General features: G+C 43.6%; 2 protein-coding genes across 11 annotated transcripts; both read right to left on the bottom strand.

The window, feature by feature from the left end:
* Window positions 1-39,053: 39,053 nt before the first annotated feature.
* PWWP2B (PWWP domain containing 2B) lies at window positions 39,054-72,833 on the bottom strand. Of its 5 annotated transcripts, XM_077350176.1 has the most exons (5): window positions 72,681-72,833; window positions 70,252-70,673; window positions 67,869-68,013; window positions 54,946-56,605; window positions 39,054-39,598 (listed from the first exon to the last, which is right to left on the bottom strand). In XM_077350176.1, exons 3-4 carry the CDS (start codon window positions 67,970-67,972, stop codon window positions 54,964-54,966), a joined length of 1,746 nt encoding a protein of 581 aa, XP_077206291.1. In that variant the 5' UTR covers window positions 67,973-68,013; window positions 70,252-70,673; window positions 72,681-72,833; the 3' UTR covers window positions 39,054-39,598; window positions 54,946-54,963. The 5 variants fall into 5 exon arrangements, with proteins under 5 accessions (XP_077206291.1, XP_077206287.1, XP_077206290.1 ...); XM_077350172.1 differs by lacking the exon at window positions 67,869-68,013 and having other exon boundaries at window positions 72,681-72,832; XM_077350175.1 differs by lacking the exons at window positions 67,869-68,013; window positions 72,681-72,833 and adding an exon at window positions 72,378-72,396.
* Window positions 72,834-83,713: 10,880 nt separating this feature from the next.
* On the bottom strand, window positions 83,714-130,608 carry LRRC27 (leucine rich repeat containing 27). 6 transcript variants are annotated; one of them, XM_077350182.1, is made up of 13 exons: window positions 130,263-130,608; window positions 127,090-127,128; window positions 125,753-125,982; window positions 125,329-125,459; window positions 123,940-123,998; window positions 119,004-119,156; window positions 115,946-116,050; window positions 108,801-109,047; window positions 103,414-103,545; window positions 101,625-101,721; window positions 92,295-92,428; window positions 89,219-89,345; window positions 83,714-87,474 (listed from the first exon to the last, which is right to left on the bottom strand). In XM_077350182.1, the coding sequence occupies exons 3-13, from the start codon at window positions 125,966-125,968 to the stop codon at window positions 87,322-87,324; spliced, it is 1,554 nt and encodes a 517-aa protein (XP_077206297.1). In that variant the 5' UTR covers window positions 125,969-125,982; window positions 127,090-127,128; window positions 130,263-130,608; the 3' UTR covers window positions 83,714-87,321. The 6 variants fall into 6 exon arrangements, with proteins under 6 accessions (XP_077206297.1, XP_077206295.1, XP_077206292.1 ...); XM_077350180.1 differs by having other exon boundaries at window positions 115,946-116,068; window positions 127,090-127,245; window positions 130,263-130,607; XM_077350177.1 differs by having other exon boundaries at window positions 115,946-116,068; window positions 130,263-130,607.
* Window positions 130,609-144,179: the final 13,571 nt, after the last annotated feature.

The raw sequence follows: 144,179 nt of genomic DNA, 5'->3' as shown, positions 1-144,179 counted from the left end.
TCCTACTGTAGAAACAGGTGACCTGTCTTCAGGAGGGGCATACATCTTGCGTTTTACAAGAAACTGTGCTTTTATTCATTTATTTTGAAATTTATTTTCTATATTCACCTCTGGTATTTTCCTATGTATGTGTGTATGTATGTATGTATGTATGTATGTATGTATGTATGTATGTATGTATGTATGTATGTATGTATGTATGTATGTATTTACATACTTACTTACTTACTTACTGCCCTGCCCATAGGCTCAGGGCAGTTTACATAAAAACGTATAAACAATACATGAAACAATCCATAACGTATAAACCGTAATAATACTAATAACTGATAATTGTAGCAGTACAATCAATGCAAATGGTTCAAACAGTTCCAGAGCGCACTGATGGAGTTCTGGGAGGGAGGGAGCAGGGGCCCTTCAGACACTGTTGGTTATGCCTGGTCTCAACCAAATGCCTGGTGGAGGAGCTCCCTTTTGCAGGTTCTGTGGAACTGCTTTAGCTCCGTCAGGGCCCTGATCTCCTCCGGGAGCTCATTCCACCAGGTGGGGGCCAGGACAGAGAATGCTCTGGCCCTGGTCAAGGCCAAGCGGCCATCTTTAGGGCCAGGGACCATTAGCCGATTGGTGGTGGAGGAGTGTAGAGCTCTTTGGGGGGCATAGGCAGGGAGGCGGTCCCTCAGGTACACTGGGCCCTGACCGCATATAGCCTTGAAGGTAATTACCAGAACCTTTAGTCTGAGTCGGAATTCAACTGGCAACCACTGCAGTTGGTGGAGAATGTGCATCAAGTAAAACCTTCCCTCTTTGATTCTGAGGGACTGCATCATGATCCCTCATAAGAAGACTGCTCCCTCACATTGATAACTGGGGTGGGGGAGGGGAATCCATTTCCCTGTCTCACACACTCTGGACCAGCTGCACCCAAGAGGAGAATTATTGATTGGCTCAGAGCAGCTTGTTAATATACCTGAAATCTCTAGGTCGTGGCAGAAATTAATAACTGGACTGGACTTCTAATATGTGAATGCCCAACAGAATAAGAAAATGAGAAGCCATGACAATATCAGCGTAGCAGGTTTATAGAAGCAATTTTTTCATCCATTTATTCTCAGCATGGTGCAGATTTCACAGATAAGGTTGAGAGGCTGTGACTCTGCTTACTGTGGGGCAAGCCCAAAGGAAATGACGACACCCCCGGTAGTCACATACAGCTCAGAACTTGAGCCAGTTCAGTGTATTATTAGTGCCCGACAATCGTGAGGCTTCCTTTGCACAGGCACTGGGGGATCGTCATTGTCTTGCTCACTGGCAGCTGGCTAACCCAAGACAACAACTTACCCTTGATGACAAACTACTTAACGGTAACATGGACTCTGGAACCAAGACCTGCAACAAACCAAAATGCCAACTCTCCTTTTATATTGATCCTTCCACTTAGGGATGGGCACAAACCTAATTTTTTTGTGGTTTGTGTTCTGTATGTGGGCATTCTATGACACTGGACAATATGTAAAACTGGTCTTGAAGGCTTCACAATTGCAGACAATCAATGGCTGGTTTGAGACCCTAAAAATGTACCAATGAACTGTTCCCATTAAGGACTAATCATGTTCTTTGGCAGGCAATCCAAAGTGTACCTTGTCATTGTTTGGAGTTGGGGTTGAATTGAATAAAAGACCTGTTGATTTGAAGAATTTTGGGGATGGTGTCTACCAAACTCACAGACACTTTGACTTGGTTCATGGGTTGCGGATGAACCATGGACCCATATGAACCTGGAGCTTGGTTTGTAACTTGACCTGGTTTGTATTGGTTTGTAAGCCATTTAAAGCTCCATGTTGCTTTGTTTGGGAAGCTGAATGCAGGGGGTTCCAAACAGCTGAGCACTGGCACTGCAGCTCGGTAATCTGGTTTAAATGGCTGCCTGCCCTTGCACCCCCAGCCTTTGTGCTCACCTGGATTATGGGATGGCAGGAGGTGGCCCTGTTTGGTTCTGGAACCATGTCTGCCCAGACTGAAGTGACTCAGGAAGGAATGGGTCACCTGGTTTGCCTTCCACCACCCAGACTCTTCACCTGGCCAGCCTTTCCCCTACCTTGCCCCTATGAAGGAGGGAGGGAAGAAAAGTGGGCAATCTCTAGCCCCTCTGCTGCCACTGGGACTGACACCCACCTAGCTCATGGCCCTACATGTGTTGGGGCTGGTATATTTGGAGACAGGATTCATTGAACATCCAGGGCATGCAGGAAAATACAACATGCAAATCAGCTCTAAGGTGCAGTTTGCAGAGCATAGGGTGGTTTTCTCCTCATTCTCCATGCACCCAGCAAGTGCATGATATACGCATTCCACCAGTCTAAAAATAAAGTCAATAAATCAGAGCACTGGCAACCTGAAGGCCTGCTAGAAGACTTTATCCAGTCGCTTATTGTTTTCTTTTCAAAGGAAAGAATTTTGATTCAGTAAAGCCAGAGTCAGCATAGCTTCAGTGGGCCGCTCAGACACCTCAAATGACATCCATTGTTCTCTGGACAGGGCTGTCAGCAATCTGAAGCCTTCATTTCCCAGGATCCTTGTCTCCCTGTGGTCTCAGACCTCATCAAATGATACAGTTTACTTCTAACCCAGATCACTAGCTTATCATTAAAATAATACAGTTTTTTAAAAAAAAGATCGGCTATGCTAGAAGGCGTGTCTCAAAGCACTACTGTTTGTTCTGCTGCCCGATTCATTGTCATATATAAAAGAGGATGAAAGGATTAAAGAATCTGCTGACAAGCAGGAGAACAAAGTCTCTTACCTGAGTGGCAGAAATGACTGCTCTGGCTTTTCGAATAAACCAATGGTTTGTGGTCACCTGCAACTGCAAGTAGGGAACATTGGGACAGCATTTTGCTTCGCGCCTAACACTGTAAAAAGAAATCTCTATGGAAAGAAAATTTTCCTTTCTTGTTTTTACCTTGATCGATATCTTTCTCATCCACTAAAGGCACTGCACTTGGGCTGCTGACTATAACCCTCTGAATATACCCCCCCTATAAGAGCTTCATCCACTGAGGCCAAGTGCAGAGTGTTCTGCAGGCACAAAAGAAGTAGGGCGAGAAGCATTTAAAAGAGCAGACCAAGCCCATGCAAACACTCTTTTAAATGTGCCACCAAAGAGAAGTGGGTATATTTGCACCAGCCAGCAGCAAACAGAGCTGGTGGCAGTCCTAGACGCCATTGCCCTAGAGAAAACCCACCACACAGATACCGAGGGAGAGAAAATGAAACGGCATGGGTGAGAAACGTCAATTTGATAAAAGTAAAAACAGGCTAATTGAAAGAGTGACATATCTTACAACACTCTAGATTTAGATTTCTAAATTTATTATTTATTTGTTTGTTTGTTTGTTTGTTTGTTTGTTTATTTATTTATTTATTTATTTATTTATTTATTTATTTATTTATTTATTTATTTATTTATTTATTTATTTATTTATTTATTTATTTATTATTTCAATTTCTATCCTGCCTGGCGGAAGAGTTCTGTTCTGCAAGCCCTGCTGAACTTAGATAGCTCAGTCGGGGCCCTCAGCTCTTCTGGGAGCTTATTCCACCAGGTCAGGGCCAGGACCAGAAAGGCCAGGCGTGTTTCCCTAGGGCCAGGGACCATGAACAGATTAGCACCCACAGAGTGAAGGATCCTGGGGGGGCATAAGGAGACAAGTGGTCCCACAGATAGGCAGGGCCCAACCCGTGGATGGCCTTAAGATTAATACCAAAGCCTAGAATCTGATCTGAGCCATGACTAGCAACCAATGCAGCTACCTCAGCACAGGCTGGATGTGGGCCTTCTGGGTCAAAGACAAGGGCAAGCCCATGTAGAGCAAGTTACAGAAGTCTCATCTGGAGGTGACCATTGCATGGATCACTGTAGTCAGACTTTGAGGACAGATAGGCCTGGTGAAGGTGGTAAAATGCTGTGTGGGCTACACCTGTGACTTGAGCCTCCATTGAAAGGGAGGCATCCAGGATTTCTGGTCGGGGGATCAATGTTAAGCTGCACCCCAGCCATGGTGAGTATACATGCTTCCTGTGCATTCACCTTTCTGCCCAACCTCTATCTTGGAGGGGTTGAGTTTCAGCCAACTCTGCTCTAACCACCCAGCAACTGCTTCCATCCATCTGGCGAATGTATCCAGGGGGGAGTCAGGGTGGCCATCCATGAGGAGACATAGTTGGGTGTCATATGCATATTAGTGACAACCCAGCCCATAGCTCCAAACCAGTTGGGCCAAAGGGCAAATAAAGATGTTAAATAATGTGGGGGAGAGTACTGCTCCCTGTGGGACCGCACAAGGGAGTCAATAGTGACACAACAACTCCTCCCTCACAGCCACCCTCTGTGTCTGGTTCCAGAGAAAGGGAGCACAGCCATTGGAGAGCTATCCCCGAAATCCTGACCCCGGTGAGATGGTGAACCAATAATGCATGATCGACCATGTCAAATGTGGCCGACAGATCGAGTACTATGAGTATGGCCAATCCGCCTTGATCCAACTGGTGTCAGAGGTCCTCCATCAAGGTGACCAACATCATCTTCACCCCGTAGACAGGATGGAAGTATGACTGGTATGGGTCGAGCCCTGGAGTTTCATCCAAGTATGCCAGGAGCTGGTCCGCCACAGGCTTTTCAACCACCGTGCCCAGGAACACAAGATGCGATAGCTGGCTGGGTCTTGTGGATGCAGTGATGTTTTTTTCAATAAGGGACAAACCACCACTTCCTTTAGCACTTCTGGGAACTTCCCGATAGGCAGGGAGAGGGCCAAAAGCTGCATAGAGAGTGCCAAAAGCTATATAGTGAGGCGTTTATGGGATAAGGAAAAGGCCTGTCCTTTAGTTTACTAGTAAAAATCATGAAGAAACATCAGATTCTTTGTAATGCATGATTAGAGTTCTGTTCTGTTTTCAATCACAAGTGGAAATGTTGAGATTTTTAAGACTAGATTTCTGTTACAAAATGAAAACCTGAGTCCAGAGGAACCTTTTAAATTGTGCAGAATTTACAACAGCTTGCCATTATGAAACTACCTTTAAGGTTATGAGGAACAGAAACAATTTGGCAGGATGTAAACTAAACACCAAAGTATTGTTTGTTTGGCATGGTGGAATGCTAAATTAATGAATTAAATAATCTGTCAGGATGCTTCTCAAGCAGCAAATATTTACTGTTCCGGCCTGGCCCATTTTTGTTGGGAGCATTTGAATTATAATCCACTTCTTCAAAGCTTTTGCAAATCCTTTCCACTTGCCAATTTTACATGAAATGAAGTACCAAAAGACTCTGCCTTTAACACATTTAATGTGTTAACAATTTGGCCAAGAGGGGAAGCTTCATTTCTTTTCCTCATAGACCATTCCTGTGCAATTCCTCCAGTCTGGGGGCCAAACTAGATGTGACAGTGTCCAAGGACATTGTAAATTCTCCTGCGGTGTTTTGAAAATGCCATGAGAGCCTGATCCTGATTGGTCCCACAGCATTGTGGGATGAGGCCCTTTTGTCTACACCCGTACCAGCTACTCTGCAGGCATTTTTTTAAAAATCTTGTTTTTAGGTTTAAAAATTATCATCACATTTAGTTTGGCCCAGAGTTCACTGAATTTTCCCCCCACTGGTGACCCTTCCTAACCTCTCCCCTTTTCCTGCTTCCTTCTTTTATTTGCCCCCCCCCAAGCAACAAATTTACCTTTTGTCTGCCCCTCCATCTTCAGCTTTTTCTGCTTTCCCCATGCCTTGCAGCCTCTGCCAGGGAAAACTATTGCCCAGTTATGCAGTAGCAGCCACCTGGTACAGTTGCACAGGGTAGAACCCACAAAAACTTATGTGGGGCACATCACTTATCTGTGTATTTCCCCTCTGCCATTTAGAAGAAGAAGAGTGGGTTTTTATATGCCACTCTTCTCTACTCGAAGGAGGCTCAAAGCGGCTTACAGGCACCTTCCCTTTCCTCTCCCCACAACAGACACCCTGTGAGGTGGGTGAGGCTGAGAGAGCCCTGCTATCACTGCTCAGTCAGAACAGTCTTACCAGTGCCATGGGGAGCCCAAGGTCACCCAGCTGGTTGCTTGTGGGGGAGTGCAGAATCGAACCCGGCTCACCAGATTAGAAGTCCGCACTCCTAACCACTACACCAAACTTTTCCCTTCCTCCTGGCAACTCCTATAAGCTCACCTTTCCCTGCTTCTTTCTCTCCTTCCCAGCAACCAACCTACCTTATATCTGCTCCCATCTCTGGCTATTTTGGTGCTTATGAACTTCATTGATATCCTGTCTTTCTCAACGTTTTTACTGTTGAGAAACCCCTGAAACATCCTCCAGGCTTCGAGAAACGCCAGAAGTGGCAGGGACATGCAGAATATGGTTGGGAAGCAAAGCTGTGTACATGCCCACCCAGGGCCCCTCCCCTTCCTACCCATATATAAAAATTAACTCCCACCCATTGGGAAACCCTTCCAGCACTCTCAGGAAACCCTGGCTGAAAAAGCCTGATGTACAACGTTACCCTAAAAGATTTTTTTCCTACATGTTCCTTTTATGTTAGGCAGGTAAAAAATCACAAAAGTGACTAAGGGCCGTTCCGCATTCGTCCAAAATAGCACAATGGTTACTAATTGAAATCGCTACAGTTTTGCCGTTATGCACAATGTCGTTGACAATCTGCAACACTCCTGAAACCGATCCGCAAAAAACGCTTCGTTGTAGCGCTTTCAGGGAAATCCCAAAAAGTGGATTCACCCTCCAGAAAGTGCTACACTCCTGCAACCAATCTGCAACACTAGCGAGAAAGTTCTGTGCATTACCATTGTTGCGGTTTCTGCAAAGTCCCTCCCCCTGGCTCTCTCCTCTGATTTTCCGTTGAAGCGATCGCCATTTTTTTTTCTCCGAGCGAGCGGAGATCAACGCACCGGCAAGCCTTCATTTACCCAGTGAGGCTTCCCCGGCTGCAGTCCCTCTGTTTAAAGTCACCAAGCACAAGCATCGCAGAGGCCCGTTTGCTGGTTTATTTTCCCTTTATTTTTCACACTGTTTTCGGCCGAAAATCGCGCCCGTGAGGGGGGGGGATTTTTTTTTTCACTCGGGGGGAGCGTGGCAACAATGAAACGGCAGCTCAAACATCACCTGCTAGCTGGATGGGTCTCTCCATTGCAACGAATCAACGCATATTCGTTGCAACGGGGGTGTGTGTGTGTGTTTTTTTTTTTAAACCTTCCTTAAAGGGAAAGGGGCTGTTTGGGAGCATGATAACGGCTGCCCATTGGCTGCTTGATGGCCAGGGGTGGGACACAGCTCAGCAATAGCGCTTCATTTCTAGCAATTTTTGCCGAGACCGGAACCCTGTGGGAAACGATAGAAACGCAACTGGATTCCACTACAAAGGCAGGTATGCATAACGACGAATTCCACTATTTAAAATGGCGATTTTTCGTTCAGCAAACAATTTGCTACATGGATCCCGATGCAGAATGGCCCTACGTTTTACTGAACAAACTTTGAGTCCAGTGGCACTTTTAAGACTAACAAAGTTTTACTGGTCTTAAAGGTGCCCCTGGACTCAGACCAACATGGCTACCCACCTGAATTTGAGGCCCATTCTATACAAGGACCAATGTTGCCAATTGGTTCCTGAAAGCGGAAACACTATTTTTAAAAGTGCTATTCGGCGTTATGCATACCTGCCTTTGTAGTGGAATCCAGTAGCGTTTCAATCATTTCCCACAGGTTTCCGGTCTCGCCAAAAATCGCTAGTAAGGAAGCGACTTTTTCAGTGCTTCGTCCCGCCCCTGGACGTCAATCAAACGAACAGCCAATGGGCGGCCGTTATCATGCTCCCGAAAAGTCCCTTTTCCTTTAAGCACAGTTTTTTAAAAAAAAAGAAAAACACACGTTGCAACGAATATGCCTTGATTCCATGATTCCTTGATTCCTCCTAACATAGAGACTCATCTAGCTGGCAGCTGGCATGTGAGCTGCCGATTCATCATTACCACGCTCCCCCGAGTGAAAAAAAATCCCCCCCCCATGCACGGGCATGATTTTCGGCCGAAAATAAAGGGAACTTGCAAACGGGGCTGTGTTGTGCTTGGTGACTTGAGGGGAGCTTTAAAGCAGCTCTGTTGAGGGACTGTAGCCCGAGAAGACTCGCTGGGTAAATGAAGGCTCGCCGGCTCGTTGCTTTCTGCTCGGTCCGAGAAAAAAAAAAAGCCGATCGCTTCACCAGAAGTTTGGAGGAGAGAGCCAGGGGGAGGGACTTGGCTGGAACCGCAACAATGGGAATGCACTGGTCTTTTTCGCTACTGTTGCAGATTGTTTGCAAGAGTGTAGCGCTTCTCGGAGGGTGAATCCACTTTTCTGGATTCCCCTTTAAGCGCTACAACGAATCGCTTTTTGCTGATCGGTTTCAGGAGTGTGGCAGATTGTGTGCGACGTTGTACATAACTGCAAATTAGTAGCATTTACAATTTGGAAGCCTTTTGCAACATTGAAGTCGTGTGGAATGGACCTGAGTTTTACTGGTCTGTTTCCTGAAATGCAGTACAGGCTATCTGTGGACTGTCTAAATGCTAGTTAAGATTTCTGTGTGCTAGCTGCACATTGTTTCATTTATGATGATCATTCCCTTAGTTTACATGGAGGAAAGGCAGAAACTAAAACAGGTTTGGAGAATTAGTCAAAGAGCCATTACTGGAAAGATCTGTTTGCAGATGTTTCAGTCACAAATATATGGGCTCAAGCTTTGCAGGTAAGCAGCTGGCCAGTCAGTATTTTAGCACTCTGGTTCTCTGCAAAGTGGATTTGAAAAGTACTAAAGCAGAGACTCTGCTAGGCTCTATCCACAAGCTGCCAAATTCTGATGGTGTATACCCCTGGGTCTAAACTCTTATTCTGGCAACTGGGTGTTTCTACAGGCTTAATTTGGTGGGTCAGGAGGAGCCTACCAGAAAATGTTTTATTCATCTGCATCACACAACTTTTGCATGTAAGGAAACTGTAAGTATGCCATAGGGTTGCCACCTCTTGATCTGGAGATACCTGGAGACTTCAGGGGTAGGGGAAGGTATACGTCTAATGTTATGAAGTCTACCCTCCAAAGCAGCCATTTTCTCCAGGGGAACTGATCTCTGCCATCTGGATATGAGCTATAAAACCAGGGGGAGGAGGGGGGATCTCTTTGATACTTGGCAGTGATAGCATAAATATAGCATAGATATATCTGTGGAGCCAGAGGTGCCCCTACTGTACGTATATTCACTGAGTATACACAAAGAGCCAAAACAAATACCAAAACACACTTTTTGGGGCAGGGGCAGGGGTCCTTGTTTCATTTATTTAAGCATTAATGTTCCACTTTTCTTCCCAAAGGCACTGAACTGTTGACAACAACAAAAAAGAAAATACAATAATGCATTTGTGGCTGATCAGACCTTGATAGCTGGTTCCTCCAAGGGTACTGGCAGCAAGCCACAGGCTAAGAGCTCAGACCTCGAGTCGTGGCCAAGCTTTAGAATACCTACAGGGAAAGGAAGACAAATTTAGCTCAGATGGAACGCAGCAGCTGCTAGCTTGCTGTCAAGAAGGCAGCGACATCTTCCTTATTCCTCCCTCCACCCAGCCTGGAGAAAGCTGCGTGCATATTCATATGTGTACACACAGTCTCACCCTCTCACGTTCTCTCTCTCTCTCTGTCTATATATACACGAATCGGAGTAAATGGTGGTAGCATTTGCTTCTCAGTTTTGCTTCTCCCGTCTCTGGTGCCTTCATTCTAACATTCTAGCATCACAAATCCAAAATAAGTAATAGTTTTTTTCTGTGTGACATGAGTGTAATGTCTTACTTAGGTGGCCATCATTGTTCATATTTGGAAATCTTCCAGTTAACAATGAAATAAATCTATGCAGCGGGGATAAGGAAAAGTAAGGAAACTAGCAGAGTTCTGGTTAAGAAAATCATATCTTATTATTTCTGTTGCATAGGAAAGTACATTTTGAATTTCAGAAAAAGACTTTTACTACAGATGTTCAAAGGGATTCCACCATATGTTCAGAAGGGCTCAGGTGACCATTTTTTAGGTGCCTGTACACTGAACTCTGTGAGACTGCCGTACAAGCAAACATAGGGAGGATTGGGCTGTTAGTCTGCACTGTTATCACCTTTACCTTCTGCTACAAGTTGAACAGCCAAAATGGAAACATATGCCCCAGGTGGTTATAATCTTGTCCATGCAACAAAAGCCTTCTGTCTATAACTCCATTACAGGGAACGTCAATCATCCTGTCCATATAAATATTCAACCCAGAAAACAATTGGAAAAACATGCATGTTAGTCTGTTAAACAAGAAATTAATTATGTTTGCCCTGTTTTCTATTTGATTACTATCTGCAAAGCAGCAAACTTGGGTTTCCTTTCCGCCATTTGTTATGCTGAGCAATAGCAGACAGGCATTTCATGCCAAGTCATTGTCTGTGACACTGAAGCAGCAAATTATTGCCATAACTAAATATATCTTGTGCTCTGGTAGCCTAGGATTTAAACACAGCTGCAATTCTAAGCATACTACAGTATAGAAATCTCATTGTCCACAAGGGTTTAAGCGGTCCATCTGTGCCCTGATTATAGCCTGCATATCTTAGTTCTTCATTATAAATATGGAGTGCATTAGATTCCTTTATTTAAAGATCCGTTCCAATAAACTGGAAGAATGACAGTTGACCAAAGAACTACAAGCTTCAAAGAAAAGTGCTGCCCTGGCTGTGTGTGCATGTTTTCAGGAAGTGCTTGAAAAGGGGGAAGGACAGACATTCTTGGAGGCAGTTTCCAGTATTACTGGAAAGGCTGGCTATCTTTGGAATATACAGGATACACGCAAGGGTGGAGACTTCTGTGCCAATTGTCACCAAGTTTCCGAGAAGTCTAGAAAACCTAAAAAATGTGGCGAGGATGGAAATGCCAAGACAGCTCTGACAATTTAAGCCCCACACCCTGCCTTTTTTCAGCCAATTGGAACTGCAGGCCCAGTTCCAGAAAATATGATCCATATATCTAGGTTATCATGATATGTACAAAGATAGCCAAAGAGAAGAAAGAACCCAAATAGTTGCATTGGTCCATAGCACCCCCACCCCCGAAGTACTTTTTAAAAACCAGGCAAAACGAAACTGCACAATAACACAGTGGTGGACAACTCAGAAGCTTGTCCTCAGGACAAAGAGGTATGTCTTAAAGAAGCAGTGCATGCATAATACTCCCAATCTGCTAACCAATGCTAGTACACCTGGAGCAGCCTACAGGAAGAGAGAGGAGCCTGCTCTTTTGTTCTCCAGTACAAATTTCCTTTGCTCTTTCCAAGAGCATTAATGCTAACTAGGCTTCCCATTATTCACCCTGGTTTGTAGCAGGTTTCACAAATGCTATCAAGAGGAAGCATTAGCCATGGTCAGAGGTGATCCGTATGCGACTCATAATCATAGCTAACAGAAGGTAATGTTATGTCTGCATTGGTTCTCCCTGGGAGAGAGGTACACTCACCTGTGCCCAGCCGTGAACATGGAAAGATACCACTTGCAAAAAGTCGCTTGGAAAAGCTTGTGATCGACACCCCAGAATTGTCACCCCTGTCTTAAAAAGTACTGAGTCAATTCACTGCCCCTAAATTCACAACATCAACAGTATAAAATGCATTGTATCAATTTGACTGTGCTCTGTCAATCAACAAATATGATTGCCAAAGACTTGAGCAGTTTTACGGATATAAAAAAGTGAGCGCAGGCATTAGCCCACTGCCGAGCATCAAGCATGACCAGCAATCAGAGAGGTAGGATTAGCTGCCCTTTTCAGTGTTTTGCAATAAGAAAACAACCTCCCCACCCCTCAGTGCTGCGCCTGAAATGAAGCCAAGGGTGCATTTGGTGATTCGAAGCAGCTATAAATGGCTGGTCTGGCCCACAGACCTTCCTCCTGGCCACCTCATTACGTCGTCCTACATGCATTGCTGACATCAAGAGATTTACCTATCTCATTAATTATAATCCCAACAGCACAAAATACCCTTCTGCGAACAGAGAGGAGAGATTTGATTAAAACCATATTAAAACCAATGCTTTACATTTTAATGAACAGATTAATTATTCATCCAAGCAAACATTAAAAAATTTCAATCTTAAATCTTGCCGATTCATTTAAAATGGAATGTTCTCTGTAATGCTCCCAGTTAGTATACCTGGCTCCTAGCACCGTGTAGCAGACATAGGTATGGCATCCGTGGATAATATCTGAGATCTTTCTCTGAAGAATTAAATTGATTAAGAGTGTCAGCCTTTATTTTTCTTTTGCTCAGGTTAATTAGGATGCTGCTGTGTGCGGCTGCTTTCCCCTAGTGGCTACGGCTTGCTCATATATGATTTTCGAAGGGACCTAATGCATATTCATAACCATGCCTAAGTGCAGAGCCATCTGACATGGGAGATGAGGAGAGCGTAGGACCCTTCTGAATGACATTTTCTCCTTATGGCCATTTTCAAGAGTGAGCCATTTTTGCATTTCTTATATCTGTAAGTCACATGGGAAGAGCTGCATTAGTAACAACAGTAATATTTGCTGATATAATATTGTAGACTAGAAATTAAGCCCGCTGTATAAAAATACAGCAGGCGATAGTGGGCAGTGGGTGGGTGCATAAGACCCCCCCGGCCTCCCTTCTCCCAGCCCCCAGCTCCAGAGTGGGGCTCGGAGACCCGCACTGAAGCCTCCCCTGCCCGCCCCCCTCCCTCACAAACTCCCAGCTTCAGAGCGGGGCTTGGAGCCCCGCACGGAAGCCTGCCCTGCCCGCCCCCCTTCCCCAAACTCCCGGCTTCAGCGTGGGGCTTGGAGCCCCACGCTGAAGCCTGCCCCGCTCCCACGGGAGCGGTTTACAGATATGCCCTGATTTGGATTCTGGTTGCAATATAGGTCAGGCAGAGGAAATGTGCAGTATATATCATGTGGGCTATTTCTGGACCATTTTGACCCAGTTGCTCTGATGCAGAATGACAGGATCCTGGGATCTGCAAAGGCCACTAGTTGTGACCTTGACCCTTGCCCATCCTGGCTGCTAAAATCATGTAAGGGCATATTAATCCATGAGATTATAATGAGAAAGTAGAACCTGCATAACATGCTCTACCTATTCTTGAGCATGATAAGAGAGTTGGTTCACACTGTTGGAAGATTTTAAATATGCAAGAGTGCTCAGCACCAGACTGTTTAAAAGACTAAAATAGTTTTATTGTGAAGAGAAACAGCTTTGCAAAGAGAGAGAGGAGAAAAATAGTCCTAAACAGTCTGCCTCTGTTATTCATCCATTTAGTCTGTTCTGAAGAAAAGCAGGGAGGAAGAGTGCTCAAAGGAGCAGGAAGTCTTCTACTGAGCCAATCAGGACACTAGAGGAGATTATTTGAAAAATATCAGGAAATCCCTGTTTTAACTATGCTAAATGAGCATCTCCTCTGATGCCCCCTATAGGATATTCTTCATATGCCATTGAACCATACTCACTAGAGATCTCGCTGATCCCAACACACACACACACCTCTTGGGGAGTTCAGATTTCTGAATGTGCCATCACAGACCAAACAATGCAAATTTAAAAATATATTGATTTTTAAAAACAACAGCAACAACACACTTTTATCCCACCTTTCCCAGGACCAACAACTGCTCAGATTATATTACATCAGACATTATTATTTTCAAATATTCAATGGCATATCTACAAGTGTGAAGAAATCAGGCGAGGAGCATCAGTATTTATTTATTTATTTGTTTGTTTGTTTATTTACCACCCTTCCCAAAAGCTCAGGGCGGTTTACATGGAACATATGAATAATACATGGAACAGATGCACAATAACATGAATAACCATACAATAATATTAATGATAGTTGTAACAATATGAAACATATTCGAAATAACAGTATAAACTAGCTTGCAGCCTGCACATATGGACTTCACTTCTGTGCAGGGCCCTGTTCCTTGCATACTTATCCCTCTATGCACGCGGGACTTGTCTGGGAAGGGAGTCTCTGTATCCTCAAAGGACACCTTGCATCTGTAAGGAATTCTCAATCAGGTCGATCATTTGTTACCTTTATAGTGACGCATGAATGTCTTATAACAGGTATGTCAATTATTTATTTTCTAAACAAGACTCGTTTGTTTTTAAGTATAGGCTGGAAAACACTCCCAATACCGATTGAATGTTGTGCCTAAATACCTATTCTGTATCTGATAAATTCCACAAGAAGATGTAGAGCTTGCCATGTACTAACTGAAGGGCTTCTGCAGCTCTGCAATAAGGACTAATCAATCACAATCAATGAAGGGTGCTGGGTCATTGCATTCAGATTTGCTCAGGGTGGGGTGGGGTAATTCAACTAGGACAGATGTTTGTTCCTGAATGGTGGCTTTGTTGCTGACACTCAGCAATGTAAGATATACAAGGAGTCGAGCTATTGATTCATCTGGTCATCCCCTCTGGCTTCCCTGTGAGCTGCTGGGCATGTAAGAGAACAGAACAACCAGTGTTTTAAAAGAAGTCACGTATTCTGTGGCAACAATTTGCTTCAGCATTTGTTTGCTTTTAATGCCATCAGGGAGCACTTTTGAAGACAAAGTGGGCGCGTGCTGAAAATGAAGATGAGTTTATGGATCATCACGTTCCTTCCCAATTTCCGTTGTCTTTTCAGGGTAACTCTCTGTGGGACTAGTTTGAAAGTCAATACTTGAAATGAGCATCAGTCCGAGTGACAACACCAGAGAGGATTATAGGCTGTGTTCCGGGAAGTGGGAGTGAGGCCAGAGGCTTGAGTCTGAGGTAAAGTACAGGTTTGTTGTCCCTTGATCCACACACAGATACTAGCTCCAGTAATTGTGCTGAGCCGTTTGTTTTCCTTGTTGCCCCTTACAATCTCCACCTGACGTGAACTTATACTAGTCATCTACTACACGGGTAGTCAACCTGTGGTCCTCCAGATGTTCACGGACTACAATTCCCATGAGCCCCTCCCATCAAACGCTGGCAGGGGCTCATGGGAATTGTAGTCTGTGACCATCTGGATGACCACAGGTTGACTACCCCTGATCTACTACACTATTCCAATCCAAACATAGCAGTGATGCAGAGAGGGCCACAGGGCATTAGTGAAGTAAGGGGCGATAGAGCAAGAAGCTGGCAGCAGGGTCAGGTTCTTCCAGTTGGGACTAGGGATGGGGGTGAACCAACTCACAAACTAAAGTTCATGATGAATTTGGGCTGGTTCATGCTTCATGACAGGTTCCAGGCAAGTAGGATGACACAAACTACCCGTGAATTTTCAAACGTTTTGTGGCAGTTCATGGTGGGTCGTGAATGCATATATTTCCAGACAGTCTCCATTCAATCTCAATGTTTACCAAACTTCAAAGCAACAGGGTGTGGAACTTGGAGGCCATGTAGAGGAGCATCCAGTGGAGGTCCCCTGTGACCTTGATGTTTCTAGCTTGCACAGGATCCGTTCTATATACTTCTGAACCTGCACCTGTCATTTAACCAGAAAACACTTTCCTGGAGGCACCTTTGGGGGGGGCGTAAGTTGGACTTCCCCCATGTCACAAACTTCACAAACCAAATCAGCTTGTTATGTGCCTAAAAGTTGGTGACTGATCATGGTTTGCAAACCATACACACCACAAACCATGAACCAAATCTTATTGTCCTGCTTTGTGCTGATCCCTAGTTAGGTACAAGCTGGAAGGAATATTGCCACATTGCTGGTGATGTAACTTGGGCTTACCACCTGCCTGGAGTAAGTCCCTCCACTGGCCAGCTGATTGTCGGGGGGGGGGGGGGTAGGGCCCAGGGATGGGAATTTGCCACCTCGAATGGGAGGCTGGGGACCCTAGCCATAAGTTAGCTGTGACTTGATAGCACACATACACATCTCTAAATCACATAAAAAGATCTCTTGGCATAATATTTGGAGTGTTGCAGACTACTGTAGTCATTTTCTCTGTGAGATATTCAGTTAACCAGAAGCAAATAGCCTGATTATGGTCCTGGAGTAGGATCTGAAAGACCCAGGTTTGAATTCCCTTTCTGTCACAGAAGCTTGCTCAATAGCTTTGAGCCACTCTCTCTCTCGATAAAACAGTGGAAGATAAGTAAGCTGTTTTGTGGGCTCCCATAAATAACTGAGCAACATGATCTGTAAGAAAGCTGGTATAAATGAGGTTAGAGCAGATTAGCTAATGCCAGTTAGACCCTGATGCTGTGAGTTCTGAATATACTTCTGATTAAGCAATTTCTATAGAAGGGCATGGACCTCTGAAGGACTCAGGCCCTGCACATTTTTAATCTTCTCTAGTAGGTTAAGATATTTTATCAGCCCTGTACGAAATAGGGAAGACAAGGCTTTCCTCATACTATTCCACTATTATTTCAAAATTTCTTTCTATGCTGTGTTATATTCATCAATGTTGATTTAACAGCAGAATTTCCAAATTGCTTGTGTCACTTTAGGTTTCAGTTCCTGGGTGATGCATGTACTTCTGACTGATTTAGGTCTGGCTTGAGGACTGTGATGGCTCTCTGGTTTATGATCTCTGCCTACAAATGAAGGAGAGTAAGCCATTCCTTTTGGAACTTCCCTGACCTGGACAGCCCAGGCTAGCCCGGTCTAATCAGATCAAGGAATCCAGGTAGGATTGGCCTCGATCAAAGTTTAGATGGAAGACTACCAAGGAATACAAGAGTCACTATGCATAGACAGTCACTATGCATAGACAGTCACTATGCATAGACAGTCAATGGCAAAGAGACCTCTGAATGTCTCTTGCCTTGAAAACCCAAGTTGTGACTTGATGGAGAGGAGAAAAAATATGTTTTTTTTTGTTGTTGTTAATTGCAAAGTCATGTCCAACCCATCTCGACCCCATGGACAATGATCCTCCAGGCCTTCCTGTCCTCTACCATTTTCCGGAGTCCATTTAAGCTCACACTGACCACTTCAGTGACTCCATCCAGCCACCTCATTCTCTGTCGTCCCCTTCTTCTTTTGCCTTCAATCACTCTCAGCATTAGGCTCTTCTCCAGGAAGTCCTTCCTTCTCACCTCCAGTTCGATCCACAACTGAGCATCCTTTCGGCTTTGTCCCAGTCGCTTCATTCATTCTGGCGCTACTCGTACTAGCCGTCTGCTCATCCCCAGTAGCATATTGGACACCTTCCAACCTGAGGGGCTCATCATCCGGCATCATATCATTTTGCCTTTTGGAACTGTCCATAGAGTTTTCATGGCAAAGATACTGGAGTGGCTTGCCAGTTCCTTCTTCAATGGATCACCTTTTGTCAGAGCTCTCTGCTATGACCTGTCCATCTTGGGTGGCCCTGCACGGCATAGCTCATAGCTTCACTGAGCTACGCAAGCCCCTTCGCCACAACAAGGCAGCGATCCTTGAAAGGGGAAAGAAAGATACCAGCTTCCTATACTTCAGTCAATCATCATGGTTTATTGAGGTTCTTGGAAACTAGAGTGGATTAAAGAGAATGGCATTCTATTGGTTTCAGTCAGACTCAAAAGATGGGCACAGGGAAGCCCAATCAGCAGCTCGGAAGTTGTCTTGTTAACTGCCATAAGAGTGTATTCTTTTCATGGTTTTACCTGAGATTGTCAGAAAGCCAGCCAGTGATTGGAGGACACTGCAGGTTAAGTGGCCAAGGAAAAATAAGGTAAAGCTGATTCTAGACAACAAAACTCTTCCAGCATAAGTTTTTGTTGGCTGGAGAAGTATCCAAAAAGTGGGCCCAAGCCCACAAACCCGTTTATTGGAATAAAATTGTGTTAGTCTTTAAAGTTGCCTCACAACTCCTATTTATTCTTTCCAAGTTTAAGTTTGACATTCAAATTCATCTTGCTTTGCAAATTCATCATCAGTTGGGTGTGATTCCCACCCACTTAGAGCAGATTCTTTACTCTTCTGACAGGATTGTACCTGCAATTTAATTCACCTAAGTACTGGGAAACTAAGCCTTCTAGTGTCTATTTGGAAAGCTCCTCCCATCCACTGCTTGTAATCCTCATTATAGATTTTTTTTCCTGTGCCAACTGGATCTAACTCTACATTTGAAGGACTCTGGCTCATGGAAGCTTCTGCCATAATTTTTGTTCATCTTTAAGATGCTACAATCCTCCTTAGTTCTCGATCACTTACAGAAAAGTCACACAGCACTTTAGAGTAAGAGAAGCAGTAGGACACAAAAAACATTGCTGATCATTCTTTAAAAATCAGCAACAGGATGCTAAGTTTTCTTTGTGTCCTTTAGAGTTATGCAATTTGGTTTGGGACAACAAATATCTATCTTTCTTTGATTTTGAGGGCATTTATCGGAAATGGAGACATAAACTTGCGAGCTAATTAATTCTACTGTGATTTTGATCTCAGGGCCAAGAAGAGAAAAAGAAAGCTAATTGAAGTTAATTTTAAAATCATATTTATTGATCACCCAGAAGTTGGTGGAATTCACTCATTTGACATAGGTGGCTATGTTTGAATGCTGTTGGCTGCCTGCTTTTGTATTTGTGAAGGGCCTGTAGCAGAGGACTCAGTACATGACATCTGGCTTTGCCCTTTGTACTCAGATCCAAGGTCCAGATTTGTGGATAAGTACTTAATGGGCCATAATTTATTATCTGGTTTGGACAGATTAGGGGGTTTGCTTTCTGATATTAACCCCTTGGTCACTTACAATACGTCACTCTTTGCCTTGGCTGCTATGAAAATTTGGACCAAATTTATTTCTTCAGAGAGCTTACCCTTTGGCTCTCTGGTCTTATCATGTTTTATTAGAGTCATTATTTTTAGTTATTGTTAAATTCAAACCAAGATAGATTTTTTTTGGAAGGAGCAGTTTAATGTAACGTATTTTAACTGTATTTCAATTTAGAGTGTAAGTATGATATATGAAGAGAAATTACTCTATTGTTACTTGTATCTGTGGTTGTTTTTATTTGCAGTTGTCTTTGGCACAATGCAATAAATTTACTGAATGACTGACTGACTGACACTAATTCTACACAGAGTAGGTAAAAAGATAAAATCAATCCTATCTAGCACAGATAAGTCATGGCTGAGATTTAGAATGGCACTTTATGCTGATATCTTTCAACAAAGCCTACTGGTGCAGCAGCTCAGATCGATGCAGCTTAGCTGGGCAGGGCACGAGGGATTAATTGGGCAGAGAGTGAATCCTGCATGTGCCAGCATTGAGTACAACTCTGGTCACATCAACAGAACCAGCTGGGGCTGGCACAACAGATGGAGGTTAATCCACATTAATGTGTGCCTCAAGGTCTCTAAGGACTGGTGCAGTTGCACAAGTAATAGGTGCCGTGTGTTAATCATGCACCCCATTGGCCATTGCTCCCAACCTACACTCGCAGAACAAGAGCCCGAGTGAAAGAGACAAGTGGTGTAAAGGAGATGTTCTTCCCCAGCCAAACTTCCCACAATATCCAAGGCTGCAGCATGGCTTCCACAACGTGGGCACCTAAGGATGTATGATGAAGTCAGAGACACAGAAAGGCCAGAACAGTGAGGAAGCGTGAGACAACAGGAAGCAATGAGTGGCTGGAGCAAGGCCAAGCAATTGGGGTGAGAAGGACCAGGGCCGCTGATGGGAGGCTCACACTTGCCCCTTTCCTGAAAGACATGGAACGGTGCCATTTGAGGGGGGAAGCTAACATAGCCTCCACAGATTGGTTTCCATTATTGCACACCATTACTTTTTGTTAATACAATATAATGGAATAGTATCTAATCAACTAGGGTTGCCAGTCTACTGGTCTGGGCAGGGGATGTACCTCCCCCTGAACTCCCCCCCAATTCACTCATACCAGAAGAATGTTGTGATGTCCTGATGTCACCCAGAAGTGACATCAGTACCTTGGGGGCATTGGGGGATGACACTCTGGTTTGTGGGGCAAAACTGTATGGTTTGAAACAAATCCTATCGTAGAGTTTTGCCCAAAAGCCAGAGCATTGTCCCCAATGGTCTTGGAAATCCTGTTGTCATTTCTGGTGAAGTCAGCATGTCACAGGACTCTACACAGACACACACACACACACACACACACTGAATGCTCTTGCTAACCCCCCTCCGGCAGTGTTGAAGGACCTGACAACCCTATAATCAACAAATTTTAATGGAGAAAGAAGAGAAGCTTCCAGTCAAGAGACTAATGATTGATGGTGGGGGCACATCTCTGGGCATCATGACAATAGCACAGGCTGATAGCTAAACTGAACAAAAACAACCATCACAGAACAGAAATATTTAATCAGTAAAAGTTGGGATGCTTTTTTGTTGGCTGTTTGACAGAAGAAAGCTGTGCCCAAAAGTGAATACCAAGTTGGCTGTGCTAGGTTCATTAAAGAGCTTGCGTGAAACCGAGTTGCATTTCTGCTTGCCTGAAATTCCAGCCCTGTCTGATACATTTCAATCGAATCCCTTCCAGTTTATGCTTCAGGGAGAATAAGAGTTACACAGAATTGATCTGAGCCAAGTCCCTCTTCCAAAGAGATCACATTAGTTCGGAGCTAGCTAACTTTGTGGCTACCCTCTGTCCCTAATTACATCCAGTACGGCTTGGTAGCAATACCTCCCACTGGTGGGAAATTGCAAAACCCCGTCCTGTTGTGCAGTCGGCTGGAAACAAGGCTGCAGACTTTTGGCAGGAAGGGACATATTGTCTGCACTGCTACGACACCCCAGCTTTCAAATAATCAAAGGCCTTCAGAACTAGAGGGCGGATGATATGCCACCGTCCTGGCCATGTGCTCAGAATGGCTCATGCAGGGAACTTCAGACACCTCCAGTGAGCAAATATACAACAGCTGCCGCCTCTGACTAAGGCACTTCACAGAAGACTGACAGCGTTGGAGAAAAAGTGGAGTCCTTGCTTAAAATTCCTATGTTGCTGTGAAGCATGATGGAGCATTATCTGGGGAAATAAGAAAACCGAAAAAGAGGGATTAGCAGGCCAGCTTCATTATTAGAAAGCATCAGAACCTAATAAGGGAATTATGGACTGGGGGAGGAGAGGGAACTATAAAGGCCAACAAAAAGAAAATCTGAAAGGCAATCTGTCTCTTTTTCTTTTTATCTCCTTCTGTCTTCCAGAGACTGCAAATTAACACTTGTGTGCTTTTCAAGAAGCAGCAAAACAAAAGATCAACTGAGTTTTAGGGAGAGGGTGGGAAACAGAAATGAATTTGTTGATGACACAGTCTTACTGCATGAATTTAACAACTGTGTCTAACCCTGTCTATAAATGTTTCAACATTTTTGAAAATAAACGAAACATGTGGAATGCTAACGTGACCTTTAATTGCTGATGCCATTCAGAATATCAATGGCTTCTAGGGATGTCAGTCTCCAGGTGGATCTGGGGATCCCCCTGAACTATAGTTCATCTCCGGACTACAGAGATCAATTCCCCTGGAAAAACTGGATGCTTTGGAGGGTGGACTCCATGGTGCTGTACCCCACTGAGGTTCCTGTCCTCCCCAGGCTCCTGGAGTTTCCCAAATCTCCAGGAGTTTCCCAACCTGGAGAATGCAACCCTAACCACCCATCCCCCATTGCTCCTCTGCCCAATGCATAAATGCACACACCATGTAAACATGCTCATAGCCCTTCCAGGAATTGCATTTTATATCATGGGGGGCGTGGTAGGTGGTGTCTTGTCATCCCCCCAAAAAAGTTTGATAGCCATCTCATTTCTTTCTCTGCATCTATTTTGGCACAATTCAGATTGTTAAAAATATGTTTTATTTATGTGCGTTTCTAAACCAGGTTTTTTTTCCCAGTTTTCCAGTTTTTTTCAGTTTCCCACTATTCTATTTAAACTCCAGCTGCAGATTTTCCATTTTTATTCATGTTGATCAGGGCTGCTGAATGAACAAATTTCCAGCACTCCATCAGAGGACCTATACAAATTCAGAATATAATAAATGTGATGTTTATACTGCACCAGGAAGTGCAGTCAGTCTGTGGCAAGCCAGTACAAGAAGAAACTTCTTAACTGCAGGACAGCCACCAAGGCAGGAATCAAATTTGACATAAATGGTCCCTAAATCAATAGAAAATTGTCATCTGAATTTTAAAAAATAGTTCTATTTTGAACCTCCATCGGTTGAATTTGTTTAATTTCACTGCATTTACCCTGTTGCAAAGACCTGAATTTGTTTTCATCCATATGGCGAATATTCATTCAGTAACTAAGGGCCTTTTCGCACGGGGATCTTTGTTGCAAATTGTTTGCGGAATGAAAAATCGCCATTTAAAATAGTGGAATTCGTCGTTATGCATACCTGCCTTTGTAGTGGAATCAGTTGCGTTTTTTAGCGTTTCCCACAGGCTTCCGGTCTCGGCAGAAATCGCTAGAAAGGAAGCGCTATTGCCAAGCTCGTCCCGCCCCTGGCCGTCAAGCAGCCAATGGGCAGCCGTTAGCATGCTCCCAAACAGCCCCTTTCCCTTTAAGAAAGGTTTTTTTTTAAAAAAAAAACCAGACCCATAGCAACGAATCTAGGTAGATTCGTTGCAACGGAGAGACCCATCCAGCTGCCTAATGTGAGCTGTCGTTTGATCGTATGATCGTTGGCACGCTGCCTCGAGTGATAAAAAAAAAATCCCCCCCCCCTCTCACGGGCCCGATTTTTGGCTGAATTAATGTGTGAAAAATAAAGGGACTTTATTTCAGCAAACGGGCTTTTATGTGGTTTGTGCTTAGTGACTAAAGGTAAAGGACTGAAGCCAGGGAAGCCTCTAAACAGAAAGAGGCTCGCTGGTGCGTTTATCCCCGCTCGCTCGGAGAAAAAAAAATGGCGATCGCTTCGCCGGAAGTTTGGAGGACAGGCTCAGGAGGAGGGACTTTGAAGAACCCACAACAATGGTAACGCACAGGTCTTTAGCGCTAGTGTTGCAGATTGGTTGCAGGAGTGTATCGCTATCCGGAGGGTGAATCCACTTTTCTGGATTCCCCTAAAAGCGCTACAACGAAGCGCTTTTTGCGGGTCGGTTTCAGGAGTGTTGCAGATTGTCTACGACGTCGTGCGTTATGCCAAATTAGTAGCGTTTTCAATTAGCAACCATTGTGCTATGTTGAAGCCGTGCGAAATGGCCCTAAGACTTGCCTTCATCTTTGGTTATTTCTTGTCTGAGTTATGCCACCTTCTCATTGTTCTTCCTCTATTGAACTCCTGCTCCTTTCCTCACTTTCCTGCCAGAATTATAATTCATCTCCAGATGACAGAGATCATTTCCCTGAGGGAATTGTCTGCTTTGGAGGATGAACTCTGTGGCATTATACCCAGCTGAGGTCCTTCCACAATCCGAACTAGCCTGGCAAGCTATATTTGTAAGCTGCTCTTCTGCTCCTTTTCTGTGCAATTGCTCAAATTGTTGAAGAAAAAAATCTAGCTTTTGAGCAGTGTCACAGGTGGTATTAAACACCTTGATCTATTCAAATGCTCTTGTCCAATAAGGATGCACATAAAACCATTTTTGAGACATATCAAAAGCCAACCACTGCCACCATCCCATTTCTAAACCAGAGGTCTCCTTTGAGCTTGAAGCCGAGCCCAAATAGCCTTCTTGCCATCCTCCCCCTGTTGGCCCTTACTATTATTTTAAAAATATTTTTAAAAGATATTCATGTTTTGCCACGCTCCTCCCCGCAAAAAACTTAAGCCATTGTGCTTTTTGGTTCACCATCCATTTCTATATAGAGTTGCCAAATTGTTTTGTTTGCTTTTTTAACGGATGCACTGAGGCACTCCCTCCGGGCACAAACAGTGTGAAGCTCACTGTTTACTTTGGAAGGAACTCGCTGTTTGTGCTGGAAAGAGCACCCACCCCAAGAGCAAATTCAGGGAGTCTGCTGCCAGCTTTGTGCTTGGGTTTGGCATAGGGTTGCCCAGTGCCTTCTAGCAAGCAGCAGGGGGTGGAGAGGAGAAACAGAAAGGCTAAGATTCATCATCAGCATCACACAGTAAGTGACATCATCACACTAGTGACATCCAGGCAATGCTCTTATATTTAGGCAAAAACTCTATTGTAAAACTGGCTTCTATCATAGAGTTTTAGCCCAAATACTAGAATATCGCCTGGACATCACTGGTGTGATGACATCACTTCCTGTTCAACACAGGCATTTCTCTTTCTTCAGGTAAGTCCCACTACAAGCCAGCTGATGGACAACTATGGGGTAAGGCCTGGCAGCAGGGGATCCTTGCCTTCACCTGGGGGTCTGACAACCCTTGTTCAGCAGCACCTCCTCCAGGGCACAAACATAAAGAAACACTCAATTTGTGCTGAGGGGAGCCCCCAGGCCAAGTGTGAAGCATTAGTGCCTGCTGCCAGCTTCACTCTCAGGCTCAGCACCATCTCCTCCCAATGCAAACAGCATGAAGTCCCCTGTCCTGGGAAGACCATCTACCCCAGCGGCTGCTGCTAGCTTCACACTTGGGCTCGGGGGGCTGTATATATACACAGTTACTGGGCTGTCTGGGTTAACTGGCAACCATACCAATCCCAACTATATACACATAAGCCTATTATCCCTGACCACAGCCTTTCCACATCCACTTCTTGATATTTCCAGCTGTATCAATTGAGTTTAGATTGTAAACCTGTGGACAGGGAACAGTCTTTTAAAAAATTACTCAGCACCTCCTAATGTTAAGTGCTTTGTAAATAAAACATTATGACGCTTGCACTCGCCAAAATCTTGCAGCAAATTCCCATGGAAGTCACTATTTCAACTCTCTTACATCAGAAAGGACACATTTCTACCACTGTTGTCCAGTGGAATAGGAATGCTCCACTAGGACTGCCAATGCCAAGTTAGGAAAGTCCTAAAGATTTAGGGATTGAGCCTGAGGATGGTGAAGTTTGGGGAGGGGAGGGAGCTTAGTGAGGATGTGGTGCCACAGAGTCCACCCTCCAAAGATGGTCTTCTCTCCAGTGCAACTGATCTCTGCAGGGTGGAGATCAGTTGTCATTTGGGGTCAACTCCAGGGAAGCTGACAGTACTACTCAGTAGGTTCCAATGTATTCCAAGGACTTTGGGCACCACGTCTCATGGTTATCTCATGGGATTCCTGCCAATTTAACTTCCAGCACAGCAACCTATTCAAGGCCTTCTCAAATGGCAGAAAGCCACCAAGGGTCTAGGGCTGCCAACTTCCCAGTGGAGCATAGCGTTCTCCTGCAATTACATCTCATCTCCTCACAGCAGAAAGTAGTTCTGCTGGGGAAAAAATGGCTGCTTTATGGTGAACTCTCAGACATTATACCTTGCTGATGTCCTTCTCTCCAAACCCCACCCAACCCAGGCTCCACCCCTAAAATGCCCAGGAATGTCCCAGTTCAGAGTTGGGAACCCTACTGGTCAGCTACCACCTGCCCATTTCCTGCTTCTATCTGAGTTCCTTCCTTTCAGCAAACTCTGCCCTTCCCTGGCACTACCTCCAAATCTCCAGGAAGTTCTTATCCCAGAATTGGCAACCCTAGGCCTATGGACAAAGATCCATATATCTATTACCCAAATGTGGTCTCTATCTGTGGATAGCTAATCCCATGGATTGGGGTTACACCTACCCTGCAGTGGTAGAGCCTGGGAGCTGCTCTGGGCCCAGCTATGGAGGTGATGGAGTCCAGGAGTTGCAGCCAGGCGGTGACCACAGCAGAACCTGGGAGTCTCTCTGAGCCTGGTCACTGCCACGGCTGAGCCTAGAAGCCACTTTGAGCTTGGCCTCAGTGGAATCCAATAGACACCACTGCTACTAGGGCTGGGCTCCCAGGGAGCTGCATCAGGCAGTGATGGGGACAGAGTCAGATTCTCCCCCCTGCACAAGTTTCACAGGCCCCCCACTCGTTTCTTCAAAATTCCTGTACATACCATCAAATCCAAGCATTTTATAAAACTAATCAGATAATGTTCCCTGCTCCAGTGGTGGCCTTGGCCTCTGAAATATTGTTTCCCTTAGTCTTTCTCCTCAGCAGCTCTGTCCAGTGGACTTCAGGGTAATGGAGAGAGGTGGCCAAATCTCCCTCATGTTTAGACTCTCTCTGCCATTTTTCCACAATGCTACATTTAATTGAAAAGGGTCACTTGAATCAGAGGTGGATCTCAGAAAATACAAGTGGTACCCCTTTGGCAGTACCCCCCTCCAAAAATACTGCCATTTAATAATGCCTCAATACCTACCTCCTGTGGTAAACTCATGCCACTTGGCAGCTAGGCCAGGGCTGTGTTGTTCTGCCTTCTGCAATAAATACTTCAATCTGGACAAATCACAAAATTAAGCTTTCTGTGGAAAACATTGGGGCCCAGTTTAAGAATCCATAAGTCAGAGACACAAAGTATATGAGCCTGGGAATTTGGGAGAAAGGACCTTGTCTTTCATCATCTTCCCCTACCACATTCATTTATTTTTCTTGAATTGGCAGACTGTAATTTCACATTGCTGTGAACTTAACAAGTAGATCAAGGACTTTGTTTTTAGCCCGTCTTTCTAAACACTTTGCTTGGAATGTTAACAACGCCTGTTTGTGGGCCACAAAAGTTACTAGGGAGAATGAGCCTGCCAGTAAAAATCCAGCAAGAGACAATTTCAAGAGTACATTATTTGAGCGGAAAATGGCTCTTTCATATTTCTTGTGCTTGTAATTGCACGTTTGTTTATATTTCTCTGAGTCATGAAATTCAGTAACAAGTATAAGAGTAAAATCGGTGTTTTGGGGATAATAAATAAAATGCCAATGATTTCCCCAAACCCCCATAAATTGAAATGCAATTGGATTCCATTGAAATGGGTGAAGGGGAATCTTTAAGTTTTTAATTATTTTCTGCAAGGCAAAATGGTCTTTATAGTAAAAGAAGGGCGAATTGGATTCAGATCCATAGCTGCTTATTGCAAGAACTGAACCGTATGCTGCCAATACCAAATCCTTTCATATATTACGGAGACTTGGTGGTTAAGAAACAGAAAGGATGATTATTGAGAAAATATTTAATTAAACTAGGGAAACAGCAAATTGAGGTTGCCACCTCTAGGCTGGGAAATTCCTAGAGATTTAGGCGTAGAGCCTAGGAGGGTGAAGTTTGGGTAGGGAGATGAGCTGAGCGAGGACATGATGTTATAGACTCCACCCTCCAAAGACGCTGTTCTATCCAGCACAACTTATTTATGCAAGCTGGAGATCTATGGTCATTTGGGGACAACTCCAAGGAAGTTGGCCATGCTACTCAATAGGTTCCAACCGATTCCAAGGACTTTGGGCACCAGGCCTCATGATCATCTTCCCGGGATTCCTGCCAATTGAAGTTTTGGCCCCATAACTTATTCAAGGCCTTCTCAAATGGTAACGCTGCAGAAAGTAATCATGGGCCTAGGACTGCCAACTTCCAAGTGGGGACTAGAAATCTCCTGCAATTCTCCCTGGAGAATGTTAGGACTAGAATGTTTTACCCAGAGTTTTTGATGCTCTAGTCAAATACCTTGACCATTTTGATCCATCAAAGACGCTATCCAATTGCTCCAAACAAACCCCTATACAAAAAGAAGTATAATGTTAGGGTACTTACCTTCATGACCCTTAGAGATAAGGACTAGGAGCAATGGGTTCAAATGATGGGAAAGGAGGTTCCACCTAAATATTAGAAAGCATTTTCTAATGGTGAGAGCTGTTCGTAGATGGAATATGCTGCCTTGGGGGGGGGGGGAGTCTCCTTTGCTGGTAGTTCTGAGGAGGAGATTGAATGAGCAAGTGTCGGGAGTGTGTTTTTTAAGTCCCTGAGAAAATGTGGGGGCTGGACTGGATGGTCCTTTGTGGTCTCTTCCAGCTCTGTGTGATTCTGATTCTGAGTGGCTTTTCCAGGATATCACATAAATGATTGTTCTTGGACATGTAAACTTTACAGGCAGCTAAGAACTAGGCTTCTTTACGTACACATACAGGGCAAATACAATGTGATTTTTGTTCCTGAACAGTCTGGTCTATATGAACACAGAATCTCAAGCATTTCAGGCCTCCTTCAAGGAATGCACACATCCTTCGATAAAAGAGCTTTGGCTCTCTGCCTTCCTAACATGCACATATAAATACATGGCAGATTTACTTCAATGCATATCATGGAATATTCATGGCTCTATTACCTGAATCCTTCCAAACATTTTTAAAAACAAGTCCTCTTTCTTATCATATAGAACAGTCTGCTGGGTCAAGATTAATGTTTCTCCAAGTTAGCTAAGGCTTCTAAGTCACGCTTTCCAGGAGAAATTTGAAGGGTAACAGAGCCATCAAGCATCCACACTGTGGTAACACATTGCCTGAAACTCTTTTCCTCCTTGGCCCTGGAGTATAAGATTATATCTGGAGTGTGGCTCCACAGTTTCTCCACCCCTGGATTATATCATACTTATACTATAGTGTTTTGAGGTAATGCTTCTCATTCCTTTCTGTCTAGTATACATGCATTCTAGACCAGAGCTAGGTACTTTGTTACTCCTCTATTCAAGATGGCATGTGAGTACTCATTCTTTTTCTACCTGATACAGGTAAACTGAATGTTTTTCAAAGCAGGGAGGGAGGTACAGTCCCCGTAGGGGAGGAGAAACATTCATATTACAAATTCTGAGGCAAATAGTTTTGGGATAGAGTGAATGAAACTGAAGATGAGTACACACCACCATGGCTATCAACATATACATGAGGTATGCAACCCGGCAAGAAGCAAAACCTATTGATTGCATTGTACAAAAGACCGAGGATTAATGAACAATTGATAACATGATCGAGGATTACTCACTGCAGTTCTAAGTAGGTATTTTAAAATATAAGTGGTATAATTTTCAGAATGTTCTTGGTGTATTCATTGTTGCAGGCAGTACAGACTCAGCAGATTTGTGAACTGACTGCTTGGATGTCTGAAATAATCATCTGACTTTGGGAACTGTCCAAAACCTCGAGGATATTTGGGTAAAAGTTTCCAGTCATCTTAGTGTGGTGGTCAGCATTTATTTGAGTATTTCTAAACAGTGAGAGACAGATATCTATATATCATCTATCTTCTATCTGTTTCTTGACATTCATAAAATTATCTAAGTACTCAAATTCTAATATCACCAAATTTCAAACTTCTGTTTAATACATTATTTAAGAAGAAGAGCTGGCTTTTTGTACTCTGCTTTTTACTACTGGAAGGAGTCTCAAAGCAGCTTACAACTGCCTACCCTTCTTCTCCCCATAACAGACACCCTGCGAGGTAGGTGAAGCTGGGAGAGCTCTGAGAGAACTGACTGGCTGAAGGGCACCCAGTTGGCTACATGAGAAGTGGGGAAAAACTCAGTTCTCCTGATTAGAGAGTGCCACTATGCCAGGCTTTCTCCACCAAAGTTTCACGAAACCCTGGTGTTTCTTGAGAGCCCTGTTTGATGATTTGTTCTAACATTTTGCCAGCTATAGATATCAAGCTGATGGTTTGGTAGTTACCCGGGTCCTCCTTTTTCCCCTTCTTGAAGATGGGGACAACCTAAGAAGGTTCTTATAGTAAACCCACAAGGCATTCTCCATTAATATTCAAAACTGTGACTGGAATCGTGGGGTGGCACATGCAGGGCAGGGGGAGAGAAATTGGGTGTACCAAGAAGACAGACACCATATACTTTTTTGTAATGCAAAGGAGAATAGGCAAACCCCTGGGTGGATCCAACAACCCTCCCCCCTTCCGTCTGACCCTAAAATGGTGGAGGAGAGGCACCCATAGGAGGCACCCTGTGAAATCAGAGTGACGCATCGGTCATGCTCCCCCTACCCATCAGGCCTGCTGTAAACCCTGGGAAGGCTTAGCCAAGGAGACCCCCATGGGCATCAGCATCTGTTGGAGCCATGCCAGGCAACTGCCTCCCACCCCTGGGAGGGTGCTGCTATCCAGCATGTGCCAAATCTGTTAAGGAGACTCTCATTTCTGGTGGAGCCCCGCATGCAGGTGTGGACTCCGCCACCAAACTGATCCGCCCAGACCATAACCGCCAGCTGTGACAGTGAAGGAGACAAAGCATAGCCACACATGAACATACACAACCATTGAATCAGAAGAGGGAGAGAGGGTGGGAAACAGCTGCATGGCAAGGAGAAGAGGCTGGAAGATGCTCCAGCTGCCTCTAAATAGGTGGGCCTTGGGCTGTGCCCTCCCCTCTCCTTGCACGAAATCATGCATCTAGCAGCCACAGGTTCACACCAAGCCGAGCTCTTGGTGGGAACAGTTCTCTCCCCCACTCCCACAAACGCAGACAAGAGGCTAATGGTGCTGGCTGATCTTTTTTAGGAGGACAACTAGTTAGGGCTTTGTAGGTCACAATTTTATTCATTCTGACTAGCTGCAAATGTTTTCTAACACTATGTTGCTTGCCCCTTTATCCTCCAATAGTAGAATGCAGGGCAAAACCAGAAAACTGGAAAAAATAGGGGCAGGAGAAGGGAGAATGAAAACCTGCCAAAAAGAAAGTCAAGCAAAGCCTAAAACTTTGGGAAAAAATAATAGTGCACAGCATAAATACAAATTGTTTGACATACTGTCATCTGACTGGTATCAAAAGCTTTATCTCCCAACAGCGCAATCTTGGTGTGAAAGATGGCTTTGTTTTCCTATGTAAACACTGATAGATCCATGGTCTATGACGTCAGTAAAGAAAACCCAGAACACATAATTCAGATTATTAGGCAAGGAAGGCATCCGTCACACAAACCTTCATCCGCCCATAAGATTCTGCACAATTATGGTTTCTTCATAGATATTTCTTCAGCACTACTACTGCTTTGCATCACCTTTCCCTGAAATTCAGGCTCACTAGAAGTGAGAGAATCATCACAGAATCTCATGTATCATAGCACCTCAACATAGTTTCATTAAAAGATTAGCTTACCAAGGCTGCCATTCCACATTTGAAGGAGTTGGTTATTATATGCCGCTTTTCTCTACCTGAAGGAGGCTCAAAGCGGCTTACAGTCACCTTCCCTTTCCTCTCCCTGCAACAGACGCCCTGTGAGGTGGGTGAGGCTGAGAGAGCCCTGATATCACTGCTCAGTCAGAACAGCTTTATCAGTGCCGTGGCGAGCCCAAGGTCACCCAGCTGGCTGCATATGAGGGAGTGCAGAATCAAACCTGACAAGCCAGATTAGAAGTCCGCACTCCTAACCACTACACCAAGCAGGCTCTTTGGGAGGAAGGGGAAAAGGAACTTTACAGGAAGGTTCTAAAGCCTTCAGATTTCTAAAGCCTACAGGGAGGTTCTAAACTAACACTTCAGGTGTGTTAAAATTTTAATTGCAAAAACATCATGCATGTTAAGCAATTGCCTTGCATTCACTTTTTATACTCCATAAAAGTGTGGCATGAGTGAGTGCTGGACCAGGACTGGGGAGAACTGGATTTAAATCCCCACTCAGTCATGAAGCTCACTGGATGTCTTCCACTTGGTTTAACCTACCTCACAAAGTTGTAGACAGGATCAACACTAGTGGAGGGAATTGTGTGAGTCATCCTGAACTCCTTCGGAGGAAAGGCAAGATAAAACTGTAATAGATAGGAGTACTGTGGAGGAGTAATCATATGATCTGAGATATGTTGTCTAGGAGTGCATATGCACACCCACATTGATATGCACTCCTAGACAACATATCTCAGATTATATCTCACTGCAGGGTCTTCCTAAATGGTGCCCCTGTACTTTAAATCCACTTCATATTTTACTGGTAGTCATGTTTATCTTTGTCACAACAGTGTTTTCCACAGCAACCATATAAAAAGTGGGTGGTGAAGAGCTGGTGGTGTTACACTGGCTCAGAAAATTCCTCAAGGTTTGGGAAGGTGTGCCCAGGGATAGTGGATTTGCGAGATGGAGCTCAGTGAGGATATGATATCACTTCATGTTGCCATGTCTTGCAATGTCACTTCCAGGTCAAAAGTTAAGTGATGGCAGATCATGTGATGTCACTTCCAGTTTAAAGCCATCAAACTCTTCTCCTTGTGAGTCCCTTCCTCCTTTCAAAATTTAAATTTAAATTTCCCACCTTACATAACTTTCTTCCATCTCCTCAAAAATAAGATGGGATAGGGACCAACACTTCAGGCTGGATCCTGCTGGTGCTTCCCTCCTTTCTCTACTTCAAAGTTGCCAGGTCTCCCACTACGGTGGAAGCCTACAAAGAGAAGGCTCTGAGAAGTTCTGAGAGGAAAATCTCTGTTTCCAAACTGACCTAAATCCCTCACTGCTCACCTCTGCTCTGACAACCAGAAGGATTTAAAAAAATTAAATTGTCATTAGTGCACTGATTTTATGCCACTTCTTGAGAAGTGCCTGTCTAAGAACAACTGGGAACTCTACGATTTTACCATAGAATTTCTGATGATATCTAGAGGAGCATGACTAGAGGAGGAAATCTGGAAGTGACATAATGCTGCTCCACTCATGGCATCTACCCATGTCTCCCCCCCAGACTACCACCCCTTGTCAGCCACTGGCTGGAGACCCTAGTCCTACTTGTGAGTAGGATGGGACACCGTCCATTTCCCTCCTTCAAAGGCAAGGTTTCCCGTTTTTCTTTCCCTTTACCAGCTGAGCTGCTCTAATATTGTGCTTTATGTACCCAAACTTAATAGGCTTAGAACAGAGATGTCGATCCCCAGGTGAAACCTGGGGATCCCTGGGTTTTAAAGCTCATTTCCAGGCAACAGAGATCAGTTCCCCTGGAGAAATGGCTGCTTTGGAGGGTGGACTCCCTAGCATTGTGCTCCACTGAGGTCTCTCCTCATCCCAAATTCCACCCATTCCTGTCTCTACCCCTAAAGTTTCCAGGTATTTCCCAACCCAGAGCTGGCAACCCTAGTTTGGAAAGCTATAATTCTGCTAAGGAGTGCACTGTTATTATCATACTGAAGAAATCTACTAGAACACCCTGATTGGCTGTGACTATTTGTACACCCTCCATGCACTTTATGTTTTGTTTGCTTTCTGTGGGGACCACTGGTGTGATACTGGTATAACTGGATAACTTTTGAGTTTCTCATGAAGATGGAATGCAGAGTGGGACCCTACTAGATGACCCGAGAGCTTGGGTAAGGGATAGTCATCTGTACTATTTCCACATAGTAAACCTCTGTTAAACGGGCAGGACATTTTTATCACCAGGTTGCTGGCCACCATGGTCATGTGCAAGGTGTCTGCTTAAGGCAGGTCCCTTAGTCAAGAACCAGTCCTTTGAATGGGGACACTAATAACTGGCAGCTTCAGAAGAGTCTGAATATGCATCTACCAACCTTCTCATGCCTGCCAGAAGACAGGCTGGAATGTTCATGCCCAGCTGTAACATCTGAGCCAAAGCCAAACCCTAGATTAGCTTATAAAAGCATCTGCTATCATTAAAACCTTTCGAAGCAACCTCAGAGAGCCAGCATCATGCACGTAATAGTCTCCATACTGTGCAAAATGACCTAAAGTTCCTTAGTTCAGTCAAAACAAGACACTAGAAATGCAGCAGCACATTGTTGAAGAGATATATACTATTTGTGTACATATGCATTTATAGTCAAACTGAAATAAAATGTTTATTGCCCAAGATAATGGTGTCATGCTAAGTTTCCTTAAGAAAACATCAAAAGTGTTTTCCTTTTAGGAATAACATGTGTAAACTAAGAGTTAGGAATAGGAAGGATCCAGTCATGTCCCCCTCCCCACCTTTGTATTGCACCTTCTACAAAAGAAGTTCCTTGGCTATGTTCCTGTCCCTGGTCCTAAATGTCTTCTTGGAAGATGCTAGGAGAGTCTTCCTCTGGCCATACCAGCTGTGGCAGGACTCAGAGATTGATGTATACAGATCAAAATAGAGGCTGGCATGTATCTCAAACTGCTTAGGGGAGGCTTTTGCTGGAAACATGAGAATATCCCCTCTGCAAATAACTCTACAATGATTTATGATACTCTATGCTTTGCCTTCCCACTGTCAGGCAGCACATGATTATGGTTGCAGTGTTCATTTTCATGCCTATTTTGCATTTATAGAATATGTAAATCATTGATTGACATAAAGCAGGAGGAAAATTTAGCATTCCGAAGGATAATTTTTAGGCACATACATAGTAATTTGAGGAATAATGTGGAAGTAATACTGCTGAACACTTTCTCTTCCATTATAGCCTTTGCTAAGCATATTTGTATTATTGACAGAAAACTTTTATCTGTATAGTATACAAGAGTCTTTGGAGATGACCATACTACCAAAAGCAAAATGTTTTGGAAATGGTTTTGCTCTCCAGTACTCATGCTCCAATTATAAAAGACAAATTATAAAAATTGTGTTCCAACTGAGAGACAATCTTTTGGGACTGTCTTTGTTTTTTTGTTGTTTTTTTAATCTTAGACACTGTAGTAAACTTTTTGTGTTTCCCAGTAAAATCTCCATTCATTAATACAGTGGTTGTGGAAAGCATGCATTAAATATGTGATCTCGCAGATTCATCCCTTAGGCAGGAGCAGAGTAAGAGAGCAATTTCTCTTGCTCAGAAGATGATGTAGTGATTTTAGAGGGGACTGTGACCCACCTGAGGGTCTCAACTCATGGGCCAAAGACAAATTGCATTCTTAAAGGAACAAGGCCTATGCAAAACAGATGGGACACAGATATGTCTTTGTTGGGCAACACAAAGGACCACCTGACCACTTCCAAGACCCTTCTCCTTTCTTTGGTAGACAGTCACTTCATTTATCTGCACATACCATAGGAGTCCCTTTAATTTTCAGTTCAGGACAATTAGTGGAAATACAGTCAGAACAGACAAAAAAGAGACAGTAGGAAAGTTACCCTCAAATGTAACACACCTACCATATTCACTAATAGGGACTCTATTAAGAAATATAAGTGAAAAACTTACTACAGTGTCTTAAGGCCAGTCCAGACAATCTGCAATGTCCATTGGAGTAATTCAGTACTTCTGAGTAGACACGCTAACGACAGCTCACTTAATTACTATTTGTATGGGCACTGACTTGTAGGAATGCCTAAGGGGCTAAAAACTTCCCAACAATATAGTTTCTTTAATGCTCATACTCAGGACTGCAGCTCAAAATACTTGATGACTTCACACACTAATCTGTTCCAGTAATTAAAAATTTACTATACTTGATTTTTCTTTATATTTTCATTGAATAGTTCACGTGTTCTATTCAACATATGTTCAGCTGAACTGGTGAATTAAACCATATATTTCTCAAGGCAATGGCCTCTGGTTTCGTTTGTAAAGGTAATGCATGTTAGTTCTTCTTTATATGCAGATCTATGCACATTCCTGAAAGACAGCTCAGATTATTTTATTAGCATTCCCCTAAGATTTAAATTGACCTTTTACTAGGACAGAACAGAGTCTGAATCCAGTGGCACCTTTAAGACCAGCAAAGATTTATTCAAGGTATAAGTTTTTGGGTGCATGCATACTTCATCATGCACATGTCAGCTTATACCTTGAATAAAACTTTGTTGGTCTTAAATGTCTCACTGGACTCAGACTTTGTTGCGCTGCTTCAGACCAACACAGCTGGACACATGAATCTAGTATTTGCAAATATCAGTTTGCTTGACAGATTCCCTGCCTGCCCAAGAACAGGGCATTCAGGGCCATGTAAGTACTAGCAAACCAAAAGGCAGCTGTATCAACGGCTCTAGCTTAAGAAACCAGGCATAGGTGTTAAAACAATTTTGGCTGGGCAGACATGCATCATTCTGCATAACATATTTCAGGCTGAGGGCCAAGTTTTTCCCTAGACTCAGAGAGCTGTTTTGAAGGGTACTGGGGGAGAGTTTAATACTTCCCTCTCATACCTCTGAGAGTTAACACTTCTCTCTTAGGAACATGAAATTCCACCATTTGTGCCCCCAGGGATGGTTCCCTGGGAGGCAATATTATCGTTTACCACTGGTCTCGTTATCACTGGCCAGAGTAGCTCAAAATGTGTTATGATACTCCAGGCCTAGATACAATACCCTCAGTCACTCCACCCTGCTAGCAATCTCAGATCTAGTTGGATGGAATGATCTAGGGACAAATATCTCCAGAGTACTGTAACAAATGTTGAGATATTCTGGCCATAGTGTTAACAAGGCTGATGATAGAGAGTGCCTCTTTGGTTTACAGCAAGAGCACCAGCATTTTAGCAAAGTCAGCTCTCTTATAGGTCACCTGGAGCTGCCAAGAGGCCTGGAGAAAAATCAGCAGCTAAGGTTTTGGAGCACAGAACTGAATAGCCTAGTAAATAACACCCCACTAGAGCTTCTGGTAAAGGGGCAGGGTATCCCCCCCCCCCCCCGCAGGCAGCTGGCAACTCTCAAGATGACCTGCGACCCCATTTCAAGAGCCACAACTGCCCTCATGGGTTGTGAGCATGTGTCTACCTCAAGGGCCCCCAGAAGTTCCAATGGCCAAGTAGGGATTTAAACCTGGGTCTTCCACATGCTAGGCTGGCACTTAAAGCACTAGGAAAAGAATGTGCAAGAGCTGAAGCCCAGCTTTTCCTACCCTCAGAGCGAAGGGCAACTGGGGAAGGGAGCTTCAAATCTTGAAAGAACAAAAGGGATTAAACACCCAAGTTCCTGTTCCCTGATCTTTAAAGCAGCTGACTCCAAGCTGCTAGTCATCATCATCATCATCATCATCATCATCATCATCATCATCATCATCATGTGTTTATAAGAGTGGGCATTGGGCAATGCTAATTTTGGCTTTGCCTAAATGCTGTTCTTTTCAAGGCACACCTTGTCCTTTCTCATTAATGTGGGTGGGTTACAGACAGGGAGGGATTCAGCTCTTCTTTGTTTGCTTTTGGACAACATAAATCTCCACCCCCCCACCCCCCTTATAATAGCCTGACTACTATCTGACCTGCCCCCAAAAGCTACATGATTAAAGCATACCTACAAAGTGATTTCAAGCTTCTGATTAGATGCCAGCCAGTCAGTTTTAAAACTAGCCCAACCAGTTGCCTATCTGGCACTGTGACATGCTGTAGTGGCAAAGACAGAAATATAGATTTGGAAGTGTTGCTTCCCAGGGTACACAAACACATTTCTTTTTCCCACTGCCACTTCTAGTCTTGGATTAAAAATCACAAACCCCTGCAACCCCTGTTCGTTGGGAGGTGAAAGCACGTTATCTACCAACTCTCCATCACAAAGCAAGTATCAGTCTTTTGTCCATGTTTTGTTGCACCCATGTCGAGGTAAATTACCATACCCTTTTTTGGGGGGTGGGGTAAAAGTTGCTCTGTAAAGCCATGGGCTTCGCTTACTCCAATCAAGGATCTTTTTAGAGGAATTGGTAAAATATAGGCTAACAAACAGCTTGATAGGTGGGAATGTGTCATTTCCTCTGTGTTCTCATCTATAGGAAGCATCCCTTGGATAGCCATTCTCAGCTTTTCAATGCACATAAGAAGCAGCCAATGAGGCCTCAAGCTTCTCCACTGTAATTATGTTTGTACTCTTCTCTTGAGCTAGGAGCCATGCAGTCAAATAATGCAAGAGCCCACCACAACTGGAGAACCTTGTTGGAATAGAATGTACAGCACCCTTGAACCGAATAAAACAAGTAACAATGTAAAAGAAAGTAAATTGTGTTTTGTTGATGTCCACTGGCACCTTTCAAGTTCAATACAGCTTTATTCAAGGTATAAGCTTTTGTGCACACGCACACTTCCTATGTACCTGAAGTGTGTGGGCGCACAAAATCTTATAGTATCTTGAATAAAGCTTTGCTGGTTTTAAAGGTGCCAGTGGACTCAAACTTGGTTCTGTTGCTTCAGATCAACATGGCTACCCAATCGAATCCGGATTCTCTTTCCTGTCTAATAAAAAAGAAACAACCTTCTTTGCTATCAAACCCACATGGTTATCGTTGCCACTCAAAATGCAGACAGACATGTTAGTGATGGAACTGCTACACAGTGAAGGTTACCACATAATTCTGTCTTTTCCCCTTGACTTTTCCCTTTCACATATTGGCTGTCAGGGATGGACTGTCACAGCTATCGTGATGACTTCTGTCCACTTTTCTTGTTCTTTTCTTTATACATGTGCTATGGCAATATAACACTTCTATGAAAAACAGAGATACGTGGCAATAGAGCACTCTAGTCACTGTGGTGGGCCCTACATTTTCCTGTAGTCAAACCCCCGCTAGCATCTTTGAGTTTTCAAAATGATGCCTGTATTTATTTATTAAATTTATACCACACTTCTCTCCCCCTCAGGGTACTCAGAGTGGGTTGCAGTATGAATCTCCCCCCTCCTCCACTTTATCTGAACAATGACCACCCTGTGAGGTGGTTAGCCTGAGATTGTGTACCTGGCCTATGATCACCCAGAAAGCTTAGGGAAACTTAAAGATGGGTCTCCCAGATCCTAGATCGAGACTGACCACCCCATCATGCTACAGTGGGGGAGGGGAGGGGCAGGAATTTCCGTGCTGTCAACAGAAATGCCTTTCTGTTAGTGGAGGGATACTGTGAGAGCCATGCCATGGACAGCAAGAAACAAAAAGTCTGGCCTAGATCAAAGAACAGTGCATCACAAAACACAGCTGGGGTGCTTCTTCTACACTGTGGAGAAACCACTTCAGCTAAACCCATTTCTGCTTCTTCAGCCGCTAAAGACCTCCACAGATCAAATGAACAACTGAAAAAAACCCACAATTCAAATAGGAATAGATCTGGGCTTGGCGAACATTGCACTTCAGTGGAGTGGCTGGACCCTTTACAAGGGTGGGGTGGGGGAGAACTGGAGCAAACACCTCTGCAGGTATCCGATTCCTACACCCAACATGAAAGACTCGGCAGGGCCACACAAGTCGTATCCTCGCTTGGAATAAAACCCACCCAGCTGTGATGTGTTGCACATTTTCCAAGTTTTAATAGATACAGAAGTTAAGTCCATTTTATTTAAGACTGCGCTGATTCCGTTCTGTTGCAAGTCCCTTCTCGAAACTGTATACAACCGGAGTCAATAGTTTTATGGCATTTAAAATCAAAGAAGAGAGTGAGAGACCTAGTTAAGTCAAAGCAGCAGCAATGCGTGTGTGAATGGAGAAGAAAATGGCAGAGGAATTACCAAGAGGGACTGACATTTTACGTAATAAATACATTCCAGGTGGGGAGTTCGCTATTTCTCCAAATCCATTGAAATGTTTATGCATCCTTTCTTGCCAGTTCGATTCTCTCGTGTTAGCTAGACTCATGACTTTTGGTCAGACCAGCCTCGGGAGGGTCTCCTAAGCCGCCCGGGTGCCTGTTATCTTTTAGAGTCAATCAGCAGGTCCAGTCTGAAAGCTCATCCTGCCACAGATGCAGCGAAACCATCAGAATCTCCTGGGGAGTGTGTCAGGATGTTTACAGCCTCCGTGAAACTCTAGAACAGCTGTGCTCTTCTGTTACCTTGAAGAAAGTGAAAGAGGGAGAGGTTACTTACTGCCTGTGGCGTGGAACAGGCCAACATGAGCAATGGAAAGCGTACACATAGCCATCCCTCTAAATATAGCACAGAACCCCCCAGTCTAAATCTGTCTCAGCAAAATAGGAGTCACTACAGTTTCTACAAGAGCAGATGCATATTTTGAAGAATCATTGATGCAAAAACACCACACCTACACAGAATTAAAAGCACGTAATAGGGCAAAGGGTAACTTCCTTTTCTCCACAATCTGGTTGTACAGGGCAAAGGGAAGAGAAATACCCAATTTGTGACAGTGTTTTTTCCTCTAGTTTCTTTTCTGTCTTTTTCTCCTTCACAATACTACAGAAAAGGAAGGAATGTTTGGGATGATAGTCACTGTCTTATCAGATTTGAAAAACAAAAAGGCGTTTGTCTGCTTTCTTCTTCCATGCAGCATCGCTTGGCTTCCTTCCTGACAAAACACACACACAGTATACAACTAAACTTGTGGACCACATGATCTGCCACTTAACTAAATTACTTCAGATTTCATACAGTGGGTTCCCATTTCACACAATGAGTTCACCTAGAGCCTTGAAAATTGTGTGCGAGTTTTCAGAAGTCACATCAAGGGTTCAAAAGCAACTTTGCTCTTTAAAATGCCTGTTTAATTAAGCCTAACCACATCCTTCTAGTTCTCCATCTACTAGTTGGAACTGCTCATTTAAGAAGCCTTCAGGGTGGTCTAACTGAACATAAACAAAAGACACCAGCAAAAAGGACAAGCACTGAAATTTACATAAAAATAATACAACCTTAACACTATTTCGCTCCCTTATATTTGGGAAACAGCCTCCTGGGAGGAGACTGTCCAGGGCCCTGTCCATCTAGGTCCACCCTGATTGGCCCTCCCCCTCCAGCTCCCATCCTCCCTCCTTGCCCGCTAGAAGCTGCAGCCTCCATTGTCACCCACAAGGAGAGAGGCAGCAACAGGGCTTTGTGGCTCCAGCTGGGAGGGAGCAGGGGAGGGGTGGAGCCTCTCTGAGGGCAGCAAAGCCCTGTTGCTGCTGGTGTGTATATGTGTGGGGGGGCTTTCCACTCCTTTTAGCCTGTTTGCAAGCCAGAGGGAGCTGCAGCCACCCTCTCACGCCCTCCTGCCTGCCGTCTCTTTCAAAGCCCATTTTTAAAATGGGCTTTGATACTAGTATATACATAATTTCTAGCCCACATTCCTCCTTGGACTCAAAGTGGATTACATGTAAAAATCCCTATAAAAAGCCCATCTTAAAAAAGCAGAAATCCAAAATTTACTAAGATGGCAAAATCCCTCCTACCTCCTGCAATCAGCTAACAAGGGGGTGCTAGATATTATGGCGGGACTTGAGGGGGGCCCATTGATCTTGCTAAGCCAGCCTCAACCGAAGACCTGGTGCACCTGTGCATGTATAATAGATAATGATAATGAAATACCACTGATACTGTTCAACTGATATATCTTGGATGGAAGGAGCCTTCTGAAGAATATCAGATGCAATTTGCTAGGAATTGTGTCTGTGTGTATGAAACATTATTTGTACCAAAGTCTGAGAACATAAGATCTTTGCTAAATGAAACCAGAGGCCCAACTAGTTATTCTGGAGGGCTAACAATAGGGCATAGAGGCCAAGGCCTTCCCACAATATTACTTTGCAGCAATGGCATTCCGGTTTATTTGCCTCTGGTTGTGGTTTACTGTTCGTCATCATGGATAGTATCACTGATGGACTTTATCCTCCATGAATTTTTCTGTACTTTTTTCATCTCTGTGATGTCTTTCTTAAGATATGACAACCAAAACCACACACAGCATTCCAAAAGAGGGCACACCACTGATCTATACAGGAGCATTATAATATTGGCAGTTTTATGTTCACTGCATTCCCACCATAGCTTGCCCTCCTTGCTGTGTCATCCACTGAGACATTTTCATCATGACTCCAAGGTGTCTTGCTTTCAAGTCTCAGCAAGTTCAACCCCCCAGCAAAACTGGGGTTCAAACCCCATACTCAAAACTGGGATTTTCTGGGGGTCCATTTTGAATCTCCTTACACTTGTCTATACTGGACCCTCACCTAATTTAAATCTTTTTTAAAAGGTCTTCCAAATGCCTTTCAAAAGCATTCAAGATCGCGTTAGATATATTGCACTTTCAATGCACTTTAAAAGTAGGTCTTCCAGTTCTGCACGCGAGAATCCAGCTGCAAAAACACACTGAAAAAACATAGTCCCCGGAGAGCGGTGGGCTAAAAATCTAAGAACTACATGAATAAAATAAAAATAATGTGAGTTGAGTGGGCCCAGGAGCAGAGGTATTTCCATCCCAAAGCCAGACATGAATCCAAATTGAAATGGGTCTTGATCTGTCTCTTCCAAGGCCACATAAAGCTGTGTGGCTACCACCCGTTTATGCACCTTGCCCCAAATTGGAAGGTTAGCTACCAGGAAACAGTTTTTCAGGTCAGTGGATTCCAGGGATGCTTGCTTCAGGAGAGGTCACACAAAGGCAGCTGAAAACAGATCCACCCTCAGAGAGGTGCCTATTACCTCCCAAATCCATTCAACCAACCCAGCCCTGCTCGAAACCAACAGCCAGGATTGGCCAAGGGTTAAGTCCAGATGTGGTGGGCTACACACTTTTGAGCAGCTTGTCTACTTCTTCAGGCTTTACCCACTGAAAACCACCCGTACAGCTACAGCCACACTGCATGCCAATGGCATCTTGAGATCCAACGGCCCTGGCAGCCTTTCGTGCAATTCCCACATGTACTCCCCTAGGAACAAGTGGTCACTTACATTTGGCTTTTCCCCCATTTTATTGAAATAGCCAGCCTTTCCTCTTTTGATCTCAAGCAAGCTTAAATTTTGTCAACTTAATTCAAACACCATCAAATGATAAACCCTATTGGTTTTGACAACAAAGAACAACTGGGGCCAGGAGACACGACCTAAGACACAGGCCCAGAGGTGGCAACATACATCAGATAACTTTTAAACCATAAACACAACCAAACAGTTTGAGCCTAAGTTTTATTCAAGGTATAAGTGTTTGTGTGCATGCACACTTTATTGGGAATAGTGAAACTGAAGGCAGTTCTGTTTCACTGTATCTGATAATGTGTCCATGCATGCAAATCCTTATACTTTGAATACCTGAAAAGTGTCGCTGGTCTCAAACTTTGTTCTGCTGCTTCAGACCAACATGGATTCATAAAAACAACCATAAGCCATAAATACAGCACTGACACCTATCTAGACCATGCAAGTTGCTATGGACAACTTTCCAAAGATCATTACACTTTACAGCAGCATTTTTAATATTGTGTTCTGGTTTTCTTGGAAGCTTCGGAGGGATTTCTTGCGGAGAATATCAGCCATGGCAGAAACAGTCATTTCCAGCCTTCTCCTGCAACATGTGCAGAAACAACAGAGATTGCTGGGTACGTTCCAGGTCACATACTCTGTGCCCTCTTAAGTCTCTGGTTCATCTGTTGGCTTCTCATTTCTAAACTCCACCTTGAAATCTTTCAAAGGTCAAAGATCTTCTGCAGGGGAATAAAATGTATGCCTATCAGTTTCAGCTGCAGTTATTAGTGTTCATTTTTATTGCAGACACTAAACACTGCTACAACCACCCTGAGGCGCAAGGAAGGGTGGCATCAAAATGTAACAAATACGTTTTATTTATTTATATATTTTGATGATTTCTATACTGCCGCTCCTCCAGTGGCCTCACAGCAGTTCTAAGCCTGCCTAATAAATAACGTGCTAAGCCTGCAGTGTTTAGGATTGTACCAGTTTTTCTAAGCCTTCGTTGACAAAGAAGAACATATCTTTGTTGGCATCGATGTGTTGGCAAGATCTGGGACTAAAGGAAGGTAACTCCCCATCAAAGGTGCAGTGCAAATGTAGAAAAGTGCCGGCAACAGGATTTTCGGCGATTATGTGGAAGCATCCCGCATAATGGCCGGAGTGGCGGCTGGCGAGTCCAAACCCCAGGCCCTGCCTGCTGTACTGCCCCTGCTGCTGTTTCCGCTACCCATCTGTGCTCCTCTGTGGGTGGGGGCAACCTCGGAGGACAGGCGGCAGCAGTGCAGCAAATGGGGCTAGACTCTGGGGCTCGCCAGCTGCTGCCACCACCGCCACTTGTTCTTCGAGGCTGCCTGCACTCTCCTGTGGGCGGTGGCAACCTCAGAGGATGAACGGTGGTGGTGGCAGCTGGCAAGGCCCAGAGCCAAGCCCCGTTCGCCACCACCACTCACCCTCCGAGGCAGCCTGCATTCTCCTGAGGGCGTGGGCAGCACTGGAGGACAGGCAGCGGCAGCGCAGTGAACAGGGCTCGGCTCTGGGTCTTGCCAGCCGCAGCTTTTTCTTCAAGGCTGGTCATGCTCTCCATCTACCTGGGGCAGGACTACAGGTGTCACATCTGTAGTCAAATCCATTTGAGGAGCCGCACCAGTAGATATTTCCACATCAACAACTAAATTATCTGGTTCAAGAGGACTCCGAGACCCTTTATTACCCAAGCAACAAAGAGACCCAACTTTTTGTGACCAGCTTCTGCACAGCTGCAGTAGCATTTCAATGATCCAACTATACGGTTGTGGGCAGATTCAGTCCAACAGGCACAAAGAGGCACTTATCTACATTTTAATAATTTGAATGTAACTCCGGTCATATAGGAGCAGCTCTCAGAAAAGGCACTCTGTGGAATTTAAAGGGCCCCCAGGGTTCGCAATAGCCAGGGTTAATTTTGGTAACAAACATGGAACCTCCCTACAATTAAAACTGATGGAGAAAGGGCAGGAGAAATTCGCCCTACAGAAGAGAGGATAAAAGAAGGACTGCAGGATCCTGAGGATGCTCTTGGTTCCTTAACCATACTCAAAACAGATTCCAACCATTATGTCTGCAGTCCCAAAGAAATAGCTGTCGACCACATTAAGAATCTGAAACATTAAAAATGCAGTGTCTTGTTTAAACTGTTATTAATCTTGCATTTGATATCATTCTGTCTACTCACCAGTTAGGAATTCAGACCAAAACATACTACAAAGTGCTCACACTCTGCATGAATGCCACGATTTAAATATGCAGCAGGCAGGCAAGAAGAACTGAGCAGTGCAATGTTGAACACACCCTGGTATCTTGTTTAAGTTGGACCACTAAGCTTGAAACTCCACTTTGTGAACATCAGTAGCATGGCAATGCAATATGTGCACCAGCTATGGATTCTGGCTTTTTAACACTTCAAACATAGTGGTGGAAGGCCCCTTTTAAATCAGATACTGAGCATGCGCACTGCTGCATAATGAAGTCATTCTGCTAGGCAGCATTGTATTTAAAGTCAGCTCTAAACCAACATGGATGAGGGACAGGGATTAAGGAGGAAAGAAGAGAGAAAGGAAGCAATTTGCAGGAGCTCATGTGCAAATGAATTTTTCACAACCTGAGTTCTTAGGCCAATTCAGAATTCCTTGCAAGATCCAAGGCCCCTACATCTTAAGATAAATTAAACTGCTAAACATAAGCTATCACTTAGCTGATCCCTAAAGTCCTGGACCCATTTCAATAATCAGGACAGCCACAAACTCAGCAGGTAGACTTATGGATACTTCCGTTCCCTCATCCTCAATCCCCCACCTGCCCCTGTGGGGCTAATCCATCTTTCACACCTTACAAGTGACTTGTAATGTTTACTGAGATAATGGGAAGCACTTTAGAAAAGAACTGTTATTGTCCTTAAAACTGTCACATTTTGAAGACTTCTTTTGAACAAATTAAGCAAAATAACGAATTTAATCTAGTGAATCTTAAATCCCTTGACTTCATTTTCATGGTTCAAGTTCTGAAAATGCTGAAGGTAACTAGGAAAAGTCTCAGTTCTTATCCTTTAGATTCCCAGAAGTTAACAGATGCCATTACTTACCCTCAAACTATCACTTTATCCTAAGGTTTCAAATTCTGGGTGGGGAAATCCCTGGAGTGGGCAGATGCTGTGCGAAGAAGTGATGCTGTAGAATCTACCCTCTGAAAACCTGATCTCTGTTGTCCAAGGACAGCTGCAATTCTGGGAGAGCTCCAGGCCCCACTTGGATGGCAACCCTAGAGCTTCATTCTCAGGCACAATTATGAGGTCAAGGGAAACTATGGAGCACTATTTTCCAACAATCTTCACATTGTCCTTAAGTGAACTTTAGCATTAACATCTGTGCCTCCTGCCCAGGAGAACTTGCACCATACATTACATTTCACCCCACAAAGATGGCTCCTGACTTTTCAGGACTGAACTGGCAGTGTCACCCATCTTGCCCTTTTTCTACTCCTAGTGATCTGCTTGGCTACAGGGAATGCCTTTAACTCTCTCCTGCTCCAGTTCTTCAGACTGCCGTAATACAAAAGCACACAGGTTCTCAGCACGGATACCTCCAGGCAGCTTTCTTTCTTATTGGGTTCTACAGCACAGCACCCAAAATTCTGCTTCCCACATAATAAGACTATATAAATCAAATAAGACTGTAATATAAGAAAAGCTTATGTTTCTTGCAAGATAATCAGCACACCATTCCTGTGAGTCTGAGTGAGAAAGGCAGACTATAGATACAGCAAGTAAAAGAAATCTTAATCATCAGCAGGTTCTGCTTAACCTATCACTTCCCCAAAACACAAGCAGGCCTTTCACAACTAAGAAGCCATTATATTTGTATCAGAAGAAGAGCTGGGAGCTTCGTACCCTACTTTTTACAACACTAAGGAGTGTCAAAGTGGCTGACAAATTGCCTACCCCTCCTCTCCCCACAACAGACATCTTGTAAGGTAGGTGAGGTTCTGAGAGAACTGTTACTGGTCCAAAGTCATCCAATTGGCTGTATGTGGAAGAGTGGAGACCCAATCCCTGTTCTCCAGGTTAGAGGTTGTCGCTGTTAACCACTACACCAAGCTGGCTCACTGATTACCCTCAGATGGTTGAGCACTGTTTTGTGGCTTCTTTGCAGCAGAGCTCTTCCAGTATCAAAATGCAGCTGCTGGCCCTCACAGATAACTTCTTTTGGGGCTGAATAGCTGTTGTTGCATTAGTACCTTACCAAGTATTTCCTCAGTCTTATTGTGTGAACAGATTTGCAATGATGGTATGTTATCTACACCAGTGGTCCCCAACCTTTCTGAGGTTGGGGACCGGCAGGGCATCTGGGCGCGGCCCGCGGGGCCACGCCCACGTGCATCGGCCGCGCCCGCAGGCCGTGCGCATCGGGGCCGTGCCCGCAGGCCGCGCCCACGCATCGCGCCACGCCCGCATGGGCGCGGCCGGCCCTGATCCTGGCCGGCCGGCACCGGGCACGGCCCACAGGTTGGGGACCACTGATCTACACAATGTAAAACCAAAACCAGGAAAGGAACACACCCCAACCTTTACAAGTGGGAACTCAGAAGTTGAGCTGTACAATAAAATATTTTAAGAAATAAAAATAATTAACTCACCTACTCGGGGAAACCCTTCCTGGGCTGTCAAGAAACCCCAAGGTTTCCTTGAAATCCTGGTTGAGAAAGCCTGCTTTAAAGGGGGGGGGGGGGTGAAATTATTTTCCACCTATTTTCTCTAATTTTGTCCCTACAACAACCTCAACAACCATGTGAGGTTAAGTCAAGCCAAGAGTATGTGAATATCGAGATCACCCAGTGAGTTTAAGCACCTGGCCACATGAAGCTGCTTTATACTGTATCAGATTCATAGTTGCTCAAGGTCAGAGTGGTCTTTCCCATCACCTCCTGTCTGGTCCTTTCAAATGGAGACCCTGGAGGTTGAGCTGGGGACCTTCCACATGCCAAGCAGGTGCTGTATTCATTAGTACATCTGCAATCTGTCTTTCTTCCAAGATCAGGGCCACATACATTGTTATTTATCATCACAACAGCCTTGTGGGGTAAGGTTAGGCTACACTTGAAACAACAAATAGACAAAACTATATGACAAAGGCCAGCTCTTTTATTATTACAAAAAACCTCCAGTTTGCAAATCATAGAATAACAGAGTTCAAAGGGTACCCCTGGGTCATCTAGTCCAACCCACTGCGCTATGCAAGACACTCCACAACCCTATCGCTCACCCTTTGTAACCTGCCACCGCCTTGAACCTTCACAGAATCAGCCTATCAGATGGCTATCCACCCTCTGTTAAAAAATTTCCAAAGAAGGAGAACCCTCCACCTCCCGAGGAAGCCTGTTCCACTGAGAAACTGCTGTCAGGAACGTCTTCCGGATATTTAGATGGAATTTCTTTTGAATTAATTTAAGCGACCCTCCACTTAAATTCTTCGCATGCATCCGAGTGAATCGCTCATTCACTCCTTTTAAGCAGACCGATTCAGGTGGGTAGCTGTGTGGGTCTGAAGTAGCGGCCTTTGGACACATTTTGGTCAAGCAGACAGCAACTCCTGGCCATCTTCTATAGCCCTGGAAACAGTTTTTATTGGAATACTTTCTGCATGGCTGGCTTATTCTGCTTAACAAGAAAGGTACTCTGCAAATGTTTTACAGATTTGACTCAAACTAGAATATGGGACAAAAGAAAGAATGGCCATAAAAACGCTATGCATGAAAGGTGTGGTGTCCAACACGGGCTTTATTCAGTAACAGGACAGGTTGCTCTTAGGCCTGTCAGCAGATTTTTTAAAAAGCCTGCTAAAGGCTGTAGGCTGTTACCTCAGACTAACTCCCCTGGGCAAAAGTGCACATTATTCTTTAGCAAACACGCAGAGATCGGGCTGCTTACCCAGATGCGATTGCCCACAGGAAACTTCTTTTCTCCGGGCAACCCTCTGGTTAGAACAGTCGGTGAATGAAAATAAGGTTATAAGGAACATCAGGAACCCCCCCTTCCTCTTTCCTTGTAACACTCCACATAGTCAAGTTCTGGATTGGTCTTGGGAGTGGAAAGGTTGTCAACTGCTGTTTGGCGAGAATGTTTAAGTAATTTAATTTATTGTTTTACTGTATACTGTTTTTAAACTGTTATGCACCACCCAAGATGGCTGTGGCAGTGGAGAGGTTCTACAAAATCAATCAATCAGAAGGTTCTACAAAATCAATCAAATCAACAAGGTTAACACTGACCCAGGCACTATTAATGGGTGCAGGGAGGGGCCCCTCAGCTGAAAACCAAATAGTAGCTTGGTCACATTTACACAAAACTTACTTTTTAAAACAAATACATATTTTATTTTTATACCATCCTTTCCTGGTGGGCTCAGGATGGTTGGTAACTAAGTTTAAAACCTAGAAGACAAGGGCGGGATCAGGAAGCGAGCCTCCCACGTCTGGATGGGGTACAACTGACTCTTGCACCAACCACCAGGAATCTGGGAGTGATCTTTGATGCCTCCCTTTCCATGGAGGCTAAGGTCACAAAGGTAGCCCAAACAGCATTTTTCCACCTGCACCAAGTGTGGCTACTAGCGCCCTACCTGTCCCCTGAACACCTGGCCACAGCGATCCATGCAATGGTCACTTCCAGGTTAGACTTCTGTAATTCGCTCTATGTGGGCCTACCCTTAGCTTTGACCCAGAAATTACAGCTGGTACAGAATTCAGCTGCTAGGGTCCGCACTAGAACACCTTGGAGGGCCCATATTCAGCCCGTGTTGCGTCACCTCCGCTACTTACTAGTCTGTTTCTGGATCAAGTTTAAGATATTGGTTCTGACCTTTAAGGCTATATGCGGCTTGGGCCCTATGTCTCTGTGGGACCGCTTGTTTGCTTACCTCCTTGGGACCTATAACAAAGCCTATCATATGTTCTTGATTAACTGCATATTCCACCTCCCTCTTCAATAGGATGGCACTGTGTACAAGGGATTCTTAGGAGGTTGCTCAACCAGGCACTGGTCAGATTTGGGATCTGCTTAGTTGTCTCACCTGGTCATCAGATTATATCCTGGATTCTTTTCGATTACCTTGAAAATAATTCTCTTGACTGCCTTAGTTATTGAAGGCAGATGGAATCAGACCCTTTCTCTTTAGTGTAAGAGGCAATGCAGACTGAAGCAAAGAGAAACCCAGCAGCAAGGAATCCAAGGTGAGGCACCTCAACACACACACACTCCCTTTCCCCTTCTCACTGAATGATGCCTTATAAATACCAAACAATTCTCCTCATTGTTTGGAGGAAAGGGAACGCTCACGATTTCTTGTTCTTTTACTGCACAGCAGAAGGAACTGGAATAACAGGCAGAGTGGCAGACCCTGTTTATAGCTGCTGAGATCTTGTTTGCTGTCGGGCCCATCGGCTCACAAGAAAAGCAGCAACAGTAGATGAGATAAATGCAAGTGCGTGAAAAGGGGCCAGTGAAAGTGTGTGACTTCAGAACATCGAGGGTAAATAACATCCTATTATGCGTCTGTTAAAGAGACAGGACTCCCCACATTCCCCCCCTCCTCTCATGGAAGGGTTGCTGGATAGGGCTGCAAACTGTGACAAGAAAAGCCCTGGCTGCCCATGCCCACCGCCCTGTATCGGAATTCTAAAAGTGCCCACAGGCTCCAAACCGTTGAGGACTCTTCCTCCACACAGTCTCTAACCGAGACTTTGTGAAAGTGTCTTATGCCTTGGCATAAGGCACCAGGAAAGCAACGTAGTGCATGGGCCTAACCCCAGTTGGATTCAGTAGGTACCAGGGAAACGTATAAGTGAAATCATAATCCCTTCCCTAGTTCCACACCTTTTGAGGTTCTGGTAGTTTCTGTGACTAGACTATCAATTGCAGCTCAAGGCTTGGTGGTGGGGATGGAAAGTATCCAATTTCTCAGCACCAGATCTTTGCGCATCTTTTCCATAATGCCCAGCAGCATTCTTATCAGGAGCACTTATGGGACTGACCACGAGCCATCATATTTCAGCAGATGAGCACCCGCAAGCTACAGAGTGCTGTAGTCTCATAATCCTAAATATGACACAGGCCATTAATACTGAGTAAGTTTAATTTATTACTTCCTGGTGGCCCACACTGCTCTTTTCCCAAATGAGCTCTATGGCCAAGTGAGGCTTTGAACTTGCACCTTCTCACTTTAAGCTACTCAACCCACGACACCACACTGAACCTTGGGCTCAGCAGAAGGGTCTTGACTTCATTTTTCTTTTCTAGAAGGGGGTCTGGTCAACTTACCCTTAAAGACTGAAATCAGACAATCGAAATCTTTTCTGCCAAACATTCCAAGCCAAGAATATAGAGCAGCCTTCTTCAACCCTTTGACTGTGGAGAAGTTATTTCTCAGGCTTTGAGAAGCTTCAGAACTGGGCTGGAAGAGATGCCCACTGGCCACACCTCCCTGCTACATCCAAGGATGACCGGGGTGGGGGGGGGATGACAATTTGAATCTAGAACAGGCTCCACCTGTTTTCCCAAGCGCAGTGTACCCACACGAGAACTCCACTCCCAGGTCCCTGCTTTCACTGCAATGTTGGAAATAGCTTATTGCCACGTCCATTAAGGTGGGATATAGGGGAGAGGGCAGGGAGCCTGGTTGAGAATTATAGAGTTAAGGTGTCATTTGTTAAAAGGCCAGAAATGGAGGCTGTTCTCCCACTAGCCCAGCAGCAGAGAGGAGCAAGGGGGAGGAGCACAGCACTGCCGTCCCAGCTCCACACCCACTGTAGCTATAGGCCTCTGCAAACAGGCCGAACATAACAAGTCGAATTTGAAAGGCACTTGCATTGTTCTAAGTAGCTGCAATTCCTGCTCCTTATTTACTTCTACGTTTTTTAAATTGCAGACTGGCTCTAATGCCCTAGGAACAGGGGTAGTCAACCTGTGGTCCTCCAGATGTCCATGGACTACAATTCCCACGAGCCCCTGCCAGCAAATGCTGGCAGGGGCTCATGGGAATTGTAGTCCATGGACATCTGGAGGACCACAGGTTGACTACCCCTGCCCTAGAATAAACTCCAGAAAATAACAGTTTAGTGAGTGTTCACATTATTTTTATACTAGTTTATTTTGATTGGGGGAATCCTTAATTAATATTTGACCAGTTGCCTGACCAAATCTTTTTCCCCATCTGTCAAAAATCCTTCTTATTTTGCTTAATGAAAAGTATCCTAGCTTACACCCCATATAATGTGCCACTCCTCCTTCAACTAAGCAGTAGAGCCCTTAAATCTGTTGTTTAGCAGCTAGTGTGTTAGAAAGCTAAGAACTGTGCTTGTAACATTTAAAGACTGGGAGAAAGATAAAAGTTCATACTTTCCAATCATCTGATAGACTATCGTTTCTTATATTTCCAACTGGACCTTTCCTTCTTCCTGGAAAATCAGCTCCACCCAGTATCATTTTTGTCTGTTCAAATCTACACAGCATTTTGCCCCTCTGGTTGAGCCTTAAAAAATGGTATTTCATGGATTTGGTTTTCAGATTTTTTCCTTTGGACCAATGAAGTTACCTGCAACATACAACACTAAGTACAGCTGCAGGGGCCCTGCTGATTTCCCTCCATCTTTACCTACAGCTCAGAAGCGGGGCTGCAGTTCCTTACAAGTTATACAGCCACCAACATTTTAAAAAAGCCCTCCTCATTATACTCATTTCACAAAAGGAGGTAATATGGGGACTTTCCTTATCATTGGCAAAGGGAAGCTTGCAGAAGGCAAGGAAAAGAGGCTTCTTGGACAGGATGCAGAACACATTTTAATACAGCACCATCTGCCAAAAATAGCAGCCATTTATGCTTGCCACTCAGCAAACAGACCATTCATGGAAACAAGGAAGCACACACAAACAAGTAATCCTGCCTCGCAAAGGCAATGCTGACTTGCAGATCCAGGTTCTGCCTAACTATATAGGAATAAAACGGTAAAGTAATGAGGCCCTGGTTCCTGACGGTCGAGACTTTTGGGGCCAGTGAACACAGAGATCACAGTATTAACAGCCCAAATCCTGCAACAAGAACTAAATCAGCCAACTGTTTCTTCCACAACCTTAACAGTCAGTCCAAAACAGGCCCAGGCCAGGAGAGTGTGTTCGGAGGGGTGTGGGTTGGAGTGGTGTATGTATGTGTGTGTGTGTGTGTGTGTGGAGGTGGGGTATCTCTGATCACCCACTGAACTTCAGAGCAAGTTCCCTCAAAGTGTTGTGCAGTTACACTCTGCTTCCATTTTCCTACTCTTCATGCTTCCTTCCCCTCCCTCCCTCCCTCCTTCAGCAGAGCTATCACTGGAGCTAGCTCCTCAACTTTGCAGCCCTAGCATGCTGAGCAGCCAATCCACCCCATCTTCCCCCTCCCAGGCACGTCTGCTGGCTACCTGCTGCTACTCAACACGTAGGTTTAACTATTCCCTATACTAGGAGCAAGCTTTCTTAGCAGTATTCTGTGCATCTCAACAAGAAGCGTCCAGGATCTGCTGGTGGGAAGCAGAACTAGCTCCAGTACCTTGTGATACTAAAAAGTGGGGCTGGCTCCTGCCCCTTCTCCTCCTCACCCCCATGCTCTCCTCCCATCTTATTTCCCACTCATTCCCATGCCTCCCAGTTGCCTGTGTGTAGTTCCCTTGCCCACCAATGCCCACAACCACCTGCACTACCTGTAGCCCTTTCTCTAGTGGCCCTAGCATCTGGAAAGAGGGGGGGTCGAGTGCTAGCAAGTGACATGGGGCAGGACATGCTGCAAGCCCGGGGCCCTGCTAACTGCCCCAACCTCAGGGTATGCTGATACCAGCCATGTTGAGAGGCAAAGGTGGACAAGTGAAAGAAGAGGATCAGAGGCTCAGCCCTGGCTGATGCTGGCAACAGAAGAGAGGAAACCAAAGCTGTGCTGCTGAGTCCTTTTGGGTTGGGTGTGGAGGGAGCATCCCAGCAACGGCAAGTTGATGAGAGAGAACCTTGGTGAGTCAACAGACTTCTGGCCAGACATTGCCTAGTCAGCACACGTATTCCAAATCAATTACCAGGATTCTGATAAAAGTTGGCAAATATTTAAGAAAACAATACCACTGCAGCAGCAGTACAGTTCTGATGGGGGAAGGAAGCCAGGAGCAAGCACAACAGCAAAGAGAAAATGACGAGGGGGTTGGACTAGATGACCCATGATATCCCTTCCAACTCTATGATTCTATGAGAACAACTGAAAGCATGACAATGAACACTAAGGGGCCACCTCCAAAAGCGCAGCCTCGTGGGGGTCCAGAGCTGCACTGGCACCACGTCACTCCAGAGTCTGCCTTGAGTACTGAGTTCTGGAACACATGAAGCAGGAATGGAGAGGTATGTTCTGAGCATATGCAGAACACCTTTCATTTGCCACAGAAAGCACCAGTGACATCGGCCATCTACCAGGACAACAAAGTGTTGCTTTTTCCCTAGCCCCAAACTGGAGGGGAAGAAGAATGCAAGTTGTGTATTTAACACCACAAATCTTGCTATAACAAGCTGACAAATAAGTTTCATCACTTCTCAAGGTATAAACACTGACCCCAAAGCCGCAACCCCACTGGGACCTAAGGGGGGGAATTCATTTCAGTCCCTTGGCTGCCTTTGGCTTCATGATAATGAGAAAGCTGCAGAAAGGAAAGCTGTGTTGAAATGAGACCAGTAGGGAAGATGGTCTATAAAGAAAACACGAGATTTTCAGACTGAGGGGAGATCAGGGTGCATCCGTGTGCATGCAGGTCAATAAATGAAAAACAAAATAGGGTATATAAATGGAAATACAGAATGAAGACAGTCTTTGCCATTTCAGCTGTACCCCAAAGTTCAGGAAGACCCAAACCCACACAATCTAGGCAAGGCCAAGGAATTTCATAAACTGCACCTTCTCTCATACATTTTGAGAAAGTCACTGCAATTAAATACATGTTGAAGTGCCAGGCCGTTATGACTGAATCCCAAAACATAGTCACTAAGTTATAGAATCAATGACAGTTTTTTAAAAAATAAATAAAAGAGTATTTTACAAACTACAGTTTCTGTTCACCTCGTAAATTTCAAGGATGCTTCTGTTTATAATGGGTGAAGTTTTAAGCAGTAACACTCTTCGAGAACTTTAAAAGGTATAACTCTGCTTGGAATTGCCTTGTACAATTATTGCTTTTTTATTACCACAACCATCACGTGCATACATTCACACATCTAAGCACTATTATCTCTGTATTATCTATCTTCCATGTTATCTATAAAACCCACTAGAAATTAAATCACATACGCATATCTTTGAGTCATCTGAGGCAACCTGACCCTTATCCTTTCAAATGTTCTAAACACAAAATCTAAGCAAAATAGTTGCTCAAACCCGTTTCTACATTGCAACCATAGTGTCCCTTACACACTCACCTGTTAATGAAGCCAAAATTATGTTTCAAATTGTGTTAGGATATCTCTTATTTCTGGGGTCAGGTTTTCCACTGCCTTGGCAGCTTCTGTAATAGCTTTCCGATACATCCCTTTCTTTTTACGATTAAATCGTAGTTTGAAATATTCAGAGAAGGGGGAGAGTTTTGATAGAGACAAGGAAGATGTTGTTGGAGAACCAAACCATGAAACTTTTGCTTCCTGCCAAGAAGGGTCTCCATTTTCCTTCTGGCTCAGATTTATGTCAAGAACACGGGCTGGCCACCACGGGAAGCCGTGAATTTTACCCCACACAACATCCCCCACAGATATAGTTCTTCCATCTTCAGTGACACATTTGGAAACACTGTGTGTGTGCAGCCGAACAGTCAACGGGGGCACAATTTTGCGTTCTTCTTTTGAAGATGAAGAGACTGATGCATCATCGCCAGGTAAAAAGTCACACATTTCTGGGGACGTTACTTCTGAGCTGGATGATTTGGATTCATCTAGGCTGTCATTGCTACACACTGATAAGCTAGAAGAATCTGCTTTCCTTTTACGATAATTCATAAGAAAAGCCAAGTTATCATGTCCATCTTTCCCTTGGTGAAACCTTTTGAAGTCCTCTTCTTCACAGGAGCTGCCTGAAGACATTTCTGCTAGACTTCTGTCAGCAGACTCGTCCGTATAGAAAGCATCAACAGCAGCATGAGACCCTCTGCTACTGGGAGGGACATTCATCTCATCGATCAGTTCAGCTTTATATATTGAAACATTATCCCCCTCGTTCACTCGATGAGGCTTCAGCCTGATTTTGGGAGGTGGCACATCTGTGCTGGAATGCACAGGCCTCGTTAACTTCAGCTTTGGAATGGAAGCAAGATGGCCACCGGATGACTTGTCCATAAAGCATTTCGGCTCCTGATACTGCTCCGAGTCTCGGTCCTCTTCTTGGTCCTCCCCTCCATTCTGTAGCACTCTCTGGGGACAAAATGGCTTCCCTGAGCCATGAACTCGAGAGGGAATTTTCACCACTTCCCCTTTACCTTGTGGGGTGCTGTAAGATATTTTGATAACAGGAGTCCGATGCAGCAACTCCCCAGAGAACTTGTCGTCTTCTCGTTTTTCTCTTTTGTTCCTCTTCTCTACATACTCAGATTCACTGTGCCTTTTTTGCTCCTTATCCTGAATGCTTAGCTTCCTTCTGGTTTTAGCATTTTGCCTTACTTTACTATCCTCCTCTGGATTCAAGGTGTTTTTACACTTTTCACAAAGTACTTGCCTTGGTCTCAACCTAATGGTACTCATGATGAGCCTTCCAGGGTCTCTATTGCGGGACAAGCGTCTCTTTGTCCTTTTTATAGTTCTTGGGGGTGGTTGTGGTACCCACTGGTTATATGTGCGCCGTAACCATAACGGAGGAGGAAAGGGGGCTCCCTCAAAATAGGGAGGATAAGGAGGAGCACTGCCTGAGGATGGTGGAGGCAAGAGGGGAGGGACAAGTTCCTCACTATTGGCCTTGGAAAGTTTTTCATCTGAGTACCACCATTCAGTCTCCAGCTTTTTAGGGTTTCCATCTTCAGGTGTCCCATTAGTGCAAGGTTTGTGAGGGTCCTCGGTCTTTGGTAATGTAGCTGGCGGTACACAAAACAATCCAGACCTAGAGTAGCGTAGGAAGGGAAAAAACATATAAATTATCAGAATAGATTCAAACTATGACTCCTTCCCACTGACAAAATTGTATTGTATTGTATTGCAGAACAACAAACATTAGAAGTTACACATTCACTGAACAATCCTGAAGCAGCATAATCTCCATTTGTGTTCTTGAAAGCTACAGGTAGACACAGTTAAACATTTAGGTGCAAGTCATGCAGTAGGGGAAAGGTAATTTACCCAATGAAATACCCTCAAAAAGTGAGAAATAGAAGTCAGCTCTTTCCTGGCTTTTTTTGTTCCACTCCTCTGTTGTCAACACCTCCCCTTTTAGCTACTTTTTAAAACTTTTTAATTCTTCCCCCACCAGCTAACGTTAACGAAGACTTAAGTCTCAGCAATATTCACTGGAGTCTGCCTAGCCATGGCAACCAAGATCTCACAATGTAGCTCACAAGAATTCAGTGTCATTCTTTCCCTTAAAAAAAAAAAAAGATTACTTTGATTCTAATATTAACCTACACCATTTTTAAATACATATTTCCCTGTAAACCTGGGTGTCCCTTATCTACACATGGCCCCATTGTGTGGATTTTTTGATCCAAGCTGAGATCACCATTCAAAATTAAATGTAATATCTACAAACACAGACAAATGTGTTGTATCCAGATGCATTTTCCTGTGAATGCAAGGATATATTCATATGGAAGTTATTTCCCCGCCTCCCATGACAGTCCAAAATACCCCCTAAAATCCTGTTCCTGGGGAGTTGCCCCCCCCAGCAACAGGACTTTGGATGGATATTACAATCTACTGGGGGGGGGGGGCTGGAAAACTCTACTGCATGGATGGAAATCCTTGCACCTGAAGAAACACCCAGTCTATGACCAGGCCTATAATTAAGAAAACAGACCAAGCTAGACGTATTGTGGCCACAGGACTTTAATCTGCCTGGTAGATTGGAACCAAGAGCCAAACCTGTTCACAAAAATGAATGTGAAACTTCAAGGAGAGAGGAATTTGATAACTATTATTTCAAATTAATTAAAGCATTTTAAGTGGTTTCTTTAACTTTTACCACACGTTGTGTTATGAACGGATGTTGACAGAGACATAGTTATACAAAGACTTGAATAATACATCAAGCCATTTTCTCAGCTGAAAAACTGCAGCATTCAATAAATAACCAAAGCCTCGCCTGTTCCGACAAGGCACATAAGAACCTGCTGTAAATCAATCTGCTATTAAACACACCCCTTAAAGCCAGCACAAATGCATCTGTTACAATCCTGGAACCATGATTAAGGAATTATAGCTGTAGGAGCAGGTGCTCTCTCTTCCCCAGTCCCACTCCATTTACACCAGAATCCCTTCATGTTCCCAAAATGAATCATGGTTATTGCGAACTAGAGTTCAAGAACTCTTTAATTCCCTATCTGTACGACAGGTATACTAAAGATACGTTTTCAATAAATTGGATGAGGTTAGCTATGTGAGGTTCATCCATGGTGAGTAAAGGAAACTGCTACATTCAAAGAGATTAAACCCCTGATAGCCACAAGCATTTGGTTATTATCCTTTATGTTTTTGTATTCTGGTCTTAGACCGTATGACTAAATAAATAATTAAAAAACCCTGAAAGTCAGTATAAGAGGCAACACGAAGGGGTGAGCACATGCGCTTGTTTGCCTTCCGTGCCTTGTTCACCGGCCTTGCAGGGCAACTGGCCGGCCACCCTGTGAGACAGGACTAGAAGGACCGCTGGTCAAATCCAGCAGGGCTCTTATTATGCTCTTGCAGTAAAGGCATTCAATAATTACACAAAAAATGATCCAATCCTGTTGCCTGAACAGTTGTAAGCCCTTTAGTTATTTACCATGAACATACACACAGAAGCTGTGTGCAGCTCGTGGGCCTCTTGAATAAAGCATTCTACAAAGAAGGAAGAAAGGAGGGGAGGGTGTACAGGTGAAAGAAAGTTACGAAGGACTGACAAGCCGCCACAGCCATGCCAGGGCATCAAGGAAGCAGCTGACGAGTCATTTGGCTGGCTGAAGTAGAGTGCAGGAGACTGAAATAATATCGGAAGCCAGCAGCTGAAGTCTTGGCTCTATGGGACTGACTGCACCAACTACTTTGCACTTAAGGCTGCAATAGAGGGGTCAAATTCAGGCAGCAACCACCCTCAGGAGGGCACTTCCTGTGAATGGGGAAAGATTTGTTTGGTAATGTAGGTCACAGGTCTCCATAAAAGCGTCACCTCGAAATTAGTGTACTGAGATATATTGTATGGTCTCAAATGCAAGGTCACTAGAAACTTCTGCTGGCACCTAGGTTCTTTGCAAAGTAATTATAGCCAGCCTTCACAGACTCGCTGGAGGAGACAATATTAGGTTTCTAATCATTTCCAATGAAGCTTGACAGGCACTGATAAAAGTGACCACTTTCTGTCACAGGACTACTTTCAAGCTCTGAGTTCAAGTTAAATATTTTTAAAAACCATCATTTAAATTTTGGCTACCTTAGAAAAATTAAGGTTCAGAAGCGTCTAGGTCCGATGGTAACTCTGCTTCAGAACAATTTGGACTGGAACGGCTGTGCTAGGTGTAGGCCAGGGGTGGCCAAACTGCAGTTATCCAGATGCACATGCTGGCAGGGCCTCATGGGATTGTAGTCCACTGACATCTGTAAAACTGCAGTTTAGCCACCCCCTGCCACAGGCCAATAAACTCCATTCATTTTAATTGAAGAAGAGTTGGTTTTTATACCCCACTTTTCACTACCTGAAGGAGTCTCAAAGGAGCTTACAATTGCCTTCCCTTCCTCTCCCCACTACAGACACCCTATGAGGTAGTTGGGACTGAGAGAGCTTCAAGAGAACTGTGACAAGACTAAGGTTACACAGCATGTGGAGGAGTGGGGAATCAAACCCAGCTCTCCAGATTAGAGGCCACCACTCTTAACCACTACATCAAGACAGTTCTCTTGGGAAGGACCCAAGTAGTAGTAGAAGACGAGTTGGTTCTTATATACTGCTTTTCTCTACCTGAAGGAATCTCAAAGTGGCTTACAGTTGCCTTCCCTTTCCTCTCCCCACAACAGACACCCTGTGAGGTAGGTGGGGCTGAGACAGCTCTGATATTACTGCTTGGTCAGAACAGCTTTATCAGTGCTGTGGCAAGCCCAAGGTCACCCAGCTGGCTGCATGTAGGGGGGCGCGGAATCAAACCCGGCTCGCCAGATTAGAAGTCCGTGCTCCTAACCACTACACCAAGCTCGCTCTCTCAGCAGTGCTCATATTCCTTTCCATGCACCAACTGCTTCCATCCGATGAAATTAATGGAAGGATTTCTCAGGTGAATGGATGCTTGAGCATATTAGCATCCCCCGTCCCCTGGTGCCCTTGATGACAACAGGATATAGTGAACAATCTCCAGTCATAATATTTGACTCAGGATTCTTGAAGGCTTCAGGCTCCATTTTTCTAAAAATAGGATTCATGTTTCTAGCTTTTAGTATGGTAAGAAAATATGTTATAATAGATTCCTTTCCTCTTGAACTACTGTCTCAAGTACGGTTAGAAGGTACATATTTGCTGAAGCTAAGCAGATATGCGTCAGGTCAGGAGACTTTCCAAGGACCCTGTGTTGGTTTCCATGATGGAAGAAAAATGGGATCGATATACGGTAAAACTGTAGCTCAGGATATCCTGTCTTCATTGAGTCCCCCGCTCATTTGCAAATAAAATAAAATCAGAATTACACAATGCGCTTTATTTATTTTTTTACAGTACAATAATTCTGACTACATTTTCCTGGCTTCACATTTAAGTTCCTCCCCAGGTGCAAATATTCCATCCTTGGCTATCCTTGGGGCACATCAAGCAAATGGTCAGAGGGGTTTGCATAGCACTGGCCTGAAATGGAAGGCAATGTCATACTGCCTGACACAAGAGAACAAAGCCATCAATTGTGCCTTAGCCTGGGGGGGAAGGGGGAAGAGTACTTTAACTATAGTGAGCTGTTTTCATCACAAGAGGAAATTATTATCAAAATCTAGACAATGGTTTGTGAATTAGGGAGGTGGAGGGCTGCCATGTATAACTGCTGCTTGCAAGAACACATGTGTTTACACATAAAGAAATGCAATATCTTGTTTAAAAAACTAAGGATATTCCTTGAAGCTTCTAGGCCATAAATGTGGACCTGCCCACTTTTTCGGCAAAGAGTTGATTTTCCTTTTCCCATTTCTCTTACAACATACTCCCAAATCCTTACACTGTTCTCCTTGTTGTTCTCAAAGCAGCAAGTTTTTAAGATTCTATGTATGACAACTTCACGAGAGACAACACATCCTTTCAGTTTACGTAGCCAAATTGTAGTTTGTAGCACTCCAAGTGTTCTAAAACAAAAAGTTAGTCCGTATAATCAAAATCTGAAACCATATGTGAGCATAGGGCTGGAGGCTCCCCACATGTAAGTGAAAGAGAGACACAACCGTATGTATGCACAATTTAAGCTTTCTAGGTTAAGAAAGTACAATTCTGAAAGGAGCTAGATTCTAGAAACACTCACTGGTCTGCTCCCTCGCTATTAAATTATGTTTAAAAGTCCTTTATTTATTTATTTAGGGATTGATTCATATGCTACCCCTCTCAGAATAAAAAAAAACAATAAAATAACAGCTATACAAAACAAGTTAAAGTTGTAAAGTTTACAAAATTGCAATTAATCACTATTGTACCAGCCATTACTAATGGTGATTTATAACCACACTGGCTCACCAGATGTTGAACTAGGGAGGAATCAGAGGAGGGGACAGAAAGGCAGATGTTCACAGCTACAGATTACAAAAAAAATGTGACTGTTTTAATAGGGCCTTTTAAAGGGGGCTGGCAGGGGAGATTAAATGAGAAGAAACACCTCAGTGATGTAATCTTGCAAAAATACTCCAGTCTAAATCCATCAGCTTCAGTGGACTGGCATAATTCTGCATAAGATTAAGAGAGCCCTGCTATATCAGACCAATGGTCCACCCAGTTCACCATCCTGTCCCACACACTTTATCTTCCTCTGCTGCCTCAGCCTAGATGCTGCCAAGAATATTACAGAAACTCTTCCCTTACTGTTCACAAAAATAAAGCAACATAACCATGGCGTGCTCCATTTTGTAATTAGTCTTCTGAAGTATTTCTCTTCCCATGCTTTAAAGCATTTTTAGCACAATACATAGATTCCTTGATTTAAATTATGCAGTATGTGCCAAGACCACAGATACAAAGATAGCTACTTGTTCCACAAGCTTTGCAAAATATGGGTAGAACATTACTCTTAAAACCCCCTTTCCCCTTGTATTGTTAATTCATCAATGACAACAGAAACTCGAGGGTGAGAACTGAGGATTCAACGAAATTGTTGTTGGTGGAAAAGGGTGCAGCTGAGTTATGGTGACCCTGCAAAGCTTTCAAGGCATGACACATTCAGAGGTGGATGGCCACTGCCGGCCTCCACATTATGACCCTGGTACTCCTTGGCCATCACCCGTCCACATACTAACCAAGTTGCCAAAAATTGGAAACAAGTGGAGAAAAGGGTTGGTGGCATTTAACAAAGGAGAAACAATGAGCTTCAATGCTCATCACACCAATTCTTCCCCAAGATTAATTTATTACATGGCTTGTGTATGATGTAGCCCAGAGATCCTAAGCCTGTCTGGCTGCCAACTAAGAGACATTCAGAGGTGGTTTGTTTCCTTGGAGGTTGGCCTTTCGAGTGCTAGCCAGGGCCGGCCCCTGCTTAGTTTGAGATCTGATGGGATCAGGCTTGCCTAAGCTACCCAGATCAAGTCTCCTCTAAGATACACACACATGGCTACACATTAGCATCAAACACACACACACCTCCACATTAGCATTACCTCAACAACTGAGACTTAGGGAGCATACACTGACCAAGAAAACATGTTGCTTCACCCTCAGAAGTTTTATCTTGAAAGAGTAATGTTCTGAAGAACACGGAGTCCTTCACACCCAGAGGATAGCAAGAGAGCAAACAGAAATCCCTGCAATGTTAAATAACTGCAGGAAAGACTTAAAAACTGTATCTGTGCAATGACTAATCCAGCTAATTACAAGGCCTGGCCCTCTCAGAGGGCACAGGGCTCCAATCTAGAGATGACTAATATCCATAATTGTACTGTTAAGCATCCTACCTGTTCAACACCTTTCTTAAAGCATCAGATGTTTATTTTTCTGCTTTCTCTTCTTGGCTTGATCTCCCCTTTCTTTTCTGTTTCAGTACTTAATTTCAAACAAGCAAAGCAGCACCCCAGGGAGGCACTTTTGATCATCCCCAATGTGTGGGGGCCGGTTGTGGTAGTTCACGGCTGAGGAGGAAACTAAGGAGTTACTGAACCAGGATCTCCAAGCTCACATGCCTCCAAACCATGAAAAGCCAGAGCGGGGTAAAATTTATCCCATCAGAATTCTGCAGGGAAAGGCAAATCTGCTAGAGCAGCATAAAGACAACATGTTCCACTGTCCTACTTTACCATGCATGCCGGTGGTGGAAAGTGACACCTAGTCATGGCCAATTTTATGGTAACTCTGTGGAGTTTTCAAAGCAAGAGACACTCAAGAGATGGTTTGCCATTTTCTGCCTCTCTGCATCAACCCTGGACTTCCTTGGTGGTCTCCGTCCAAGTACTATCCAGGGCCTACTCTGCTTATTTTCTAAGACTGGGCCATCCAAGTAAGGACAATGGCCCTATGTCCTCCATTGTTACAATAAGGAACAGAAGATTCTGTGTACTGAAAATCATTTCAGTGACATACCTCTTAGTACTTCCACGGGTGAAGTTTCTTCCTTCCACTTCATTGTCACCATAATCCTATGAGGTAAGTCCATCTGAGACAGGGACTCGCCCAGGGTCACCAAGTCAGCTTTACAGCCGAGGGGGAATTTGAATCTGGGCATCCCTGACCCTAGAACCAACCACCTTACCACAACACCACTCTGACTGTGGCCTGGGTGCCAATGAAGTCCATTTGATCACATCTGTACCCGGCATTTCTGGTCCAAGGTGGCACAACTGGGCTTTAGTACACCAAATCCTCACAATAGCCTGGCTACAAGTAATAAACTGGTCCAGAATGCAGTGGAATGGGTCCTCACAGGGGCCCGTGGGGAGCCCACATACAGCCTGTATTCACACAGCTACACTGGATCCAGATTTGGAGACTGAATCAGATTCAGGGTTTTGGTTCTTATCGTCAAGGCCCTTAACAGTCTGGAACCCTCTTCCATTAAGCCCCACAGAGGGCACTCGGGTCTAGTGAGCAACATCTACTTAGAGTCCCTAGTCCTAAAGAGATCAAAATGGCTTCAACCAGAGTCACAGCCTTTTGGCTCTGGCCTAGCAAAACCCTCTGCCAAAGGAGACCAGAGCCCTGCGGGACCTATAATTCTGCAGGGCTTGTAAGGCAGAGCTTCTCTGCCAGGCATACCATTGGGGCCCAGTAAGGATTAACACCTGATCGCTAGAAGACTGCCCTGCCTAAACCTGATTCAGCCAGCAAATTAGTCAGCAAATCTGCCCCATGCCTTCCCCACCTGGACTGGACTTTTATGGACAACGCCACTACAGGTTATATTCTGGATTTTAATGTAAACTAGGTTATTGTATATTGTATGGATTTTTAGGAAATTATGTGATCTACCTTAAGTAGCCAGTTTGGTGTAGTGGTTAGGAGTGCGGACTTCTAATCTGGCATGCCGGGTTTGATTCTGCGCTCCCCCACATGCAACCAGCTGGGTGACCTTGGGCTCGCCACGGCACTGATAAAACTGTTCTGACTGAGCAGTGATATCAGGGCTCTCTCAGCCTCACCCACCCCACAGGGTGTCTGTTGTGGGGAGAGGAATGGGAAGGCAACTGTAAGCCGCTTTGAGCCTCCTTTGGGTAGGGAAAAGCGGCATATAAGAACCAACTCTTCTTCTTCTTCTTCTAAGTCACTTGAGAGAGGGTGGAATATAAATTTAAGAAATAAGAGACGCTAGCTTCCCCAAGTCCACCAGTGAACTCTGTAGCTGAGCAGGGATTGGAAACCAGGGCTCTCAGGGTCAAACCCTACACTTTGTCCACTATGGACCAAGAGAAGCTCTGCCAGTTTTACCCATCAGCTAAGCCACATTCAGGATACTCGGTCTGCAAGGCAAGGGGGGGGGGATTCAGGTAACTTGAACATATATGTCTGAAAGCATCGCTGGTCACAACTGTGAGACCGGAGGGGGCAGTTAGTCACCGATGGCCACTGACCACAGGTGTAAGTCTGTTCCTCTGCAGCCACTTGGACCTTTGGGAAAGGAGAGGGTGGGGACAGCAAGTTTTCACCCTGATTGGAAGCTACAAGCTTCTCATATGGTAAGCTCTTAAGTGGCTATTGCATGACTCCCAGTAGTCTAAATCCAGCCAAGAATCCCTTCCATCTAATGAACTGAGAACAGATTATACAGCCACATAAAACACTTTTGCTATTCCTCCCCACAACTCAGGTTCTCTCTTGACATCTGCTGTGCTTGTATTTTTATGCATCCCAGCGCCACTACTCCCTCCCTGCCCCAATAAATCTGGCCCTCTGCAAGCAGCGAGCTCTTACAACCCCCAGACCACATCAAAACACACAATGCTGTGCACACTTGCTTAGTGTGCCAATGCAGCTGGACTTGTTTCTGAATAAAGGTACGTACGACAGGGCTGCTAGTTTATTCACAAATAATGGCACTGGTGTCGTTGTCCCACCCCTGACTGCACATCACAGCCAAGACAGAAGCTGCAAACTGCCTGCTCTCATTCTGCAGAAGGGGAGAGCCACCGAAATGGCTGAGCCTTTGACAAGTCAAAATTCTGCAGAATATTGTTGAAACAGAGGACCAGAAAGGAAAGGGAAGAAGACTTCTGCACAACTGCCTTTCCCCTTCCCACAGTAAAGATAAGACCACCGAGAACAGGCTGCCCATAAATATGCATGTGTCAAATAGGCCAGGGATAGTCAACCTGTGGTCCTCCAGGTGTCCATGGACTACAATTCCGATGAGTCCCTGCTAGTGTTTGCTGGCAGGGGCTCATGGGAATTGTAGTCCATGAACATCTGGAGGACCACAAGTTGACTACCCCTGAAATAGGCAGCCCAAAGTCAGGGACTCAGCTAGCACTGGGGTGTGTGTGGTTTACAACTGCACGGATGCTGCCATCCAGAGAAGAAACAACCCGAGTCTTTTCTGAGCAGCAGGGAACACTCTTTTTCCCAAACCATGCCCTATGGATTAGGGCTGCCAACTTCCAGTTTGTAGCTGGAGATCTCCCAGTACTGCAACTGATCTGCAGGCAACAGGGACCATTTCATGGCAGCTTTGCGAGGGGGACTCTATGGCATTATCCCCCACTGAAATCCTTCCCCTTTCCAACTCTTTCCCCCTCCAGGCTCTACTCCCAGCATCTCCAGGTATTTCTGAGCCCAGAATGGGAAACACTACTAAAAATGCCCCCCAAACCCCAAGCTTGTGGCAGTGATCGTGATAAGCCCAGCCGTTGTTGGCAGACCCTTGCCCACAGCATAAGGACATTTCCCTTTTCACCAGCCTTAAACCCAAAGCAGGACTGAGGACGTGGGATGAGGGCAGTCAGGAGGTCACAAAATCAAACAGAGGAGTCAGTCCAGCCTGCCTGCCCAGGCTGATTAAAATATGTCCTGCCATAGCTGCCTCTCACAAGCACCATGAGAAGGAACCCTTCAGCAGATCAGTCACTTGAAAGAGAAGGGACTTGGTTGCAAAATCATTGCCCTGGAGGGAAAGAAACATTGCTGCAGCCAGGCGGGGCCTTCAATCAATTCAAGAGCTGGTCGAATATAGTCCCAAAGTCATTCAACGTTGTCTAAATGAAAATGCATTCGTCACCAGCAGGACAGATGGCCATTAAAAGAAAAAAAACAGGGGTTATTGTGAAACAATGAAGTCAACTTTCCTTTGAAAATTAACATCACGAAGTCAGAAGGGTGTTTCCGAGGCAGTGATTGACAGCTTGCATTTCTGCTCCTGCATGGAAAATCCCTGCATTTCTGCTCCTGTGTGGAAATCCCTGCATTTCTGCTTCTGCATGGAAATCCCTGCAGCTCCAGCAGCCAACCAGCAGAAGCCAGCCTGAGCCATGCAAAGCTAAAGGAAACTACTACCTGCATAGCTGCACTGGACTTCACAGAATATTCTGCTGTGGTCAACAAGCATTATTTGGCCGTGTGCCAATCCTACAGGGCAAGGAGGAGGGCTGCCCTCTCCCTTTCCTGATCGCTACCTTTGCCCAGCATTCCTGGGCCTCTTCGCTTTGGTCACCACACACATTTTGCTTGGCTTCTCCTGCTCCTAATGAAATTTCATCCTGCCTTCCCCCTGTCGGTATGCCTGCACCTTCTACTCTTTTGTGAGGCCACAGTGGTGTCGTGGTTAAAGAGAGGCGGACTCTAATCTGGAGAACCGGATTTGATTCCCTACTCCTCCACATGCAGACAGCTGGGTGACCTTGGTCTAGTCACAGGTCTGAGAGCTGCATTCACAAAGCAGTTCTGTTAGAGCTCTCTCAGCCCCTCCCCCCCACCTCATGGGATGTCTGATGTGGGGAGAGGAAAAGGAAAGTGTTTGTAAACTGCTTTGGGACTCCTTTAGGTATTGGGATATAAAAGCCAGCTCTTCATCATCTTCTAGGCTTGGGATCTTCTTCCCTGCCCCCCCCCTCCACTTAAAGCTCAGGGAACCTTTCAGCCTTTCTGAAGAGATCCATGAAAAGGCAGTAGATTAACAGGCCAAGGGAATCAGCATTAGGCGCACATATGCCGGAAGTGTTTTAGATGTCTGGAATGGAGGTACAAGCTAAATAAGGAACATCTTATAGACTTATTGAAAAGGAAAATAAAAAAAGAGGTTAGATAAACAAGGGCGGGGGAGGGAGGGAGAAGCGTAGCACACTCAAAATAAACTGGCACCAAGCTTCTGAACCGTCTGGGTGGCTTGGAAAAGAAAACAAGAGATAAAGCTATTTAAACTTTGTAGAGAAAAGCAACCCAGGCATTCGGCTCCTGCTACTTTCATCCAGGAAAGCCTAGCTAGCACTGAGGGAAAACTAATCCCACCCAGCTAAGAATATTAGCAGAGATGTTCTCCAGATCCCTCTCTTCCACCCTGTTATTTGGAAAAATCCTTATTGTTGAAACATACCAGATGAACTCAAGAGCCGGCAGATGTAATTCCATTTTCCTTCTTGAACAACCCAAAACGAAACGGTGAGAGATCCTCTGATGCAAAAGCAATCCATGGTACATGTGCTGAGCAAGAGGCAGGACTCTGACATGGTTACAGGGGCCTGATTTATTGTCCAAAAAGGGAGAACAGAAACCAGCGGTTCATAAGAGGAAGCTTCCATGGAATCCACAGTAAAAGGGAATTGGGGGAGGGGGGCGTGCACAGAAAGGAATACAACGGCAGGTAGAACTCCGCCAACTTTCAGCCCAGAGACCGTGCAGGTGTGCAAACTGTCTACAGAGGACAGGAGGCAGATTGGCACAGAGATCTTGCCAAAATTCTTAAGCCATGGCAGCGACCCAGCATAAAACTTCTCCATGAGAGTTTCACAGGAGCCCTGCCCGCTTCCATGCAAAGGCTCTCATCGTGCCCCAGGTTATTTTGCTTCTCTGGCCTGAAGTGCCAGAGAAAAATCAATACAGCTGCAGCAATGGCTGACCACAGACTGCAAGGACCTCTGGGGCTATAAGGCAGTGATGAGCAGCCTGGACAATGGGAAGGGAGGGGAAGAGCCAGGCAGACCCACGAGGAGCTGAACCTAGTTCAACGCAAAGCAACTTCCTCGAGACAAGCCTGAAATGTGCATGAAGCCATATTTTAAAGTCATATGATTTTAGCACAAATTGTTGCGGGCATATCTAATTATGAGATAATGCTGGCAAGATGACTGCCAAGGGCTAATGGCTGCACACAGCAGGGAAAACAGACAGGCACACAAAAAGGCAGAGAAGCTGCCACTGAACCGTGAATCCTTATTAATGAAAATGAATGGGGGGGGGCGCCTTCAAAAGTGGCAGGCGTTTCTTCATAGTTCCCTCTCAGAAAACCGAATGGCAGGGAAAGGCCTGAGCTTGACAAATGAGCCCACCGTCTTCCCAAGGGACTCCAGAAGATTCCATTTTAGTGTGTGGCCGTATTTCCGAAAGAAGTTTTAACTATTTAGGGACCAAAGAACAGGAGCAGGCCGGCTACAGACAGTGTGTACCAATGCTATTTTGGGTTGTTCGGACAATGGCACTTCAGCCAGGAAGATCATAGCACTATTAAGCTCCATTTTCTATGTGATCACTGCCTAGGCCAGGGGTAGTCAAACTGCAGCCTCCAATTGTCCATGGACTACAATTCCCATGAGCCCATCTCCCTTCCCTGCCATGCTGGCAGGGGCTCCTGGGAATTGTAGTCCATGAACATCTGGAGGGCCGCAGTTTGACTTCCCCTGGCCTAGGCCCTAGTGTATATTACCCAGGTATATTACCCATCATCTATTAGGAGGGCTTTTAAACAGCACGACACTTTACTTATTTGGGTTACAGAGCAGGGTTGCACAGGTTGAAATGGCTGCCATTTCGTTCTGTACACACCGGCACCAATACCAGCCGCCTTTCAATAGCAAACCTCTCACTCCACAGAATAAAAGCCCCAGCGGCTGTATTGAGCTGAGCTATGCGGCTTGGGGTTTTGTGGACACAGGCTTCCACAAACACTTCCACTGCCCATCATCATTTTCATAAAGGCATGCCTTTGGGGTGGGAGACCCGGGGCAAACCGGGGCAGTTGCAGCCAAGGGAAAGGCCGTGTCAAGTGTGCAATGCTTTTGTGAACCAAGAGGTCCGTAATTATGGCAGCATGTGACCTCGCGAGGTTCTGTCCGTCAACGGCCAGCCTTCCGCAAGCACAAGAGGAACCTCGTCTAGGAACAAACTTCAGCAAACTCACAACATTCGGAGAAGAGCCGTCTTCTTCTGCCTGCAGCGCCCGAGATACCTCCGAGCAGCTCGGGTCGGTCTTCGGACCCCGCCCCCCGCAGGACACACCTTTTTAAAGAGCCTCGGCCCATAAGAAATATGGCCTTAAAAAAAGAAGTCACTAACACTCCATCAGTGCGTGTTGCACAAACTGGCAAGCCTGACTTTTTTTCCCACTCCCCCTGAACAGGATTTTTTTTTCTTTTTTGGCACGTTGGATTGAAAACAGAAAATGAAACCACAGCGTCCGCTGGGGGAGGAGGAGATAATTTGACACCGTCCTCCTCCTCCACCCCACCCCCCCCGCGCCGCCGCCGCACGTCCCACCCCTCCCCCACCGCGAAGCGGCACTGCAACTTCAGCGCTTTCATAATATGGCCTGAGGTCGCCTCCTGCCCGGCTGGACGCCTCGCAGGCCCCAAGTGAGGAGAGCAAACTTCTCGGGGCAGCCCCTCTCGGGAAGCTTTTGTTGGTTGGTTTGCAAAGGGGGGGGGGGGCACAGACACACACGCACGCACACGGGGGAGGGGAGAATAAGCGAGAAGTGTTCCTACTTTTTAGTGCAATCCAGGAGGATCCCGGTGAAGCGCCGCTCCCCGCAGCTCAAGGTGACCACCAGGGCGTCGTTCACCACCTGCTCCACCAGCACCGGCAGCCAGGAGCCGACCTGCGGCTCTTTCCCCTCCGCCGCCGCCTCCTCTTCCTCCTCCTCCATGCTTTTGCTGAGGAACTCAGCGGCGGCGGCCAGCTCGGCTGCAGCTGGAGTGCGGCTGCGGGATCCCAGGCGGCCTTGCTCGGGCCAGCTCCCCTCCCCCCGTCGCCGCTGAAGCTGCTGGGCTGGCTGCTGCTCCTCTCGGGAGAGCTACAGTGGCCGCCGCGATGACCTCATGGCTCCAGGCTCCCCCTCGGCGGGGAGGATTAGTAGGTGCGCTGACGTCACAATGCCTCCCTCCCGGGAACGTTCCACGGCGGAATCCTGAAACAATTGACTCCATTGGGATGATTATGGAAGAACACGCGGGGTGCTTTCTCTTCCTCCCCCTCCCCCACTCCCCCAGACGGGTTACAAGCCCAAACAGCAGGCCTGCCCTCTGCCTCTCGCTTGAGCTCTCCAATGGTCTAGGGTTTTTTTCCCTCAGGCTCCACACCTTCAAACAAGCAGACGAAACAGAAACTGAATGAAATGCGTTTCTCCCCTGCCGCCCACTCTTCCCTCGCAAAGGCTGTTGGCTTAAGAAAACGGGGGAACGTTTTCCCAATTTGTCCCCAAACGGAGATGTACCTGGATTGGAAGGCTCTGCTTTACAGGCTGCAGGCTTCCGGACAAACTTGCACTAAGGACCTCTTCCCCCAACCCCTCCGCTGGCATGTCTCTGTGACCCAGGGGCATTCTGCTCCTGGTGGCTTGCAAATGAAACGGAGGGTTGTCTCCGAACTCCTCCAACTGATAATTGAGTCCAGGGTGGTCCAGTGACTTTGAAAGGTTTCGAACATTGCTAGAAACCCAACAAAATGCTTTCTTCGGAGGAGGCGACCGTGCAGCGCCCTGGTGGAGTCATGCTTACATTTTCAGGGGCACTGTGAGGGAAAGGGGCTTGCGAACCGAATGGTTTTTCCCCAGGTAGGCACACTGGGATCCAAACAATTCAAACAACTGCTTGGACAGGAGGTTTGCACTAAACTGAGCGCCCTTTGAAGTTGCTTTTGGGTCCTGGCCCGTCGTGCAGGTCCCCTCTCGGGTAAAGCAACACGGAAGTTGACTCTGTTCGGGAAAGAGGCTGAGAAAAAAGCAGGCAGAGTTAGATGTTCCTGCGTTGCTTGGCCTGCTGCGCTTGAAGTTTTCCACTGGGCGGAGATTCCAACCCTTCGCGTTCAGGGACGCCACATGGCTGCGTGCGCGTCGCCTGCTTCCCCCGGGCCTGTGCGCAGCGCGACAAAGGGAGGGCAGCTACCCCCTGTGAGCGAGGCTGCCCGGGAGGAGGGCTGCAAGGTCAGCCGCTCCTCTTCCTCTCCCTGCCACTGAGGCCTTCGCACGGCAGATAGAAATCTGTCAGGCTGTCAGAATATTGGGGGGGGGGGGGAGTGGGGGGAGGGGGGAGAGAGAAACGCTTCAAAAGATCGACCCAACGAATAGCAGCTCCCCTCGCTGCAAAGTTCATTGAAATAGCGCACCTCATTGCAGACTCCATCTTGGGCGGGGGGTTAAAGCAAATGCCCAACGTTATGCAAGGATGTGGCTTTAAAGAAAACCTCATATCACCACTAAGAATTAAGAGGAATGAAAATACATAAAAAGGGAATGCATGCAAAGCCCGGTTGTTGTTTTTAATTAGAATGTAGCCTTACTTAGCACAGCCCCATTTTGTTGTTCCTTGTTTAAATAGTTATACTTTATGCGGAATGTATTTAAATATATTAAAACAAACCCGGGGAGGGAGGATTTGGTCTAAAATGACAGTAGTGGACAATATTTTAATCACTGGAAGCTTTTCTGTCTTCCGGCTCCAATCGCCCCCCACACACACACACACATATACACTGTTGTTCAGCTGCAATTTCCTAAACAACAAATTCTTTTGCAGGGCCCAGAAATGAGTAATGAGAGACAGTGAAAGCTTACACCCCTCTGATACATTCCAAACCATTATTTAGTGTGACAGGCACATTGATTGTACCTTACCTTGCTGCCACTGGGTTCTCTGAACTTAAAACGCTGTTGCTCCAGGCTTTGTACAGGACAGCTGTGGCTATATATGGTCAATATTTAATAACGATTTCCAAACACACACACAAAGGGATGGCTTGCTCCCCCCCCCCCTTGAAGTTATCCCACAATCTCCTGCAGCCTGCATAAGCATAGCAGCCAGAAAGCATTAAAAAGGGAAGGGGATCACCCATTCGAGTAGGAATTAAACCCTGGCAAACGAGAATAATGGACATGTACAGAAATACGGCAGAGAAGAAAGTCTATGGCACGCGTTACCTGAGCGATCCCTGTCTCCGGCCCTTTTAACCCGGACAATGTTTGACAATTCCGCGAGGTTACTATGTGCCGCGTCTTGTTTCCATCGCGCTCCCTCTAGCGGCCTCTCGCTGCATTTCCCGACGCTGCGTTTCCCCCTGGCGGTCGCTGGCTGCATTGCCCGCGCTGACCTCTCCGGCCTCTCCAATTAGGGAAGTGCTGCCCCGGCGGCTCAGGCTAACCGGAGCTGCGTTATTAGGTGAACGACTGGGGCAGAAGGCGCTGGGACGGCCCTTCCCGACTGGTTATTCTATACAGTTTCCTCGAACTATCAGCTCCAGGGAAAGGCTTTGGAGGTGGTGGGGGAAACCATGCTAAATCAGTTGCTTTAGCTGTTACGCTAAAAATAAGAGAGTGTGTCTGGAAGACAAGATAGGCTTGGACCTTGCAGTTTAGGACTGTTTCTTGCACAGATTCAGTGGCCCTGCTGGTCTGAAGCAGCAGGACAAAGTTTGAGTCCAGGGTCATCTTTCAGACTAACAACACGTTATTCAAGGTATATATAAGGTTTTGTGTGCACACACATTTCCTTACATACAGTGAACTGTGAATCCCCAGCCCGTGGGTATATGGGTGAGCATACAGCATAATGAAGACGTTTAGCAGATGCAAGGACCAAACAGGGATAACAAGCTTAGTGTATGAGGTTACCATTTGTTTGGGTTTAATTGGGGGGGGGGGGGATGGTGAAGGAAGTAAATATGTTAAAATTGGAGACTAATGGGCAGATGTGTCCTTGATTGTGGCATGCTGAGAGTAATTAACTGAGACCGTGACATTATGCTCCAGACACTCCTCTCAAGCATGGAGGTATCTTTGCTGTATCTTCTCCTTTAGAGTGGCATGACTGTGTAGATTTATCTTCCCTGTCCCCAGACCAGAGAAATACATACCAATTTACGATTCCAAATTACACTACATTCTACCATTTACAGCATTACTTCAAGGTCTCCCACATGTCATTTTGATATCTCATTGTTCAGCAGAATAAATGTTCCCTACCAGAGCCAGCTTGGTGTAGTGGTTAGGAGTGCAGTCTTCTAATCTGACATGCTGGGTTCGATTCTGCACTCCCCCACATGCAGCCAGCTGGGTGACCTTGGGCTCGCCACGGCACTGATAAAACTGTTCTAACCGAGCAGTGATATCAGGGCTCTCTCAGCCTCACCCACCTCACAGGGTGTCTGTTGTGGGGAAGGCGACTGTAAGCCGCTTTGAGACATCTTCAGGCAGAGAAAAGCGGCATATAAGAACCAACTCTTCTTCTTCTTCTACCCACAAACTGGGCAGACTGGGAGAAGCAGCCCTGGAGTGAGGGGAACCGATTGGCCACAATGGTGACAGCAGTGTGATGGAGACATTGGTCAGTGATAGGGTATCCACTTTGAATGCAGAAGGTCCCTAGTTCAAGCCTTAGCATCTACAGTTAAAAGACCCAGAAAGTGAGTGGCCAAACTGTGGGTCCCCAGATGTTCATGGACTGCAATTCCTCAAGGGGAATTGTAGTCCATGCACATCTGGAGACCCACAGTTTGGGCACCCCTCCATCTTATAACTGATAGAACAGCTGCCAGAGTGGACAATACTGACCTTGATAAAACCAAGGTCTAACACAACGCCTGGCAACTACGTATGACTGGTTTCATGCAATGGGCATTTAGCTTTCTGATGGTCTCAAATGCTCTTCCAGGGCAGGTGTCCACCTGGAAGTTTCCCTTGAAGCCAGAGGAGCCTGGCTGCCCCTGAATGGAGTGTCAGCTTGCTCCATTTCAGAAGGGTCAATTACGGACAAAGCAGCTGAAGAAAACAAGAATGCAGATCACAACCATTAGGGAGTGGCCCCATTGTTACTCGACAGTCATACTTGCCCATAACAACTATATTATGGGATGCCGAGGAAACGATTGTGTTTACTGAAGCAGACATAAGGAGAACAATCAGTTTTTGTCTTTGAATACTCATGGACCCCTGGTTGGCCTGCAGTGCCCTTATCCATGTACATGGGCACTGAAGGACATGTGCCTATTGTTCACTCTTATGTTTGCCACAGAAAACACAAAAGCCAAATGGATTGCCATGTAAGGGGCAGAGCTCTATCTGTTCAGGTTCTAGGGCAGATCTATGAATGCAAGGCCACTGTTGGCTCCATCTTCCCATAAGGTATATGTGCAGCTGAGTGTATGACCATCATGTGTGGCTATCTACATACTTATTTTATTTTATATTTCTTTATTTTTTGATTTATAGACCACCACTCTCCAAAAAGGGCTTGTGGTGGTTTACACATAGCAATAAAAACACATCACCCCAATAAAATCCCAATAGTATCCCAAAATACTGTATACATGACAAAATACTGTTGTCATGTGGAAATGCTAGGAAATAACTGAAAGCACTTGGCACAACAGGCAGGTATGAGCCTAGACTGTTTAATTCATCTGGAAAGTACAAAGGGGACCTGCTTATCTGGAATTCTGGGTCACCGTGGAGATGTGCCAGGGAACCACCAGTAATTGTTGTAATGTACTACCTGATTGGAGATGTGTGCTTCCCCTTCAGATGCTGATGTAAAGTGGGTATATCTGGGTACCCGGAACAAGAGTGAAGCAGCAACCAGTGGAACCGATGAAATCATCATAATATTAGAGCTATGCTAGGTGCACACTATGTCAGCCTTTCTCAACTTTTTTCATCATTGAGAAACCCCTGAAACATTCCTCAGGCTTCAAGAAACCCCAGAAGTGGAGTTATATATATAACTCCCACACATTCAGGAAAACCATTACAGCACTGTGAAGAAACCCCAGGGTTTTACAAAACCTTGGTTTAAAAAGTCTGCACCATGTGTAAATGCAAATATACATTGTATGGTGATGAGGCAAGGTGCTCTTGGCTGATTCAGTACTTTGTTTTTTCCATTGTGGATCCAGCAGAGTTCAGATCGATTTGAACTCGGGTCTTCCTCTATCCCCCTCCCCTGATTGAAACAAAAAGTTTTTTGCACTTGATTGGGGAAGCTCAGCGGGGAGGGGAGCCAAGCGCAGCAGGTGTCTCTTTCTTTTCTTGAATGGGGGGGGGGGATTGGAGACAGCAGAGGAGGGGGCAATAAATCCAAGAGGCAATTAGGGGTTCTAGAGCACAGTCACTTTAAGAGAAGCCTTGTAATAAGGAACCAGGAACCAGAAAGTCTTTGAAATGACACCCTGGCCAATCAGGGAAGACTGCTTTGCTATGAGGCATGGAGAAGGGAGTTTATTCGCACAAATCAGGAATCTGCACACTTCCTGATGCCGATTTTTCAAATATCAAGGGTTATATCCACTTTCGGATATCTTAGGGGAAAGGTAGGGTCACTCTGGATCAGTCATGCATGTTGCAGAGGGAAAATTTAAAGTGCCCCAAATCAAAATGGAAATCGAATTCAGTGTAGACGGCAGGGATTTATTTGGAGTGGGAATGGGTAAAAAGCCCCATGCAGACTATACCCTTGAGCCTGGGAAAATGGTGTAATCTAGGAAACTGGTTGGGCACAACCCCTGGACTTTTTTTCCAAGGCCATTCCCATTGAATTTCATTGAATGGGAACTAAGTACAGTCACAACAAGCCTTCCTCAATCATGTATTTAAATTCAACAGGAAGGTTCCTAGTGATTTGTGCCTATTGTAGGCAGCCTTTCCAGTTCAGAACAAACTGGGCCCTTTGCTCTCTCCAAACCGCCCAAAGATACCTTCTTTTCTCTTGCTCCCATGGGATTGCATTCCTTGCGAGTCTGCCCTTGTTGCTGCACAGCTATTTGGCAGTGACTGTGCAGCTCAGAGTCATAACTCTTGGCGGTTGCTGTGCAGCCGCACACATCAATGCTGCTCCACAGCAGCAGAAAACAAGGCAACTGGCCCGGAGAGGAGCACATTGTCTACGTGGCAATATGGCCCTGAACAGGAATGCTGTCCAAACACTGTTCCTAAGATACCATCAAACAGACTGGATGAAGGCAGCGTGGGCTCTTCTCTCAAGTGTGTGCACCTCCTTGGTTTCTGCACATGAGGTATTTGTGAACAGCACCCCACCAAAAGCCACAGGTTCATCAGTGATGTACACTGAGGAAGGAAAGGGAGTTGCAGTGCAGCCTTGTGCATTGTACTCAAATGTTACAGCTTGCTGAGTTCAATATGACTTGCCCCCTAAATAATGCATAGGATTGCAGCCTTGCAGGCCAGCGGGGACCCCTATTCAGTTCCCCAGGCATGTCATTTGTCTGTAAAAAAGCAGTCACAGAGGACTTCAGATAGAGATCCACCTGCCTTGCCAGTGAGGGAAAAGATAAAGAAAAAACAAAAAAGGGGGTGAACCCAACATGAATATCAAGCTGGGATCCTGAAATTGATGAAATGAAAATGAAATGAAAAAAAGGAAAATAATAAAATGTCACTGTTTATAACATAGTGCTCAGAATTAGGATTAAAAATGACAACCAAGATGGCTTGCATATGAACACACACTGGGGATTTAACTGCGATCCAAGACAGAATGGTGGTTCTTAGTTATTATGCTTGATGAATGTGGCCAGAACTGATGATGCAGATTTGATTAACATCTGTTACTTGGGGCTTCACTTTTGTTACTCATATACAACCTCCTTTGCCTTTAAAAGATATTTAATGTCAATATAGTTATTATTTACGTATACAATTGTGACCACTGAAGAAGGTCCTCAGGGTCAAAGCACATCAGCTCTTTTGGTTATTACACACGTGTAACCATGATGGTGAGTGTTTGACACTAGATGTACAACATCATTTTGTTGCTGTTTATGTGGATTTGAGTTTTTAATGGTATCTTTGTATGCCACTTATAATCCTAATTATGCATACTATTTACTTTATTCTGTTTGCTCAACCTTCAGCTTCCTCAAGAGAGAGTTAACTCTTCCCTCATAGCATTTTCCCAACTGGAAATGTCCCTCTTCAAGTCCTTTAAATTCCAGGAAGAAGGGGGGGGGGGAAAGATAAGTATTCAGAGTATGCTCCTTTTTTTGTTCAGATGGGGCTAAAACAGCCCAAGGGCTCTTTCCAACCTTCTGATGGTAATTCAACACTAGAGAAATGGTAAGGAGGAACAGTTAAAGGCCATTGCAGCCCCAATCCATATTGCTCCCCTTCTTACCAATTGCTGATTTTTGCAGCTAAATTACACATCTGGGGATCCGTAAATGCCTAACAGTGGGAAGAAGTCTGCACATTCTTCACCACTGCAGAAATAAATGTCCTGAACTGACCTTCAGATTGTAATTCAGCATTGTAAACAGATTTATTCCTTGTGTCAGGAAATGGGTGGATTATATAGTTCTGCTTCTTCCGGTTAAAGGATATACTTAGCTGGACGTGCAGTTTGCTGTGTTATCTTTTTTTTAAACATGATGAGTTCCTCAAGGCAGGAGTCTCCCGTCCATGATCTCACTGAGGCCATTCCCTTAAGGGTTTCAGCCTTCCAATGGAGCCTGTTATATCAGGGGGACAGAAACCTTCCCACACTCCACATATCCAAAGTCATCACCAAAAAAAGGGCCAGCTTCACACAAGGCAGTTTCCCACGCAGATATTGCCATGTGTCTGCTTTTCCATATGGATACATAATCAAAAGTACAGCTGTGGGTTTTCTTCCACATGGCAATGTTTCTATAAATGATTTCCAAACACCTAAGTCCATATGCAATTGCTGTATATCTGCTATATACTCCAATGCTGATATTCTAAGGTTCTCAGTCCATTGATTTACCACAGGTGAGCTTTCACCTTCCCAGTGTTGTAAAATCACTCCTTTATCTTTAATAAAGGCAAGGAAAGTCCATTTCTGTTGATGTCACTAAGTCTTCAAGAGATGTGCAGATAGTTTAGTACATAAGAATCCTCAAAATCAATGTACATTCTAATTTGAAATTGATATGAGTAGTAACTTCTCCCCAGTTGAGAAGGGTGGGTGCCTACCTGCCTTGTCGGCGGGCAGCCACGTAATGGCAGCTGTCGGCCGAATGTGGCGCAGCTTGGGGGGTGGACGGGTCGGGAGGCTCTTTGCGCCTCACAACTCGTCAGTCTGGGGGGAAGGGGCTAATCGTTGGGCCCCCCATCCCAGACTGAGCCCTCCCCCACACCCCTTGCTGCTTTATTTATACCGCTCCCGCAGAGCGGTGTAAAGATATTCAGCTATACTGATCAGCTGTCTTTTTCACTCCCCCTTCCCTTTCCATGCAAGGAGACGTGAAACGGATGGCTGAATGGCTGGCAGCCATTTAAACCCTCTGTTTTGCTCCTCCCCCCCCTTCCAAAGGGAGGGAAGCAATGGCCTCATAGCAGACAGGTGCACCCACCCTGCTTTAAGACTGAAACGGCTGCCAGCCATTTAATACTCTTAGGTTTAATCCATCAGCTGTTAGGTTTAAATGGCTGACAGCCTGTTTTGCTTTATCCCCATTTCCAAAGGGAGGGAAAAAGATGGAGCATTGAAGTGGCTGAGTCATTTCAGCCTCAAAGCAGAGAGGTGCACTCACCCTGGTGTAAGGTTGAAATGGCTGTAAGCCATTTTAGCAACCCATTTCACTCCCTCAAAACCGGAGGGGGCAAAAGCGAAGCAGTCCAGGATTGGTCTGGGTGGCAAAGGGGTGGTTCAGTGCCACATGGCCTATGGTTGGCTCCTTTCGCAGTTTAGTTTGAACTGAGCTATAAGAGGGGGCCAGCCCTGAATCAGCACTGGCAGAGGGAGCTTACAGCTCTGCTTCACCTGGGCGGGGGCTGCCTCCCTTTGGAGTCTAGGATTGGCCATGGCAGCACAGAACTCTCAGCTTCTGCACCCAAGCTGATTCTGGCTTTTAATTTTTTAAATCTTTTTTTTCTTTTCAGACCTATTGGACTCAGGGGAAAAAACTGAATAAAAAAAAAAAAACCCACCCAAGTCCAAATACCATACTGATTTTTTTGAGAATACCATTGTTCCCCTAGTCCAATAGACCCAAACCAGAAAAAAAGAAACTTTTTTTGTATGTGTATGCACACTGCAATTCAAATCTCTGAGAAATGATAGAAACTTGGAAAGTGAGAATAAGGGTTAGGGATGGTTGGTTGGTATTCCGAGTTGTTTTATTAACTTAGTTTAAACCATGTTTTTCTTCCCAGTGGGGACTCCAAGCAGCAAGTAGCATTCTCCTGTTCTCCATTTTAACCTCACAACATTCCTGCAGAGTAAATTAGGCTGCTTGTATCTGACAGGCCCAAGGACACCCAGTAATCTTCCATGGCAGAGAGGGGATTCAAAATGGTTTTTCCTCATGAGGCTAGAACATTTATTTAATCAAGTTCAGATTTTCTGATCCCATCCCACTAGCTTACATGGCAATACTTTTCCTTTGGGGAGAAATATAAAACATACTCTGACAATTCATCTTGAGGACAAACTGTCAGTTGAGCGGTGTACACATGAGAAAAAAATCAACATCACACATTGACAAGCACTGATGTAATCCAGATTGGTTGCTATCCAAGGAAAGAAGAGGGCAGGAAGAGGTTTCGTAGCTGAGAAGGAAAAGAGTTGGTTAATATTTAGCCCCCTGAACACTCCCTTCGCAGCAGGAGAATGTTGGAATGTAGCAGCAGCAGCCTCAACTGTTGCTGGAATTACATCGCAGCAGTGGTGGACATTTTCTTAGGAGCACAGCAAAAGAAATGTTTTCAAGGTGGTGCAGGAGACATGGTTACATGCTACTGCAAGCTGTTGCTAAGCCTAACTAATGTAAGACACAAAAATCTGGACCTATGTAAAATGTGAGAACCTGAACCTATAAAATGTAAGATGTTTAACAAAAACAAAACAATCTCAACCTAGACAAAATGTGAGAATCTAAATGTAAAATATGAGGATTCGTTTTTTAAAAAAAAAAAACTCCACAAACCAGACACTAACCAACTCCAGCAAAGGATGGACTTTTAAAAACCAACAAAAGCACTTGAAACTCACTCACTTAAGAGCAGCCTGGCAAACCCATGTCAAGCCCTGTGATGCACAGGAACATGGAGGAAAAAAGAAAATAAAAGGAGAAAACGGTCCTTGGAGCCTGCAAATGCTGTTTTCCAATATCCCTGGTTAATCCCAAGTATTTCTGAGATTTTTCAGGACCCATATTTCAGTATCCCCCCAAAATCCAAGATATATTTGGGAGATCCATCCAAACATTTCAGGAAAACACCAATAAGGGATGGCGGTGGATGTTTTTGGCTCAGGACTATCCAAATGCATGTCCCTAGGCCAGAATATGTGGAAATTCTTTCCTAGGAAAGTAGGAGACGAGAGAGAGAAAGAGAGAGAGACTAGTGTGATCGAAGGGTATGAGAGTTTGCAGAGGGATTGTTATATATGGCTTTTATTGCTATTTTATTGTTGCACACCGCCTCAGGTCAGCAGGCTGAGAGTGCAGAGTTAATGAATATAAAAAATAAAAGAGAAATTAAATATGTGCAGGTAGCCACATTGGTCCAAAGCAAAAACCCTAAACGAAAGCCATGACTTGCCTTGTAGTTAGACTAATAATCAAAATGACACAAAACTGTGTTCAAACTTATGAGTTCTCCAGAACTCCTCAGCAGACTGAAATCACATTCTGGTCTTAAGGCATTTTGTAAACATTCTGAGTAGATTGCCAGCCCAGTAGATTGTTGAAAGAACAGTGCAGAACGGCCCTGGAGTGGAGCTAAGTCTTTGGTCTTCTTGGAAGAAAAAGGAAAAATGGTAGTATCTGTTTCAAAATATAAATACCAGTAACTGATTGATTGTTTTTCCAGCAACAAAAGAACACATGGGTCCCTTAAAATGCTGAGAGAAGAAGTCATGTTGGTCGTGATGTTAACAATACTGAAGATTATAGTTGATGTGATGACTAGGTGAAGAATCAACGGAAGCCAAATTGAGACATATCATCTAACAATGGGGATACACTTTGGTTGTGTATACTTAGTGAACTACTAAGTAACTATGGCACCATACGGATTCACTTTGTGATGCTGAAACATTTGGGAGGAAAATAGATGAAGAACAGACTTATGCTTCACCCTCTCTCCAGCATTAGTTTGAACATTTTCCACAGTAAGGCTTGGATACACCATGTAAATTTTCCAACACTGGAGCATATCTGCTTCCAAGAACAATTCTCAAAGCAGATTAGCCAAGGTCAGCACCTCCCTTTCTAAACAACTCATATCAGAACCAAATCTCTTTAATGCTGGGCAGGCTCAGGCAAGCAATCTTAAGAACTCCTTCAAGACTTCCAAGTGTATTTGATGTGGCTCTCTCCAAACCACATAAACAAGAAATTCAGGTACAGCTGAACACTTTTTGTCCCAGGTGCATTTGCTGCTCAAAAAACTCATTTGACCTATTCAACCACTGTTGGATTGTCCTCTGAAGTCAATTTAACCTATTTAATTTTAAGTAAACTTTAAGGAAATACTATAATATATTTTAAAATTTATATCTTACCCTTCCAGCACTCAGGGTAGGTAACAACATTAAAACAGGTACAAAGATTAAAATTTGAAAACATTACAATGTATAATTCCTATGATTTATGCCCCCAACTACAATCCCAAATGGGGAAGGTTATGGCTGGAGCTGGTCTTCAGCATTCCTTCTCCCTTCCTCCCTTAGCAGAGAGGTCAGCCTTTTATAGGAAATATTATTTCTGGCCTCGACCATAAGCCTGGTGGAATAGCTCAATTTTGCCAGCCTGCAAAACACACAAGGCCTGATATATCACTGGAAGCCAAAATCATGACACTGACTCACTTACTTTGGCCATATCATATGATCCAACTCATTGGAGAAAGCTATTATGCTAGGATTGGTCAGTGGTCAAAGGAAACCAGGGCGACAAAGAACACGGTGGTTAGATACAATCAAAATGGACACTGACCAGAGCATCTTATAACTAAATGAAGGGGTGCCAAATCGAAAGATTTGGAGTCAGCTGAGCCATAGAATTGCCAAGAGTCAGATGCCATCACCATCATTTTTAACAAGGAAGGAGAAGAACATTGTGAGCTCGGAATCTGGCGGTACTGTCAATATTTAGACTGCTACTACAAATAAGGTTTGCTGCTACCTCCCTTGTTTTCTGAATTTTACAACCTGAATGTTCTTTCCAATCCTGCATTTATTCAACAGCACAGCTAGGTTCAAGGCTGAGGATTAGACAAGTGTATTGAGGAATGGGATATCCTTTTTAAAAAGATGCTGGGTGGTCCTAACGTCAGGATTGCCAGAAACTGTGATAGCATAACTGGTAATGAATGTTCCCTAAGTGCTGTGTGCTCTTGTGCTTCATTGCAGTGTCTGGAAAAGAAATCTGGTGAAGAGGTATGCATGCCCTAGTATACTGCTTTGCATTTCTTTACATTTTCGATTGCCTCCTAATGGCCCGGTATAGTCCTTCCGGATACATGCACCATCACTTCCTGATATTGCTTTCGGAATCAATTTAATGGGTGGAAAAGCTCAGTAAGCACAAAGTTGACTGTGTATACTGCCAAGCTTTAAATAAAAACAACTGTTATCTGAAGAGTTGGAGAATGGGTGAAATTCCACGGTGCTTACCCAGTGTCATGAAGGGGCGCTGCAGGGAATGTACAGTGTAATAAAACCCATGAAGTGGCAGACTGGAGTAATTCTGCATTAGATTGCACTACTAATATCTACTGTGGTGCAAATGTTTGCTCATCTTGTTATTTTGATACTGTTGTTACTGTTAATGTTTAATGTTTTAATGGGGGGTTATGGAGCATATTGTGTTTTTATTGATTTTATATTGTAAGCCGCCACAAGACAACATTGTCGACAGTGGCGGGGTAAAACTTGAAAAATAAATAAATAAAAATAAATAAATAAACATGGAGAAAGGTCAGAGTTCTTTTGGACAACAGGGTTTATGCACAGAGGAAGCCTGGATCCTTAAACCATCTATGAAGAAACTTTTATTTCCAACATGATTTACAATTGTATTCATTTGGAAGTATTTGCTAAAGTTATCTTTCTTCTCCCTGGTTAGTCTAAATCTGAAACCTTGCATTGGTCTGATAATTGTTCAAGAAAGAGGATTTATTTTCTAGCCAAGTCTTCTGAAGAAAAGCTTGCCATTTCATATGAGCATCAGTTTTTCCATAACCACCAAAACACTGACAAAATGTTGCTGACAGAAAAACCCCAAGAAGCAGCATTTCAGACTCTCCCAAAGACAAATCAATCTACAAGTAAACTTTCAAATAAAAACCAGAGCTTTATGATGATTTACAAAAAAGAAGCCAGATCATGCTGACGCTGCAGATGGATCTACTAGACAAGACAAATGACACTCCTTAACAACTACAAATCAGTTTTCTTTATTCCTACACTGGGCTAGGAAGTCAAATAACAACCTCATTTGCCCTCCACTCTGCTCTTTAAAAATGGCAGCCATGATTAATGAATAAAGCATCGGTATTGAGACATAATGAATCCAGTGTTGAATTCCTAAAAGCCTTTAAAGATATATTAGACTAACCCACAAAATTCCTCCATCTTTTGAGTAGCTACTCATTGTTTGGCCATTCTTGACCATCTGTTTTGCAAGTGTAATGTGCTTTACACCCATGGTGCTAAGCAGAAGTCCCTGAGCACCACCTTCCACAATCTGCCCTCAAGAAAAGAGTGGAACCAATGCAGCAGTAATCCAGGGCTAGTCCAGCCGGGTGGTCCGGAACGATGCCTCGGCTGGTGGTACTGAAGGCTGCTAAGAGGTTCAAGAAAATAATCCGCTAACAAGCACACAGTATTTTACAGGGCAAGCAAGGCAGTTTCTGTACCATAGCCAGATTTGCTTCCAAACACTGAAAATGATCTAGATATTTTGTTTCTTCCAGGAATGACTGGAGTTTGTCCAACACACTCTCTATGTGGGACATCTAATGCTAGTTTACAATTATTTAGTCAGTGTGTTATAGTAGTTAGAAGGCTCAAGTAGGATCTGAGAGAACCAGGTTTGAGTCTCCACACTGTCATAAGGGTCATAGGGTGATCTTGGGCCTCTAATTCTCTTTACTATCTAAACAAACTCACAGTTTCGTTAGGAGGGAGGAAATGACACAACTGTTTCCAGACAGACTTCAGAGTGCTGATCCTTACCTTTAAGGCTTTAGACTAGCCTTTCTCAACTTTTTTACCATTGAGAAACCCCTTCAGGCTGCAATCATGCCAAATATGGTCGGGAAGCATAGTTGTGTACAAGTCTACCCGGGCCCTTCTCTTTCCCACCCCCTCCAGGCCCATCATTTGCCATGGGGGGGGGGCAACATGGCCATATATGGTCATATCACCTGATAAATGTTTAACCACTTAAAATATATATTAAAAATTAATTAACTTTCACCCATTCAGGAAACCCTTCCAGGGCTGTCAAGAAACCCCAGGGTTTCACAAAGCCCTGTTTGAGAAGCTTGCTTTAGACAGCTTGGGATCAGCATATTTGGAGGATCATTTCCTGCAAGCCTGCCAGTTAACAACCTGCCCCCTCGAGCCCTGCTCTCTGTGCCTTCAGCTTCAGAGAAGCTGTTTAAGAAACACCTTTCCCTTCCTTTCCTTACAAAAGACACCTTACAAAAGGCTGAGAGCCCTGACAGAACTGCTGTATGAGAACAGCTCTAACATGATTGTGCTAGCCCAAGGTTATCTAGCTGGCTACATGGGGAGGAGTGGGGAATCACACCCAGTTATCCAGATTAGAGGGTGCTGCTCTTTGACCATCATGCCACACAATTCTGGTTTCAGTCTTTCCAATCCTGAGTTGAGGCTGGTGGTGACTAGAGATTGCATTTTCTGTTGTGGCACCTCATCTCTGGAACACCCCTCCTCTTGAAGTTTGCCTGGTGCCTGCTTTAGTTTCTTTTAGGCATCAGGCCAAAAGATTTCTTCCTACCCAGGCTTTTAATTAGCAGATTTATCTTACCTAGTTTGTCATGATCTTCTATTTTATGGACAGGTTTTTTATGCTGTTTATGTTCGCTAGTTTTTATATTATGTTGGTTTAATTGTAAACTACCTTTAGCAGGAGTCTGAGGAGGCAGCATAGAAATATACTAAACAAATAAAAAGGAGGGAACAATGTACCTTGGCTCTGAGCTCCTTGGAAAAGAGATAAAAATGTACCAAGTAAGTAGGTGTAGATGAGTGTTATCTAAAGATAGTTACTCCAAGAAGGGTGTTACTATGGTTTCCATAGCAATTTCTTCTCTTAAAGACTTTGCATAATAATAGTTATTCATTCTGGTGAGTAGCCCTGTCGGTCTGAAGGAGCAAAACAAGGTTTGAGCCCAATGGCACCTTTAAGACCAACAAAGTTTTCTGTGCATGCACACTTCTTCAGATTCAGTAAAACAGAATTTCCTCAAGCATTATCGTTACTAACGGTGGATATCCATCAGACGTATAGATTTTTCATAACTTTACTGTTGTTCAAAATCAGCCTTAACTTCAAAATCAGCCTTAACACATATTCACTTGATTAACTATGACTTCCATTTATTAAAGACGGTGGCAAGAAAAGTGCCTCTCAGGATAAATGACTTTTTCAGTACCTCAACACAAAGTCTATGAAAAACAACGCCACCACATGGGCCTTCTTGTATATATGACAGGACTAATGATGGGTTTTGCATTTAAAGGCTTAGAGCTGCCAAACTGTAGGATGGTTCTCTTTATAGACTATTGCAATACATATTTACCCCCCTTTAGAAATGCCAAAGGTGGGGAAATGACCTCCAAGCAAAGTTTCATTGTAGGCACTTTGAAATAATTTTCAGCCATAAAAGGTCCTCTGCAGTGTACAGGCTACATCAATATGAATGTACTAAAAGTTTATTTTAGCATCCCAATTATTCTGTTGATCAATGATAGTAAAGATGAACAGCATTGTTGTGTGTGTGTGTGTGTGTCCTCTTCACTTGGAGAGACATGAAACAGGCTTTTTGGGAGCCAGCTTGATATAGTGATTAAGAGCAGTAGTCTCTAATCTGGAGAACTCAGTTTGATGCTCCATTCCTCCACTTGCAGCCAGCTGGGTGACCTTGGGTCAGTCAGTTCTCTCAGAGCTCTCTTAGCCTCCCCTGACAAAAGTCTGTTGTGGGGAGAGAAGGGGAAGGCGACTGTAAGCTGCTGTGAGACTCCTTTGGATAGTAAAAAGCAGGGTCCAACAACAACAACAAAAAACAACCCTTCTATTGAAGAGTATCATTACAATGGAATTGAAGAATTGTTGGTTTAATGTTTCTGCTTCTAGTAGGATTCTCCTTATCCAGATAACCAGATGCAACCTATTATATCAGCCAAGTGTCTATAAGTGAGGGCTGCAAGAAGTTTTTAAATTGTTCAACTGTTAATTATAGCCTAGGGTAGGTTCTTTCTTCTGCTGGTAATCAAAAACAAGCAAAACTAAAGGAGAAAAGGACAACTTTATGAAGTCTGCTTAGATGCAGATCCCTCGAAAAGCATGCAACTGCAGGAGGGCTGCTGCATGAGCAATACTCTTTCATATAATTAAAATGTCATGTTAGAAAAGATATTTTGAGGTTTTGTGACTGACAGTGGATTCTCTGGGGCTGCTGGCAATTCTCCGGTAAAGGCAGTGAACCGATATTCTGGGTGAAGGTCCTTTTTCAAGTCACCTAGTTCTGCTTCTAGTTCCTCAGCCTGTGGGGAAAGCCATGAAGATACAAATAAAACCAGGAACAAGCACCAGTAACATGACAGTGGATATGACAATGTCTTCCATCGTGCCCGAAACCGGGCTGCAAGACGTGGCAGCCACGGCCAAGATGGCCTGAAGCTCAGCTCCTGCTGCCCCGGCTGATCCAGGGCCGGATTCTCTTGCAGCTCTCAGCAGCTGGCAGCGCAGCTGATCGGTATGGATGAATATTCTCAAATAAAAGCTGAACAATTCGGCTTGTATTTGGGCTCAGCTGTATCGGTAGCTTAAATAATACCCAGGAAATACTGGTAAACTGTTTTTCAGCTCAAATTTGCTGAATGCTGTCCTCAGCTGTTCCACATGGGACTTTTTCTCTCTAAGGGAACAGCAAGAAGTCCCTGCAGTTATAGGGAGTTTCCAGACAGCATCATGCCCACTCTACGTATGGCTCCTCTGGTTCTTTTATCTTCCCCTTTACTCAGAAGAAAATATGAGAGTCATTTTCTCTGAAGTACAGCCAAATTGCAACATGGCTGTAGGTGGGGCATAAATGTGGGGCATAAATGTGGGTCATCACAAAGGTGTGTGGGGAGGGACTAAGCTCCACTTCCAAAATGGTAGAGCTGAGCTCTGCATTCTCCTTAACCCCCCCCCTCCAACCTTTAAAGGGATTTTATAATTTCTTTACTATTTATGGTGTAGTTAGAGAAAAAAGAAATGGAAGCCTTTTAAATTGTTATAGACATCTATTACCTGAGAGCAACACTAAGTTTCACAGTATTTCACATTTAGGTTTGAAAACTCATATGCATCACTATAGAATGGGGGAGACTTGTCTTGGCAGTAGTGCATGTGAAAAGGATCTGGGGGTCTTAGTAGACAAGACATGGAACATGAGTCAGCAGTGTGACTCAGTAGCTAAAAAGGCAGATGGGATTTTGGGCTGTATTAAAAGACGTACAGTGCCCAGATCACGTGAGATAATGTCATTGCTTTACTCCACTCTGGTAAGACCTCACTTGGAGTACTGTGTTCGGTTTTGGAGACCACAACTGAAGAAAGATGTAGAGAAACTGGAGCATGTCCATAGAAGGGCTATGAAAATGGTGAGGGGTTTGGAGACCAAGTCGTATGAGGAAAGGCTGAGGGAGCCTGGTCTGTTTAGCCTGGAAAGAAGATGACTAAGAAGTGATATGATAATCATCTTCAAATATTTGAGAGGCTGTCATATAGAAGATGGAGCGGAGTTGTTTTCTGTTGGCCCAGAGGGTCAGACCAGAACCAATGGGTTGAAATTAATTCAAAAGAATTTTCAACTAAACATCCAGAAGACGTTCCTGACAGTGTGGTTCCTCAGTGGAACAGGCTTCCTTGGGAGGCGGTGGGTCTGCCTCCTTTGGAAGTTTTTAAGCAGAGGCCAGATAGTCATCTGATAGAAATGATGATTTTATTAACTTAGGCAGATTGTGAGTGGGTGGGCAGGAAGGGATGTGCCAGTGTTTGTCTCTTGTGGCCCTTCCTTGGGTACTCAAGGAACTGCTGAATGCCACTGTGAATGCCACTGTGTAGGTGAATTCCCTCCAGGCTGAATTCTGGAAAAAATGTTTTGGAGGGGGGATCAGTTGGGCATGAAATTGGGGTCACTGTGGGTAGGCAGGTAGTTGAGTTTCTGCATTATGCAGGCGGTTGGATTAGATGACCCTTGAGGTCCCTTCCAACTCTATGATTCTAAGAAATATAACTCACCGTTTGAAAGTCTCGATTTGCTCTTTCCATATCCTCATAGGGTATTCCTGCTAACTTTTTTCTTCTTTCTTTCATTGTATGTGTGAGCTGCCTGATACGATTTTCCACTTCCCTGTATTTGACAGCTCTGAAAGAAAGGGAGGAAAATAGAAGTATTTTTCAAATCTCCTATGTTTGCATATCTTCTTAAGATATATGCTGCATTTCTAGCATACACTGCCATGGCAATTAAAAAGAAATATTAGTCATGCAAACATAGTAGTAGTCCTTTCAACTCCCTAGCCATAGCTTGCTGTCTTGCCTCCAAAGAAATGTCACAGCAACAGAACAACTACATTGTGCCCCTGAGAGTAAAAATGCTTAATTTCTGAGAAGTGTGTAAAAGGATAGGAAGGAGAAGAAAGAGCCTCAAACTTTTCAAGGCTTGTTCCCATAAAACAAGCTATGGTTTATCATTACATGGGAATTATGCCTTGTCTGCATGATTTGGGGAAGGAGTTTTTAAAATCCACAAACAGCAAGTAAGTGGTAAAATACAATACTAGCATAGTATGCTAGGTTCAATCTATTAACAAGTTAAAGATATATACATTTGTCTAATGTGTCTGGGTTACAGCCTCTGATCTTGAACAAAAATCCATCACTGTGAACATTATGACTCAAGACACACTGCCGCAAGATGCCGCCCATTTAATTGTATGGCCTTCCTTGGGATTCACGTGCCATTTTTATTTGCTGTTACACAACGAACATAAGATGGTGAAAGCATTTCTGAGTAAATCTCCTTTTGTAGCATGACAAAAAGTTTCAGTCTACCCATGAAACAAGCTTTCCCACAGAACTACATTTAATGTTTTTCATCCTGCTTCTGAAAGCTCCTAGGGCAGATTATTTATAATCATTAAAAGACAGCCTCTAATCTGCAGTGTACTGGAGATTAGATTAGCTAGGTAGCTAACATAGTCCTGTAGTTACCTAACCCAAATATACACAGAGAAATAGCAAACGTACCCAAGATTTGAGCACCCATGAGGTATAACAAAAATATCTATCTTGGGATCTGGAAACAACCATATCTCTGGGTCTTCAAGTCCAGGTCCTATCAGGTATGCCAGACATGTTTACATGAGTGTTTCAAGAAGCCTGTACCTGCATGCAGGACATCCAGACTTCATGTGTTTCTTGTGGGAAATAGCACTGGTATTTCCTGCAAAAATGTGTGGAGACACTCTAAGATGAGAGCTGTCTGATGTGCTGTCTGCCTGCCAGACCTTCAAGTGAATTTAAAAGAGGAACCACCAATAAGCCTCCAGTATAAAACATCAACCACCAGTTTACTAAAGGCCCTTGTAAAAAACAAAAAGACAAAGGTCTTTAAGAAACGGCACCTTGGAGCTGTTTCAAAATCACAGTTATGCGTAAATCAGCCTGTGCTTCTTTCTATTACCTTGGTTTCCAAGTTATCTTCAAGGGCAGCCCCAAAGAGAATGTATTTTAGTAGTCAAGCTTTGAGACAACAGTAGCATAGATAATGAACGGCTAGAAATGTTGAGGCTAGAAAGGACAGCAAATGTCCCACCACATACCACTGGTAAAAGCTATTTTTGTCTCTTTCTCCATCAGCAAGAAAACCCCACCCAAACCTGACAACACAATCCCTTTTTTTAGCCAGAATAATTTCTACCTTATCTGGAAACAGCATTAGTTTGTTTTCCCTCCCCACTTGACCATATCAGAGAAACACCATTCTGTCTGTCTGTCTCTCTGTGGAAGGGAGTCATGGGCGTGGAGAAGCTACAGGGGCTACAGTGCATCAATTTTCTTTCTTCAAACTTTAGTGCTCTAGAAGGGGCTGGATGCAGAGCTGAGTTCTCTACTCTGTGTTCTTTTTAACATGTTGCACAAATTTAATGGAAAAGTTGGCAAATGAACCAGTGTGGTGTGGCGACTGGGCTGTTGGCCTTAGACTGGAGAGACATAGTTTCAAATTCTGACCTGCTTAGCCATGAAAATCTCATTGAGTCCCACCGAATCAAGCTCTTTCCCTCAGTCCAAGCTACTTCAGGGAGCAGCTGTAAGTAGAACCACCCACACATAACCCCCATCCATCACCATGGGTTCCTTGGAAGATGGGTGGAATACAAAGCTAACACAGACAGAGAGATTTCTTAGGTTGTTTTTTTCCAGGCTCTGAGAAGACAAGGAGCATCTATCTGTCTCCGCACTCTGCTAAGCAAAGATGGACGGTGAATAACTCTGCTTGCCTGATTGTCCAGCACCTATTCGTGTACTTCTGTGGCACTGGGCTTGTTTAGCTATCTATATGAGCCCTCCCCCTCCTGCCCCAGATATTCCAGTTTATCTTGAGCAATAAGGACATGAGACTGATTTTCTGATAAGTCAACCCAAACTGATGTGCCTTTGACTGAATCCAATTGCACCACTCTTTAATGATAGCTGTTTATGGTGTAATGATAAACCATGTATCAATATAATGAACACTATCTGGCTTTCTCACAATCCTTTATCTTTTCTTTAGGCTAAATGTGTCTTTCAACATTTCACAGCATCTGCATACTGGATTGAAACTTGGGGTTACAGCATGGTAAGTGTTAAATGCACCCTAACAGAATGCAAAAATAACCAGAAGAACAGGTAGATCTACTCATAAAATTGTAAGAATGCTTCAGGGTGAAAAAAAAATCTTATAGGAGAGATGGCTTTGCAGCTACTTGTGATCTGTATCTCTGAAAGCAGGTTGAGCTGAAATGAGTGGGGAGAAACTGGAACCCAGCTCCCCTAAGTGAGCATATTTGCATGAATACTTATGGTTTAAAAACAGGCCTGGGGAGGAGCAGCCCGTATGAAATGCATTAGCAGGAGGATGAAGAGGAGGGGACCACTGAACATTCTTTTGGAATTCACAAAGAGTGATGCATTTGAGTTCCGAGACAACTCAAAGAAACTTCAAACACAACAGGAGTTAAAAGATAAGATGCCAGCACAAAAGGACTATGTACGCCGTTATCAAGGCATTGTCAACAGTGTAAACCCGTGCTCCGAGATTGGCTCTCACCTTGTCTCCTCAGTGGGTTTCTCAGTGCTCAAATTCGGCATCATCTCTGCTGAGTCTTCTTGTCTCTTTGTCATTCCCCAGCCTTCTAGCTTGCCATGGTAATTGATGTCCTCACTGGTAGCATAAGGTGCATTCTGTGAAAAGGAAGAAGCACACGTGTGCACTAGTTAAGACTACAACACTTTATACAGGACGGGGGCCCTTGGCACCTTCACCCATGTTGCAGCAGCAAGGATTTTACTTGATGCCCCTTATGTGAAAGCCTCCTCTTTTCACAGTTCTCAATAAAACAGGAGTCCAGGTGCCTGTTAAATTTGGCAAGTGAAAGTCCTATTTAGCTTATCTAGCTATTTCCTCATCCCTACCTAACAGAGATACTGACCTGGGTGGCCCAGACAAGGCTGATCTCTTCAGATGTTGGAAGCTAAGCAGTGGCATTCACTGGTCAATTCAGTTCCCAAATGAGGGCTCAAAGCATTCATGTTGAAAGCTAATTGCTCCTTCTCCACCCAAACACACATCAGCTCTGAGAGAACTGTGACTGGGCCCAGGTCACCTGGCCGGCTGCATGTGGAGGAGAGGGGAGTCAAATCTGGCTGTTCAGACCAGAGTCCGCCCCTCTAAACCGTTACACTGAGCTGGTTCTCACAGAAATGTATTCTTCATATTCTGCATTAGAAAGGAGGGGGAGAAAAGGAGAACAGCAACAAACTGTTCCCAGCAACAAGCCAGGTTTGTGCGCATATCGTCTTAATATTAGTTACATGTGCTTCTGAATGCAGTCTATGGCTTATCACAGCCACCTCAGGTCCCAGCTTCCTAACTCGTGAAACCACACAGCCTGTGAAACCTTTGGCAGTCGTAAGGCCCAATCTATTTACCTGGGAGGCAAGACAAAGGTGACTTGGCTGTCCTCCAGCAGCCGCAGCTGTGGAAGGATGATGCTCTCCACAGGAATTTGCCATTTGTGTTGGCTTCAGAATCTTGTGCCTTAAGCAATGCTTCACCTCTCCAAGTTGTATTTGTAACTGTCCATGCTAGGAGAAGTTATGCCATCCAAAAAACAGTGGGGGGCAGATCGTGAACTTTTAATAGCATCAACAAAATGCCAATGTAAAATGTTGTTATACAGAAAACTTTGGCCTATAGATTAGATAGGCTGGTGTCTGAATGATTGCCAGCCATTTAAGAAGCCCAAGGCCAAAACGTTCCTGTTGAAGCATGTGATATACCTCCTACAGTGAATTAAATGTGTTGTTGCTAATGACTTTGCCGAGTAAAAAATTCAGGTTGAGAACAGGATAGAATCTATGAGTGGCCATCTCTTCAAGTATGCCTACGCAACCCCCACCTTTCCTAATTTTATCATTATTGAACTTCTCCAGGGCTGAATGCAACCACAAAACAACATTGGATACCATGTTGAACAGTTTGTTTGGCCTCCTACCTAACAGGTTTCTCCACACTTTAATACAAATAAGTAATCAAAACAAGGGGAGGGGGGATAGAGAACCCTTCACAAGGCAAAAGCCATCCTATGGATCAAAAATACTTTCTGGTTTGGAGGAAAGCCCCCTAATCAATATGCCTTGTCCATGACAATGTTTGCAATCCAATGGCTAATGTAAACTATTCAATGAGACTAGCACAGGAGACCCTAGCCTTGATGAACTGTGGGTGCTTTGGGAATTTTGATAAAAGGAAGTGGATGTCTAAACAAATGGGGGTGACCAACCACAAAATGATTAGCGTGGCTGCTGGGGCCAACCATAAAACGTTGGGAGGTCCCAACACAAGCATTCTCCTACAGCGGGGGCAACTACTTCTGAATGAGTGCTCCAGGAAAGCTGAAAGATGATGCCTCTGGGGCACTTCTAGAATACCTTCTACCCCAATGAAGTATAGGAAAACCATGATTGCCATTTTGCTTTAGGGAAAGAGAAGCCTTGGGAAGAAGGAAGTGAATACCGGACAACACACCGATTGGCACCAGATTAGTAATCAATGGACTAACCATAGGAAGTCATTTGAAATTGAGGATGAAGAAGCAGGTCCCAATTTTCCCCTCTCTTCTTCCCCAGCCTTATGCTGCTGCCACCTCTTCCCTTTTCCCTCACCCTCCCACTGCTTTGTCCCCCTCCTTCACTGCTTTCTCTTCCAACTCTCATATTTCTTGCCCTTCTACTAATACTCATCCTCATCCTCATCCTCCTACCATGTCCTCTTATTCTCTCTTGCCACCTCTATTTGTCCTCTTCTCCTGCCCCTGTGACTGCTTCTCTCCCCGGCCCTACGTCTTTTCCCATTCACTAACATTTACCCCTTTTCCTCCTTGCCATCTCCAGTTCTCCTTCCCAATTATTTTTGCTTCTCAGGTTGCAGCATTGTTTACTGGAGTTAAATTGCCCTCACTTTTCTGGCCCCCACCCCCCGATTTCTATGCATTCCCCCAGATTTGTCAAAGAAAGAATATCTATCCTATCTGTACATGGCCCAACTGTGATCTGCACTCTAGGGCCACATTCAACAATTTTATAAAACTGACACAACAAATGTGTAGATTTAATAGGACGACTTAGGCATGAGGAAACAAATGGGGAAAACCCCAAAAAGTCTAGATTCAACCTGCACAAGGGACAAATGCAAATGAGGTTGGATTCTGGGTTCCAGTAACCCAGTGATTCTGCAGGCAAATGTGTTGTCTCTTGTGTCAGCAGAAGGCTCCTTGTGCCAGAGGAAAGTTCTGCCATTATCCAACCTAGCATTTTTAAAGGCAAAACAGTAGGGCTGCATCATCCCATAGCATCCTTATTTGGAGTACAGACAGTTACTAAAACATGACAGAGGCATTGCTCCTATTTTATGACTCACAGAGCCCCAGTGAACAGAAGAATCTTCACATATGACAGTGACCCGTAATGTCATTTCTATGGGAAGTGCTCGCTTCTCCTGATGCACCACAGAATAAATCACTGCGGCTTTTGAGGAACAGCCTTAAGGAATGTGTCAGTGATGTACAAGATGAACATTTTGGACAAAAACAGATTTATCAGCTGTTGAGGACATTTCAAAGAATCCAAGTTTGTTTCTTCCCAGAGAAATGTGTTGTAAGACAGAGCTGGTATAAACACATTTGGACAGATGAAGGCTAACACCCGCCCCCCCTTAAAAAAAAAGAGAGAGTGTTTGTTTCCATTTTGTTCAAAGAAAGATTTGTGTATGCTATACAGGCTGGCAGTCTCACAAGGCCTAAATGCTTCAATAAAGTGGGAAATGTTAAACAATCTTTTAGTTACAAAATTGTTAGTAAATATTGGAAACCTACACTATAAACACATCTGAATTTGTGTTTTCTGCTTATATAGGCTTGGAAGAGAAGGGCCTTTTCCACGTCAAGAAAGCAACTCCCAAGTATATCTGAACCATAGCACAATTCTCCTGTATTTCTCTTCCCAGGAAAATACTTATCCACACCAAATAGAAGGTTCACAATTGTCATGGTGTCCCTATCTGGGAAGCAAATGATATTTGTTCTGCTCTGTTACACCCAGAGAAGTGCTTCCTGGCTCTCCAGGACAATAGACCAACCATTACTAAAGGCATTTATACATATGGCTTTCATTTTAATGCAGTATTGCAAATAAACTCATTAGGCCTTGGAGTTTTTACTTGGTTGCCTGCCGGCTAGTCACTGATGTTACATCAACAGCATTAAAGAAATAAGATACTGCTGAGGGATTTCAGTTTATAAAATGGTTCCTTATCTGGTTTCCTAAAGGTTGGTCTTGATCATATAGGTAACCAGGTAAGTAGTTCTTTATAAGACTCTCTTAATTACTGTTGGTTTGTAAATAAAACTGTGAAAGCTTGAAACTTGAGTCCGTCAGCTTTTTTCTGTGGTTGCTGTGACTCCAGTGTTCTACCAGTTTTGTTAATCTGCCAATATTATTTAACCATTTGTTCCAACACTACAATTAACCTTCTTTCCAAGCTAATGTTTGTACTCTGGCAAACAATCTTAACAGCACCATCCTAAGCAGTTATACCCTTTGACGGCCATTAATGTTAAAAGGCTTGGAAGGTATAACTCTGTTTAAGAATGCCCTGGAAGCTACATGATAGGCTCAACTGGGGAAATTGGTCGTAAGCTGGATTTTGGCATTCTGTGTGCAATTCCTGGAGTGTGCTTTTTGTTCCACATCTTTGCAAAATGAACATCTCTATGCTAATGCTTTCCCAGCATTGCCATGGGAAGGTACATGAAAAGCACCACAGTGTCAGTGTTACTGTGCTCCTTCTTGGGTTACTGGATGCATGAAAGCCCTGAACTACAATGCCAGCCTTATTACACAAACATGATCTCCACATGAATCCACCGTTCATGTCGCATGGAGTCTTGTATCAAGGCGTGTCTGTTGTGAGTTGGAGCATCCACGTTAGGCACAGATTTACTAGGTGGCCTTTTGGCATGCTGCTATTTCAGTCTCCCATGTGTTACATGACTGGAAAACATTTGAAGGCTACATAGCTAAAGGCCTTGTGTCACACATACACATGATAGAATCTAACCCAGTAAATACCCAGAACAAACTGTCAGCAGATCAACCGTACGCTCTGCTAAATATGTATGGTTTATATTTCTACATATGAGGCTGCAGGAAATTGTGGTCTCCCACTGTTTCCAGACAGTAGGAGCTGCAGTCTTTGGGGCTGTGTCATCTTCTGGCATAAGTTTTTAAAAAGTTTTCCAGAAGACCTTTCAAATAAGCTAGTATTTCATGCATACCAAGGTCTTTTAGGGGTCTCTGAACACCGCTGTTGTGATATTTTAGATCAGTGGTCCCCAACCTTTATCAGGCTGGGGACCGGCAGGGCATCGGGCCGCGCCCGCAGGGACCGCACGGGCCGCGCCCACGCTTCGGGCCGCGCCCGGCCGCACCCGCGGATCGGGCCGCGCCCGGCCGCGCCCGCGGGCCGCACCCGCGGATCGGGCCGCGCCCGGCCGCACCCGCGGATCGGGCCGCGCCCGCGAGCCGCGCCCGGCCGCACCCGCGGGGCACACCCGCGAGCCGCGCGGGCGCGGCCCGGCCCTGATTCCCTCTCCCCGCCCTCCCCGCAGTAAGAAGCTTCCCGGGCCGCAAGCTTGCGGCCGGGAAGTTTTTTACTGCGGGGGGGGGGGGGGCGGGGAGAGGGAGCCGCGGCCCGGCGCCATGGCCTTTGCGGCCCGGCGCCGGGCCGCGGCCCGCAGGTTGGGGACCACTGTTTTAGATGACTGACGAGCTGCTTTAATTTATTTGTGCTGCCTTTGATTCCCAGATGGAAAATTTAAGATGAATGCTCTGGAAAACTTCTCATGTCTTAACATATTGCTACAGCTTTTAGTCAAGTCAGTTGGTGTTACATTTTTTAACATTTGATTATTGGTTTTAGTTGGACTGTATCTATATTGTATCTATGCCGGTATCTATATTGAACTTATCTTGTAGGCTACCCTGGGTCTTCCTCTGAAGAAAAAGACGGGATATAAATCATATGAATAAGTAATTTTGACCCGTCTTACTGTATGTTATGAATCTCTAAAACACTCAATGTGCTTTGAACACTCAGAAGGTGTATACATATTATTATTATATGCACTATCCTACATCAGCAGCAACTCTCCTGATTCCCCAAATACTTTAAATATCCTCCCCCTGCCCCTGCAGCACTTTGGATAAGTGAAACTGTATAGCACTGGCATGAGAAATGCTGCTGCAAGCAATAATGATACAATATGCAGGACATTCTCCATTGCTAGTTCAGAAGCTGAAATCTGCATTGCCTAATCACTCTGAAGATCGGTAGCGATCAAAGTCATAAAAACCCCGTGTAACAAGATAAAGCCTGATGAGTTTGTTCCTCTATGACCAAACATGATGATTTGCCTGCAAGCTTACTACTGCTGAACATGTAGCGCTCCAGTGCCCTCTTGTGTTTCATATACATTTTACTGCTACAAATCCAATTGTCCAAAGGGCACCCAGCTGGCTGCATGTGGTGGAGTGAGGGATCAAACCCAGCTCTCCGGATTAGAGGCCACCCTGTTAAACCCTTGGTGTCAGACAGGCAGGATTTGGAAAGGGCTGCAAAATGAACATCCTCAGGATCATGTGTAGAAAAAGAAAGAAGGAAGTGTGACTTACTGTGTGGTCATTAGGTTTAGTTCTGGTATCCACATTTCAGGTTGATACAGACATGGTGACAGTTTTACCTCTTATATTTTGTGCTCTTTTGCCCCGCTGTTTGACATTTTTTTACTTCTTTCTAATTCCAAGTGAGAGCAACACTTTATACAGTTGCTTAAATGTGCTACTGAAATATGTAGTCACTATGCTTTTGGCACACAAGCTCTGGCAGTTTGTAATATTCACTTTCAGTACAATGGTGAGCATTACAGCACTGAATGCTTCTTGTATTTGGATTGCATATTGTATATGCCAGCAAAGAACTCCTTTCTGCCCCTTTCGCTTCCTCTCCTCTCCTGTCTTCTCACCTTGTGGCTGGGGGCTGGAGGAAGCAATATTGTCTGGCTAGCCAATTGATGGTCATTCCCTTTACCTTCTGGCTTCCCTCCACTCTTTCTAATCTCAGGCTGGTACCCTGGGGACTAGATTTCCCTAGGTGTACTGTACATGCCTGAACTGTTGCTGAAACAGAATCAGAGGTGCTGGGAAAGGGAGAGCTCCCCCTCTACTGACTGGCTGGAGGGACAGTTGCCACAACATCACAGCCACAAGATAGAGGGAGGGAGGGGGAGAAGGACTGCATTTATTCAGCACTGCATTTGAGTGATTTAGATGCAGTTTTAAAATTTTGATTTTAATGGGCTTTATGGTTTTATTTATATTGTGATGTGATGTGATGTGATTGCGGGTTTTTAAAATAATAGTTTTATTCATATTGTAAACCACCTTGATTTCCTCAAGGAAGAGAAGTGCCTAATAAATATTTTAAATACATAAAACAGAGGGAAGAAAGGGAGGTCTTCTGAGATATTCCAATAACAGAATTAGCCAAACTTTTCACAGATCTCTTTGGCTTTCCCAATCCCAATTACGGTTGAGCTTAGGGGGACCTGGCTATTGCTACAGCTAATGGCTCTAGCCCTTGTAAGCCTCTTTCCCACTAAACATCTTAGACTTTAAGGTGCCACATGATTCTTTTTTGCCTTTAGAACAGTGCACATAGTTACTTGTCTGAATACAAACTGTTGAGTCTAAAAGGATATGAATGCCCCGTATTCTTTAGTGTAACTTAGCTTTGCTAGCATACCTTGTGGCCATTTCCTTCAAGCATTCCTTCTTAATTCTAACTTGTCTAACAAGACCTCTATAACCAAGAACTGTTGGCACCCGTGATAATTGGGGCCCTGAAGCACTGATGGAGGGGGGGGCATGGGAGGTTAAGGAGGGGGTCTTAACTTGTTATTTGGGTTTTATGGGTTTGTATGTCTTTATGTATTGGGGTTTTATTCTACTGTAACCTGCTGCAAGTCATTTTTGAGAGCTACGGGTAAGAAAGCTAATAAATAAATAACAGTCTCTTTCTGCCGTCAAGCCTTTTTCTCTTTGGACTTTTCTGACAGTGCTGGCTGGCTGTAAGATGCTTCGATTTTGTATGGCATTGGTTTTATAATTAAGCTATGGAGGATTAGATGCATTTGTAAAGCCCCACTGGAAACAAATACAATCTGGCAGAAGCAAAAACCTCAGGAGGCATCCATCCCTGCTAACAATCCCATTTGAAATTAAAGCCCTTCTGTTTCAGTACCTCCAAACAGTCTGAGTACTCATAGCTTCAGACTAGCTGAGTGAAGGACCTACAACTCTCATGAGCCCTTCCTGCACCATCAGAATCTGCAGTCTGTATTTACTTGATTCCGCGCCTGCTCCCTGGAACAGGCTTCCAGTGGACAACAGCAATTTAAGATAAAATGGCTGCTGAAGAAAAATTACATTGTGAGGATTAGTGTGTCCAGGGCTGATTAGGCTCTTATCAGTGCAGAGAGGTGGACTGGGTTGTCAGCTGATGGCTTTCTGCCCTAGCATCCTATGGTCATAATGTAGATAGTTTTTTATTGTTATCCCAGTGCTTGGAGATTTATCTTCCTTCAAAGGAACGCATCCAGAAGCAGACAGTACTCTGGACGCCAACTCCTTAAAATGTTCTTATCACAAATCTCATTAAATTCTGCATTCAGGGATCCAGCTGTTTTGATAGTATTGTGAGCTTTTTACAGAACTAAGAATGGTTAAGCACTTGCAGAATATATTAATGACAGAAAGCCAATAAGTAACCATAGGTAGAGGCTAGGGAGCTATCCAGGACCCCAGAATCACAACAAACTTTGCTTGTCTTCCACCTTCTGCAATTCTAGTAGAGACAGCTTGCAGCTTTTCAAATTTCTCTCATCAGCTTAACACTTCTGCTAAGAGACAATGTGGTGTAGTGGTTATGGCTAGGACTGGTGTAGGCTAGGACAGCATGGTGTAGGCTAGGACTGGCAAGATGCAGATTCCAAAGCCAACTCTGCCATGAGGATTGTCTGGTTCCTCTTTGCAAAGGAAAGGTGGTTGTGGGTTTCAGTACACAACAGCTGCTCCCAGGCAGAAGTGTTTGATGTGGTATTTTGGACTGGTCACGTGATGTTGCTGCATGATGATGCTCTTTTCCCAACCTCAGTATCTAATCTAACCCCTGTACAGCACAATCTAACCCCTGTACAGCACAAGAACTTTCTGGGAGGGCCACAGTCAAAGTGGGTTTATTAACCATGTAGACATGAAGGTGGAGATTTTCAGCCCCACCTACACGGAGACGATTATTGTTTCCTACCCCATCATGCTTGCCATTCCCTCCATCATGATTGGCAGAGTTTTGGCCTTTAAAAAAATATTAGTGGTTGCTAAATTAAAACAGTGAATAAGTGGGCAGGAGGAGATAGCAAGGCAAACATGGCCTTAACTGGCCATGGCATTGCAACTGTGCAGGTGCACAAACAGGGTCAAAACATAGTTCCCAGCAGCACCTGGGATTTTCAGCAGCACAAGGCTTTTCTTTAGGGGGTAGAAAAGATTATTTGACCCCAAGCAAGACGAAGCTCTGCTCTTCATTTGCCTAGAACAAAGAGGCACAAGGCCCTCTATGTGTCCCAGCAGCTAAATCAGACCTTTACGATGGGACAAGACAAAGGAAGACAAAGGTGGCCAATTGCCAGGCCAAGATCACATGGCACATTTGTGTTAAAACTGAGAAGCAATTCTTTGGGCTGCCGCTGCTGTGGTTACATACCATGTCGCCTCTCTCTGATGGAAATGTGTAAATGACTGCCTTCCTCTCTCTCATCAGCCTGGCCTGCCTCCTCCATTTCTGAAGCACTTCTTTATCTCTAAAAAAATAATCAGCATGGTTTTTGGAAAACGTTTTTCACACTTACAGTTCCACTCCTCTGATAGGGAGGGCACACCAGGAAAATTTTCAACAGCAATCCTGACAGAAGTGAAATTAATCAGGGTTATGACATGTGGCATCAAGGGCGTGCCTCTGTTATTTCCCTAATGTTTAAATTTCATCCTTTGCAAGAGATTTCAGGGACATGTTGAGGTTTTGCAGGATTTGAGGAGCTGATTCTTTATGTCTGTCAGTATCAAAATGACAGCACTAACATGGCGTAGTGGTTGGAGTTCCTGCCAAGAATGTGGGACGCCATGGATGGAACTGCCATGCCCATTCAACTGGTTGGGTGACCATGGATCAGCTGTACACTTCTCAGCCTAGCCTACCTCGCAAAATTATTGTGAGGATAAAATTGAGGGGGGCAGCATGATGTACATTTCCCTGAGCTCTATGGAAAGATGGAATAAAGAAGAAGAAGAGTTAGTTCTTATATGCCGCTTTTCCCTACCCGAAGGAGGCTCAAAGCGGCTTACAGTCGCCTTCCCATTCCTCTCCCATTCCTCTATAAAAATATACTAGGTAAACAGAAAATGATAACTTCTTCACTATGACCGTTTATGCACTGGAGGTTTCATGTTGTGCTGCAGGCTGGAATTTTAGTTGTGGCAGGTTGCCCCACCTCTTCCTGTACCCACTTGGGGCAGCATTTGGCCTGGTGCACCTCATCCGCCCCCCAATTTGTGCTCTTGCGCAAGAGCTGGGGCAGTGAAGTTCCCAATGCATAAATGGTCTATGCCATGCCAAGGAGTGTACATCACTCACTGTTGTTATTACCATGGTCACTGATAATGCAATCCTGTGTGACGTTTCTCAAGTTAGGGGCTCTTTATATATTTATATACATATACAAAGGAAAACTTGTAACATTAACTATTGTATCAAGGGTTCCTGCACCATGAATGATGGCTTTTTATGATACTACCTCAGACTGTACTCGACGACTGATCCACCTAGCCCAGCACACCTAGCTGTGGTTCATCAAATCCTCAGCGAGAGGCTTTTCCCCATCCCTCCTGTCTCCAGCCCTTTTCATTGAGGGCTAAACTGGGGATATGTGGGATGCATGGACAATCTTACTGTAGATTGGCGCCAAAGTACAATAAAATGGAGTGGGTGAGAAGAAATTTCCAGCAGAGGCAGTGTATGGGGGTACTGTTAAAATTTCTTCCGCTTCCCACTACAACCTGTATATCTGGGCTATTTCCACTCCCCATCAAATATGATTTCCAGACTTGTAAGTCTGGCTAGGAGAAATGCAGCTGGATGTACATTTGGCAAAGAAAGAGAGTGACAAGCAGGGAACAGTTTGCCTGCCCCCTCTGCTTGCCTGCTGTACACACGTTTGCAACCACATGCATACACACTGATTCAAAGACAGGACTCTTGCCCTGCGTTGCAGATCTGGCACAGACTTAGCTAGATCAGCAGGAATCAATGCAAAGTCCTCCACCACACCCAGCAGCAGAACCAAGAGTGCCTATATTCCCATCAGCAGATTGCAGCACTGAAAAAGGTTCTGTGTTTTGTCAGCAAGGAAGCAGTCACATGGTGGCAGGAGGATACCACAGTGTTCAAAGGCTGCACTGATATTACAAAAAAAAACCCGAAGACAAATAATACTTGCTTTCTCCGCTGTTCAATTAAAGCCTGTTTCTCCTTCATTTCCTTGAGTGCTGCCAGTCGACACTCTTCAGCTTTCTTAGTCTGAATAAGCAGATCATAGGATGAAACGGCAGGAAACAGCTTCTTCTTGCCCCTTTTGAAATAAGCACGTTGGTAAAGTCGATTAAAATTTTGCACTGTAGGATTAAGGGAAATAAGTGTTTTAACAGCAATTTATGAAAACAAGGAACTTAGGGTCTCTCTCTCTCTCTCTCTCTCTCTCTCTCTCAGACCAATTCCACACGAGGAATTTGGCCTGGGCCAATGCTCATCCGGTCACAGGGCTAACGGCCACTTCCAGAAGACATTGGTGGCAGCCCCGGGCATTCCAGGGCCTGGTGCAACTCAGACCCTCAGTTGGCCCGCAGCAAGAGAATGCAGATTCTTCCACATTCCCTTCCTTGCCATGGATATCATTGAGGCCTATTCAGGCCAGGGCCATCTGGCAGGGAACAGACAGGCCGTCCTGGCCTGGCTTCTCCCTACCCATAGTACAGCATTCCAAAAGGGACAAAAGAATGCCCCAGGTGACTCCACAGTGTGGTGAGGTGCTGCCAGTGCTGAATAGGTTTCTCTCCCTTTCCCAGGACATTCCAGCTCTATAAATTAAGCCCTCTATTTCAGATGTATTTATTTATTGTACGGCATGTGTAGTGTAGTATAGCCAGAAGATCCAAGGAATGTCTGGCAGCCAGGTAGGTGACATTCAGAAGTGGCTTGGCATTGCCTGCCCTCCGCATCATGACTCCTGGTGCTCCTTGGAGGAGCCAGCACCCAAATCCTTGGAGGCCTCCCCTCCAAACACTAGCCAGGGTCAGCCCTGCTTAGCTTTCGAGATCTGACAGGATTGGGCTTGCCTGAGCTATCCAGGTCAGGGCTCTATTTCAGAATGCATGCTGTTCTGAGTGACAAAGGGGACATTTTACATAGGGCTGTTTAGATTTGGTTGTAAATGAAAACATTTAAATAATAATCTGGCATTATTCCTCCAGTCCCCCACCCCTCAGGAAACTGGAAGCTTCTTGGCATGATGTTGGTCATATCTGAACAAGTTGTATGTGACTTTGTGATAAAAAGTAATTAAACTGATTTGACCACAACTCTTCATGCAGATATGACTTCATGCAGTTATGACTAGAGCAGTACCCGGTGTTGTCAGCTGAGGATCTCTAGCTGGAATTAACTAAGTTCCTCACTCCCAGATAGAGAGCGACAGACTCATACTGAACGGGGGGTGGGGGGAGGGGAGTGGTAATATTTTATTGTCCGCCATCTGATATTATGCTACTGTTCTAATTGTGTTTTAAGGGTGATTTTAGGCGATTTAGGAGTGTGCAATCTCACATATTTTTGAATAAAAAAATCCTATAGAAGAAGTAGAAGAGTTGGTTCTTAAATGTCGCTTTTCTCTACCAAAGGCATCTCAAAGTGGCTTACATTCACCTTCCCTTTCCTCTCCCCACCACAGACACCCTGTGAGGTGGGTGAGGCTGAGAGTGCCCTGATATTACTGCTCGGTCAGAACAGCTTTATCAGTGCTGTGGTGAATCCAAGGTCACCAAGCTGGTTGAATATGGGGGAGAGCGGAATCAAACGCAGCTCACCAGATTACAAGTCCGTACACCTAACCACTACACCAAGTGGCTCTTGAGGGAGCAATCCTATAGAGAGGCTGCTGTGACTAATTCCACAGGTTTCAGTGGGACTTACGTCATGAGTAATTTGAACTAGGAGCCAAATTCCTTTCTGTCGCTCTTTGTCATTCTTTCTCCCAATTGACCTATGTGTTTTACATTGGAACAAAGGATTGGAATGAAGAGAAATGCAAGAGAGAACTAAGAAAGTATGCATTATTGAGAAGCTGAGCTGATGCAGATCCCTGCTTAATGTTTCCATCATCATAAAGTGATTCTTATAAAGCATATTAAGAAAAGGAATCATATACGCACTGTTGGCAATAGCTTCCAATAATGTATGGTAAAAAGCCTTTTAACAGATGCAAAAGAGCATAGACTGTTAGTTTTGATTCCAAGGGACTGTGCCAGGAAATACTGTAACATATGGAGCTGCCTGTATCCAGTTAAGAGTACTGGGCTGGTTAGTTCAGTATTGTATACTGACGGCCTTCTCCGAAGTCTTAGGTGAGATAGGACTTTCTCTACACCTTGACAACTTTTAAGTGGAAACATAATGAACATAATGATTTTCTGCATTGGTGAGTCAGTATTCAAAAAGGCACATCAGGCCTAGTAGTTGTGGGGGGGGGGGGTTTGGGGGGGAGGGGGAGTATCAGAAGAGATTCCCTCTGACCAAGAAACACAGTTTCAGACTCAGGGACAGGAGAGCTTTCATCAGGAAGGCACAATTCACACCTTAGTTCAAAGGCCTGCAAACCAACAAACAGAACAGAACAGGCTGACTGTGGTATATCTTGCCCCATCTTATTTATTTTATTTTATTTATTATTTCGATTTCGATTTTTATCCCGTCCCGCTCCAAAGACTCGTGGTGGGTTACAAGAAGACAAATTAAAACCCCATTAAAATCAACTATGAATCCCCAATAAAACCCCATAAAATGGCAACACAATCCCCAATCCTTCCCCAAATTACAATCAAACCATCACAGGTACAGGATCACAGAGTAGAATAGCATTGGCCAAAGGAGGAGCTCCAGTTATCCCTGAAATCTGGCCTCAAGCAAAGACCTGGTGGAAGAGCTCCACTTTACAGGCCCTGCAGAACTGAGACAGCTCCGTCAGGACCCTGAGCTCTTCTGGGAGCTCATTCCACCAGGACCAGGACCAGGACCAAAAAAGCCCTGGCCTGGGTCGAGGCCAGGCATGCTTCTCTGGGGCCAGGGAACCCAAGTAGATTCGCACCTACAGAATGAAGAACACTGTGGGGTACATAAGCAGACAAGCGGTCCCTCAGAAAGGCAGGGCCCAAGCCACAGATGGCCCAAAAGGTTAATACAAAAACCTTGATTCTGATCCAGGCCACAACTGGCCACCAATGCAGCTGCTTCAGGACAGGCTGAATATGGGCCCTCCAGGATGTACCAGTGAGGACCCTGGCAGCCAGCTGTAATTTCAGGGTCAAAGAAAAGGGTAGGCCCGCATAGAGCAAGTTATATAAATCTAATCTGGAGTTGACCATTGCATGGATCACTGTAGCAAGACAGTCCGATGGCAGGGAGGGTGCTAGTAGCCTCGCCTGGCAAAGATGGTAAAATGCCATGTGGGCTACACATGTGACCTGGGCCTCCAATGAAAGGCAGGTATCCAGAATCACACCCAAATTTCTGGCTGAGGGTATGCTGCACCACTACCAGAGTGAGTAAACACTCTTCCTGTCCTGCCTCCTTTCTGCCCAACCACAGGACCTCCATCTTGGAGGGGTTGAGTTTCAGGTGACTCTGCTCTAACCATCCAGCAACTGCTTCCAAACTTCTGGCAAATGTATCCGGGGGGGGGGGAGTTCGGGAGGCCGTCCATGAAGAGATAGAGCTGGGTGCCATCTGCATATTGGTGACATTCCAGCCCATAACTCTGAACCAGTTGGGCCAGAGGGCGCATAAAAATTTGAATAATGTGGGAAGAGTAACCTCCCCTGCGGGACCTCACAAGGGAGTTGATAGGGGTGTGATATCTCCTCCCCAACAGCCACCCTCTGTGTCGGTTACAGAGAAAGGAGCACAGCCACTGAAGGGCTATCCTTCGAATCCCAACCCTGGCGAGGTGGGAGCCAACAACTTGTGGTCGACTACACTGAACGCAGCCGACAGATCAAGTAGTACAAGTATGACTGAACTGCCCCATTCCAGCTGGTGATGGAGATCATCCATCAAGGTAACCAGCACCATCTCCACCCCATGGCCCAGATGGAAGCCAGACTGGTATGGGTCAAGCCCCAAAGTTATGGTGTTTCTGATGCTCACCTGAGTTTCAGAAATGGTTAGCTCCATAGCACCAGGGGTGGGGAGAGCAGGGTTGCTACTATGATATTATGCTGCTTTGAATACTGGCCTCTGTCTATCTGAAAACTGTGAGAATTAAAGACCTGAACTAGCTTGTTAACATTGCTCATTTCAAGGAGAAAGTGGACAGCCTGCCACCTCTTGCTTTTTCTTCAGGAAAGAAAATTGAGGGACGATTTCAATGCCACACATCTTTGTGGTAAAGATACACACTGTTGGTAAAGTGCCTTGTTTGTGGCATTCTTCACTGACCCTGACTTAAATTGCACAGCACATGGGCCTTTTATATCTCTTACTTTTTCCTAGTCTATTATCATAGCATTCCTTTACATGGCCAATTGCACCACGGCCCATTTCTCCCTTAAGCAGAAAGCTGGTGGCTGTTTACCCCCTCAAGCAATGTATAACAATGTATAGCTATATGCAATGTATAGCTATATGCAAGCTGAAGGGTGGTTACCTTGTGTGTTATTGTTTGTTCAACAGACCAGAATGTAAGGAGTTCTACTTCTGGTCTTTGAAATGCAGTGTTGGCTTTTAGAAGAATTCTGCTTGAGTGGTCTGAAAGAATGGGAGTATTTTCAATAGCGATTGCTCAGTTTATTGATCCTTAACTCATTTAAATTTGATGTGTGGCACATGGGGCACCTCAAGATATGGATAAACCAGTTTACTCAACTGTCAATAACCATGTAGGTGAGGGAAAGCATTTAAGATTTTTAATTATTATTCAAGGGTCCGTACAGTGGTTTCCTGTTAGGATAAAGAAAAAAGTAGGCAGCACCCAGCTATGTGTCACAAAACAAAAAGAAAAAATGCCAAGTGACAAGAAATAGATTTATTCTACAATGTCCTTACAGTCTAAGAGAGGGCAGAATACATGGGGACTTTGTTTTAAAAAATCTATTTCTTATCACGTGGAAGGTTGAGTAGGCAGAGATCACCGTTCCCTCCTGAACACTTTCTAAATTGAAAGACTAGAAAGGCAAAGTGATACTATTTGCAGCATTAAAAGAGAGAATTATTGTTCATTGTTCAGTTCACATACATAAGCCATTGAAGACTTCTATTTTCGAAAATGAGGTTATACCAGTTCTTGTTCTGGCAAATTTATAGAATAGAATAAAACTTCAGCCGTAAGTGGCCAGCTTGGTGGTTTCTTTTTTCCTTGGGTCAATGAAATAAGCAGAGGGGCAAGGTGTAATTGCATTAAGCCATGCAAAGCAGTTCTGTACAGAAGTTAGTCCTTCAACTACATGGTGCCAAATTGGTTGGCTTTTAAAATATAATACATGCCAATGTTTGTATTAAGAGAGCATCCCATTAACCACTCATAAGAAATATAAAGATGTATCATATAAATTTGGTCACCTGGATGAGGCAATGGACCATTTGCGAGAGAGGCTCTGTTGTGCCTTGGATTTCCTTGAGAACATGGAGATCATGGATTCATTGTGTAACTTCTGGTCTGCCAGATACTCTTCTCTTTCATCTTGTATCATTTCTTCCCTCAGCTTCTGAAACCGTATCATTTCCTCCTCATTAGGCCAATCATCTGACAAATCCAGACTTGATTTCACGACGTCTGTCAGGTTTAACTTTTCAATCGGAGGAATTTCTGTCAGAATCAAAAAGAGGTCACTGGAGTTGTTCACAGAACCAATCAAGAAAGGAAACCGGCAAAAACAAGAGGTGTGTGTGTGTGTGTGTGTGTATATATATATATATATATATATATATATGTATATATGTATATATGTATATATGTATATATGTATATATGTATATATATGTGTGTATATATATATATATGTATGTATATATATATATATATATGTGTGTGTGTGTGTGTGTATATATATATATATATATATATATATATGTATATAAATATACACACACATATACAGATAAAAACCCAATAAAATTATGTGTGTATGTGTGTATATAGAGAGAAAATCTGACAGGCTTGTTTCAATTTCTCCTCTACTCTCCTCAGTCTCTTTACTAGTGATAAGTGCAGTAATAATCTGAAGGAGGAGTAATAGGGAAAGAAAATAACTGTGCCATTAGTGGAGTAGGTAGTTAAATGGCAGAGAACAAAACACAATGAAAAGGAAAATAATACATGTTGCAGCTTGCTTGCTTTCTGCCACATGGAGTACATATGGACCTAATTTTTCTACATCTCCTAGGGCTGGATCCAATCAGCAATTTCAGTTCAGTCTTTCCCCTCCTTCGTACATTCCCTATCCCACCTAGCTTTTATCCATGAGTTTTTCATGTTCTTTTTTTTTTGTCAAAAAGGGACCCCTCCTCGTCTTTTTTTTTTTTTTTGCAAGCAGAAAACCTTGTTGGATCCTAGTGTCTATCTATGCTTTTATGTGCCCAGTTTTTAAATTGCTCTAACAGAAAATATGGAGCCTTTGGAACACTTCTTCCTCTTGACCCTGCCTTCTCAGTTTAACAAACCTTTTCAAATTGTATAATTATTTGGCCCTATAAACTTTGTATCCTAAATATCACATAGCTGCAGACAAATTCAATGCCTACTGAAAAGTCTGGATAAAGAGTTATGATTCAAAGTTGCTTTTCATCACAGAAGAGAAAATATAACATAACCTTTTTGTGGCTAGGCCAACTAGTTGGTTTAATACATGGAGGGAACAGCAGCTTGCTTTCTTCATGTTATGCTTTATGAGTATGCCCAGGTCATAACATCTTTCTACCTCCTAAGGATCTTCATTGTTTTCAAGTAGGTGGGCAATTTTGTAGGGTTTTCTACCAAGGTTTCCATTACCCAAGACTACTAGGAAGGTAGAATTCTGGGGGAGAATATTTCCCAGAAAGGAGAAAAGTCCTGAATATTTTGGCATCAAGTTGTAGTCCAGACTAAAACCCAATCAGCCCCAGCATTGATGTAAAACTTGGGTTTTTTATCCTGTATGGGCATATATTTATAATAAGCTTATACAAATGGAGTGATGCATTTGGTTGAGTCTTATTTCTAAGTGCCATTTAGCGTGTTCACTTTGTTTTAAAATCCAATACTCAATTTAGATCTGTTCTACATATACAGAACCTAGAAGAGGTTGAATGCTGATCTCACTGAGTCACTGAATATTCCCCTGGATTAAAAAACCTGTTTGAAACATAAATCATGATGAAAGACAAAATCTATGGATGCAATGCTGTTCCTAATGTGCTGCTCTTTTAATTTCAAATGGAAGTCTACGAACATGACATCCGTAGTCCCGCCTCCAGGGATCACACCAGTAGATGGAGAGCATGGGCAGCCTCCGGCCATTATGTGGGATGTTTCCACAAATGGCCGAGAAACTGGTTGTTGGCACTTTTTTTAAAAATGAGAGAGCATTTAAAAGACCTGTCTCACCAGTATTCTGAAGCAGTATGGTTCATTTTGACTTACTCTACTCTATAAATACCCCTTGCCTTAATTTGTGCATCTGACCCTGGAAGCACCAGGTTTCATGATATTAATAGTCACTTTCTGTTCTCTCACAGCTGTAGGATACACCTTAGTAAACTACAGTTGTCTGGAACGAGTTAATGGACAACCCGCTTGGAGATATCAGCCACACATAGCTTGCAACATAGCACACAGCCAGAATGTACAATAATTCATCTACACTTTATGGCCTACATTTAGATGACAGATTGTGGCCCTGTTGTTATACTGATCCTAAATTAAACATATATATGTAACTATATCTATGTCACATCTTTAATGTTACATGTTTGTGCACTGTTATAGCATATTATAGGACACATTAAAAGTACACATACAACCAGAAAAGAGCATTGGGTACTATTAATATAATCGAAAATAAACCCTAGAGAACATTCATATTATGTAGAGGTAAAAGACCAACACACACAAATCCCAAAGTGACTAGCTCACTCCATGTCTCCTGAGACATCCCCACCAGAACTTGAAATCTCCTTGCCTATGAAATGTCATTGAGTTGAGAAATATTTATGCAAGGAAGATAGAATCCCTGGAGACTTGCCTTTCAATCTAATTGGTCTCCTGGGTAGAGAATGGTATAATTTTTATTCATTTATGGAGATCTGTTAATGGAATAAAGGGAGGCTTTTAGATTTAAGAGCTTGGGACTAAGAATGTGACGAAAACAGAACCATAAAATTGACTTTAAAGCTTCAGTCCTTAAATAATTTATTCAATTTTCTCACAGAAATGCTGAAGGAACACTTCCATGTCAATTCTGACCTCTATCTAGAGAAAAGGTAGTTGGCATGGCCAAAGTTGACATATTTAACCATTCCATCAGGGCTGCACATGCAGTTCTTGATTCTGCAAAAGATTTTTTGCCATGGCTACAGAATGAAGAAATCTAATACTAGATAATTCATATGCAGTAAAGTTGGTATGCTTTGAGAACTCCATAACGTATTTCCATTCTTTCTTATATCTTCCAGTGGGATACTCTATAAATATACAATGGTCTGAACGTAAAGGTTGTTTTCCACCAACTGCAGGTATGACTGACAACTTGCTTGCCTCTCCTGTGACCTCCTCTGTGAGCTCCCCCAAATGCTGCTCCTAGGGAACAGGGGATTCCCAAGAAGAGGCATGGGAATACAAAATGGGAGATCTTAACTGAGAAGTAGGAATCTGACACAGATGCACACATACCTGTTCTGTTATCAGAAAATGCTATTCGTATTCAGCTCAATGATGTGCATCCCAACCCCACAGGTATGGTGTATGAGAAATTACACTCACACATATACATACACATAATCTATATTCTTCATAAAAGCTCACAAGGAAATATAAATATATAATGCAAACACTATGTGTAGTAATAATCTGTACTGTTTTGACTTCATATTTTATTTAGATTTTTCATAATGCCTCTGCGAGGAACCGAATACAAACTACACAGAAGCATATTATAAAGCTTCAAAATATGCTTTGCATTGGAATTTGGAAAGCAACACAAAATCCTGCTGCTTTATAAAAATCATATATGCATCAATTAAACAATCAAAAAGACCAACCACATTTTTGATGGATAATTTATCTGTACACCGCCCGTGGCGCCGCGGGCGCCACGGACTAAATAAAACAGTAAGGGGTTCTGGGGCGGGATGTGTCCGGGATGAGGAAGGGTCCGGATTGGACCCTTCCTCATGACAGACAACCGGAGGGACCAAACGGCAGGCGCGAAGCGCCTGCCGATTGGTCCCTCCGATTCCCAGCCCCAGCAACTGCGAGCCGCGCTCAGCGCGGCTCGCAGTTGCTCCCGGCCTGACGTGGTGAGAGGCGCGAAGCGTCTCTCACCGCGTCAGGCCGGCCCCAAGGAAGCCCCCGCCGCAAACACAACACAAGACTCCAGCCGCCGAGAAGCTGCAGAAAAAAAAGAAACACCCCCGGAGGAGCCTTTCGCCGCTAGCGCGACGAGAGGCAGCAGAAAAAAAAACCCCTGTAGGAGCTCCAAGCCGCCGCGCCGACGAGAGGCAGCAGAAAAAAATTAACCCTGTAGGAGCCTTTCGCAGCTCCAAGCAGCAGAAAAAAAAACCCCTGTAGGAGCTCCAAGCCGGCACGCCCACGAGAGGCAGCAGAAAAAAAAAAACCCTGTAGGAGCCTTTCGCAGATCCAAGCAGCAGAAAACAAAACCCTGAAGGAGCCTTTCCCAGCTCCAAGCAGCAGAAAAAAAAACCCCTGTAGGAGCTCCAAGCCCACGAGAGCTAGCAGAAAACAAAACCCTGAAGGAACCTTTCCCAGCTCCAAGCAGCAGGAAAAAAAAACCCTGTAGGAGCTCCAAGCCCGCACGCCCAGGAGAGCTAGCAGAAAAAAAAAACCCTGCAGGAGCCTTTCACAGCTCCAAGCAGCAGGAAAAAAAACCCTGTAGGAGCCTTTCGCAGATCCAAGCAGCAGAAAACAAAACCCTGAAGGAGCCTTTCCCAGCTCCAAGCAGCAGGAAAAAAAACCCCTGTAGGAGCTCCAAGCCGGCACGCCCACGAGAGCTAGCAGAAAAAAAAAACCCTGCAGGAGCCTTTCACAGCTCCAAGCAGCAGAAAAAAAAACCCTGTAGGAGCCTTTCGCAGATCCAAGCAGCAGAAAACAAAACCCTGTAGGAGCCTTTCCCAGCTCCAAGCAGCAGAAAAAAAAAACCCTGTAGGAGCCTTTCACAGCTCCACGCAGCAGAAAAAAAAAGCACCTCCTGGTGTCCCCTGGGTCCTAGCGCCCATTGCATTCCTGGTTGCAATGGGCTTTCTTGCTAGTTTGTACATAAAACAAGTATCTGTATAATTTCTAAATAGCCAAATACACAACTTTCAGAGAGGTTTACAATAATTTCTAATGCAAACATGTGTACAAATACATTTCTATTAGAATAAATATGAATAACATCCATTATAAATGCTTGTATCTTTATACTATTTTATTCCTATAATTGCAGATTATGCAAGATAAGATTGACAATATAGAATACATCATCTTCAGTCTTGCGCACTGGCATTACATTTTCAATCAAAAGTATAACATTTATACCTGGGCACTATATAAAAATGCACAGTTCAACAGATACCTAAACTGGCTATCTGATGGCAAAAAGTACCCTTGCAGGTGTTCTGGAGTCTATTTATGTTTGGAAATAAGAGAAAAAGATCATGACCCTAATCCAGAGCTATATCTTGCTCCAATGCTCCTGCCTGAGTCAATTTGGCATTCATTTCAGTAGAGGGCCTAATCTTCATAAATCTCTCTTTGTACATATAGAGCCATCCCTTCCACTGATGTGAACAGTGGAACCTCTGGCGTAGAAACACATTGACTTTGGTATGCCTTGAACAAAATTAACTCATTATTTATAAGTCAGAGAAGTCGTTTTTTAATCATATTTTTAATATACATTCAAAACATTGGCTGAAAAGTACTCCTTTTATTTCAGAAACATTGGTTAAAGATCGTATTACACAGAGGCAGTGACTTAGGGCCATTCCACACAACTTCAATGTTGCAAAAGGCTTCCAAATTGTAAACGCTACTAATCTGCAGTTATGCATGACGTCGCACACAATCTGCCACACTCCTGAAACCGATCTGCAAAAAGCGATTCGTTGTAGCGCTTAAAGGGGAATCCAGAAAAGTGGATTCAACCTCCGAAAAGCGCTACATTCTTGCAAACAATCTGCAACAGTAGCGAAAAAGACCTGCGCGTTCCCATTGTTGCAGTTCCAGCCAAGTCCCTCCCCCTGGCTCTCTCCTCTGAACTTCCGGCAAAGCGATCGCCATTTTTTTTTCTCGGAGCGAGCAGAAAGCAACGAACCGGCGAGCCTTCATTCACCCAGCGAGGCTTCTCCAGCTACAGTCCCTCCACAGAGCTGCTTTAAAGCTCCCCTCAAGTCACCAAGCACAACACAGCCCCGTTTGAAAGTTCCCTTTATTTTCGGCTGAAAATCGTGCCCGTGCACGGGGGGGGGTTTCACTCGGGGGAGCGTGGTAACGATGAATCGGCAGCTCACACACCAGCTGCCAGCTAGATGGGTCTCTACGTTAGGAGGAATCAAGGAATCAAGGCATATTTGTTGCAACGTGTGTTTTTCTTTTCTTTTTTTTAAACTGTGCTTAAAGGGAAAGGGGCTTTTCGGGGGCATGATAACGGCCGCCCATTGGCTGTTAGTTTGATTGATGGCCAGGGGCAGGACAAAGCACAGAAAAAATCACTTCCTTTCTAGCGTTTTTTGCCGAGACCGGAAACCTGTGGGAAACGATTGAAACGCTACTGGATTCCACTACAAAGGCAGGTATGCATAACGCAGAATTGCACTTTTAAAAATAGCGTTTCTGCTTTTAGTAACCAATTGGCAACATTGGTCCTTGTGCGGAATGGGCCTTAGTGTTTGCAGGTATACAAAATCTTTGCCTGAGATGGCTGCATTGTAAGCAGATTTGAGGTCAAGTTTTGAGTTACTGCAGTGATACTATATTCTGGTACACTGCATCTAAACATTTATCTTGGTGGTACACCAAGTTTTAGAAACAGACCATTATAGTCATTCAGCTTCATTCATCCATCCATCCTGGAATAGACAGCTATCTGTATCAGTAGTAAACATAAGAGGAGTACATCTCATTTCATAGTAAATATTGTTCTTAGTACAAACTCCCATACGAGAGAGTTCAGGTTTTTTTTTTTAAAGGTTCCAGTGACACCAAGAAAACCACAATCCACACAACACTCTGTGCTGTTATGTTTGTAACATTGAAATACCTTTTGTCCAGCAATTTAAAAATGCAATTTGACTGTGCCCAGCAAATATGTACCAAAGAGTACACAAAAGCAGCTTGGTTTGGAAAAGTCCTTGTTTTGACAAATAACTCCAAACATTTATACTGCATATGACAGAAGTATATTTTTTTACACTATATATAGTAGAAAAACTTGAATTAAGACAAGTATAAGAGAATTTGCATGAAGAGTCTTTCCTCGTCTAGTACTAATAACTCCTACTGAACTCACTAATGAAGCTCATCTGTTTCCACAAATCGTTGAAAGCTTTCCTACGATCTGGCGGTCTGTCGCATTTTCTCTTGTATTCTCTAACAATGGCCTTTGCTTCTTGTTCTAGCAGAGAAGGCAATTCTGTGAAATACAGAATTTCAGAGGAAGCGCACACTTTATAAAGGAGTGAATTGATATGGGCTAAAGGTCTGCAAAACAATCTATAAAGAATATCCTGTCCTGTCAGTGGTTTGCTCCTTCAGTGATCACTAAGATATGAGAGTCCAGTGCTGATGTTTGTGAAATATATATGCTTTTTCTTGGGATATAAGTTAATGTACATAAATCAAGAGTATATTTGGTGATCCAAAACAAAAGTATTAGACAGTGAAACACTGTTGGTAGAAATAAAGAATTAAACACGCAATAGATAAGCAGGCATTCAACTGATCTGATGTTAAGTTTATCTATGAATCTCCTAACTTATCTACAATATTCTTGTGGATAGCAAAAGATTATACCAGTACCAAACACCACTAGCCTCATGGGAGGGCAGTATAGAAACAGAATAAATATGTCATATGGAAAGGCTGTGCCACTTTTCCAATACAAACTGGGAGTGTCTGTATTCTGAACAGTTTTTTCCAATATATAGCTAAAGTTAATGCTACATGGGATATAATTCAAGAAATTGTGTGTTTTTTTTAAATTTGAATCATGGCATCCAATTGTCAATATTTCATTCAGTAATTTGTAATTCAATGAACTTACTTCATTGTTCCTGTAAAACAGATATAATTTTCTTGCTATAGACAAGAAAGGTGTGCCTCCGTCATGCACTAAAAAATTATGTATATGATCAAATTCATACATAATCGTGCTGTTTTGCCTCTTTTATGGCTGAACAGGACAGAAAATTTGGCAGCTGGATGCAATGATAAAGTAATGCAGAGAACCTGCTGTTTCTCAAATCAGCTTTTTAATATATCTATTAAGAGCTTCGTGTCCTGTTCTGGCAACTCAGATCTATATTTCTACCACATGTTAATACTGGGACACATATTGTGAGGCATCACACAGTTAAAGGGCATTTTTGGGTGGGAAATTAAACGACTCATGAAAGTAACCTTCATTTCCAACTCAACTTTAAATGATAGGTCTTCACAATTTCTCCTCTCCCCCTGTTAAATAATATTTCACAAAGCAAGTACATCATTAATCTTGACAGCAACTATTTTTGTGTAGAAAACCAAAGGATTTTTCAATATGTAAAAAAAAATCTACATTCTTCAAGCCAGCCATTGTATTACTCAATTTTATGAAATAATCAATGATCCAATATGAATACTATGAGTACTAGCTTTTGACCTTACTGCATACTAAGCACCAAAAGCTCTTTCTCTGGACCAGAAACTGATGTAAATCAGATAAATACCCAAATGTAGATGTCTTCCTTCTTGAACTGCACTACTTTCAATGAGATGCACTCTCCATCCACATCCTAATAACCACATGTATAGACAAGTGGGACTGAGTGCAATTTTGGGCTCCTTTTTAAAATGTACTGTTAGAAGTCTTGGTACGGATCATTCAGAACACTGCTTTCCTTTATCAATCCTGAGGTTTGGCACTAACGGAGAGGCAGGAGATAAAAGCCATGTGCTGAAACTTTGAATGAAATTGTTAATCATATGATAATCGCCTGATCTTTAAAAACCACCTTATCACTTTCAATGGATCCTGTAATTCACAAGCAGAAATGGATGTACCACAGTTCTACTTGTGCAAGATTTTGCACAACACATAGAACATCCACCCTGACATATTACAAGGCCCTAAACTTGGTTGCACAAGATCTTGCACAAGTAGAAACACAAGTGAGGATGCAATGACTTTCACTTAGTACAAGCAGAATTTTTGCACTGGATTCAGCTCCATGTTTTATGTGAGATTAACAGTCACAATATATTATAGGAAACAGTTATTTATAAGTAATATATTATAGTTAAAGACATGGCAATAAATAGAATAAATAGGAAATGATTCACAATGGCTGTGGCAGATGACTATGTTCACAAATGCATCCAAAGAAAGGGTTGCTTTAGCTGAATTCTCTTTTATGTGCTTAAAAGCCAAAAAGCCCATAAGTGCACAGGTTCTGGCAGGAGGCAGCAGGTGACGGGTCATGCCAGTTCATATTGCTACTCTAACAATGTAATCTCTATGCAGAGTTACCTTAGGCTAAGTCCACTTACCTTATTATTCTGCACAGGATTACACTGTAATTATTGGACATTCTCAAAACTGGGTTGCCACATAGAAGGCTGATCTGGAGACTATAACCCACAGGGATATGCTTCCATATAAGGAAGAATACCGACAAGGGAACTGAGTGCATTTATGCTTCTTCCCTTGCCTTCTAGCAAGATGGAAGTATGGAATCAGAAGTGGTTGATCTGGTTGTTTCCATTGTTTGGTGTAGTGGTTAGGAGTGCGGACTTCTAATCTGTCATGCTGGGTTCGATTCCGCGCTCCCCCACAAGCAGCCAGCTGGGTGACCTTGGGCTCACCACGGTGCTGATAAAGCTGATAAAGATGTTCTGAGCAATAATATCAGGACTTTCTCAGCCTCACCCACCCCACAGGGTGTCTGTTGTGGGGAAAGGGAAGGCAACTGTAAGCCTCTTTGAGCCTCCTTCGGGTAGAGAAAAGCAGCATATAAGAACCAACTCTTCTTGTTCAGGTCAAGAATATGGATAATGACCTTTGCTGAATATGAAAACTATATTAAGAATATTATTAGATAATAATAGTTTATATTCCTAAACATGAAATCTCTTAAATGGTAACAGTGCAATCCTAAGCCATTATAACGTTCTGAGCTCACTGACTTTAATAGACTTGAAAGCATGTAACTCTGCTTAGAACTATACTGTAAAACTTTCCACCTCTTGTCCTGAAATGATAATAATTAGTAACAGCTCTAAACCATATGCAAAATGTAATATGAACAATTCCATCCCATGTACTCAAGTAAATATTACTTTTCAAAAACTCATACTAAAAATCATTGTACCTGGAGAAACAGGATCTGAATAATCAAGGTTCTGATTAATGTACTTTCGAAGGAAGCATAAAATAATTGGCAGTCCCTTCTGTACCACTTCCGGAGGTGGAAACTCCAGAGGACAATGTCTGAGATTCAAGGCTGTAAGTGAAGTTAAATTACCTGGGGGAGGGAGAGCAGAGAAAAAGCTTAATTAGAAAGTATTTCTTAAGAAAGAGCACGTCTCAGATCCTGTCCTAAACAATTAAGTGGAAAACAACAATAACAAAAACCTGGTTATTTTGGACAAATTAAATATAATTATGTGCTAAAATGGATCTAACTGCTGTCAAGCAAAGCACCTAATTTCCAAGCCTCATTATCATTATGCAGAGGCAACTATACTCCAAACAGCACAACTCTCCCTGCCCAGCATTTCTGCACTCAGCCTCCATCTCTGCTTTCTCCTTCTATTCCAAACCTTCCCATTGTTCATTCTCTTAGTCCCACTCTCCCAGCCTACAATTAACTTGCTTTTTATCTGTTTCTTTCAATCTGCCACATAATCAGTAGAGATCCCCCAACAGGGAACCCCAGCAGCTGTGCTTCAACTGCTGCTGACTACTCTGTTCTCTTCCTAGATTCTAATTCCTTTTCCTACAAAACCTCCAGAACTCAGCATGTCTCTGAGATGGGAATGTAGACAGGCGAGGACAAGGGCAAGCCTTGAATAGCTCCTTTCTCGATTGCCTGGGACGGACACATCCGAATAACCCAAAAGCTGCATGGGGCTTCCAAGCCACTCTTTAATAGATTCTAAAAGTGCTTTCAGTCAGCACAAAACAAATGCAAGTTTACGAAGGGCAAAATTCAAAGCTGTTTGTGACAATTCTGTGCTGTTTGGAAAACATCAGCATCTTACAGTGAGTTGAACAGGAACTCTGATTTTTCCAGAGACAGTTAAACAGTTTGTATTGCTGCATATTCTTCAGACTCTAGCATAAACTGTGTAATAATCTCTGGTTAAAGGTAAAGGTATCCCCTGTGCAAGCACTGGGTCATGTCTGACCCTTGGGGTGACGCCCTCTAGCGTTTTCATGGCAGACTCAATACGGGGTGGTTTGCCAGTGCCTTCCCCAGTCATTACCGTTTACCCCCCAGCAAGCTGGGTACTCATTTTACCGACCTCGGAAGGATGGAAGACTGAGTCAACCTTGAGCCAGCTGCTGGGATCGAACTCCCAGCCTCATGGACAGAGCTTTCAGACCGCATGTCTGCTACCTTACCACCCTGCGCCACAAGAGGCTCTGGTTAAAGGTAAAGGTAAAGGTATCCCCTGTGCAAGCACCAAGTCATGTCTGACCCTTGGGGTGACGCCCTCTAGCGTTTTCATGGCAGACTCAATATGGGGTGGTTTGCCAGTGCCTTCCACAGTCATGACCGTTTACCCCCCAGCAAGCAAGCTGGGTACTCATTTTACCGACCTCGGAAGGATGGAAGGCTGAGTCAACCTTGAGCCGGCTGCTGGGATTGAACTCCCAGCCTCATGGGCAAAGCTTTCAGACGGCTGCCTTACCACTCTGCGCCACAATGCCATTGAGTCAATACAACCACACAAAGTAAGTGAAATGTACTGGCTCTCATTGCTAAGGTGCAGGTAATCATGGCTCTCCAAAATAAGAGACATTGTAAAGAGTGGTTTCTGCAGGGTAAAGTGTATAAACTTGAGATTTTAAAACCTTTTTTCACCCTTTGACCCCATCTTCCAACCATAACAAAGCTAGAATAAAGGTTATTTATATCAGATGGAGTGGATATCTTGGAAAATGAGAGATAACTCTAAGTCTACAGTTGTATGCACACAGCAGATATATACTCCACTAAAGCAGAGTGGAATAGAAACCTTTCCTTAGGAGCAGCTCCTTAAGTGGCTTGCCTACCAAAGCCAAGAAACCACTTAAAAGCATATAGGAGCCCTGTGGTAGTACATAGTGGCTGAATAGCCTAATTTTTTTCTATCATCTCCATTGTAGACTAAGGAAAACTCCAGTAATGCATCCTGGATCTTTTGCATGGAGAGACCTTGGATCTTTGTAGCATATCATTTAACTGATATCACCTCCTTTTTCTCCTATGTAATGGAAGCTCTCATCTGGTGAATTATTACAGAATGTCTTCCCAAAGTTCACAATTTAAACAAAAATCTCTATAATCTGTACTTTTATTGGATAAAGCACTGCAAAATTTGAAAACCTGCATATTCCCATCAGAATGTCATCCCATAAAATGTATGCTACAAAGATTCTTTTGCCTCTAGCACAATGTCTCAACCTAGTTACAGCTGTCCCAGGGGGGGAAATGGAAGACACAATTATCACTAGTGGAAATGTGAGCTCTCTTCGGCTTTGGTCTAACTAATGATTGTTACTGTTATGACTGTTACTCCTTGTCACCACTTCGACTGGCTATTATTGAATTTATATTGTACCTGTTCATGTTCTCAGTATACTGCCCTGAGTCACAAGGAGAGGGCAGCATATAAATATAAAAATGAATGAATGAATGAATGAATGAATGAATGAATGAATGAATGAATGAATGAATGGTGTGTGCCTAACTTCCTGATTCTTTAAAATATATGAGAACTTTGCCATTGATTTTAACAACATGAAGACAAACTCCATTATGTTTAGCAATGATACAAATATAGCAAATATTGTTATGACTTGGGCTCCAGGATTATAACATCCAATATTTTATCTGCTTTTGAATAAATGTTTGTTTTCATTGTAATTGGCACAACTGAATTAATAAATATAACACATGCAGATACTTGTGGACACACTTTGGAATGACAGCTATCTTGTTTACATCTGGATGAAAAATACATTTCAGAATGGAAACCTGCAACAATGGTCTTGCAAAACATCAGCTTTGTTTATGTAAAAAAAACCAGTTCTGCTCTTGAGTAAAAATATAATGTTTTACATAAAACATTTTGTTGATTTCATGTAAACAGCTTACATCAGTTTGGAGGGCACAGTATGAAAAGTGCCAAGATCCCGAAGGCAGTCAATAACAGATTTTTCACACTGCCTTGAGAAAATGCCTTTTGGAAAAAGTCGATTCACAGCTTGAATGAGCATCAATTTTCTTTGCTTTCTGAGAATAAACTACTTAATATTCTATATGAGTTTGTACTTTATTCATTATTGCATTATGTAACATATTTGTACATATCCAGGATAACCAATATCTTAACAGAAGGTGGCTGAGCTATTCTAAATTACTAGCCATTAAAAGCTAATATGAATGTTTTAAAATAAACTTCCTCTGGAGCTTACAAAATATTAGCAACAGTAACAGCAATGTTACTGACCCCAATATCTCCGTCATTTTTGTGCCTCTTTCCCTCAATCCCTCTGCTCTCCTTCAGACATTTCAATGAGGACTCAGATGTATCCATATAATACCAAAATGTCCCTGTTCCTGCTCTACAGCCCATTGGCTACACAGTAAGGAATTAAGTAGTTAAGAGGACACAAAGGTTGCTACTATAGCTTAGTTCTTGAGACATAGATGCAGAAGCCTCTAAGGAAGGAGATACAAAGTACAGGCTCCTTTATACACATTATACATGTCTTTTATATAAGATGTTCCCGAATAAATAATAAAGGAGTACATACATTACAAGCATTATAAATGTACTAGTGGAGAAGCCCGTTTTTAAAACAGGCAGGGGACAGGGTGCCCCCCCCCAGCAGCTCTCTCTATAGATGCGTGGAGTGTGGGGGGAGGGGTTTCCCTACCATCTGCCTGAGGGTCCAGGGCCATCTATATATGAGGAGTACCCATTTTACACACAGAGGCTTAAGACAGTTCTATGCTGTAGTCAATACTTTTATGATATGAAACATTCTAACATCTAAAAAAAAAGTTACCATGTTGCTCATGTAAACAAGCCTTTGGCTTATATTTCTATTTAGCTCCCCTACCTAGTGTGGGAAAAGTACCTGGTTCAGGTCTTGTATTCATAGAAAACCTGGGATAATATTAGGGAGAACTATTTCATTCACTGTAGATTGGGAAAGTTATCTCAGCTGGCCTTGCAATTTCTGATTTACTTGGTTTAGGGAAAGCATGAGAACAGCTGGCTAAACTTTTATCATCATCATATTGTATAAACTACATTTTTTTGAGATTTAAGCACTGTCCTGCAGAGGAGTTCCATGTATGAGTTAAAGTATAACAGAGTATCATCATTTCTTAATAGAGATATCTGATAAAGGCAAGTCTCAACAGAAGGGTAGTCTGGACAAAATAACGGTCACCCCAGACATTTCTAGCAGAAGTTAACCAGGAAAAAGCACTGGGGCAACAGAGGCTGTCATGCCAGTATCTGACAGTTCTAGAATAGGTGTTTGAAACGAAAGGTCCCCAAAGGTATAGTGCTCTGCTGGCTGTGTAGGAACACCATCATTGAAGGGTTGCAACTGTGTGGAACCTGAACAATGTTCCTTGATTTCCAGAGATAAATTTGAGGAGCTGAAATGCAGAGTTCTAGAGGTTCAGGTTCCCTCACTCTTAATTCTGAAGCTAATATTAAAAAGTCCAGCTTCTCAATAATGACCTTAAGAAGGTCTCTTGGTGCTGTGAACGTATTTTCTCTGAATTCTGTCATATTTAATATGCACAGAGAAGCTCCAATCGGTCATGTTCTGAAGAACTCTTAGTGATTTATTAGCTCTAATCCTGATATTGTTAGTCATTACTTTCTTGTCTGTTGCTAATGCATTTTAATTCAACAGTCACGATGCCACACTGTGCCAAGGGGGTAGATGGATTGTATCACAATGAAGCCTACTGCAAGTTCCTTATTTTTCAAGAGTGCATGCACAGTAAAGGCTAATTACTAACAATTGTTAGATTTTTTTAATGCATGTATTATAGAAGAAAAAGTACTTACCAAACTCTACAGGCAGTCTTTTAATAGGATTTCTTTCTAGCAGCAGAGTTTTCAACTGCCTTTAGAAATAAAATAACAAATATTTAAACAGAAAACAAAACACAATTAAATGACAACTGTTAATGTTAATTATTATATAATTTAGCTTTAATATTTATTTGACATAGCAGGAATAATATTTCAAAGAACACCTGTTAGATGCCACTTCTCTCATTTCAAATTCCTCATTAAAACCCATCTTTTCTGTTAAGCTTCTGGGACAAACTTTTAGTTACCAGCTCTGACCTAAATAGTCTAAGTATATGTTACTGAAATGAAACAAAACAAACTGACCAAGTACCATGCATGCTGATAGCGTTAAATAAATAAAGTTCTTGGGAAAATGTGCTTATTATTTAAAATATATGTTTGTTTATAATATTGTATGTATCATCAGTATATCCTTCCAAAGTCAGTAAAATGTGTACCCAGCTTGCTGGGGGGGTAAACGGTTATGACTGGGGAAGGCACTGGCAAACCACCCCGTATTGAGTCTGCCATGAAAACGCTAGAGAGGGCGTCACCCCAAGGGTCAGACATGACCCGGTGCTTGCACAAGGGATACCTTTACCTTTACCTTTATGTATCAGTACACAGAAATCAATGTATTTGCATCAGTGTATACATCACAGTTGTTCCATACTGAAAAGACCAGTACTCAGATCCTCATTCTGCCATGACCTTGTGCCAGTCACTATACCCCAGAGTGACCTATCTCACATAGTTTCTTGTGAGGATAAAATGAGGTGGGTGAGATGAAACCACATATGCCACCCTTATGGGAAGGAAGGATTAAAAATGTTAGCAATAATCATAATACATTACATTTTTCCTTCATGGAGATAGGCAAGTTGCATGGTGACCTAAAGATCAAGCTTGCTATGACAGAGAAAGCCACATTTATTTGTTGATGTCTTCCCAATTTATAAGTAAGATGGTGAAGGGAGATGATCTCATCTTAGCAATGAAAATAGTATACATCTGAGGGGAGCTGAGCCCCCATACCTCCCAGTAATCTATAAGCCCCAAATGTTTTTTACCCTGCCTAACTCACTTCCTGTATCACTGTGAAGCTAAGGAGGAAAGGAGAGGAAGGGGATCAACTTAGCTTTTACTGTGAAAACTAGACCCCTGCTTTATATATGCAAATCAAGCAATATGAGAAATCACTAACACAACTAGGTTGACTATAATATATCAGGTACTGAACTTATTTCTTAATCATACTTCACATTTTAAGTCAGGAGAGCAAAATTTATTAACATGTCATTTCAGAATGAATATGTATTATGCAATAAGCAGAATAAGAGTAAAATTATTGTTGAAATAGAAACACAGCAGAGGGCTTACTTGTGGCATCCAATTCCTGAGGGGAGCTCTTTAATTTTGTTATACCGTAGATCCAGCCAAACAAGATTTGGCAGGTGTTGAAAAAAGTCCTCCGGAATCACAGACACTACATTTCCTTCCAGATACAGATGCTAAGACAAAATATATGAGTGAACATATTTGAAAAAGTAGCAATATTAGGTTCCTTGGTGTTCTATTCATGTATTGCCTATCTGGTAAATACGTAAAATTTTATCTAAGAATCATTTGGGCATTTTTTCCAGATTGTATCAAAATAATGAAATGTAAAATGTTCATTTTTAAAATTCATTCTAAGCTTTGAGAAAGAGACAAATTTGTAAGAATCTATGGTTTTTTATGTACAAGTCAGCTATTCGCCAATGTCCATAAATTTAATAATTGCTGCAATATCTGAGAAACTTACTTTAAGGTTTAATAGCTGATATATATCCTCAGTTAGATGCCGCAGATCCTTTCTGCTCAAATCCAGAGAGTCGGAAAAACTAGGCATTAGACTCTCAAGAGTCTGGTGGATGCATCTTGAGGAGCTAGAAGCAGAATCACTCTTCCTCTTTTTCTGTTCATTCTGAAGGTTATCACCACCTCCATAAGTTCCCATGGAAGACCACTTTTCTTCCATTTGATGCAAACACACTGGAACCAAACAAAAAAAATGCACATTCATCATTCAAAGATAAATAATGACCTTTTAATTGTTTATCCTACTGTTATGAACCACCCTGAACATGTTCACAGAGGGATGGTATACAAGTTGAATAAATATTATTATTATACATACTTCACAGATAATAGACTGCAACAAGAGATCAAATGAGGTGACTCAGAACTTGTATGGACAAAACTTGTATGGATAACCTCATTGCAGAGCAATAGCAACTTCTCCCTTTGCACCTCAGTGATACCCCGCCCCTCCCAATTAATTCAAAAGGAACATGATTATTGTACAAACTGCACTGGGGGAAAGAAGCAGGCATTTGATTTGGTGGAAATAAACTTGCATTAGGGGTTCAAAACACCTAATGTTCTCTGAACAAAGCAATCAGAGATATTATGGATTATAAAGCAGGGGGGGAGTACATCCAAATAACATTAAAACAAATAAAAAGTAAGAATGGATTTCTGGGTAAAATAGCTTTGAATTATTTTTCCTCAGAGGGGAAAAACAATAACAAATGTGTGTACCTACCACAAGGAAGACAGAAGTGTATCCCTTTATTGTTGATGGCAAGAACAATAGGTGCCAGTGACATCCATGCAAAACTAGCAGAATTGTGCTGGCATTGGATTTCAAATTTTAACTAGTGACACCTGAGGCACTACAATGGAATGCATCTTAAGGAGAGGTCTGTATATTCCTGTCCTCCAGTATTGCTCTCTTACAGTCTTGAGTTGAGGTACACTGTTGTTCTTTTACTTTGTCATAGAGAATTCAACAGGAACAACTGATAATAAGCCCTTACCTGTTGTACGATTGCTAATCTATGTTTCTTTTCTGTAGGCCAGTTGCAAAAGTCAAATACTTTTTTTCTTTTAGGCTGTACATTTTAGGTGAATAAGCAGCTTTTGATTGGACTCCATACTCGGACTGACCAAAAACCTACTAAAGGCCATCAAGCTATAGCCCAAGGCCTATTACAATGTGCTTGGCTGTAACCTGGCTGCACACTAAGACCTGCTGTGGATTCATTATTCGGATGCAAACAATTATTTCAAACACTGGCAGTTCTACTAGCAGCTTACCTCTAGCCGCACAACCTACTCGTGCTCTTCTTCTTGGGCCTGGTCAGCATAGATGGCAGAATGAGACAAGAGAATATTTAGATAGCAGAAGGGATCTGACGTTTAAGGCTGCATGTGGAGAACTTCAATTTTAAATATTCCCATAAAAAGAGCTGCCTGCAAATAAAAAGCTATCGTATCAGTATCCATACCTTGCTGCTCTATTATTCTAGTAGTGGAAAGTGCGATTAAGTCACAGCTGACATGTGATGACCCCATAGGGTTTTCAAGGCAGGAGACATACAGAGGTGGTTTACCATTGCCTGCCTTCACATTATGACCTTGGTATTCCTTGGAGGTCTCCTATCCAAATGTTAGCCTGGGCCAACCCTGCTTAGCTTCCAAGATCTGATGAGACTGGGCTAGCCTTAGCTGTTCAGGTCAGGGCAATCTATTACTCTACTTCCAGGTAAGTTTACAGGCAGAAACTTTATTCCCCATCTTTACTCCAAAATGGTACAATCTTTTCTGCAACTTCAGAATTCTATCCGGCATGTGTAAACAAGGTTTTTGATCTTGACAAACCAACAATGTTGGGAGTTGGTTATTAAATATATAGATTTAGAGAGGGAAAGATTATCTAGTATTCTACAGATCTCCCTGACATTCCTTCCTACCACCACCAAATCAGTCATCTCTTGACTATTGTTTTCAGTCCCAAGCTTTGGAGGGAATGGCCTTTTTTTCTTATTATTATTCTAGAGTTCTAGGTATGCTGCCAGCATTTGTCAAGCATTTAATGAGTTTCTATGGTTATACAATCTATGTGTGAAAAATTAACAAGCAATAATAACTGTGACTAAAAAAAAAGCTCTATCTGACAAAGTTTGCATCACTACTCTTCATAGTGTCATCTCCTTGCTACCATGCCAAAAAATGTGCTCTCAGTTATCTTAGCACTTTTCCCCTATCTGTTTTGCTTGCTGACACCATCATATAAGCATCTTATTTCTTTCATTTTACTCCCTCCAAACATCTCTAGGATGGATATATAAAAGCCCTTGTAGACCATTCATTTTTGTATAACAAGAGCCCTTTCCACAAGCCCTTAATTCACATTTGTATCTGCTGCTGATTCTCACTTAGGCCCATTATGCACGGCCGCCGAAACGGCGATTTCAGGTCACATGGAAAACGCGGAGGGGGAAGACGCGACGCATACCGGTTATACACGGGGCGGGGCGCGACGGCGGCAAAACCCAGAGTAACCGATTATGCACGCGCCGATCCGGGCGCCGCGTCTGGTTGCGCCCCGCTCACCCGGAAGCTGCGCTTTCTTCCGCGTTTCACTGACGCGGCTTTTTCGGCGGCATGCACCGAAGCTGCAGCCGGTTGCAGCCGGCTCCGTGCGTTATCCGTGATTTTAGTCGCCGCCATTCCACCCCGAATGTGCGCTAAAACCCCCGTGCATAATGGGTCCTTCTGTATCCTACAGAATAAACTATATGGGAAATAAAATACAAAAATAAAAGACGACTAACTTCATGAAAATTATCAATCATATTAATAAACTCCATCAATCCTTTCCCTGATCAGGCCAGGGTATGTGGACTCTTGGACACTTTGAGCACTTATGATTTTAAATAAGACTGATTTTGTACATTCTCTTAACAGAACTTAGTTATGTTGCGGATGATACAAGACCCTGGGAAGGGCCTCTTGCTCTGTAACTCTGTGTCATTAGGCTGTTAGGGTGACAGAAGCATATACAAAATGGCTGAGCTTATGCTTTATAATTCACCTGTTTTCTGAACAGAAATCAAATTCACTTGAGAGTCACAGTCTGGGTTTCTGCTGAGACTCAAGAAATGCTCATCAGTACAGTTGAGAACTGCATCAAACAAGAACACTTTCCTACTTGTTTCATGTATTCTGCGCTGCAATTCTAAATGGCCATTGTGTTCAGAGCAAATTATGTGACTAACAAAGTATGCCAAATGAACTGACCACATGTAACCAAATAGAAGGTGTTTTAATCATTTACATAATAAAAGCAACACCCTCCAGCACCATCTTTACACCCCCATTGCACCCCAGACACTAACATAAGAACTGTGCATGACATGACCAGGGGATCCTGATGGGAGACTTTGGGGGTTGAATTGGAGGTTATCATGTAATTGACCATGTGATTGTATTGTAATCAGAAGTATAAATGATTTACTTTAGAGAGCCTGCATGCGCTCTGCCTGTTTGGATCACTGCTTTTCCTGTAGGAAGCCTATTCTTCAGCTGACCAATAAGATCTTTGGTTTCTTACCCTTGGCGTTTCCTTTAATTGGAGTATTGGGGAAACCAAGTTTACAAACCTGTTTGACTAAAACTTCAGTCAACAAGGCACAAGGATTGTAATCTGTTGGTTTGTTTTTAAACATGCAAGACTATTCAGGCCATACCAGAGTTACAGGGTTTTCTTCAAAAGCATTAGACTAATCAAAGTCTTCTGAAAGAATCCTCGTTTTAATGTACAAGCTACTTCCAAGATGGGTTAGAACACATAGCAGTAATTTAGGGTAATTCCAAAAGTTGTCCCATCTCCACATTCCAGACTTGGAACCAAGATTCAGGAATTAAAATGCTTGCTGCTAGGCAAAGGATACATGCACCATTTCTGCTAGTCTCTAAACACTGGAAATTGAGTATTTTGAGGCTTTAAATGCCTGGTCACTCCCTTTCTTATCTGTAGGCCCTCAAACAATACAAGAACAATACAATGCCAGGCAGAACAGAATTTGCACAAATAACCACATGCAACGTAACACATATAATTGCCTGCAGCTTCCCAGGATCATATATCTGCAGAACTGCAATTATCATGCATGGCTTGCCTTGCCTCCCCACCTCCCCACAGTAGTTCAGTTAGTGAGGGAAGGCATGTAGGTGCACACTGGTTAGGCGCAGTAACAATGGGAAATTAATTACATGCGGGATGGGGCGGGGGAAGGAAGCCACATTAGGACAAAAACATCAGAGACTAGAAAAGCCTTCTTTTTCCCTTCTCTCTCCCCCCCCCCCCCCAGTTCCAACCCTTTAAAATACCGCAATTTTTAATGTACAGCAAGATATAGGGGGAGGCAAGGCCTTACGGGGGTCGTCCTTCTCCCTTTCCTCCCCTCTCCGCGTTTCTCACCCACCTGGTCCCCGAGCTTCAAAAGGCACCGGGCAAGTAGGGGGGGGGGGATTCAGCACCTTCTATGCCTGGACGCCCCCAGCCCCTCCGACGGGTTTTCTTTATGTCGTGACCGAAATGCAACAAACAGGCCGCAGGCGGCAGCCGCCGAGGTCGCCATGGCAACGCCCCAGAGCCCGGGAAAGCGCAGAGGGCCGCCTCTCCGGCGCCTCAAGGGGGGGGCGGCAGAGCCCCATAGTCCTTTGCACGCGAGGGAGGCCTGTCCCACCCCACTTCCCTCGCCCCGTTAGGGGGAAAAATGGGATGGGGTGGACAGGACAGAAGAGGACGGGCGGCGCGCCACACCCAGGGGGCCGCCTCCTTCGCCCTTTCCCGCCCACAGGGACCGCTCTTCGCGGGCGCCCCATCACGCTGCCGTTGCCCACGGTCCTGCAGCCCCCTTCGCTTCCCTGCTCTTTCCCGCAGCTTGTCCCCCTCGTCCCCTATTTCCGACCCCAGAGACGTTTGCAGTGCCCGCTGCGGCTCGGGTTCCCGAGGGCTCTGCGCGCTGGGCTGCAGTCCACGGAAACGTCGCTCGCTCAATGAGTTATGAAGCCTGTTCTATACCGCCGTTCCCGGCAACGGACTGAGGGCAGTTCACGCACCAGCATCCATTAAAACACATGTAATACAACCGACAATTTAGGACCGGGGTAAAAGCCGAAAAGGCCTGGAACGGGCATTAAACAAGTACCGCAAAAAATAGTGGGATGCATTGCAGGCACTTAAGAACAATATTTTAGGAATGGAAAGGTGGAAATCTTGCCCCTTTATTAACATTAGCAGGCCAAAAATCCTCCGAAAGACCCCAGAATAGGCTGGAACAGGCATTATTTTCATTCATTCATTCATTCATTCATTCATTCATTCATTCATTCATTCATTCATATTTTATACCGCCCCCCCCCCCCGAAGGCTCAGAGTGGTTTTAAACAAGAGTACTACAAAAAACCGGGGGTCAATCATGGACAATTGAGAACAATATTTTAGAAATGAAGAAATTGAATTCTTAGCCCTTTATTAACCTGTTCTGGCCTAAAAATTATTTCTGTATGTATGTATGTATGTATGTATGTATGTATGTATGTATGTATGTATGTATGTATGTATGTATGTATGTATTTATTTATTTATTTATTTATTTATTTATTTATTTATTTATTTATTTATACCGCCCTTCCCTACGGCTCTGGGCGGTTTACATAAAACATTTTTGAACATTCACATAGACATGCCTGTAGAACACCACAGAACGGGCATTAAACGGGATGTACTAAACTCGGGACAGCAACTGCCCATAGACAATACATGATTGCCCATAGAGAATACATACCTACCCATAGGGAATAATGGAAAGCATACCTGCCCATAGGAAACAAGGAAAAACACGCCTTCCCACACGGAATAATGGAATGCACGCATGCCCTTAAGCAGTAACAGTCATCATACTTTAGAATAGGACATAAGTGCTAATAAGGTTGCTTATTGTAGTCGAGATGAATATGTGTTTTTATTGATGATGAAAGCAAGGAATCTAAAGTCTTGAACAATTTGAAGTTATTGTTCCTTCTTGTCAGCCTTTCAGTTGATAAATTTCCCAGTAGTCACTACTTTTGTCTTCTTGATGCTCAACTGTAGTTATGCTTTGGTGATCTCTGCATTGTTTTCAAATCTTCAGTCGTTTCTTACAATAATGTGGTATCATCAGCATATATGACTAGTTCCTGCCACCAAGTTTTTATGTAATCCAGTTTTCCTTATCATATAATCTGCATATAGATTGATGAGATGAAGGTATAAAATACATCCTTGTCTGACATCTTTGCCAATACCATTTTGTTTCTCCCTATTCAGAACTAACTGTAGCCTCTTGTCAAGAGTACAGGTTGCTCATTAAAACAATCAGATGCTGTGGCACATCTATTTCCTTTAAAACCAATCATAGCTTTTCATGATCAACATATCAAAAATTCTGCTGCAATCCCTGATTTACTGATTTCCTCTGATATTCTTTGTATGTTCCAGCATCTAGTATAAGTTTGTAATATAATCTCTAGTTCCTTTTCATTTTCTGAATCCAGCATGAACATCTTGCATTTCTTGTATATAGGTTCTTTGTTGTAAGATTTTGAGCATCTCTTTACTTGTGTGAGAAATTATTGCAATGTTCCAATAGTTGCTGCAGTCTTTGATGTCTCCTTTTTTGAATCTGAATATATGTTGACTGTTTCCGTGTTTTTTTAATGTTCATTATAGAAACCATCAGTTTCCTGACTCTTCTGCAGATTCCCATGATTTACAATGTCTCATTAGATGAGCTGGTTGATGACTGGCATAATTGGCTGTTGACAGTCATATATGAGATTGTGCCCTAATGCCCTCTCTGCCCCCATCTCAAGCAAGTGCCCTGGCACTCTGGGAAGTTATGCAAGAAGAAGTAAGAGCTGGGATGGATAGAGCGAGTTTGGAGAAAGACTCGCGATGAAGCTTCAAGAACATCTTAAAATATGCTTATGAGGACCTATGAGATGGCAGTGGTGGTCATGAAAATAGAGTTCTATACAACCTCCATTGCATCTGCAAGCTTATGTCCAGCACAATTTTTTAGGATAATTCGGTCTCTTATCACCCTCAAAGAGAGGCATGCAAATTATAGGCAATTAGCAGTTATCTATGAGGCATTTGTGAACCACTTTGCAGATATCCCTCTCTCTCCTCTCTATCTTCTATCTATCCATCTTATTTGTATACCGCCCTCCCCAAAGGCTCAGGGCAGTTTACATCAAAAAGGAATGATACAGATACCTCAGTTTATAATAATGCAATAATAACAATAAACAACATTATGGAATGATAGGACACTGGGGAGAACAATATCAACATGTACTGATGGCCCAGTGGGATGGGCGAGCCTGCAGTGATGGTTGTAGGTGGGAAGTGGTGGTTCGGGTCGACCTCAACCAAATGCCTGGCGGAGGAGCTCCCTTTTGCAAGTCCTGCAGAACTGTTCAAGTTTTGTGAGGGCCCTGATCTCCTCTGGGAGCTCTTTCCACCAGGTGGGGCCCAGGACAGAAAAAGCGTTCACCCTGGTTGAGGTCCAGCGAGCTTCCTTGGTCCAGCGGGCCAGGGATCACCAGAAAGTTGGAAGTGGTAGAGCTCTTTGGGGGGTGTAGGCAGAGAGGCAATCCCTCAGGTATACTGGGCCCAGATTACGTATGGCCTAAAAGGTGATAACCAAAACCTTTGGTGCTGCGTTTGGAGGACGGGCTGGATGTGGGACCTCTGAGGTGTTGCTGTGAGGACAATGGTACCAGTTAGGGTTTCTGGATCAAGGATAAGGGCAGGCCTGCGTAGAGTGAGTTATAGAAGTCCAGTCTAGAGGTGAGCATCGCATGGATCACTGTGGTTAGGTGTTCCGGGGCCAAGTAAGGTGCTAGTAGTTTGTCTTAGTGAAGGTGGTAAAATGCCAGCGGTGCTACCATCGTGATCCAAGCCTCCATTGAAAGGGAGGCATCAAGAATCACCCCCTTGTTCCTTCTTGCTGTGCAAGCACTGGGTCATGTCTGACCCTTGGGGTGAGACCCTCTAGCATTTTCATGGCAGACTCAATACGGGGTGGTTTGCCAGTGCCTTCCACTGTCATTACCGTTTACCCCTCAGCACGCTGGGTACTCATTTTACCAACCTTGGAAGGATGGAAGGCTGAGACAACCTTGAGCCGGCTGCTGGGATTGAACTCCCAGCCTCATGAGCAGAGCTTCTGACTGCATATCTGCTGCCTTGCCACTCTGCGCCACAAGAGGCTCATTCTTGGCTATGTATACTAGGGCTCTAATGTGCCCTCTCTTTCAAATTAAAGACACTGATAGTCTACCCATTATACTTTAAAGATCATGTCATTCCTTAGCAATGACATCATGACCGTGATGTTTCACACTAGCTGGTATGTGTGATATCTATAGATGCAATCCTTATGAGAATCCCATGTACGGGGTTTATGCTCAAACAATTTAATAATGAGGCCTATCCTCAGTGATTGCTAATTAGAATTTAATATGATCTTAATTAAAATAATTAAAAGTTCATATTATAAAATTTAGACCAATTAAAAAGGTATTAAACATAATAGACCATATGTACACTATATACAACATCTCAAAATAGTAGGTGCAATCAAACTTTGCTACTCAGTATTTGCCACTTTAATCACCTTGCTATCCATTATCATAAACTGTACCTCCACTCATGAATGAATGTATCATATCTACCAAACTCTGTAGGGTCCTCATACTAATTCCTTGATATCTTTCTGCTGGCTTTCTGGGATATTCAAGATCTCCAGTATTGTATAATTGTCCTCCAGCCATTTACCAGAAGCTTCCACAGGAAAGCCATAGAATTCCACTTATTCAGTGTTGGTCAATAATTTTACCTGTTTTCCCAACTCTTGGTAATATCCTATCTTCTCTCTAGCTGCCTCACTTAATCCTTCTTTTCTATACTCAAACTGAACAGAGATATCTACCACTATTGTCTTTCTGTGTACATAAATCAAATCTCACATTTACAATTCTCCATCTATATTACTAAAGTGGGGTTCATGATGGATTATCCAGCTCCACTTCTTGCCTTCAAAAATATCACAGATTTGATTGTGCCTATTGATCCCCATCTCTTGAAGGATCTGGCCTAAAAGGATTGACCTAAAATGTGAGAACACAACTTGTACCTCTCTGGGCATCTTCTATACCTTCTATTCACTTCCTTCATTCCTCTACCAAGATTCATTCCTCTACTTTCTCATAGGGATCACATTAGACTTCAAAGCTCTTATAAACTGTCTTTCAAAAAAAAAATCTCTAAAACAATATTATCAGCTTTTCCAAATGGTTGAAACCGTCCTAAATCTTCAAGCTGGTCATCACTCTCCCATTTCTGCCAATATACTTCAAAAATGTCCTCCATTTCTATGTGGCACTTGTGCCAAGTAGTTCCATCCAACACATTCAGCTGCCTTTCTCCTATCTTGTGTATACAATCTTGCAACTTCTCATAACCATATTTTCTACCAGCTCTTCTCTTCTCCAAGTCCAGGTCTACCCATAACAGCTCATGGCACATAGACCTATTTCCCCAGTTGCCAGGAATTCCCATGGAAGCCTATTGAAGATAGACCTGTTGTCCATAGAGTTTTGTGGCCAAGGCATAGCAGACCAGGAATACCATGCCTTGGCCACTGGAGTGAGCACTCAGACCTGGGAGGGCAGACGTGACCCCCTGAGGATAGACCTGGCTGCTCAAACTGACTTTGTCCACTAAACAGAACAGGTAAATATAGCTTTCTGAGGGGACTTTTACAGCCAAGGCATGGTAAACCTGGCCTCTGGATAGAGCACTTGAGGCTAGGACAGATGGGCATGGGGTCCCTGATGGAGTTTTTCTTTCTGCCCCTCCCCCAGGCAACAGTCAATTTTTGAGAAAGAGCAAGAAAGAAATTACCCTCCCTGGAGGTCAGGTCTCCCTTTAGATGCATATGCAGTCACTCACAAGAAACACTATTTCAGTTTACAACCATTAAATTTGAACTGAAGTATAATAGGAATAATTTTCTAAATGTGATCATTAAAAAAACAAGGTATCAGCGTTCAAATAGACACTTTCAAGAATCCTACATAGCTACTGGCAAGAAATATGTGGGGGCAGGAAGGTGGCAGCTTACCCCTCCATGGCCTGCCCAGCCTGGCCTTTGGAAGATGTGAGGTTTGATGGGAAGGTGGGGACAGTGGTGACCTATGTAGACACTGTTGTATGGGGGTGTGGTAGGAGGGACAGTGCCCCTCCAAAGCAGCTGTTTTCTTTAGGAGCACCAATGCCTTCCTCCCCTCCCTGTTCCCTCCCCCTCTTTCTTTTTCTCTCTCTCGTTCTCTCTCTTTCATCCTGTCTTTCTCTCTTTCATCCTCCTGAAGGTTTCCAGGCCCCCACCTGGAAGTTGGCAACCCAGCTGACAGCTTATGGAGGAGGAGTTAGGCATCAAACTTAGCTCTTGAGATTAGAGTCTGCTACTCTTTAACCACTTCACCACACGATCTCAAGATTGAGTGGGGAGCTGGGGTGAAGAGGGCCAGAACCAAGAAAATTACAGTGCAGGTGTATTTGCTAGCGCCAATTGTATTCCTCGGTGCGATGGGCTTCGCCTTTAGCAAATAAATAAAATTAATACCTTTCCTCCCATCTCTCACTGGTGGCCAGGGGAATCTGTCATCCCTTAAAAAAATTATGTTTATGCTTCTGCATACTTTTGTGAGCTCTAATTCACAAAACCTTATTTAGGTTTTAAGATGTCACAAGGATAATTCATTCGTTCGTTCATTTGCTGAAAGAGACCAAAGATCCCACAGGAAGAGATCTAGCAAATTGTTTTTCATAAGCAAGCAACATTAGAGACTACTAAACTGCTGTAATTGTGTACTCAGCCTAACTTTGGCTTTGTCACTGGGCAGGGGCACGTGTCTTTTTTAAATGAATAATTTCAGCAATGCAGAACAGGTAGAAATGGTGCTTAGTTGCCTTTTCAGCACTATATCTTTAGTTTTGAGCCAGGATTCATGAGATAACCTTTTACTGACTGAAGAAGTATACGGATTTATGGATTTATGTATATACTGCAAAATAATCATATTACCTTCTGCAGCACATAGATAATGGATGGATGCACTAATTGAATCACACTGTATTCTACATAGTAGAGAAATCTTCCCAAGAACCACAAGCATAACAGTTGGCTATGAACTGGTTCTCTATAATTTCTTGGCAAAGACAAAAGTCATAGTCTCAATAATTTATAATCTGCTATTATCCACACATTTTTGGGAGTAAATTAAAATATATTGAAGCCTGAAAAACAGATCAGTAAGCCAATTAAAGAGGAAATCTGGCATGCCAAGATTTGGAGGCCTCTCCCACAACATCATCATGTAGTAATATAAGAGAAATGAGATGTTGAGTTAAGGGTAAATGTTAAAACTGCAGTCACACAATGAAATCTGTTGGATAAATGGTGATATCGGGGTAATGTTATAGGGGATTATCATTTTATGTCACAGTCTTGGCCAGTTCTCAAAGGGTTTGGGGAAGAAGAATAAATCAAATAAAAGCCCACCTCAAGAAAAAAAGTTCAACTTTTCCAATTCATTTTTCAGCATTATATGCCTAAGCATCTGTAGCATCATTTAGTGTTCTGAGTGTTCCACAAGTAATCTTTGCAACAAACCTGTGGATATATCAATATTATTATCCCTAGATGTTGTTGTTGCTGTTATTATTATTATTATTATTTTGATTTATTACCCGCCACTCCCAATGGCCTGTGGGAGGTTACAGTTGTCTGAATAAAATCCCAGTAAAACCCCCAGCAAAACCCCCTGACATAAAAACATAACACAAACCTAACCAATCACAATAACAAAAAAAAGATATGGCGGAAAACTATAACTCGACTTTCAACTATCATTCCCCCAATAAAGTCTCTTAGATGGGGGTGGGAAGAGGAGTGCAGATGGAACCTGCAAACCACCACTCACACCGCTCTATATTGGGAGGGGGGGCATCCAGATCTTCCTTGCCGCGCAGGCCTCAACTATAGATTTGGTGGAAGAGCTCCATTTTGCAGGCCCTGCAGAATGCCAAAAGCTCACGCGGGGCCTACAGGATTATGTGGGTGATCTTGAGAATCCACATGAATATGACTAACAGCAACAAAGGCAATATTTGTCCAACCCAGGTTGGAAGTCATCATTTTTTTAAAAAGGGAAATTGCTATAATGGGGAAAGGTCAAAGAATAGTTTACAGAGTCATTCAACAGGACAAAGGCTTTTGCTAGTGTGGATTCCTTTTTGCACAGGCTGAAATTAAAGCCAGGATAGTGTGTGTGTGTGTGTGTGGGGGGGGGGATCTTGAGATTTATTCATGTTCTAAAATGTTCTTTCTAAATAACATAATAGATGAAAATAAAAGAAGAACAATGATCTTTATACATTCCTGATCTTCTTGGAGGACTGTCTGAATACTACAAATAAATTATTATAGAATTATTGTTTCTCTGTCTTGCTTCTTTTTACTATATACTTAGTTTTTATTTTAAATAACGACAGAAATAACCCCAGGAGTCTCCTAATATTTGTCTTGTCTTATGTACTTGATCTCACCATGGAGAACAGAGACCAATGGTAGGTGTATGTTGTTCCCTGCCAGGGGAACTCTCTCATATCTAGACACAACTAACTCAGACGTCATCTGAAAATAGATTACTCATCTAGTCTGGTTCTATGGGCAACAACAGGCAATAGAAACAGGAAGCTCTATCATTAATGGACATTGTATTACAAGTTGTACAGCTCATTTATCATTCGTATTCAGCACTGGGGCTACCATCCAAATCAAAAGAATCCAACAAGGTTTTCAGGAGCCAATATAGTCAGTGATACAAATACAATTGTTCAGGAAAACTGCATTTCTTTCATTTTGAACATTTTAATGCAATTGTCTCTAGTCTGCTAGTCAACATTAGCCTACAATACTTTTACAAAACTGCAGTGAATAACCCTGGCAAAGATTAGCAAGCAACTACGTCAATCTGAAATAAGAGTTTTTTTTAAAGAGGATTTGTAGGGATTGATACAAATCCATTACATAGCTCAATACAGACAACAGAAAGCTGAAACCTAACAAATTTACCTTAATCCTAGATAGCTGTTCTGTCATCTATGAATAATTTGATTTACACTATTCACAATTCCTACAAGATAGAAAATGAAATTTTCAATGTGATATCACTATACAAAACCATTATAAAACAATTCCTTTTTTACAAAGGGATTGTCTAGCTCCTGCAGAAGCAAACTCTATAAAGAGAATGTTATGGGGAATAATACGGCAAAGAATGATATACAGAGAATGATACGGCAGCTGATGCTAGATTGCATAAACCCTTTCTGTATTCCCACATTAAAGTTAAATGCCAAACCAAGAGCACAACTTTATATATTCTTTTAGGGATGAAAATTCTAAATGTAGAATAAGATTAAAACTGGCTATTGTCTGCTTCTTTACTAACAAGCTTATTTTAGCCACTAGATCGATGGACATGATATCATGGAACATTCCTTAGCATTCTAGGGTGGTTTATTTTATTTTTCTGAGACGACTATGCCTTTTTTAATGAATTAATCTAGAATTACCTTTCCAGCCCAGTATATATGTAATAGATATTGCACTAGTGGCACTATGTTAAAAAACTGTTTTTTTAATTTAAAGCTGATGATGGCATAGATGTCTGAGTTAGTAAACAGAGGCCAAGTGAGTAATCCAATGATGTACCACCTAATAATGGGGCAATAGTGCCATTGCGAGTCCCTTGGACTGCACAGTGAACAAACTGGTCAGTCCTAGAGGAGATCAGCCCTGACTGCCCCTTAGAAGGCCAGATCCTGAAGATGAAACTCAAATACCTTGGCCACCTCATGAGAAGGAAGGACTCCCTGGAGAAGAGCCTAATGCTGGGAGTGATCGAGGGCAAAAGAAGAAGGGGACGACAGAGAATGAGGTGGTTGGATGGAGTCACTGAAGCAGTAGGTGCAAACTTAAATGGACTCCAGGGAATGGTACAGGAAGGCCTGGACGATCATTGTCCATGGGGTCGCAATGGGTCGGACACGACTTTGCACCTAACAACAAGTGCCATTGAATTCCATCCAGCACCTGAATTGTCTCAGAGATGCTCCACTAAATTGTGAGTGCTTCATTGTGGTGGGACAGCATCTGTATTAAACCAACAATGTTCTGCTGAATCCAGACAGCACCTAATCACAAGCTGTCCCATAAAATTTGAAGGACATCAATATTAAATTGATGCAAATCTATTAAACCCAGACTCTGATGTGGTTCCCCTCAGCTACTCCAATGCATGTATCACAAGTTGTGCCAGGATGGGTCTTTTAGGGTTTCTCCCCTCATTGCTACTTTGATTATTCCTTCTGTGTATCTTCTAGCTGAACATCTGTGCATGAGTTAAGGACAGTAATGGCCAACATGACATAAAGAACTTATGATAAAGAACTGATGAAAGACACAAAAGACCAAGATCTAGACAGCAAAATCTACTCAAGTTCCCCAGCCCCAAAGATATTTAATTGGCCCCAGCCTGATGGAAGGTTCTTCCTGGTGAGATCAGGGCCTTGGACAGTTCCTCTGAAATCCTGGCCACCAGCCAAATTTGCACCAGAATTTGAATCCCAGAATCATATCAACCCTCCCACTATAAGAAGGAGGTGGTTTGGAACTTGTTTAAGGGATCTATTATGGGTTTTAATGTTATAATGATTTTACACTCTTATTTTAAAATATTTATTTATTTATTTCTCAGGGCAGTATATGTTGTTACTCATCCTGAGCCTCCAGGGAAGGGTGAGTTATAAATAAAATTTTATTATAATCGTAATTGTTACCAGTGAACAAAGTAGACATACAATTGAAATCTGTTTTCTAGCGTCTAACACATCCGTGAGCCCATAACAACAAGAGCAAAACAATAAATGGGAGCAGACGTGCCCATCAGAAGTTTAGGATCCCTTTGTCCTTTCCCCCTCAAAACCAACAAGCTGCGAGGTTTAAGTAACAATTACAGAGTTAACCTTCCATCTCCCTAACCATACATCTATAGGAAAAGTAATTTCCATTCATCATTGTTTACATGAACAACTGGATTTGAGTCCACTAGCACATTGAGACCAACAAGATTTTCGAGCTATGGGCTTTCAAGTATCAGAGCTCTTTTTGTTAGATAATAATTTCAATGGAGCTATCTGAGCCCTTTTTATCCCAGTCAGAAGGCGTATGGGGTGTTGCAAAGAAGGAATTCAGGACACAAAGGTACAATGTACATTGTATTCAGCTTGATTTGAGCAGAGAGGAAACGCTTGGGGAACAGAAAATTAGCACCTGTGGTGAGATTAGAGTCCTATGTCCCTATTCAGCCCTGGGAGGCTAATTATTCTGAGTCTGTGAATGAAATCAAGTCCAGCAATCTCTAGTTGTAATTTCTCCTTGCAGCTTCTCTGTTTGAGGACCGCACCTCTCAGATCAGAAACCCAGAAAGATGAAAATGTTATTCCACTGTTTCTTTTTGAAGTGCTGTATTTTTAAATGCCCAATTTATCCATTTTTTCTCTTGCTTCAGGGCTGACCTGTTTGTCTGATGTAGGGAATGGAAGGGCATGGCTCACATTTGATGACACACTACAGCCTTCCAAGACTTCATTTCTGTGAGTAGAACAGGGGGACTCATTGGAGCCAGATCTGACAGCAACTACTGAGTGACTTGATATCACTGGATTTGCATGACTTCCCTAAGTTGGTTCCTTGCTACTCTTCAACAGCAGCCACCCTAGCGGGTACAGTTTCAGAGTAGGGTCTGGGAGACCCAGACTTGGATCCTCATTTTACTGTCACTCATTGGTTGTTTTGAGATCAGTCACATACTTTCACCCTAACCTACCTTACAGAGTTGCTGTGCGCATAAAAATGAGGAGAGGAGCCTAATGTAAGTGGTTTTGATCCCCCGCCATTGAGAAAGATGGGGAATAAATGAAGAATACAAATAATAAATGTAGCTAAAGATGGAGGTAGATAAAAGGTAGCTTGGTGACTGCCTGAGTAGGAGAGAATGAGGCAGGTAAAGGGAAGAGGATATGGGGGTTTTCAGGAAAGGGAAAGAGGGAATAGTGGAGGAACAGGGAAATGAGATGCTCCCTGCAAGTGTCTTTGGGTTCCCACTTGCATTTTCCTAAAACCCAACTTTTAGGAATCAGGTGTTTCATGCATAGTTTAAAAATTCCCCATATTTTTCCTGAGAGGCTAAAATATGCTTTGACATATTGACAGTTGTTGTTCTAGCTAGGTGTGAAGTCATGTCGGACTCATCGCGACCCCATGGACCCCATCCTCCAGGCCTTCCTGTCCTCTACCGTAGTCCATTTAAATCCATATTGACAGTAGTGGGGATCAGTTATTCAGAAGTGATGTTGCCTTCTCTCCCCTTAAATCTAGGGTTAGTGTAAGGAATTCAGCTGCTCTGATATTCACTTTCACATAAGTCAGGACTCGTTTCAGAAAAAAATGGGGGACGGTGTTTTTGTTTATGATCTTCTCAACACAGATCCTTAAATGAAGAAAATTAAGAGCAGTTCCTTGTCTTCTAGCTAGTAAGTAAATACTAATTAATTAATAATGAAAAACAAGTAGCATATGTCCTAAATCTCCTAACGAGACATCTGGAATCATTTTTGCATAAGCAGAGAACATGAAAACAGTGGGAATAGACATGTGAATGAAAGATGCTTAAAGCAAAAGGCATATGTGGCTGGCAAGTTGTTAAATGGATGAAAATACTCATGATAATCTCAAACATAATTATATAAACAAGTGTGGGGGTGGGGAGCATGTATCTCCTCATTATCCCAGCATTATCATGGAAGGGAATGGAATGTCTGAAGATCTTGGCAAACCCTGGACTGCTCCAGCTTTGGAGCAACATATCCCCAGTGACAAAATGTTGAGGAGTAAGGATGGGAGTGTGGGAAATTAAGCAAATATGTGGGAAGGTAAATGGTATCTAAATTCTAATAAAAACTGATATTATGCACAGTAATGTCAAACCTGAGAATCTATGGCAATGTACAACCTGAGAATCGCCTAAACCAAACTGAATATGACCCTTGCTTCACACCTAGCAAATGTAAAATCAGAGAGCGAAGCCCACTGAGAACACAGGAATCTATCGAAACGTCAGACCTGAGAATCCATCCCAACATGCAAAACAGATCTAAAGCAAATTAAACAAAGAACACAGTCTTGCAAAGTCAACAAGAACAATGTAGAGGGGCATAATCTAAGACAAGTCAACCTGGCAAGCCAACACTAAGCCTGAAAAGATACAGATATTCAAAAAACAGTACTGGAGGCCTTAAAACTTCCTGATACTCCCACTGATACTCCCACTGAATTTGGAATATTTTTGGGATTCTTCAGGACATTTACCAGTATCTTGCAAAATCCTGGATATCACCCAAAGCTCTGAATATATCTATAATATATTGAGGATGTAATTTTTGGGTCTATATTCAGCTCAACTATATCCGAATGCACATCCCTATTCTGGGTATTGTGGTGCCTGCTGATGCCATTCCTCTGAGCACTTTATATCCCCTAGCATCTCTTCCCAAAAGATTGTTTTCCTCCACTTCAGTGGAGCAGAAGGTGCTTCAGAAGAGTCTGAAGGCATCATTTACTTTTCTATAGGGCACACCCATTTGGAAGCAGCTGTCTCCATCATGGAAGGATGCTTAACTTGGAACCTCTTAATATGTTGTTGAACCTTCCAGCATTTTGTGACTGCATCAAACTCCTGTGGGCACCATTTTGTTGTGGTGACCACTATCTATTTTCAGAATTCCACAAGTGTTCACAGGCTTAATAAAGTTAGACTCCTCTGTTACATACTGTCTGGAAAGACAGGTAGATGTTTCTGGGGATGCATCATGATTAGGGTACCCATCAGCACCAGTGACATTCGGAAGTGTTTATTGTGAGGCTTGGAGGTCAAATTTAGGAACAAAACACAAGATTCTGGTATTTTATGACTGGAACTCTTAATATTACACAAACAGACTCTTTAAAAAGGAGCCAGAGGGCACCAGTAAGAATCCAAACCATCGTGATGAGGATAGGGAAGTTTCCCCTCTCCCACAGCAGCTTTATGCCTTGGCAGAACTCTTTTCTTGCTATGTATCTGAACCACTGTGCCACCAGGTCAAAATGAACCTGCCA

The sequence above is a fragment of the Paroedura picta genome, chromosome 8 (genome assembly GCF_049243985.1).
Source record: "Paroedura picta isolate Pp20150507F chromosome 8, Ppicta_v3.0, whole genome shotgun sequence".
Taxonomy (NCBI): domain Eukaryota; kingdom Metazoa; phylum Chordata; class Lepidosauria; order Squamata; family Gekkonidae; genus Paroedura; species Paroedura picta.
This window is presented reverse-complemented; position numbering and strand designations above follow the sequence as displayed.

Bases quoted from the DNA above. Each gene is read 5' to 3' on its own strand.
- PWWP2B (XM_077350172.1), bottom strand. From the start codon at position 70,412: ATGGAGGAGGAGGAAGAGGAGGCGGCGGCGGAGGGGAAAGAGCCGCAG. The intron at 56,606-70,251 runs GTAGGAACACTT...ACGCTACTCTAG, and splicing joins CTCCTGGATTGCACTAAAAA to GTCTGGATTGTTTTGTGTAC.
- LRRC27 (XM_077350180.1), bottom strand. From the start codon at position 125,968: ATGGAAGAAAAGTGGTCTTCCATGGGAACTTATGGAGGTGGTGATAAC. The intron at 109,048-115,945 runs GTGAGTTCAGTA...TGATTCTGACAG, and splicing joins GAAACAGATGAGCTTCATTA to AAATTCCTCCGATTGAAAAG. The intron at 87,475-89,218 runs GTGAGTTATATT...CTTTCCCCACAG, and splicing joins CAAATCGAGACTTTCAAACG to GCTGAGGAACTAGAAGCAGA.